Source organism: Triplophysa rosa, linkage group LG12, assembly GCF_024868665.1.
Source record: "Triplophysa rosa linkage group LG12, Trosa_1v2, whole genome shotgun sequence".
Taxonomy (NCBI): Eukaryota; Metazoa; Chordata; class Actinopteri; order Cypriniformes; family Nemacheilidae; genus Triplophysa; species Triplophysa rosa.
Window position 1 is genome coordinate 22,021,773 of NC_079901.1, and position 144,179 is coordinate 22,165,951.

A 144,179-nucleotide genomic window follows, 5' to 3' on the forward strand; every position below is an offset into this window, starting at 1 on the left:
AGGAGACTGAGCTTGACCTTTTTTTGACCCTTCCCCTCGGACGTTGAACTTTGACCCAGTTAGCTGGCAGCCAGTTCCTCTGTATGCACAAACCCTCTGTGTCTAAGCTGATGCGCATGAGAACATCCTCTTATGTGCACATGTATGTGTCAACGTTGTACTATAAGGAAATTCCACCCATACGCACCCACACACACATGCTCGAGTAGACATTTGTCCCCTGCTGTCATGTGTTCCTCTGCACTGATGTCAGAGAGCCGACGCTCTCTTTAATACACATGACATGGACAAAAACACATTCCGATGGATTGCATTGCCGTCAACCGTCTACTCTAGATTTTTACGCTCTCAGTTCAGTTTTAAAACATTTGTGACCGCAAGCCCCTCCTTCATTCTACAGAATCCTTTGTCATTGGAGTGAACCATAAACCTCAAAGTTTGTGGACATCCTGGTTTCACGATCTGTGATATTTTGTGACTAAGAATAGAGCTTTTTGTGTCAACCTTTCGACGGTGGACCTGGATTTATTCAAGAATAACCTTAAAACAGTTTCTCCATCACACTGTAAAAGATGGTCCTGACATGACCGGACGCATGTAATTTAAAAAACATTGTTCATGTCTCTTTGTGATAACTGTGTCACAGATGTCATTTCAAGGTAATGTGGTCTTTGTCTGTATGTAATGAAGATTTGCCATTTTCAAATCGTTCAAAACCTTGGTTTATTGCTAATTCATCCATTAGCTATCCTTTAGAAGCCATAGCTGTACAACTAATCTGAAACGTTAAGTACTGTGAAGTACTGTATGTGCCGCATAATATCTCAGGCCCAACCAGTGTACTTTGCCACTACGGCAACTTGCCAAAATGGTGCTCTGAGCCTGTACCGTACACAGATGAACCAGATGTCCCACAATCCCCTGCTGTAAGCCCATACTGCATGCAGAACTGTCACAGCCTGAAAACCGCCACAGTCCTTCTCTATATAGCGTTGTGACATCATCGAGGGAACACGAATGCTGGGTCTACACGTGGGACTCCAAACGCTCCTGGCCTTATAGGTTTTGCGTTTCTTTTGTGCTTGTCTGTGTTTTTAATACCCAGTATTTTGCTCACAGTTATATTACGGTTTTAACATTACTTGCATATTTGTTAAACCGGATGAGCGCAACATAACGTGGCACACAGACAATATTGTAGTCTAAATGATGTTACCTCTGCCCTGGCCTGTGAAGGGTGTCAGGAGAACAGCATTCCAGAATGTGATGAGACTCAAAAGCAGACAAACCTCGAACGCCATGTCCCGTAAACAACCACAAGCTCAGACATCTCAATGTGAGATGAGAACAGGGTGATTCATCACAATCTCATCCGAGACCACCGGTGCCCGTCTTCTCGATCGTCTGTTATCGAGGAAAAACATCAAGCCATAAAGCTAAAGATCACATTTATTTATACATCCTGCAGTGATACAGTGCACACCCAGAGTACCTTAAAAAACAGCTAGCTGAAAGCACACCCTCGACCGGTTCATTCATTATAGATTCAAAAGGGTCCAAATCAGACACTATCATGTCGTTAAATGCAAGAAAAGTAAACCGGATGATCTCTTTTAAGATAGATATGTTTTCTCTCCCGTTTTTAGTGCATGCTCAATACACACTGTGCATCCTAATGTTCAACCAAACAACCCTTACCGCAAATAAAACAGCAATGTGAGCTTGCTCGCACTCGTCTACCTGTATTCTGTACTGAAAACAACGTGAATCTTTTTATATTAAAAGAACAACTAACACATTTATCAACATTTATAGGCAGGACTATGAAAACCTTGACTGGGTTCTTTTAAAAGAGAGTCAAACATTGAGCGTTTATTTCATGATTTTTATAAATCAGTATTTGTGTTCTTTCAGTCTTACAGGTATTTTTCACAAAGCTGGGAAATAGTAACAACACGTTCAGGTGCTACGGAGAGAGCGGTTACCGAGCGAGATCAGCGCTTTCGTTTCCTAGCTGTAGACTTTTCCTAACTGTTGTCAATAGTTTTAAAAGCAGTCGTGCAAAATGAAGGACGTTAGTTACTAAAGTGTGTCTTATCACTTCATCTTGACAATAGAGCATGAGTTCATTACAGACGTAACCGGACACAATAAAACAATGTTGTAGAAAAAAATAGTGGAATTGTTGGGCGGGTTAAATGTAACCAAATTCCACAGTTAATTTATTCTTTTTTCTATTAAGAATTTGTATAGTAACATTTTTTAAAAACCGTGTTGTTGGCAACTGATACTGAATTTTCCAGATGAGAAATGTGGTGGTTCTTGAGATTCTGAAATAAATTATTGCTGAATGTTCTCTAAACTAATGTGTGAAATCATTTTATTGTATTTAGACCAAAATAGTTTTATTGGTATTCATGCAACATCCCAGATGGATTAAATCCCAGATTTTGTTAGGTTATCATTCTGGGTAGTGGATGGTAATATAACCATTTATTTAATATTTAATTTATTTTCATATGAATGTATATTCATATTTTATTGTGTATTAATTGTATTAAATTAAAACTACTCGGCAGTCATTTTTTGCGGAGGTCTACCTAAGCTTTGGGCCACATAACATTTCTTTACATTGTTGCCGCTGAAACCGTCTATACATTTAATGTTAATATATCATTATTCATAATGCATCATGTCTCCAGGAGGTGATGATTCTGTTTCCTTGAGGTCTCATTGAAGTTCCTCCGTCACCTTTGTTTATGTCGGTGCATTAGTAATGAGATGAGCTGGAGGTGAAGCTGACAGTAACACTTTGTGATTGAAACGCATGAAACTGAAAATTGATTTGTCAAATCTGAGTGCTGCTCAAGTGATATGCAAATGTGTCATTGTCATGCCCTAGAAACATTAATAATATCAATGGCAAAGAATTTTAGCACATGCAGATGACTTGCATTTTATTTCCATGTAATGTATGCAGATTTGGGTCTGTTTGTATGTATAGTCTTTCTTCTTGAACCTTAGGTGAATTTATTCCCCCATACAAATTCATTAGCTAGAGAGATTCGCTAACAAACCGACATTTTCATCCTTCAAATCCTTCAATCCTTCAAATGAAAAGTAAGGGACAACTGGATTTGCATATCTGCTTTTTCTTCCTTCATGAGGTCCTCTATAATTAAAAACAGCACTCTTGTCCATTAGCTGTGCATCATTCACTAACAAGCAAGGGTCTACAAAAACATTGAAATGGGGGGTGACAAAATTTACCGTTATTGGCAATAACCGTGATATTAAAAACCATGATTATCAATATTGTGTGTAAGGATAATGTATAGGCAGCCGGTTGTTATCGCAGAAATAAGCCCCGACAGTATGATCAGGACATGGACATAAAATGTGAATTTGAAATATCTTATTAGCTCATTTTTACAGAATGCAGACCTTCAGTGAGGAAAAGCCGTTTAGTTTCGGTTTTAAAGTAAGAAACGACGTTCAAACGTCACGAACAGGCAAATTGGTTTAATTATTTGTAAATATAATGTCATAGATGTTATTAAAAGACATATTTATAATTCATTTTTGTGTAAAATTAAACCGCCCCTCTCAAAATGATTTGCATCATCCGGGTTACAGCGTGTTATTAGTTTTGAGCGGTTGTTATTTGAAAATAACAACCCTTGGAATGTCGCGACTGGCCAATCAGAATTAAGCATTCAAATGAGCCGTGTAATAAGAATACTATATGATAATATCATGAATCCACAATGATTATAAACTCTCCTTCTCTCTACAATCATATTTTAAGTTTGATTGATTGGTCGAAAAAGATTTAAAAAATCACAATAATCGTGTGGTGAAAATCTGGTATTGTGGCAGTCCTAACTGAAACGTTCATTTTATTTGGTCATTGTGAGGAAAACTCCATCGGCAATGTTTAAAATGGCTTCTTTTTTCTGTTTTGCTGAAGAAATACAACCAGACGGGGTCTGTAACAACATAAGGGTGAGTATATGACACTGTTTTCATTTTTGGGTAAACTGTTTCTCACAAATGGAATTCCTGTGACCACTTCCTGCAGGAACCTTAAGTTATGAAATGACTCTCCAGTTCTGATAAACTCCTTTCTTCCTGGCTATTTTGTTAATATGACTCAAGAGTTTTCGCCCCTCCACAGGAAGTCTGTGTGTATGTAACGGAGGATGTTTGTATCATTGACAATGATTGAGGGGTTTCCCTCGGCAACAGGAGCACAACACTGGAAAACCAAACATCTGAGATTTAACTGCTGGCCGGTGTGATGCTGGAGATGTGTTTTTGGGGCGGCTGAATCCATTGTGCCTACTGAAGCTGGAATGTGGAGACGCTGTGTTTAAAAAAATCTCACATTTCCTGTCGGGCTTAGACGAAGCTTTGTTGAATGAAATATTTTCCCCACTGAATGCATGGCGTGCCCCTGCTGTGCAGGAAGATTGAGGAACTCGGAGGAATGTTGTGTTCAGAAGAACATGAAAGCACTTTAAAGAGAACATTAAGCTGTCACCCTCAGTCGGGCGGGTCAAGATGTTTGGAGTTATTTTGGAGAATTTGAAAGGCCCAAAACTGACTACAGGCCAAAGAAAACACTACAGTCTGTAGACCGCACAACTGCTCTCAGCTCAAGGGGCTGTATGGCGAAATGGCTTACAACTAGAAGATTAGAATGTTGTATCACCACATGAAATGATTCAACCGTCAACATTGTGCACTTGAGCAAAAATAAACATTCTGTCATCGTTTTTCGACCCTCATGTCGTTCAATACCTGTATATGAAGCGGAACACAAAAGAAGATATTTTGAGAAATGTCTCCGTGGTTTTGTGTCCATACAATGGAAGTCAATGGGGGCCAATGTTGTTTGGTTACCAACGTTCTTCAAGATATCTTCTTTTGTGTTCTACAGAAGAAAGAAAATCATACCAATTTGGGATGACATGGGGGTGAGCAAATGATGAAAGAATTTAAACTATCCCTTTTTCGAACAATGCTGGTAACCGAACCATTAACTTCTATTGTATAGACACAAAACTAATGGGTACTGCTGCTGTTCGGTTACAAACATTTTTCAGTTTTGGGTAAAATATCCCTGTAAAAAAATGATGCAGTTCATTGTTCATTTATATTTAGACAAGATAATCATGTTTTTTTCACTTATATCAGATTTGTCTTTTTAATACATTTTTACAACAAAAAAAAAACTTTTCATAAGTTAACAGAGGTAATTTAGAAATATTAACCAAGTTGTTTATGTTGCTTGTAATTGAGATAAAGTAAACAGGTCACGTATTTTTTCATTGTTTTTATGGCTTTTTGCATAAATATTAGCATAGGTTTAGATATATTTTATGTGGGTCCACTAGACCCCCGAACACTGGCTGCATAACAAAAAAAGAACATAATCCAAGAGTTAAAAGCATCGTTAAAACAACAACTTAATAAATCTTTTTAGTAGTTTGACTTTTTTATATTGGAAACTCTCCCGAACTTACAGTAATTCAACAGTTTTCACATCAGAGGATTTCACGTTTTTCAGCTTTCTGAATTTTACACCAGTAACTGCTTGGTTACGTGATTCATAAACGCACACACAGGCTCGGTCTTATGCTAATAAAGTCCAGTTCTTCCTGAATGATGTTTCTCCAGGATCTAGAGCAGCTTATTCTCCACAGCAGCTGGAAACTGTTATTCTCTCATGTCATGGGTGTGTGTTTTACTCCCACAATCCGTGAGAAAGCAGTCCGCATTGGAATGCTGTGTGAAGAGACCTATGTTGTGTGTATCCTGGGAGTTTCGGGTTGGTGTGTTTATAGTCCAACTCTTTCATCACCGTGGAAACTGCAGCAAAGGGTGATGGGAGCTGGAGTCTGGGGTTTCTCCATAGCCCACCACAAGAGAAATCTGCTCTGGCTCTGCCAATATGAGGGTCAAGACAAAAAAATCTTTTTTTCAAGATAAAATTTTTTGTATATTTTTGTGCAAGGGTTTGAAAATGGCACATACAAATGTTGTAAGAAGTAACTTGTGAGGACATTTCGAGTAGTTTTTAGTATTTAAAAGGATTATGAATTGGCCAAAACATGTTATTTAGGATAAATTAGCCTTGGGGGCAAAATATAGTTAATATCATTTAGTATGACAATCACTGTGTCTTTGAAAGGTTAAAGGTGTGTAAAAAAAGACAAAGATAAAAAACGCTTGGAGTGAATTCAGTGTTTGTTCTTCAAACATTTAATTATATAATTAAACATCAATTCATATTTTAATCACTACCTTCAAAACTCTTAATAAAAATGTGAAAAAACCACACAATGCCCCACTGGACCTTCTGATTTCTGACTCAGATCAGTGAATCAGATTTTTGAACTGACTCATTGATGGTTGAACAAACCTGGTTGACTGAAAGTCAAACCGAGTCAAAGTAAATCTGTATTTGCCTGTTGACATTTTCAATCTAACTCTGTCCCAGGATCAGGACGTCACTCACTCTTCCTGTGACTAAGCACTGCGACTGCAGCTCACATGGACCGAGGAATATTTTCACAGTGACTCAAACACAAATCATTGATGTTCATCCTTTAAAAGGTACGTTTCCACTCTCTCCCCCTATTAAGGAGCCGACTTACACATCTTGTTTCTTACGTTCTTGCTAATTACACTCTAAAGCAGAGATGCTCATAGTTGGCCCATGGTGACCTTTGCCATTGAAAAAATGCCACGGACTCGGATTTTTTTTATGTTTGGGTTACAAAAAAAATGTACATTGAAATTGAATATAATTTATATAAGTGAATTTGAGATTACAATTCACAATAATAAATAATGCAACATTTACTTTTGGCTTACTGCCTCGATCAAGATTCATTTTTGGCCCCCTCATAGGAAAAAGTTTGGGCATCTCTGCTTTAAAGTGTTAGACTGGGAAAATGTGACGCCAATAAACAAATGAGACAAATATTAGCAGAACACCACTCATCCCCCAAAGTGAACTCAGCTTTTATTTAAAAGAAGAAAAAAAACATTGCAAAAAGCATTCACACGTTCTCACAAATAGGGTATATTTACAGTCAATGACATATTTACATAACATGAGAATAACAAAAGCAGGAGCTTGTATATTGTAACACAATGTGACTGAATGCAGTCGATCACAGAGCATTGTACTCTACACACTTTGAAGGATCGGTTGTGAAATGTTTCTGACAGATTGTCATTAATCTCTTCAAACCCTGAAAAACAAAATAAAAAAAACATTAGTACACACACCAGCACCTCAGATAGCAACAGAACACAACACACACACCTGGATATATTTCCTCTGGGTCTCGTCATTGAGCACGTGGGCAACGTGTTTGGAGAAAATCTTCTCACGTCCAGTACGAGCGTGGATGCCCACCATGGTCACACCGATGGGCCATGGAGCGTTTCCTATAGCCATCTGCAGATAGGCATCATTTGCCTGCAGGTACACAAACTGAATATCAGCAGGGTTTCCCTAAAGAACATACAATTTAACAACTAAACATGAAGAGGATTACGACGTACCTTAACATATTCTCTCTCCAGCATGAACTTTATGATATCTGTGATGGATTCCTTAATGTCTGCTGGTAGATTCTACAGACAGGAAACACAATGAATTGAGACGTGTGAATAAATAATCCAATAATATCAGTGGATGAATCTGCTGGAGTGTCGTACCTTCTTGCGCAGTTTTCTGAAAAGTGGTTTTAAGTACGATTCGGTCTGTTTTTGGGTGGCGCTCATGAGCTTGCCCTGCACGCTACGTTTGACATGATCCTCTCTGCTGTTAAGATCTTTGGCCCACACGCCCAGCAAGAACTACAGATCCCACACACACACAAAAATAGTAAAAATACACGTTGTCATTAAAATGAAAAAAAGAAAATAGTAATAAATGTCAGTGTGCAAATGTTAAACACTTAATAAACTAACAGTGTTAAAATAAACATACCCTTAATACTTTATCTATGACGTCCATGTCTCTGACATCATTACCTGTGCCGAGAGATGCTCCCAGAGCCTGTTAAATACACAGATTATTGCATGTTAATAAAGCAATAAACTCATCACTAATATCCATCTGTCACTGTATACAGTGTAGCAGTTACTGGAAGTAGAAAATCAGATGCGAGTCTACGGTGACGCCTAGTGGTAACCAGGCAGAATTACTTCTCGGGTATTTGTCAGCCAGGATTTTAAAACTGAAAAAAACCTAGCAAAAGTTAACGTTGTGGGATCCGTGTGTGTTTACCTCCAGCTCTTCGATCGTAGTGTTTTCTTCATGCACTTGGAGATCATGTTGTGTGTCCACCTCTCCAGCTTCTCCACCCACGATCTCATTTAAATACTGCTGATCGATCTTGTCCATGGCAGCCTTCAGATCGTTTCTCAAACCCTTTGCAAACACACACATCAAGTCTATTAAAAGAGAATTCTTTCCCTGATAAAAGTTGATATTATAGGGCATGAATGCAAGTCACTTTGCATTTGCAGCTTTAAACCTTTTAAAATATACACCTATAAGATACGAGTACTGCTAGATTTATCTTAAATCGAATGACAATGAAAAATATGTCCTACCTTATTTACTTCTGGTGCCAAAATTTCAATCTTACGGAGTCTCTGGAAAGCATCATAATCAGATTCACTAAACAGACGGATCGGCTCGCCGCGTTCCCTCAGACGCCTGATCACCTGCACACAGACATAAAAAATGATTTAAGAACGAAGCACATTATAATCATCTGTTCAATGCACAAGCAGTGGATCAGAGATTGACCGACCCACCTCCTGTCGAGAGAGCGTCATTGGTAGCTTCTCCTCCGTCAGCTCCAGTTCTAACACAGGATTGGCTGATGTAGATGGGGCGGCCTCCTCACTGTTCTTGTCCACCTTTAGAGTAAAAATCATTAATAAAGAGAATGACAATAAATGAATGACTTTTTTTTATTTGTATCATGCGGCTACTACTGTATATTAAAGCATGTTAATGCGAAACTGAGGCAAAGGAAAGCTTGCAAAATAATATGAAAATGTGTAAATATCAAAAGGATATTAATAAGACTTTCCAGTGCTGAGAAGCAGAAAAGGCCAAAAACAGATCATTCTCTAGAAAATCATGCATCTGTGAGTAAATTCTCCTTTAACCATACATTTGAGAAGTCATCACCTACATGCACTGCTAAACCAAAACCTGCTAATAAAGCGAACTAAAAGAAACAAAAAAAGAGCACTGCACAATTCAGAGAGCAGCAAGGCATTGCTTTGCTCCTGGTCGACCATCGGTGAAACGCAAAGGTTCTACTTTGATACTTCTAATACATATAACAATGCAGCTAAAAGAGAGCAGCAGATATTCTGCCTTCGACGCGGTCCAACACTGGGAGCAAAAGCTTGTAAACACACACGTATATTAAAATACTAGTTCTCTCTCATGCTGTAAACCAGTCAAACATCAGTCTGAGCTCATGCATTCTGTCTGCCTGTGACTGAACCCTACCTGTCTCACAGGCTGTTCATGAGCAACCTACACTCACAGCACAGAGAGACAGACAGCAGAGAGAGAGAGACAAAGAGAGGATGAGAAGAGAAATACACAGCAGACAGAAGATCCCGCTTTACCGCATATGAAAAGAGACCGAGAGAAGAGCTAGAGAGATCTGTAAGTGTGTTAAGTGAATGAATGAATACAAATATTTTAGTCTATGAATGAGTTAGAACAACAAAACAAAAAAGACTGCAAACATTCAATTGATTTTAATTGTATTTTTAAGAGATAGTTCACCCCAAAAACTAAAAATTACATCATTATTTATGATATATTATGATACACCCACATGTCGTTTAAAGCCTGTGTTTGACTCATTCAATGGAACACAAAAGATCTTTAGAGAAATGTTTTCCTGTAGCTCAGTGGTTAGAGCATGGGTTCGATCCCAGGGGATTGTACATACTTAGAAACAAAAATGTATAGGATAATGCAATGCAAGTCACTTTGGATAAAAGCGTCTGCCAAATGCATAAATGTAAGTGGTTTCGTGTTCATACAATCGAAGTCAATGGGGATCAATGTTCTTTGGTTACCAACATTCCTAAGTATCTTTTTTTGTGAAAATCAGGTTTGGAATGACATTAAGAATTTTAACTACCACCTCAATACCAAGTATTATTTTTTCTATTTTATAACTGTTCCGTTTTAAAATCTTTTCTATTTTTTCTTATTTCTGTAAAGCTTTGCCACAATTTAAAACTGTGAAAAGAGCTGTAGAAATAAATCTAGACTGAATTGGCTAAAAAAAACAGTTAACCGTGATGATGTGTGAATTCAAAACATTGTTGAAGTCTGTACCTTGTATCCGCATCTCCTGTAATAATCGTCTTCTTCCTTACGAGCCAAATCAGCCCGTTTAAAGTATTTCTTTGATTCCTACAGAAACATTACAATGCTGCGTTAGATAAATTCACGTGCACACAGAACTCATACGCGTTTATTTATTATAATACAAGCAAACACAGAGCTGAAATAAGCACGTTTATATCAACAGTAAACAGATCACATAGAAAGAACTAGAAGACTCGCTGCTCTCTTACATCCACGAGCTCTTTCTCCTCTAACAGTTTTCTTTTCCGCGCGATCTCCGCTTTGATGATATCCATGACCAAGAAAGTATCAACAATACTTTAGTTGGTGTTTTTAGCGAAAAACGTAGCAATTCTGAATATAAACATCCAAGCGGAGGTAGTTTACACACTTCCGCTCAGTCAGTTTATCGCTTTCTCATTGGTCAGTGGCGAATGGATCATCTGGATCACTACTGACACCTAGTGGTCACATGTGTTAGTGAACAGGAAATATACAGAGAGGTTGCTTCCAGTCGTACAGAACAGACGTTTGAAGAGTGCGTCTTCTTTTCATATATTTAACGTGTCTCATGTTGACATTTTTGTTAAAAGAATTTAATTTTAAAAAGTTCGACCGTTGCCATAAAATTAAGCATGTTTTCATGTTTTTACCACTGTGACCATAGTTTAATGATATTTAGTGAAACTATGGTAATATGCTAATAAAATTACTAATAAATTACTAATAAAACATGGCTAGAGTACTGTACTTTTGAAATAATAACAACATGCCTAATTTAACTTTTTTTAATTAAATATAATTAAATGTAATATTTTATGTTTATTTTATTAACGTATTCGTATTTTATTTAAGCTATTTTTGCCTTTATTACGTATACTCGTTTTTCTTTTTCTTTCTTTTGGTTCTTTTTTTACGAATGATTTGCATTTTAAACGCTGATATGGAGTTTATTCTCTTCCCGACAACAGAACGTAATTGACTCAGTCTTTTTCCAGTCTGTCCAATGTAAATCTGGACCCTTTTAAAGTAGGTACATGCGCCCCACAAATATTTTGCGACCATAAGGTGGCGCAAAGGAAAAGACGTGACGAATTTTGAAAGAATTAAGAGGTGTATTTATTTACATCATAAACGAGCAGCTCCGCAGCATCATTTTCAAGCCGTCCTTTGCTTCACCATTATCAGTCCAGAGGGACGAGCCTTTATTATTAATGCTCCGGTCCTCCACTGATCGGTTCGGTTCACTCATCATCATCATCATCACCATCATCTGGGACTTAATGAGTTTGTCAGTGATTAAAGAGCCTGTCTGCTGATGAACCGGACTGGATTCTGCCGTGAAAATGGAGTTTGTGGAGAGGAAACGGAGCAGGAAATCTCAGAGCTTTAAACTGGTCAGTGATGCAGGTAAGATGATTTTAGGACAGCAGACACCGACTCAGCATCGTCCTGTAGATCACAGCAGACAAAAGAGCAGATACGGAGAGGCGTTACGTCAGGACTCTGGAATGCACCTGTGATACAAATCTATCATTCTCGCATCATCGTGCATTCTGACATCACGACGCAACATCAGAATAGTTGCATTTTAATAGTTTCCATTTGAGTCATTTGGATTTTTTATTCTTTTAATCGCGTGCTTTTCGTCTGCAAGGATAGTAAAGTCACGTTTCATCTAATGAATGCAGTGTTAACGGACGATATGAATATATTAAAGGTGCATGTACAGTGTAAAAGTCAATATGGTTTCTGGTGAGCGTTTTGTAGACACGCAACCTACAGGTGGTCTGCTAATCGGGTAACGCATCTGCAACGCTCACGCGTCACGCTGCTTTCATGAGTGACATCACGCACTCTGAAATAAAGATTAAGCTACTGTAGATGTCAAACCGTGAAAGCAGTGTGACATTAACTACTGCATGTTAAACTATTCTAAATATTTTTTTTCTATTCAATCATTATACAAGCATTTGTCATGACATATATTTATGATATTTATTTAGAGACTAAATTCAGTATTTCGATCAATTAGTGAAGTGCACCAAAGCTAACACTTTCCATATAAAGAGTTCATTTGCAAAAAACAGACGTTTTTTTTCAAAAATCATATTTTTTTATTGTGCATTCCAATTAATATCAATAGTTGGGTTGTTTTGATTAAATAATAATAACTAAAAAATACAGCTAACCAAATATGATGAAACACAATAAAAACATGATTACAATTCAAAAACATGATTTATGAATATGAACAAAAAACAAGTTATCGGTTTTCGCAAATAAACTCTTCATGTACGCTCTTACAATATACACTTTATGACGTATAACGTAAGACAAATGCGTATTTCTCTAACCTAACAAAGTGTCTATTGGTCAATTACATTCTCTTATGTTTAAACAAACACTGAACTTGGCTGAGATGCCAAAACGCTGTAAAGTCATAGTCTTTGGGGTTTCTTTTTTTATTTATTATTCTTCAATTATGCAATAATTTGCAATATTCATTTTAGTCTGGCCTACATCATGTCGTGGACCCAATGTCCCTGTCTGTCTCTCAACTTTGCTATTTCTCTGTCCACTTTCTTATGAGTAAAAGGCTAAAAAGCCATGGTCCGGAATTGCAGACATGTTAGACAAGATCACAGACGCTGTATCATTTGTACTTTCTCATCTTAGATCTCTTTCATGAATTGGATGATGTGGACCAAAATGACACTGAAGGAGATGCCCTGGATGCTTCTGAAAGTGAAGGTATGGTTTCATATTTAAATGTCACCTGCACATGGCCTGCACATGTTAACTTTGTGTCTCAGTCTGGTTAGGTGATGAAGGCATGGAGATAAAGAAACAAATAACAGGCATGATGCGTTTGCTGAGTGACAAAACAGGACGTGTGTACCAGCGGGTAGGAAGAGAGAGGGAAACGCTTAAACAAGAGCCGCAGGAAGAGGCTTTCAGCATGCCTGCGGCCCAGAGCCCGACCCATGAAAATCCGCAGTACTGGAGCTCTGTTCTGCCTCTGACTCACGGGCAATACGGCACCCGCTCCAAAACCCAGAGGATGCTGAACCACTCCAAGACACATGGTATGTCTCTGTCACACTTTATGTACAGTGGCCCTGTAAAATGCATGAATGTCATTGCAGTATATAGATTGTTTTTCAGACATTTCAACGTTAATGAAGCATGCCACCATTACGAAACCAAAATATATGGACATATATTGGCAAATATGATGGAATATACAGTATTAAATAAAACATTTGAACCACTTTAACCACTAAGCCACACTACCCACAATGCTGTTTGTTTTTGGGGGTTTGGCAATGCTTTTTCTTTACTTGTATCAGACTTTTCTCTGTAAAGTAAAGCTGATGGTGGAATACCTTGAGATAAGACAAAGAATGTGACTGTAGACATCAGTAGATGTATTGTCTGGTACTGCAGCAGCAAGCGTCTAGACAGCCTTGAGTAAGATACCAACACGTAATGTCTTTCTCCAACGCACACACAAAGACACTACACCCACTCGATCTCTCTGGCGCACACACTTATTAACACGCCGGAGTCAGAAAGTCAGGGGCCATTGTGCGGCGCGCTCGCAGCCTCTGTGAGTTTAACATCATCAGAGGTGGCCGTTGTGTTGAATGTGCATGTGTGTTTTGATTCAGACATGGCCTTGCCCCCTGCGCCTGCTGCCATGGCAACTGAATCCAGCTGCTGTATGTGTAACTGCAAGAGCACCCTGCGGGCGATTCTGCTGGAGTTACGTACCATGAGAAAACTGATCCAGACTCAAAGAGGTATATCGCCCATACCATCCTCCACATCCATATCAACCCACAGGACCTGAAGACAGCTTCGCATCCTTTATTAGTACTATTTAGCATATTTTGAGAATAATAACACAAAATAAGGCGCATCATGGGATGCCTATACAAGTTCTGCCCAAACAAGGTCCAAAAAAACATTTCCTATATACTCTATATACAGTATAGTATGCTTATATAACTTTATTGCACTTGTCTGAAATTCTTAAGCATTTAACCAGAAGCCTTTAGATTAAAATAGTTTTGAAAACAATGACAAACACACATTTATATTTCAACGTTTCAATACATTCCCAGGAGCTCAGGACAAACAGAGCTGCCAGGTCTCGGTTCCTTTATCCCGTAACTCCATCTCCAGGAGGAGGACACGAAAAAGAAGGCCAGGTCACAGAGTGACTGTGCTGACCACTTCCTCCAAACAACCGACACCTTTGTCTCCGCCCGCTGAGACTGATGCTGTTATAGAATCAGATCTAAAGGAAAAGCCGTCCAGAGAGGTGACATCTATTCCAGATCCCTTTCCCAGTTTGCAGACCCTTCCCTCTCACTATCATGTGACTAGAGGCCAGAGCACCACAGAGGTTTGTTTATTTGTTTGTCTGTTTATTGTGTCAAGGTCATGCGTTAACTGTTAAGATTATGCGTGGTTATTCATTTGATGAATATTCTGTTTATCTCAGCCGGAGGTGCAGTTGGCGGAGGATCATGCTGTATTCATCTCTAAAGCACAGTTAGACTCTATCTTGCTGAACTACACACGCTCCGGCAGCCTGCTCTTTAGGAAACTGGTGTGTGCTTTCTTTGATGATGCCACGCTCGCTAACTCACTGCCCAACGGCAAGAGAAAGAGAGGCCTGAATGACACCAGGAAAGGACTGGATCAGAACATTGTAGGAGCCATTAAAGGTGTGTGGAAATATACCGCATCAGAGCATCAGTGCAGAGTAGAACATTATACTGAATTCACTCAGAGTTTGCCCTTTCATAGCTCGGGAGATTTGATGGAGTTCATTTAAGTATCAACTTAGTCTCAGATGTTTCTCCTCAAATTGCTCAAGAGAAATACATTTCTAACGAAAAAATAAACATTTCCATGAAGAATGTGAAGGTGTACATTTTATTTCATAGAGGTAAATTTGGATAAATTTGGTGTCAAATGAGTTCATGTTGAGATCTGAGTTGAATATGATTGCAGACTTCAGCTCAGTTTGTGACGTGGATGAGATCTCTTCTAAAACTAATGGATACATATGTGACCCTGGACAACAAAACCAGTCTTAAGTAGCACGGGAACATTTTTTGTATTCGCCAAAAATACATTGTAGGGGTAAAAATGACAGATTTTTCTTTTTACCAAAAATCATTAGGATATTAAGTAAAGATCATGTTCCATGAAGATATTTTATAAATTTCCTACCGTAAATGTATAAAAACTTTCTTTTTGTGAGTGGATGGCCTGCTACAGCGCCTCAGATGAACAACTTCAAAGGTGATTTTCTCAATATTTCGTTTTTTTAGCACCCTCAGATTCCAGCTTTGTAAACAGTTGTTGTTCCGCCAGATAGTGTCCTATCCTAACAAACCATATATCAATAGAAAGCTTATTTATTCAGCTTTCAGATGATGTAAAAATCTCAATTTCGAAAAATTGACCCTTAAGACTGGTTTTGTCGTCCAGGGTCACATATGTGACATTTCTGGGTCTTTTGCAGTACACTTTACAAAAGTGGTTTTACCTGTATTTTAAATTTTGCACTGCCTTGCATTGTGTTTTAACATGAACTAAAAAGTCCATAAAATAAACGGATGAAGTAAGAAAATGACCTGAATTTGTTTTTCGACAGAAAATTATTTTTTACAGTGAATGTCATAGAAATAATTGAAATAGAAAGAAGATTTTCTTGTTATTTTTCTTTGTCATGGACGACATTGATTGCTGTCATTAGTTTAATGACAGAACGTTTAAAATGAATGACAAAACATCTAAACCTATACATTTAAAAAAGGTGCATTTAAATTAATTTAATTCAAATGCCGTTTTTAATACATAAATAAAATAATTTAATTAAAAATGTAAAAAAATAAATAATAATTTTTAAAATAAAAAGCTTAAATAAAACAAAACGGAAAATGTACTGGTAATTTTCTGCCAGTACTTTATCCATTTATTTTGCAGACATTTCCATTAATGTTATAAAACAACACAGTACAGTGCAACATTTAAAATACAGTTAAAACAACTGTAAAAACGTAATGAGGAAAATTCCTTCATATTTAGACAGTATATAGTTCCCTATTTTTACAGATTTTTTTACAGTGTTATGGGTCTTTACTTATCTGAACCATTTTTTATATATTAATATTGATAAGGCTTAAGATGTGTGTGTGTTACTTAAGCGTTCACAGAAAAGTATTGCACTGCCAACGGAATTGAGAAGCTTCCAGGCCCCAGAGACTGGGTCCAGATTCTGCAAGATCAGATTAAACTTGCCCGTCGACGCTTAAAACGGGGTGAGAAATGAGAATACGTGAGAAAGATCTTTTCTTCACCAGGGATTTAAAGTTGTAACAAAATTGTTTCTTCATGTTTGACACTTTGCCAGATGAATGCCATTGAAATTAGTCAGTATATGTTCATTGGAAATGCTTGAATTATGCCAATTTTTTTTTTGTTATTGTTTTTTTATGATTTAAAGCAGAGACAGCTTCAGATGTCAGTGAGATCCTGCACAGAACATGTGCAGACACGACAGGTACTCATTCAAACACAGCCACACACTATCAGTAAAAGAACTTTGATGATTGATGCATCTTTTATTCTGTAGTATCCCAGAAATCTTTGCAATTACAAACTCTTTTAAGCCTACATAGTTAGCACTCTCAGCTAAATAACTTTTCAAGACAACAAGCATAGCCAAGGTCATGAGTTAAATTTCCAGAGAATGTACGTATTGATAAAAGTAGAACTTTGAATGCAAGGTTGCTTTGCGTGTCTGGTAAATGTATGAATGCAAATGTGACAAATTATTGCGTGGGTGTGTTTTTGTGTGTGTTTCAAAAGACTGACATATTAAACCCACATACTGACACCAGTATTAATCCTATTTTGTTTTCAGAGAAATGTCCACAAACTCTTAATAAAGTGGAGACTGTGATACAAAACGGTACTGGATGCACACTTTTAACTTCTCACACGAATAAAGTGTTATTGTTCTAAAAACCCTCTCTCCTGTATTGCAGGTGCTGTTTATGAAAGAACAGAATGTCTAGTTGCTATGGACACTGAATGAGCAGAGATTGTTATTATAAAAATGCAACCTCCGACCTACCCAAAGGAGATTTTTTTTATTTTATCTGCCTAGACTGTACGACGTATTGGATATCAATTTGAAATGATCACGGTCAGCTCGCCAAAAAGAAGAATGTTTGTCTGTGTAAAAGCAACAACATTTCACTGACCACAGTTAGGGCTTCACTTGTGCTATGTTCCATTACAGACGTTTGTAACACTATTCTCATTTGATTGTTTTAAAGTAGGTTGTCGCTGATGTCACCAGTCTTCTAAGAACATACGGAAGTGTTTGTATTTTTATGCTTTATCCAAACACTTCACCAACACATATCAGCAGAAGAGCTGATCGAGAAAACATGACTGTGCCTTTAATTCACTCAGCCATGCCTAGCAACAAACTGATGTCATTTCATGGTTGTGCTGGTCATTGATTCTTTCTGGTGAAATATGTGACATTTTATATATTAATATTATCTGCATATAATCTTACTGATGTGTCATTGGAAATATAATCTGGCAGACTGGCTATGTACCGTTTGATTTTCTGTAAGGATTTGGTGTCTGTTGAATGTGTACAGAGTGAATAGTGTCTTATGTCTCAGTAACAAAAGAGTTTTACCTCATGCTTAAGTACTGTAACTGTAAATGTTAAATGAATATTTCCGGTTAAATACAAGTTAAGATCCATAAACATTTGTGAAATGGAAATAAACTCAAGCAACCTCAAACACTGAAAAACAGGTCTAAGCTTATTTTCTTTAGTTGTCTACAGCATTTTGCATATGATGTCCATAGCGCTTAACTTGGATTTAACAAAATGTATTTAAATGCACAGATTGTCCGTCTGTGGCTCTTTTTACAATCTCTCTGTTTTAAAGCAGATCAAGCTTAACTTTAGGTTTATCAGTGGTAGATTGCTTGATCTGAGACTTCAAATAAATTATATGGTTGAGTCTTACATGGTAGACATGAGCAAGAGCCTGTGTGTTTACATTGTTTTCTTGGAGACAAAATAACTTTAACATGTATTTATTATTAATTATTTAATAAATATTGATTATTCATTTTAAATGTTTGTGTTAAATAAATATTTAAATGGCGAACCAAACTCGAACTACTCACACCTGCCATCAAACTTTCTTTGTAACTTACAGGTGTTTGAATTCACTTAGAATTTGCTTCAACAGATCTCCTCTTTATTAATGGCAGCAGCAATAATAGTCCTTAAAGAAAATCTAAATATGTTTTTATAAATAGAATATTAGGCCTAATAGATAGAAATGTAGGATAATTTGATTAAAGAAGATCTGAATGTGTTTTATAAATAGAATAATATTATCAGATAGAAATGTAGGACAGTCTGCTTAAAGAAAATCTGAATTTGTGTTCATAAATTGAATAATATCAATAACATTAGACAGAAATGTAGGACAATCTTCCACCTCCAATAATACAGTATATATTAGAACGGCACGTTTTCTTGCTATCAAGCACTGTTTTTATTATTAGTTCATATTTATCATAATGTAACAATATTAAAGGAGTAGTTCACTTTCAAAATGACAATTCTGTCATCATTAACTCACCCTCTTGTCATTTCAAACCTGTATGACTTTCTTTCTTCTGCAGAACACAAATTACGAATTTTCATTTTGAAGTCATACAGGTTTTAAATGACAAGTGGATGAGTAAATGATGACAGAATTTTCATTGATGAACAGATCTGTTCCTTTAATGCAAAACGGTCCGCAGATTTCTATATTAAAGGTACAAACTAGTGTGGACTTTTTTGTTGCCACAATCAGATTTCCATTAAAGGGGAGGTAATGACATCAGAGCGGGAAAGAAGGACCCTTTCAGATTTTTGACTTTTAATGTAAATATGTCCTCGGAACACTTGTGCGCTTAAACCGTCGCTCAGGAGTGACATAATATCACGAGAACCTTTCAAATAACGTCTTACACGAACATAAACGTTGCTACGAACCAAGAAATTGATCACTGAATACTATTACATTCTAGTCAGGCATATTTTCCGGGCGCCCTTTTTGCGCGCGGTGCATTGTGGTCTCGTCTCGTCTCTTGTATCGGGAGGCGCCACTGAAGCGAAACCGGTAAGCAGAAACTTAACAGCACAATTAAAGGGGAAATGGGACACGAATATAACTGTGCCACAATGCATTAAGTGTAAGGAGAGCTATATTATTTATCCCAGTAGAAGCCATAATCAACAAAGTTTGCTTAAAGTGCATCAAATAATTTTTATTGTATATTATTACTCTGTTGTGCACCCTGCGATCATGGCGCGGGCGCTTTAAGGGTTAATTTTTTCCACCGCCGACATTTTTATAAACATTTCGGCCGGCCTGCTTCTCCTGTTCATATTATTTTAGTTACGATTTAGACTTTTTGTTAATGAAATGCATAAACTATTCTCTATATATTGGAAATTTGGATATGTAAACGCGCAGCTACGGTTGTACATACACGAGGGGGTGTTGCATTGAATCAGCGCTTGCAGCGGTTCTATTGATGTCCGATTCGCGAAAGCATTGTTCTTCTAGATCGGTTGTTTTAAATGATTCGTTCGAACTGATTCGACATGCGTTTGTTTAGGAGTAAAACTATAATGCTAGTGACATGTTGAGGCCATTAGCAGCGCAAAGTGTGACACGATATTTGAAAAGGCGTTTAAACTATATTGGTCTAGAATTGAGACCTATTAACAATGGTTTTATTGCAGTAAAAATGCACGAATGTTTTTTTTTTGGCGGATTACCATTAATTATTACAAAACTTTGGCTACTGTAGTACAGCTATGGTTTATTTTTGGAACTTTTTGATTAACTGAACGAATAGTGACAGCATTTATGTATTTTAAGAAATAAACGGCAATAAAGCAACGTTTAAGTAAATATTTTTCACTTAGTCGTGTAGTGGCGGGAGTGTTAGGAACTCCCGAATGACAGAAACAGAATCGGTTCATTGAACTGATCCGTTCGTACGAACCGAATCGATTAAATGATTCTGTCTTGGACAGAGAACGCGCGGGCACCGTCACAACATCAGCGTGCCCACATTTTCGGTCCACACATGCTTTGCAAAGTGTGTTTATAAAGTAACCCGTTGTTTATCGTGGAAAGTAAAGTATACATGGAGCAGAATGCATTAATAGTGTATAAAAGTTCTGAGTGCTGTAATGAGCAGTGATGGGAGAGAAACACGTTACTATATAAACAAGAGTCTGGACAGTGAATTCAGACCAGAAAGATTTTTGAACAGAGCTGATGTATTTAAAGGGGCGGATGACATTTACATTTATGCATTTGGCAGACGCTTTTATCCAAAGCGCCTTACATTGCATTATACTATACATTTGTTTCCAAGTATGTGCAGAGGATGAACTCTGAGAGTCAGTTTAAAGACATTTGAACACATTTGAGGAGTTGCATGGGGATTGATTTCAATACCTTTTAGCTGTTGTCAGTTTTCTGAATGAGTCATGTGCAAATACTTGAAAAACAATTTCCATTTTTACAATCTTCTCTCCCTCTTTTGCTCTCTTTTAGACTACCCAAATCCTAGTGTGAAGTGGTGCGTTTGTGTATTCGCTGTTGTGTGCTGTAAGGTTGTTCTTTTAAACATGTCGGTGCGGGAGTCTTTTAACCCTGAGAGTTATGAGCTGGACAAGAACTTCAGACTAACACGCTTCACAGAGCTCAAGGGCACGGGCTGCAAAGTCCCCCAAGAAGTGCTTCAGAAACTTCTGGAATCCCTGCAGGAAAATCATTATCAGGAAGATGAACAGTTTCTTGGAGCTGTTATGCCCAGATTGGGTACATAACCACACACACACACAGACACACACGTCTGAAAAAGTGCTTTTAACGTTACATAAACTTCAGACAATCCACAAGCACATCTGAAATGAAATAAAACTTATTTTGTTTCTCTCTTTCAAAACAGGCATTGGTATGGACACCTGTGTGATTCCGTTGAGACATGGAGGCTTGTCACTTGTGCAGACAACAGACTACATTTACCCCATAGTGGATGATCCATATATGATGGTAAACACCATGCTTCTGAGAATAATGTAAACATCCAAGCATTTTCGTTACTGAAAAGTGTTCCGATTGTTTTTGCTGTTTGTCTTCTAGGGCAGAATTGCTTGTGCCAACGTGTTGAGTGACTTGTATGCCATGGGGGTAACAGAATGTGATAACATGCTGATGTTGCTCGGTGTCAGTAACAAACTCACAGAGAAGGTGAGATGGAAACTACGTAACTTTTTCTTTATCCTAACAACTGTGAATTGTCAGCGTGTTCGTGCAAATACAGACGGTTTTGCATTGTTTATCGCTTGCCAGTTGGAATGGGCATTCATGCTGATTTCTTTTTGTAGGAGCGTGATAAGGTCATGCCACTTGTCATCCAGGGTTTTAAGGATGCGTCAGAGGAGGCAGGTACATCCATCACAGGTGGTCAGACGGTTTTAAACCCATGGATAGTCCTTGGGGGTGTGGCCACAACAGTATGCCAACCTAATGAGTTCATTATGTGAGTATCTCTTTCCTGACATTTAAGTCTCATTTTTACATTACAGTACAAAACATTGTTGCTGTCCTTCCGAAACCTCAGATGTCCAAATTCACAGTTTTTTTTTTTTTCAGGTAATGGAAAAAACACTGTACTTTTAAATGATTAAATACCGTGTTGTCAAAGTTGAAAGCTCTTTATAATCCTTTGTTAAATATTTGCAAAACCCAGTGACAAACATAAAGGGCGACTAATAATATGGCAAAAAAACCCCAGATAAATTATGGAGATAATAAGGTTTCAGAAGGACAGCAGCGATATGTTAAATTTTACTTGACAAATTTGTCTGATTGTAATGTGCTGACCTATGTCCACCCATTTTTAAAAATGTATTGTGTGTGTACATTGTAGGCCAGATAATGCAGTACCAGGCGATGTGCTGGTCCTCACCAAACCTTTAGGTACGCAGGTCGCAGTAGCAGTACACCAGTGGTTGGACATTGTGAGTGCTTTCATTTATCTTTTTTATTACACGTATTAATATTATACAGACTGATTTCAACAAGTGTTTTCATATTCTCTCGCTCTTATAGCCAGAGAAATGGAATAAGATCAAGTTGGTGGTCACTCAGGAAGATGTTGAACTGGCTTATCAGGAGGCGATGTTGAACATGGCTCGACTCAACCGAACAGGTTGGTACACGGCACAAGCTGTTCACAAATAACGCAGCCAACATATCAACTTTACCTCGCTCTCTCTGTCCAGCGGCCGGGTTGATGCACACCTTCAATGCACACGCGGCGACCGACATCACAGGTTTCGGGATCTTGGGTCACGCTCAGAACCTGGCGCGGCAGCAGCGTTCCGAGGTGTCCTTCGTCATTCACAATCTGCCGGTTCTCGCCAAGATGGCTGCTGTGAGCAAAGCCTGCGGGAATATGTTCGGTCTCATGCACGGCACCTGCCCTGAAACCTCAGGTATCAGATTAATTGCACATCTTTGTCTCTTTGGTTTCTGATAAGCGCACAGTTGGTTCCAGAACTCTGGGAGCGCTAATGGTAATGCTGCCGTTTGGCATTTTTCTATCTGCCGTGTAGGAGGTTTGTTGATCTGTCTTCCTCGTGAGCAAGCTGCCCGTTTTTGCGCCGAGATCAAATCTCCCAAATACGGCGAGGGTCATCAGGCGTGGATCATAGGCATCGTGGAGAAAGGCAACCGCACGGCACGGATCATCGACAAGCCCCGCATCATCGAAGTCGCACCGCAGGTGGCCACGCAGAACGTCAACACCACCCCAGGAACCACGTCTTAATTCTGAATCCGTGAGCCACACGACAACCCTGAGCCACACCTGAGCATATATCAAAAGAATGATATATACATGGTCTGCCCACCCTGGCCTTCGGGCGACACTTCTTATGGACACGGTTATAAAGCAGAAGTAATAAGAACATTTAACGATTGCCCTTTGTGTCTATAGTTTTCCGTTTCATTAACCCAACATGCACCTGACTGTAAGGCAGCTTCCAAGTAGAAAGAGTAATTCATATTATAATTTTCATTTGATACTGTTGATCACGTCCAGTTTTCTCTGCTCTTCCTCTGTCCCACCGATGAAAGAATCAACTGTTGCTTCATGTCGCGTTTTAGGCGTTCGGTAGTTCAAATTGTAACAAAATTTCACAAAGCTGTCACATGAAATATAGTTTGAGTTCTTTTTCTACTTTTGTATCAGCTCCTGTTTGTTGGGAACATTATTCAATTGAAGAAACCCAAGATAATACCTCTGAAACGCATCAATGTTTTTGATGGCAGAATGTTCGAAATAATGGAGACGCAGTTCGTGCCGTATGATTTTCACAATTTGACATGGACGTCATTGTATATGTGGTAGAGCTGCTTTTATATTCTGTACAAAGCTCATACTTCTCTCTGTCTCTCATATTTGCTAATCGTTATATATGTATATGCCTTGCCCTTCCAATAAATCTCGGTTCTTTTTTAATTTCTTGAAAATGCATGCATTTTTGGCTGAAGTGTCCCTACAAGACCAAATCCCTTCACACTGCACTTACTGTTAGCTTTATGACAAAACGTTGAACGCTCTTCCATTTGCAAGTAGCTTTAGATAAAAGTATCTGCTAAATGAATAAATGTATGTAGTGTAAATGTAAAATGTTAAACCGCCGCCTGCTATGTTGAAGTCAACCAGATGCTGGGCATAGATACTAGTCAAATATCAAAATGACTTAAGAAAACAAAACAAAAAACATTTAAAATAAAGTGAGTTCCAGGTGAGGGAAATAAACACGATGAAGGGAAAACAAGGTTATTTTTCTTACCCCATTTGCTTTAACCATAAATGTTAATGTTATGTTTTAACAATTCGTTTCATAAAACGAGGCATTTGTTTAAAAAAAAAAGTGCTACAAGTATTGAACTAATAAACTATCAGTGTATATCTATAAGTTCACTGTGTGTGTGTGTGTAGTTGCAGTACAAACAAATGTAGTTGTAATCTAAACTAGTTGTGTACTAGACCTAACGTATACTTAAACTATAAACTAAAAAGTGGGCCACTTTAGTCCCAAGTAGTAAATTGGGCCAAGTAGTATTGAATCTTAAAACCACTACACTGATATTAGTATACTTAAAAATGTACTTCTGTATACTTTTTTTCACCAGGAATCTTTGCTGTGTACAACTTATAATTCTACCTTTATTTAAACACAGGACAGATTGAACATTTTAAAAACAAATGTGCACAAATTCAATATTTACAGCCACATGACACAGAAAATGGAACCACACATGCAAAAATCATCAGGAATTTACAATAAATACATTCGATCTTCATTTAACAGTTTCCTTGCACGTGAAAGTCAAGGGTTTATATCTTCTTATCTTTCTGGTTGAACAGAGATCTGATGTCCAGCATGGCCTTTTTGATGTTCTGCCCAAAGCGATACGAATCCTGCAGACAAAGCAGCTCAGATCAGGATGATACCGTTTTTGTTTAGCTATACAGGATTGAAAACGAATGCAAATCTTACCGTTTCTGGACTGGAGAACTTGCTGGAAATGTGAAAGGTAATGAGGTTTTCCCCAACAATTATGTAAGAAACGCCATAACCGTCATCAGCGACCTGCATATAAAATGATGATCTATACTTGATGTATATTGATCAAATATGATCTATATTTGTTGTCTTAGGCTGTTGTGATGACATGCAGTGTACAGCAGGAGGTGTGCGTGAGACTCACAGGCCCAAATCCTCCACCCGCTCCAACATATTTGGGAAACTTCTGAATGTCAATGAGGTTAAGCTGCTGTTGAGGGGTCTGACTGGTGGAGAGCCGCCATGGCTCTGACAAAACCTGTCGAACAAAGTTGACCTTGAAGCTTTAGCAGGAATAAACCGGTATGTTTGTTGTATTTATAGCTTGATTCAGACTTGCACACACCTGTTTGAGGAAGGTCGAGTCTATGCCCATTACTTTAGACACTATGTACAGGCAAAAGAGATGCCGGTCAATACCAGCTCCAGTCATGGCCAGACGGTACATGTTCTGATGTTTCTCTGCGGCTTGGTGGAAGAGCGCTAACCTCTGCTCTTTCTGTTAAACAAAAGGAGCCACACGTGTGATAAATAAATGGTAAAAACAGAAGCACATTTCAACAGGACTATTTTGAAAATCGGGATAACCACTGATACAGCTTATATTTAATAAACGAGTTACCAGGTGTGGAAAAAGCAAACATTGTAATATTCATCAGGACCTAAGAAAACTATTACTCTAACAACTTTCTAAGCATGAGTTTCGGTTCTGTATTTCACATTGGTCTCACCGTGATGTTTTTGTCCTCCATTGCTCGGACAAACATGGCGGACTCGCAGGTGCAGGAGCGGACGGTTTCTGTGCGTCCCTCGCGGAACATGCGTGTCATGGAGGACTCATAAGTGAGACAGAACTCGCCTTTGTCCTGTTTTATTTAAAAACATACAGAAGATCTGCATCAAACACTTTCACGATACTAAGATCTACTAATCATTCAATATAGATAGGACAGTGATGGAACTGTTCTATAAGTCGTATTGAGCCGGTAGTGTACGTTTATTAGTTGCTGGTTCGGTAATCTCAGTTAGAAACATCAAAATGCATTACATAGAATAGTTACTCTTAGCGGGAAGATCATAGGCAAAGAACAAAGAAGTTGAAATGTCTCAAGTCGGGCAAGATCCATGATCCTGGACAGTGACCATTCCCTGTATTCAGAGTTCTCTATGCTCCCTTCAGGTTCACATTATAGACTACCAAAGATGAGAAGTAACCGATACAAATATTCATTTGTCCCCTGTGCAATCCAGCTGCTAAATAATGGAAATGATTAAAGTCATTTATTTTTCATCTTATCCATTTATGTTATTATGTATTTATGTCTAGCAAGTATTGTGTGAGTCTGTTGTAGTTTTTCTTGCTTTCCGCTGCATCCAAGGGGTTTTAATAAAGCTTGAACTTGAACAATATACTAACACAGTCCTGGATCAATGAGTTTACGAATCAGTAGAGCATAAATATAACATTAAATACATATAAGCATTTAAACACAACCGTGTGTGTGTTTGTACTGTAAGTGTACAACGTACCCTGTAATAAGCTAGCTGCAGTGCCAGCTGGATGAAAGCATCTGGACTTGTTCGACATTTCTTTATCAGGCCCTTCCCGAATTCAGTAAACAAACAGCCGTGGAAATCCACATCATCAGCAATTCCCTTAGCGACCCCATATGAACCTTCAATTATCTCCTGGCACTGAGAGAGATACACAACTTGAATCATTTATCAAGCATGCATTCTGTAAATGATCCCACAGTTATAAGGGAATGTAATAAATGATCTTGCATAAAACGGGCGTTAGTGCGACTTTAGTTCAAGCCCTCCATCTTGAAAATAAAAACTGTACTTGAAGTAAAGTTAAGGTCTAATTCATACTGCTTTCGGGATGTCCCACTGAAGTCTGGTAGGGGGAGCCAGGCCTTTGTTCACATCTCCTTTGCAATGTCCCTCCTCAGTGTAACCAAGGTGAAAACAATCCGTGGCCAAAACATACTGAACAAGAAGGTGTTATTTACAAATGTGCTATGTTAATATAAAAAAATATGTGTTATGAATTATTTTGTGTTTACCTCCCACATATGTCCAATGATAGGAGCGTCAGCCCATGAATGCTCAGTGTTGATGCCCATTTTACCATTCTTGGAGACAATCAGATTGAAGGATTTATCGAACCACCTGAGGTTGGAGAGAAGCTAGTCGTGAGTGTGTGTGTATTGCGATTTAAAGCTGTACAGGTATGCAACCTCCCATGTGTTTTATTGTAAAGCAACAATTAGGTCACTAAATTAGGTAACCAACTGGTGCCCATGCCAAGTGTGCCCTTGGTATGAATATCAACCAATCAGATTTGAGGGGTTAAATTTAGGGCCTACCTGTCATAACACTTTCCATGTAGTAGAGATTTGGCATAGAGGTCCAGGGACCGCATGTTCTCTGGATCATATCCATGCGCATCATCGTCCAGGGTCAGAAAAAACGATGCCGTCTCAATGGCTTCCAGAGACGTCCTGTTGACGCCCTCACGGAAGTACTTTAGACGCGCCCTGGCCCAGGGAACCCTGCATGTAATAAAAAAAGAACAATTATTTAAGTGAATAGCTCCAAATATAATATGTGCAATATAATAAGATGCACATATTTCAGTTCATTTCAAGAAGTGTAATAGTCTAGTAAACCGTTTCAATACTAGTTTGTAGATCTACCTGTTCCCGGCCGTGAGTGCAGCGAGTTTCAGTTCTCCCATCTGAGGTTCAGACTTGTCATCCAGTATCCGCTGAAACTGCAGCTCAAGCTCAGAGGGCCAAAGGTGACGCCCGCCGTAGTAGAGCCACAGCTTAAAGAACCGCCCTCGATGATAGACCACCAAATGCTTCCTGTCCTTCAGGTGCTGCACAAAATCTGACAACATGCAACACTTTACAAAACATCTGTATAATCGCACAACGTGTAGGTTAATGTAAAATAATAAAAAAGTCATTACCAGTTTCAATGCCAGGGATACGGGTGGTGTTAAACATTCTTTCGTACTGAAAAGAGCACATAGGCACAACGCCAAGGGCCATCAGCTGAGAGAAGAGAACAGAGAGCATGATGGGAAAGTGGATAAACATTTCGTTGGCTTGGTGTTTTAAGTTGGTGGATGTATATAAAATAAACACAATATTCAACAAAAATAGTTTTTCTTTGGACTTTATGAATAATTCTGTTTACTACATCAACCAATTAAAGGTATCTCTTTACAAAAGATATGGGAATCGTAGTCGCTTTTAATTATTGTTTTCGTATTACGTGTACCCACTGGCATCTAAACATATAAAATGATTAATACCTCATGTACAGTTGAACTAACTTAAAACATTCTTAAATACTATTACTCTTGAAAAATCATTACGTTTGAATAAAATCATTCATTATTGACAACAGTTTGCTTTACATCGTTTTAGATATCGACACGCCCCCGACAATGACGTCACAACTCGACGCTAGTTTCCTATAGCTGGACACGACTTCTTTTGAGCGTTCACGTGCGCGGAACTCGTGAATACGAGATTTCCGACTCGATTTCCAACACTTGAAGGCAGCATAAAAGTCTGTTGTGTGTTGTTTGTTTATGGGAGTGTGTGTGTACCGGGGTGAGTTCTCCTCTCTCGAGTTTACGGCGGTATTGCAGCATAGCGTGTACAGCGTTTGCTGCTCTTGCAGCCTGTCTGTGTGTGGGGATCACGTAGAGTAAATCCTGACAGACAGAAAGAGAAAAAACAAAGTACAAAAGCAATGGAATTTGGCTTTGTTTATGAAAGACGTGAGGTAACTGTTTGTTCCCTCAGTTGGTCAGCAGGTGGCGCCATTGGAATTGTTTTCATTGTAGTTTCCTTGAATTTTGTTCTAATGGATGTAACGGTTATGTGGGGAATTGTATTGCTTTTAATGGTCTCTACCGAATTGTCTTGAGTTCTATTGGTGGGGCGTTATTTGGCAGATGGAAACCAGTTAAACACCATTAAATTCAACTGGAATAAGGCCCAAAACACACTTCATAACAGAATTATGTTTCATAATGGTATTTGTGATAGAAACTACTAGAATTTGTATTGCATGCATCTACCACCCTCCTAGTTTTAAAGGGGTCATATGACACGGCTAAAACTAATATATATATTTTTTTAGATGTAATGCAAGGTGTATACACGATTTAAGGTTCAAAAAACGCTGTATTTTCCACATACCGTGCATGTTTTTATCTCTCCTCTTTGCCCCGCCTCTCTGAAACGCACAGATTCTTTACAAAGCTCATCCCTCTGAAAAGCGAGGTGTGCTATGATTGGTCAGTTAACCAGTGTGTAGTGATTGGTCGAAAACTGCAAGCGTGTGAGGGAAATGTAACGCCTCTTACCATATTTGGAACATCAGGTTCCTCTTCAATTGTACTGACAGGTACGCCCACCTTACTTGCTATACATTTGGGCGGTCTCAGTCAAATCATACCACGAACTGACGTAGATTTGTGGGGGTGTGGCTACACGAGGCGTTTCAGGCAGGTCTGGGTGAGCATTCGCTTTTAGATAGAATGCATCTTTTATTCCGACACTTTAATTTTTGCAATTTCACGTGTCTAATACATGCATGGGTAACTTATAACACACCAAAGACACAGAAAAACACGTATTCGCGCCACATGACCCCTTTAATACCAATTCAAACCCTAGAAATGTGGCATTATTTTTACAGGCATGAAGCTGTCTACTCACCATTGTGTAAAAGTTGCTGTTGACCATGATGGGACCCCGCCCTCTCAGGTAGATATACTCCTCCCACCAGTCACTCACCTGTCAACATGCAAAAACAGACCTGTTATTAAGCTTATATCACTAATGTATGTTCCACTCGTGTAAACCTCTGGTTTTGTTTGCTTACGTAATTGGTAGCCCACCAGGACTTGAGTACAAGGTATTTTTGAAGTTTGGGTGCAGGATCCTTTTTGAAATCATTAGCAACAACCTCCATCTGTTTATACTGCTCATCGTCCAGAAGAGGTCGAACCGATTCCAAATACTAAAAGAGTTAGCAGACGAGTAAGAGAGGTCAATAACCACAAAATCAAAAATTAATCTCAGGTAATATTTCATCCCTCTCGTCTTAACGCACACAAAAAAAGATGACCATTTATAGCTGTTCTTACCCTACTGATTGTGTCATCAATGCTTGGTACAGGCAGATGGGGCAGAGATGCCTGAAAACTGTACAGTAACGGTCGCCGGCCGGAAAACAGTTTTACAAGACTCTGGAATAGACATAGTCACTTATTGGGGATCATTGCTCAATGGTTGGAGCTGAATACTTTTATTTACCAAATCGTTTTCTGTTTATCAAATCGATTGTATTATTGTATGCTTTCATGTTTAGAGAAATAAATACAACATATTATATGTACAGTAGGTACATGTGATCGAACATTAGACACATAGACCTTGCCAAATCTAAACACTTTTTCTCTGCTTCATTTAACTTCTTATTTATGCTACAGATGTGACGTACCAGCCAGACTTTAGTAAAGGAGCTCATTTTGCCATGTGACTCAAAGATCCAGCTGTGATAGGACAGAAGCGCTTTGAGGATGTAACGCATCAGCAGGATGAAGGAAAACCACACAGCTGTGGCAAACAGGATGGCGCTGAACACCGTCTGTGTCTGAACCGTCATAAAGTTACTATACGACAAACAGGTAAAACGGACGTTAATTCAAACCAATCTTTATGTATGTATACAAAATAAATCATGTATCTGCAGAATCTGCTTTGGGTCAATATAAACACATTCTAAACACAATTTCAGGCATCATTCGTTTGGACAAAAATGATGTGTTTTAAAACGATTTGCATTAAAATAGTGTGTTTAAATAAAATATATTTATACTTTGAAATGATCCTTTGCGTGTCATAAGCATGCATTTAGAATATGTTTCTACGCTGTTCCAGTTATGAATGACACAGTCAACGGTCACCTGTATTTACATGTAACCATGATGGTTATAGTATCTATTGTTTCCATGAATCTGCTAATAAGTTACCTGACTGGTATAGATGTCTTGATCTTGTCAATCATGCCCATGGAGGGATCGATCCTGGCATACATGGTGCTCATGATCGCAATGACTACGATTAACCAGCTGGATGGACTGGCGGGGTATACGCCTGTAAGAACACCGTTCTACTCAAAACAACAGAAAATCACATCAAACTGGCATGTAAACAAATACAAAGACAACGTAAAACACCATATCATCATCTGAATGAAGATGTCAGTTTTTTCTAAGTTTAGATTTAATATAGATACCTTAAAGCGGATGGCACGTTTCTTCCATGATGTGACTCCAGACAGGTAAATGTGTTTCAGCACCTCACGGCTCAGCTGAAGGTCAATCCCATCAGGTGTAACCGTGAACTGAAAGCCCACAGCCTGATGCGCTTCTGCCATAATACAGGCTTAAAGCACAACCTAATGAAAGAGATATTAAATATTATAATTGTCTTTTGGGGTAGTGTAGCCTAGTGGTTCAAAAGCATGTGATTTAATGGCTGGAGGTTCAAACTTTGCTGTGGTTGAACACAGGTTCATGTTGGTTTTGGACCTGTTCCCTAATGTCATGTTCATGTCATGTTGAAACCTATCCTGACTTTCGTGACCTGTTTGTGAAGGTCAGGGATTAATGTACTAGTGAATTACTAGAATCGGCACTGTTGTTTAACTCCAGGCATGACCTTGTAACATGTTTCTTTTTAAGTTTTTAAGGTTCAACTAAATGACAAAATGGTCAGTTTAAATCACAATCTCAAAGAAAACTATACAAATGTGTCACTCTGAAGTCACCAGGTCCATTTCTGCTGTGACACGCAACCAACGCAACCAAGCTTGTGTTTCTTTTTCCATGTCATATGACTTGACTGCTGGCACAAGAAGTGGGGCAAAGTTGAATGGTCAGAAATAACATAGTAGCACATCTGAGAGGTGAGCGATGAGGTTTCTGTGACACGGGCCAAAACACACGTGACATCAGACGCATGGTCTCAAAGATTGGAGATTTTGTACTTTTATATATAAATAAACATGCAGAATGTACATATGATATACATACAGATTTGATATAAAATCAGACATAAACAATCCGTCAGATCGGAAAATAAATTGTGTCAACATTATTAATACAACATTAATAACATTTATTTATAACAAAATAAATAGGCTAATAATAATAATATAAAACACAAAAATAATAATTTAAATAAAACACATAGTTTTATAATTTAACATTAATTGTATTAAAATGTAAAGCTTTATAAAGCTTAATATTTCTTCATTTCTATTTATTTGAAGTTTTTAGGGTAGTTAAATACACTTGCTGCACATACTGACAAAAGGAAATCAAACATAATGAAGCTTATAAATCATTGTCAGCATTCATGACATGACAGCGTTAATAAAGCATAACATAATGTTGCAGTACCTTTAAAACAGTGTGTTGTTGTAATTCAGGTAAGAAGGTCCAGTTTTCTATCAGAATGGCTGGAATGTCCTTTGTGGAATTCAGCTGTTCTTCAGGGAAGACTCCTGAACTCGACTGAAGGAATCTGTGAAGAATCTGTCGCTCACTCACTGTTTAGCTTCTCTTTTCCTCTCTCTCCTTTTCTTTGTTTTGGTTGTTCCCTTTAATGTATTGGTTTCTTCCGTTGTGCTCTACACTACCTGCCTCTGTCGTTTAGTGATACTCATAAACTCTCTCTCATCTCTGTGTGTAACTGGATACTCTCCGGGCAGTTAAACTGGTGCCAGTAAAGTCAGTACACACTGTATGAGCAAACACAGGCCCGAATCTCAACCGCTGGAAATATCCCAAGGGAAGCGTTTCAGAGGTCTCATGTACATATAGGGATGTGTCTGCTTAGGGGCGATTCACATTTTGCGTGCATATTCGCTATTTTAAATGTAGACCCGCGGCAAACGCGTTCAAATAGGGGGCGACGCGGTCGCGATGCGCATGCGGTGCGACGCTCCCGTTTTTCTAGGCGCATCGGCGCCGCATCGAGATGAAAATATTTCAACTTTTCAGAACGCCGCACGCGCACCGCAGGTCATTTGACAAGAACCAACAAACCAATAATAGACAATCTCAGAGAAGATGGAGACACAGATAATCACAGCACTAATCAATCTAGTAGCAGAGTTATTGCAAGGTATTTTCAGTGCGTATAATCCATATCCTTTGTTTATACCTCCTCGTCTCAACGGCTAGCGTGGCCCATGGTTGCTTAGCGACGACAGACGCCAGGAGAGCTCAAACTCTTATATGCGCTTTGGAAAAAAAGAAGAAAGCAGTGCGGCTCGCGTTTTCCTCACAGGTTTTAAGACGCTTAATGTGAAACGCCCCTAAAATGTCTTGAGTGTCTTATATAATAGTTCTTAGCGGTTTTTGCTCTTGATGGGTGACACTATTTTCTTTGAATGAGTAAGACCGACCAACCTGGACATTTGTGGAAAACTAGATTTTAATGATGAAAATGGTCCTTGAAAAATCTGTTGCCATGATGCAGCGCGTTGCTATGTAGTGGCTGGGATTTGCGTTCTGGTGTTGCTAGGGCAAGGGTTTTTTGAGTGGTTTCTTGCCCTGGTTCATATGATTTTTGATCCCATATAATAAAGAATAAGTTTGATCAATAAAAAAAAAACATGGCTTCCCACATGATTTGAGCTATCAAAGTTATAGTTCACCCAAAAAAGAAAATTCTGTCATTACTTACTCACCCTCTTATCATTTTTAACCTGTATGACTTTTTCTTCTTCTGCGGAGCACAAAAGAAGATATTTTGAAGATTGTTGGCAACCGAAAACCAAAGCCGGCACCCAGTCACTTCTATTGTATGGACACAAAACCAATGCAAGTGAATGGGTGCTGGTTAACAACATTCTTCAAAATATCTTACACATTGTTTATCTGTATAAAATACACGTAGAGAAAAATCATCACACAACAGTATGTGTTCTCAAAATCTTTTATTTTAAACTAAAGTGTTATGGTTAGTTACTAACATCAGTAAAACTAGATGCTCAGAAGCAGAGATGAAAGAGGCTCTCGTAACAGGTGGAGACCGGAAGTGAAGGAAGTGCAGAGAGAGAAAGAGACTGCAGATTCACTTTAACTATAGAGTGGTTTGTTCCAGACGTATAGAGATCATTATGAAGAACGGTGCCCTGCCCGATGAAAGTGCTCTTTTCCATCGCTCTGATTTGACCCCACTTTTTAGACTCCACACAGAATGATGTTACAATGGTTTCAGAATTGTTACCACCAATCACAATCAACTGACTATCGGCAGCTCCCAGGAAGTGGAGACTGGGGAGGTCTGCGCTCGATCGGGTGAGTGTGGGGAGCAATTCGCACCAGCAGTCTGTTGAGACAAGAAAAGAATAGTGGGATAGTGATTTTAATGGATAAAATATGTGCCGTAATATACACTGGGATGTATATAAATAAATAAATGTACCATCCCGCACTGCACCTTGTCTAGTATCGTAGCGCAGAACCAGTTTTTCTCCGGTTCTCGCGATGTTCCCCAGTACATAGAGGCAGTGTCCCAGGCTGGTGGTAAGGGGGGAATCGTGGGAGAGAGAAAGACTAAACTGGAAGTCCGTCAGAGGGAGGGAAGAAACAAATGACCACGCATCCGTCCACGGATCATACACCTCCACAGCGGTGTACACACCTGTACTGGAGTCAGGAGTCACGAGTGAATCCAGATACCAGCCCCCAACAGCGTAGATTCTTTCTTCACACACTGCTGCACTGAAGTGACGTCTGTGCTGAGAGAAATCACAGACATCCATCTTTAACCCAGAAATAGGATGTGAAAGTGGTTTCATTGTTGGACGGTTTGTTGGATGAGTATACGGCAGCATTAAAGGGAAAGTTTACCCCAAAATGAAAATCATTTGATCATTTATTCACGCTCATCTGATTATAAACCTGCGTGACTTTTTTCTGCAGAACACAAAGGAAAGCTATTTTGAAAAATATTGGTAACCAAACAACATTGACCCCCATCTACTTCCATTGTATGGACACAAAACCACCGAACATTTCTCAAAATAACACATGAGGGTAATAAATGACGACAGAGTTTTATTTTTTGGGGTGAACCATCCCATTAACAGTCATGCGATCCGTAATATCCATACCTTAATTAGAGGAGCCATCGACACCCACCGATGAGTGAGTGGGTTGTAGCGGAAGGAGGCCATCTTGAATTCGTAGCCTTTTTTCACACGGTGTCTGTACCCCCCGATGACATACAGATAATTATATACCACCGCTGTAGTAAAACACCACTTATCTGCGCAAAAAGGCAGATCTATGAGAGGACTCCATTTCCCATAATCCCCTTCTTCAAGCCTAAAAAGCTTCCGGGCAGCATCTGTTTCCGGATCGCTCCTTGAGGTCAAGTTCTCCTTCCTTAAGCAGCATAACCGTGGAGTTCCATTCGACCTTAATCTGAGAACCTTAGCGTGAAGATGCTCATCCAAGCCTTTACTCAGGTGTGGAAGTTCAAGCAGGTGCTTGCTCATGAAAGTTAGAACAGTCTCTTGAAGTTCCACACTACACAGTCCTTCAGCCAGCTGTAGGTAACTCGGACAGGTATGCTCCGTCAGGGCCTGAGAGAGGGTGATCAGTAGACGATCAGTGAAGCTGGTCGCCAGCAGGTAGCTACTCACTCGCAGGTGTTCCATTAGAAGGTCTTCAGGAACACAGAACCGCTGAAGGAAGCAGAACTCCAGGAGGTTGTGGAAGACCAAAGATGGAACGTGTTCTAGATGCACCAACCGTTCAGACATCTCTTTCATACAGGAGTGGGACAAAGCCCTGAAATACTCGCTGCAGTCTGCTAGCTTCTCCAAATCCACCTGAAAGTAAGTGACATTAGATGTTTGTGCATACCAGGATGTTAGAAAGTCTATGGTTTTTGTGTATGCTTGTGCTGGGTTGTTTCAACCAAAGGTTGGGTAAATAATGGACGTTTGGTGTTGGTTGTTGGTGTACAACTTAGCAAATGTCCAGATTTGACCCAGTCATAGGTCAAAACAGCCCAGCTTTGGTTGACCTAAACCCAGAGTTTGGGTTTGTCAATATTTTACCCAATTATGCACTGTAGATTTACATTTATGTAATTTACTGGCAACAGTTTGTTCAAAGATAAATTAACATTAAACATTAACAAGTCTTTATCTTTACAGAAAAAAATAACAGCCCCAAGCAAAGTATTCTGGGAACCAAAATTTGTTTTTGAAAAAGGTTGATAAGGATTTCTGGTTCCCAGAATGCTTTGCATGAGGCTGTTATTTTATAGTTTTTTTTTCTGTAAAGATAAAGACTTGTTAATGTTTAACGTTCATTTGTCTTTGAACAAACGGTTGCCAATAAATTAGATAAATATACACTGTAAAAAAAATGTAATTTTACAGAATTTTTCTGTTATATTTTTTAAGATTTTCAGCGTAAAATGTAAAAAACCCCCAGAATTTTACGGGTTTGTAAAAAAATGTATGATGCATTTTTTTCAAATACGGTCAAAAACTATAAAATTACAGAAAAAGACTGCAAATTTACAAGAAAACCCAGGAAATTTAATTTTACAGGGATAAACGTTATTTTACAGTTTATTTCTGGCGCCACAACTGCCAGAATTTTTTTTGTACAAGATTTCTTTCTTTTACAGTTTATTTTGGAAAACGATCAAAAACTATAAAATTACGGAATAAGACAACAGATTTACAAGAAAAATGGGGAAAACAATTTAATATATATTCTTATATCCTATAATTTTACAGGGAAAACAAATATTTTACGCTACATTTTAGTTTTTCCAGATGACATAAAATGCTCGTTTTTTACAGATTTTTTTACAGTAAATTACTGACAACTAGCTGCATAACTACAGCAAATTTTTGTTATAGTGTGGATTAAAGCAACCCAAGCAAACCCAGCCGCAAGTGTCGATACTCACGTGGAATGTGTGGGTGCTGGTTTTGACCATCACCATTGGTCCGTTGCTCTGGTGTCGATAGGTCCTGTAGTCTTGATGTGTTCTCCAAACGTCCGACTGTTGGTTTTCAGGCTTGTGCTTTGTGAGATCAGGATCTGCTTGTCTGAACTCAGCCCAGTTTAATCTGCTGTTGAAACGTCTCTGAACCCATTTTAAACATTCATTCAGCCATGTACACAAATACATGAAGACAGCAGCTATAACCTGACGAAAACCAGCCATGTTGTGATTTTTGTATGCCTTTACAGCTGTAATTTGAATCAAGACGAAACCTTTCTAGACTAACATATTAAAGCAAACCTGAGTTGCAATACGTTTCGTCATTCCCAGGCAGATGGACACATTTTGCTTCTGTTTCCTTGGATTGATCACGGATGGCTGTTTTCAAAGCTCAATATGGCCTCCGTATGTCAGAGCGATCACAGTAGAGCTATTTTAGGGAATCTACAGCTTAGACTGGTGCACGGAAATACGAAACATAAGCTTGCTGGGTGTCTCTTTTGCTACACTGGAACATTGAAAGAAACGAATGAAACTGCTATATTCAACACAGCACATACTGTATCTTTACACTACCAATTTGATATGTGCACAAATAGCAAGACGTTAATGTATTCTTCCTAATAAACGAAGCAAGGTTTAATGTATGCATTTATTGCAAAGAAACAAACAGATGAATTATAGCAGAGAGGCAAGTTTACAGTATAATTTAAACGACTGTGGAAATCAGCATTGGTTCGAACAGTGCCATTACATCTCACATTAATATTCAGAATCACAGATTCCACAAGGGAGCATATGTGTGGCTCAAATCCAAAACTCTCCTGGTCATTTGCAATGTACTATATCCTGGAATTTAGAGATGCTTCTACGACAAGAAAAAAAACACATTCATTTAACAAAAAGAAATGATCTTTTCAAATGCCCCCAATATGACTCTGACAAAACATCAACCACCCTTAGCCAAAAAATGAAAGCTTCTGTATGACGTTACTATCCTATATTCATATTTTCTTATCTGCTACTGCAGTTCATATTAACTGGGGATCCATACTGAGAAGAATGACACATTTGGTTTAAAGTTTCATTGACAATTTCCTTGCTTTGGACAAAATAATAAATGATAAATAAGCATAAAACAACATTAAAACAAGAAAAGCAAATTAGACGTTTAAGTTACAAAAACAAGAATTTGAATTTTTCCTGTTTGGAAACAGGACATAACCTGCTCTAAATAAATTAAATTACCTTACAAAGAATTGTTTTCACAATTCTACCATTCTTCTCTGGAAGTGTAATATCCTTCTTTACTGGTCAGACCGACACACATAGAAACACATTTAGGTTAAATTAAAACATCATTAGCTATGAAAATCATAGCTAAGAACCGTTAATTCCAATTTGTGATTAGGAATATGTTATTTGCTTTAGTTGTAATATTTAACAGAAACAAAGCCATTCAACATACAGAAACAGAATACTTTAGTCAGAATATGTGCCATTAACGACAAAAAATTAATTCAATAAAATAGACAATATTCACAAGCACATGAAAAATGCAAAATGTCTTGATATTTTTGGTCTCTGGAGAAGAAACATTAATTGAGCTTAAGTTGACTAGACAAGTAAAAGGTTTTAGACCACTTGGACCCATTACAAAGTATTAATGATGGATGGATTAACTTAAAAATAAGGTAACATAGATAATACACAAGCTAGATAAAATGTAAACAGTTATATGGTTGGTAAAGTTATGTAATTTTATAAATAAATTAACAAAAAACATTATAGTTTGCCTTTATGACCAGTGCATTAACTGTATCTGGGTTTTAGGCATCTAACAGATTATTTTTCTGAAGGATTTGTTCAGTCATGTTTAACCATTTTTGCAGGGACAAACTCTATAAAACAAAGTTAAGCCTTAATCTGTGCCCTTTCCTTGACAGTTTCATTAAAAATAAAAACATTATAGAGATTAATACAGAATGTGAAGTACACGCTTTAGAAGCGAGAAAGACTTTAAGAAACGAGCGTCTTCTGTTTGAAGTACGTGTCAAACCTGTGCTGTGCATAATCCTGAAGACAAACAAACAAAACAGAGCAAAGACAAAAAAACAGAAATGAGGTCACATGGCGTGTTTATTTTCACAAAGCTTCAGATAAGTAATGTGCCGGGATTATATGTTCTGTACACACTGTTACCTTTACTATAAACACACTGTGATGCAAAGTGGTTAAGTTTGTTTATGGAGTTAACAAATCAATAAATATCTCACTATTTCTAACCACAGGACAGAAAAACATTATAAGAATTAGTCTGGTTAGTGGTTTCACATACTATTTTTAGAAAGACAAAAGAGCAGCTGTATAGTTTACCATGTATCCAAACTCGATTTTGGAGATCTTAGCTTGTATAATGGACCACAAACCCCAGAGGAAATGAGACGCAAGGGCAAACCTGAATTTGATCAATTGGAGAACAAACAGAGGTCAGTGGGACTAGATGAAAATGCATGATATGGTGCACAGCAACATTTATTTATATATAAGTCAATAACAGTGTGATGAATAAGATTCCTACCGGTTTGCCTCAATGATCATCTCCTCTTCAATCCTGGACTGATCTTCAGGTGCTATGTTTCCTCTTTCTGACAGATAGTGTCTAATAAAATGTAACTGAAAAACCAACAGAATAAGACAGAGTAACAAAAAACAATACAGCTCTCTTTTACCGTGACTATTGAGTGTATGGGTCAACATTCCTTTTAATATATTACTCTAATATCATTATATTAAACTATCATCTTACTATAATATGTCAAATTTATTTCATGTCAGTCAGTCATCTGAGGTAATTCAATATCATACTATTAAATATTAACATTTTATTAGGCTTCTGACCTCAGCTTTTCAAAGTTACTGTGATAACCTTTGACATACTTTTTGAGACATGTAAGTTCTACAACTTTCCACTAGGTGACAATTTTGTCACCACCGGGAATCTGCATTGACCAACACAAATGTTTCTTTTCCACGTATGTAAATAATAAATATATGAATGAATAACATTTATTAATGAATAAATACATGAATACAACTGTCGGCATGTCAAATAAGCAACAAATGAATATCAAATACAGCTGTCCTTAATGTGTCATACTGCAAGTGGAACAGCCTAAATGAAAATAAAATATATAAAAAATAAATAAAGTAAATCATGCCTGTTTTCATAATTCTCAGGTTTTAGTTTGCATTCCGTATTGTTTGGAACAAATTATTCGATTGACAAATTGGCCTATAAAATGATTTATGATTTTAGATTCCTGAGGTCTAAAGTTTAAGGACAATAAATGATAATGCGTTTTATGTGGGTGGAGGAGTGTGACTCACTTGCTGTTGTCTGTTGGGATAATTTTCCACCTTTGCCTTGTAGAACGGCCACTGGTCATACGTGTAGTCATAAATCCATTCACAAAAATGATTCCCAAAATCAAAACCCCTGCACCGTTCAGTTAAATTCATCGTTAATAATTGGCAATACATTTAATGTATATTTGATGTTGTGCTGCATTGCACAGTCACTCATTTTAAATATTCATTACCTGTAGTTATAGCTGCTGTATTCGAAGTCAATGAGCATAAGTTTATCAGATGAATTTTCCCTGCCATCCAACATGAGGATATTCCCTAAAGAACAAAGTATGATTTTGTAGGTGAAAGGGCGGAAATGTTTCATAAGGATACAACACAACAGTAACTGGCAGACCTGTATCAGATCATCAGATTTGAGGGGGGCGTGTTTCTAGCAATGCAAAAATTGTGGGTTGGAGTCACATGGGGCACAAAAACCGTTGACATGTCCTCTATACCATTTCTCAATACTGTACAGAAACTAAATGACAAGTGTGTGACATCACTGGCATGTGTGTGAGCGTCTGTTTGAGAGAGAGAGATTTACCTTCCTGTACATCATTATGGCAGAATACTACTGGTGAGGGAGTTGATGCCAGCAGTGACCTGAGGGACAGAAAAAGAGATTAAATATTGTGATTTTTTCTTTGTTTCTAAGGTTTAAAAAGACACTGAACAACATGTACAGTACTCTTCTAGGAAAAACACACACGCACACAGGGCAGTGGGAAAGCAGGTCACAGAATCACACGTGTGAGTTTGTGATTGACTAAGCAGGCTGAGCATGCACAGAATGCTGCTTCCTAAAAGTGTTTCCTATTAGTGGTGCCCGTCATTGGGCTAAAGGCAACATCACACGCACACACATGCACACAAACGCATACACACGCATACACACACACACACACACCCTTCATTCATTACAGGGCCTTGAGCTGATGTTACACTGTCAGCAAAACACATAAGACCATCAATGAAATAAGAAGCTTAGTAAATCCTGTTACACACACACACACACACACACACACATAAATAAGAACATTCCATACTATGCCATGTTAGCTAATAATTGTCACACTGCCGCATGACGTGTATCAAATGTTGTTATCTTGTTTGATAACATTCCATCCACCCGCCATCTCTCCCCACTTTTTATTCCCCATACCCTCTCTCTTACCTCAGACTCTCCAGTTGTGCTGGAAGATCATACTTCATCAACTTGTTAAATTTCTTGATGTGAGCTTCACGCACAAATTTCATTGTCGTCACCTGTTCCATGTACCTGTTTGGAAGGTCGGACAGACACACATCATTTCAAGGCAGAAGCAAAACTACCAATATGGCCACAACATTTACATGACAAACCATATTGGTTTAATTTTAATAAAAATACAACAATGTTGCCAAAGGTTGATTCAGCATTAAGCGATAGTTCACTCAAAAATGAACATTCTGTCATGAATTTCTCACCCTCAAGTTGTTCCAAACCTGTATACATTTTTTTTGTGCGGCTAAACAGAAAGAAAGATATTTGGAAGAATGTTAGCAACTGACAGTTCTGGGGCACCATTGACTACTATAGTAGTACAAATTTATTTTGTTTGTTCTGTTGAACACAAAAGAAGATATTTAAGAGAATTTAGGAAAGCACAGTTCTGGGGCACCTTTGACTACCATTTTTAATTTTTTCTACTATGGTAGTCAATGGTGCCCCAGAAATCTCAGTCGCTAACATTCTTCCACATATCTTTCTTTGTGTTCAACAGATTAGAACAAAAAAATCATACAGATTTGGAACAACTTGAGGGTGAGTAATTCATGACAGAATTTTCATTTTTGGGTGGAGTATCTTTGGCACGACCAGTAACACACAGATGGAAGAGACTTGCCGATCAATGGTTCCAAACAGCCATTTAGGTTCCTTATTGAACGGCATCTCCATGGTGTGAAATCGTGCCATCTTACTGGCTATTTCTGCCGAAATCTCAGGGCACCCAAGCTGCTCCGTACACAAACGATTACTCTGTGAAACAGAGACAAAACAGACTCTCATACTTTGCATGTGTGGATAATGTCAAATGTTTTGTATGTATTTAAAGCACCATCTTTTTGACCTCAAGTTATAGTTCACCCAAAAATGAAAATTCTGTCATCATTTACTCAACCTCTTGTCATTTTAAACCTGTATGACATTCTTTCTTCCGCAGAACACAAAAAATATCTTTTCAAGAAAGCCGGAAACCCAACAGCTCCGGCAACCATTCACTTCTGTTGTGTGGACACAAAACCAATGCAAGTCAATGGGTGCCGGCGCTGTCTGGTTATCAACATCAGAATATCTTCTTTGGTGTTCTTCGGAAGAAAGTCATACAGGTTTGAAATAACAAGAGGGTGAGTAGATGATGACAGAATTTTCATTTTGGGGAGAACTTTCACTTTAAGTCTTTATGATTTTACACTTCTTGTGTTGGTTGCTAATGGTGCGAGTCTTACAGGCAGGTACTGCTCTAAACGCCCTTCTGGGAAAATGCCATAGAGACGTGGACCCAGCTCTCTTTCTGCTAAAATGGCAAACATCACGCTTTCCAAAACAAGAGAATCGACTCCCTGTGTATAGGAACGCACAGATGCATATGAATACACAAATTAATATGACAAATTTGGTTACATATACAATGTGAAGAGGCTTTCTTACAGTATACAAAAATACTAGATAAAATGTACACATTACTCATTTTTTTCCTAGATATAAAATCAGCTAAAATTATAGAAGAATAAACCTGGTACAGAGGAAATAATCATAAACAAAAGAGTCCAAAAATATAAAACAAAAACTTTTTTCCAAGCTTGAAGATTAAGACCACTCTGTAAGATCAGGAACTGCTCAGTTTTGCATCGGCACATTTCAGTTGTTGGTCTTTTCACAAGTAATGTGTAGATTTGTGGGGGTTTGTGTGTTACCTGTAGAATGGCCCCGTAGATCCGCAGCAGAACTCTTTGTGGTTCAACACCCGCAGGCTGAACATTGTCGGGTAAGCTGCACATGTACAGCAGGTTACTAAGACCTCCACTGCAGGTATAACAAAGGTTATTAGTGGGATTTAAAACATTTGTATGCATTTTGTATACATTTACATGTATAGTAGGCTTGTAAACATTTGCCTGAATTTAAAAGTGAGTCAGCGCAAGTTTAGTTTGAGATTAAATTAGATTTCATATAAACATTCTGCTCACCTGACTATCTTGATGCGAAACTCATGCTCTGATATAGTTTTCCACGAGCCGGACAGAAAGTCACGGCACCAGTTAAACGCCCTTCTCCTCGTATCCGGGTCCACATCCACGTTGCGCCCGTCCTGATGGGACTCCGCTTCCGAGTCATCATCCCCGTTCGCGCGGGGACTGGCCGTCCTCGGGTGCCTCTCATCGTCCACCATCAGCGAGTCTCCGCAGCCCGGTACGTCCACCAGGTTACCCGAATTCGGGTCACCTGTCACGCATTTGTCTAAATCTCCATCTCTATCACTCGTGCACGTCATTTTATGACTTGACTGCATGATGTCGCCCACAACTGACCTAAGGCTTCTTAAAGAAAGTGAGAGAACCGAACCTCTATAATTGAAATAAGCGTGACTGAACGTGCGCGTATGAGTGTCGCGAGCGCACCGCGAAACGATCTGTCGTGATTCCAGCGAAATAAACGACTGTTGTATTTAGATGAACATTAAACAAACGTACTGTTTCCAATGATATGTCTCTAACTGCCACTGTAAATAAGCGTAAAATACGCTTGTTGACGGCTGTTAAACATCCTCTCACTACAACATGCACTACTTCCTCGAGCCCAACTCGCAGTTATCGTTGTCATATCATCATAGGGACTGTAAAAGATTGACGTTGATTTTGACCAATCAGATTTGGTAAACGAGGCAGCGATCCATTTCTAGGACCGCCTTCTTAAGGACAGAGCGCTGATTGGTTGTATTGGCAACGTCATAGGTTTTCTGTAGCACAGTGGTCATACGTTGCATTGCAGGTGTTTTAAGTTTAGCAAACCTTTCTGTTCAAAGTGAACTAGGAAAACTGTGTTGTATAGTAAATGGCTAAACAGTATCTAAAAGGTGCTAACGTAACTTTTGAACATGCCATAACACCATGTAGCCTAAATGCCACAGTATATTTGAATATAGTGACGATTTAGTGCAGTGTTAGTCTATATCCCATATCAAATTTCCAGGATGTTACCATGGCATGACATTTGCTTTTCAAATAAGGACATGCCCCTAATATAATTAGTCAGACTTTGCTCACTTCTGAGGACAGTTATGTTCCCTAAAGATTGTTAATTAGGTACACGCACAGACACGTCAGCAATATTACCTCTACACGGAAAATCCCACAACCTAAAACGACCTTCCTTGCTTGCCAATCAATATCTTTGCGACACATTATTTAAATGTGGACAGCATATCGTGTTCCCTGCATTGTCTGCTTTTACCACTGGGGGCGCGCTCATACTGTCAGTAATGCTGTCAGCACCAACCACTGAACAGCTCATGTGGGGCGGTCACAGGGTTATGATATTTATTTATGATATATATTTATGATTATCCCCACATCTTCACGCAGACAGCTGTGCGTTGATATCACTTCACTTCATGATTAAATTAAGAATTCAAAGACTGGAGGAAGAAAAAGATGAACTCCTAATTGTTGCATTAAATTAAGAAAATAAAAAATGTGTAAAGTTACAATACGCAAGCTGCCAAAATACAGACAACACATCACATGCCCTACCAGAGACAAAAATATTTTGGACCATTGCTACACCACAATAAAGAATGCATATCGCTCTGTCCCTAGAGCAGCTTTAGGACTGTCTGATCACTGCCTGGTTCACCTTATCCCAGCCTACAGGCAGAAACTAAAAGCTGCCAAACCTATGGTAAGGACTGTTAAAAGATGGACCAACGAAACAGAGCGGGCAAGCCAAGGAGGATGCCTACAGAAAAGGGGACAAAGTCTTGTACAAGCAGGCTAGGAACACATTGACAAAGGAGATCAGAGTGGCTAAGAGAAACTACTCTAAAAAGTTGGAAAACCGGTTTTCAGCCAACGACACTGCGTCTGTGTGGAAAGGCCTTGTAGTTGGAGACATCACCAACTACAAGCCACCATCCCCCAATTTTGCAGGCAATCAACACCTGGTCAATGATCTGAATGACTTTTACTGCAGATTTGAAAATGCTAACTTTACACCTCACACCAACTCTGACATTCTCTCTACACAACACCTATCACCTTCAGTCACCCCACCTCCTGCACTTCAGATCAGTGAAGAGGATGTGTGCCGAGTCTTTAGGAAACAAAAGACAAGAAAAGCACCAGGCCCAGATGGTATCTCCCCAGCCTGTCTTAAAAGCTGTGCTATTCAACTGGCCTTCATCTTCTCACAGATCTTCAACAGATCACTGGAGCTGTGCACAGTTCCTTCCTGTTTCAAGCGCTCCACCATAATCCCCATCCCAAAGAAACCCAAAATCACAGGACTGAATGACTACAGACCCGTCGCTCTCACATCTGTGGTCATGAAGTCATTCGAGAGACTGGTACTGGCTTATCTGAAGGACATCACAGAACCCTTACTGGACCCCCTGCAGTTTGCCTACAGAGCAAACAGGTCTGTTGAGGATGCAGTTAACATGGGGCTGCATTTTGTCCTGAAACATCTGGATAGACCAGGGACCTATGTGAGGATCCTGTTTGTGGACTTCAGCTCCGCTTTCAACACCATCATCCCATCACTGCTCCAGACAAAGTTAACCCAGCTATCTGTTCCTGGCTCTATCTGTCAGTGGATCACCAGCTTTCTGACAGACAGGCAGCAGTTAGTGAGAATGGGGAAACTCACATCCAGCACCCGCACAATCAGCACTGGCGCCCCCCAGGGGTGCGTTCTCTCCCCACTGCTCTTCTCCCTGTACACAAATGACTGCACTGCCCAGGACCCTTCTGTAAGACTTCTGAAGTTCTCAGACGACACTACACTCATTGGCCTCATTCAGGATGGTGATGAGTCTGCGTACAGACAGGAGGCTGAGCAGCTGGCTGTCTGGTGCAGTCATAACAACTTGGAGCTGAACACGCTTAAAACAGTGGAGACGATTGTGGACTTCAGGAGAAACCCCCCTGCACTCCCCCCTCTCACCATCATGAACAGCACTGTGGCAGCAGTGGAGTCATTCAGGTTCCTGGGCACCACCATCTCTCAGGACCTGAAGTGGGACAATCACATTGGCTCCATTGCTAAAAAAGCCCAGCAAAGGTTGTACTTCTTACATCAGCTGAAGAAGTTCAACCTACCACAAACTCTATTAAACCAGTTTTACTCAGCTGTCATAGAGTCTGTCCTCTGCACATCCATCACTGTCTGGTTTGGCTCAGCCACAAAGTCAGACATCAGAAAACTACAGAGGACGGTTCGGACTGCTGAGAAGATCATTGGTGCTACCCTGCCCACCCTCCAAGAACTGTATACATCCAGAGTGAGGAAAAGGGCTCAGAAAATCACCCTGGACCTTTCACATCCAAGCCATCATCTCTTCACAATGCTGCCGTCTGGTCGGCGCTACAGAGCACTGAGCACCAAAACAACCAGACACAAAAACAGCTTCTTCCCTCAGGCCATTTACCTCTTGAACAGTGAAATGTTTTTACACACCGTGCAATTAATAACTCTGTGCAATAATAATTAAGTGCAATATTAATTATATCCTCCAGATAATACACTATCTATTTTTATACAACTTTTTCTGTAAATTATATTTCATTCATTCTGCTGTATTTCATTCACATACCTCCAGATAATACACTATCTATTGTTATACAACTTTTTCTGTAAATTATATTTCATTCATTCTGCTGTATATAGCACATACCTTGTACTACAATAGTCTATTCTTATTTTTTACTTGTACATATTTACATACATACATAGCTTTACTCTCTATATCTTTATCTTATGTTTATTGTATTGTATTTCTTAATTTTTTATACCCATACGCCCTTATTTAAATCATTGTGTACTGTATTCTATTGTGTTATGGTCTCTGTGTACTGTTGTTGCTGTTTCTGTGTTCTGGATGCTCCTGTCACCAAAACAAATTCCTTGTATGTGCAAAGGCAATAAAGCTCTTTCTGGTATCACATATGGTAAAACAACGTGTCCAAAGAAAAATGATATAAAAATGGTCTTTAATAGGAATGTTGTTTTATATATTATTAAAATAGAACCTACACGGGATTGTGTAAAATAAAACTAGGCTATTTTTGTACAAGAAATGAGCTTAGTGTGAAATTGTTTAGGCTATTATTGATAGCCGACTTATGGCCTATAGAAAATATTTAATTGTAACTTCACTACTTATAATGGGAAACCCCATACTTTACGCTGTATAAATGTGTTACATTGCTAAAAAAATATTTATTTAAAACAAACAAACACAAACTATTTTATGATATTTACCACTTAGCTTCATTGTAAACGTAGCTCAATAAGTCGTTTTGGATAAAAGCGTCTGCTAAATAATTAAAACACTTTTTTAAATTAATGCTCGTAGAACAATACAAAAATAAAACACTTTGTTATATCGTTCTTCTGCCCACACGCAACATCGTGCTGCAAAATCTTACGTGGATCTCGAAGGGGACACGTAAACTCCGCCGGCTAATGATAACTGCTTCTTCAGTGAAACACACTAGGGGGCGCTTAGTGGCCCAGAAAACAAAATCCTCATTTGAGCTGCATTCAAACCTTTGGGCGCTTTTGGATTATTTTTGAAGAAATTTACAAGTATAATCGTTTTTATCTATCCATTCCCTGGAGATGGCACTGACTTTCATATCCGCCGTAACAAATTATTTGAGATAATATTGACTCGACGCTGCGTAATGTCAAACAAATACGATTGGTCCATCCGATCACGAGACAACGCGTTGTTTCAGCAGTGGTCTGTAAAATACCTCTAATCTAAATATTTACACTCAGAAGGCAATTTGGTGTGAAATAATTCAAATATGAACATATTCATAACCCATGAACCACCTCTAGTAAACCGCGCCCATTTTGAACTACTATATGGCATTCTACCTACTTATCCTATTTCTATGAGACACCCCGTCTCCTCACGCCCCCCTCCTCGCTCAGCATCAGCATCAGCAGCATCATCAGATGCGCGCAGATCACGCCAAACACCGCACTGGTTTATCAGCAGGTGTGTGGCTATAACGGAAGATAATACATATATACATCACCACCTTTTAATGGTTTTTATAATTGACAGTCTTGTCTTTGGATCGCCAACTGGACCGTGTTATCAGATTTGATGGTTTAATTTCCAGCGGGTGTGTCGAGTAAGTGGCCGAAGTGGAATAAGAATCAAAGCGAGATCATATTTAACATCCGCGTCTCCAGTGTCTGTGGATGGGCTGCGGACATCTGCAGTCTCTGGTTTGAGTCACTAAGAAGATGGCGGACAGGGCAGAGATGTTTTCTCTCTCCACCTTCCACTCCCTCTCTCCTCCAGGATGCAGGTGAGACACAGTATCTATTCGCTTCCCTCTCAATCATATAGGCAATGGCTTCCTTTCCGTTACGGTTTATTCGTATAACCTTGCCATTATATGTATCTCCAACGTCCTTAAACGCAACCACTCATCCGGAGAGCAGCACCAGTATCCGAAAGCATTGATGCTCAGCATCCGCCATTAATTTGTGTAATCAATAATACGCTTATTTTCATTTGAGCACGTGTTTGGGAGGTATTTAAATAAATGCCTTTAAATGCAAACATATGTAAGATTGTGCCAAAGCTTTGTGAGAAAGACGGTCGATTGTTTTTGTCATTTCCTGACGCATCCTCTCTGTTAATTGGCATACCGGAGAGGCCCCACGCCCTGTTGTTCATAACTGTAATTTAATGTTTAATCACACTTAACATTATAGTTTTAATTGAACTGTAAAATTGCTCCAATTTCTAACGAATTGTACTTACTGTCATTATTTTGTGAGCTGCCTGCATATATACACTGATATTGTATTGATTTATAAATATATGGGAACACAAATATTTACACATATAATGTCCATGAAAGTGATGGGTAAAGTTGTATAAAGTATTACCTGGAACTCCATCCCCATCAAACAGAATTTAGCTTTAATGTTACGTTTTAATTCGCGTTGCGTTTTGCATTTATTTGGCTATGGTGCACACAGGGGTCTCTGTTTATCTGATGTGAATGTATACAGAACTGTAGATAATTCCTTTAAATATGTGAAGTGAGTCACATCACAATGTGAAAACCATGTGTTGTCAATTCTGTTTCAACGTATAAAGTGAACACGCAGTTTCCTCCAAAACAATCAGGTTGTTTCAATTATATTTAATATATTTGACTTTTAAACTCATTCATATTTCCAGATGAAGTAGATTAGGTGAGGGTTATCTACAGATACGAAATAAATGAAACTATAATACAAAAATGAAAGAAGTTTTTTAATTAAATTGTCTGTGTGAAAATGAAAATTGTTGACCTTTTTATTAAGAATAATATTTCATTTTCACCATGGCTGCTATGGACCTGCTGTTCTTCCTGTCACTCTAGTACAGTGGTTCTCAAACTTTTTCGTTGTAAGGCCCCCTTTGTGTTAAGTGCATCGCTTTGCGGCCCCCCATATAAAGACGTATAATCTTAAACTTAGAATTTTAATTAAACCAAAAACATCCAGTTATACAATGCTGGAATCTCAATTCTTTTGGTTGGTGGTGTCATTTTTTTGATGTTTGATTGCATAAAATCTATGATAAATTTCTATATTTCATAAAATGCCACAAAATCTGTGGGCCCCTGGATCCATCTTGGGGCCCCCCAGGGGGCCACGTCCCCCAGTTTGAGAACCACTGCTCTAGTAGATGTGTATCTGTAGTGATATTGACAGACCCAATAAAGTCTCGGAACACACTTTAATCCTGAAAGGGTAATGTTTGCTTACAGTTTCTGCAAACACACTCATAAAGATTAAGTTCTGTAAAGACGGTGTTCAGACTAAACGTAACTTCCTTATTGCCCACCACCAACAAGAGCAAAGCATTTAAAATGCCCTTCAGCTAAATAAATCACAGGAGTGAGTCTAATGGATCACTTCACATTTGACAGTCTGACAGTCTCAGGCCAAGCGTAGATCTGAAGCCACGTGCTGTAACAGGGCAGGGCAGGTGATATCAGCTATGCTCTAAACAGGAAGTGACAGCATAACAAAAAAGCTGATGCGAGTGATGGTTTTGTTGTCGTTTCAAAGCGTTGCCTTTTGATATTCTGTTTTATATTCTCTCATGATAATCCCTCAGTCCCTCCCTCAATCCAATATGTTCCACTTGTATGTATTTATATATTTTTCCTCAAGACTGTGGATTCATTGTCTTTGTCCTCCCATAAACCTGTCATCTGTAAGAGTAGAACTAAGCAGTCTGCATTCTCTCTCTCTCTCTCTCTCTCTCTCTCTCTCTCTCTCTCTCTCTCTCTCTCTCTCTAAAAAAACAAGGAACAATTGTACACGTGAGCAAGGCATTCCCCAAGTCTTTTTCTTGTGTGTGTGATGTAAAAAACGTCAGGGATTTTCACTGACCGGGAGCACAGTGTGCACTGTGTATTATTTGTGTGTTTGTGTTGGTAAGCATGGCTCAGCAGTACTCTTAGGTACTGTGTCTCTCAGGAGTGTTGCTCTCTACAAAACACAAAGCTTTCTCAGACACCGCATAGACAAGCCAGCAGAGAGACACGCGTAACACACACACACACACACGAACTAATGCTGTAAAGAATACATCCAATGGGAAGCCCGCCCTAAGTTGTTTATGTAAGCACACGGCTGCTCCCTTTGGAATACTGCAATACTATGAGAACATATGTGCTTGTCTTTCTTGCATCTGATAGTTAGGCTGATGTCAAAATCGGCTACTTTAAATTCATATAACTTAGTAGTTTCATATCTCTAAAATATTGTTTCGGAATGTACTGATTTTCTTCCAGTGTCACATGTGTGCGTCATGTGACCCATGATGTAATCAGTGTGCCGATGTCATGATCAGAATATTGATTGAGGTGAAAGGTTCACCTTCACTGTATGTGAGCTGTGCTGCCCGGAGTCACGAGAAAGGGAGAAGAGGTGGTGTGTGTGTGTGTGTTATTTCTGCTGTTGACACTGAATGCGCTTAGAATGAGTTTCTAAAAAATGAAGGGCTATATAATGTCTCTTATATTTCTTTGAATGGTGTAGTATAATCCAACAAAACCCCACTATGGTATGATGATATCTTGATATGTGCAATAGCTGAAAATGACTATTCATGTATATTTACACAATACTCAAAAATCTTTCAAAGAATTCAGGTGTATGATACAGGTGCTTTGTGGGAATCTCTATTTAAGAAAGTCTCTTTGGATAAAAGCATCTGCTAAAAACATAGTATACCATGGCCCATTTTTTTGGAATATGTTTACATAGAATAACGATTTAAATGAATATATATGTACTAACTGTTAATTTACAGCTTAGCAATCATTAATTATCATTAATCATTAATACAAAATGATTTACTGTTGAAAGCCGCCGTTCACCAATCAGAATCAAGTATTTCAGAGAGCCGTATAATAAATGAAAAAATATAAATCTACACATTTATTTTGACAACTTTTTACATTTTCCTTTTCTCAACATTTTGTTCACTCATTTAGAAAAACCTCTTATGTCTCAACTGACCTTTTCATCTTGTTCATCTCTCTTTCCCACTCTCTCCTCATTTACTCTTCTGTCTTTCCCCTCCTTTATTCATAATTAATGCAGACTCATACACCTACAGTATGTGTGTGTGTAATGTGCTAGGTTTTCTCTTATTTTGGGGGAGGAAAGAAACTAAGATGTGTAAGAAAGTCACATGCTGGCACATTTGTTTAAATCAGCATGTTAGGTTTTTACATTATGATGTCTAGCATTTGCAAAAATAAAAGAAATGCATACATTAGTGCCCAAAACCCTGACATCACATTGAAATCTGGGATTTTTTTTATTTATTCCTGCAATAAATACATTTTAAATAAGTACTTTATAGTATTTTAAATCATTTGAAAAGAAAAGAAAAAGAAAGAAAGAAAGAAAAAATTCCTTGCTTCCATTGAAGCACATAAGATGCTCTTTGGAACATTTTCTAATCATGCTGGGATAACATGGCTCATCAGGTTTTGTGCAGTCCATGCCAAGCTCAAATGCATGATGTAAAAGGGAAGCAAAAAGGGAAATGCCAAAGAATAAATTCTAATTTAATTCTTTTCAATTTTCATTTTATTGAAACTACTAATTGAAAACCAACTAGATTGAATTGCTACATGATTCAGCAAACTAAGGCCATTTCTGGTGGGATGTGGTTGTCATGGTGACAGCTGCAGAGGTGACCTCACCCTACTTAACCTGCTTTGTGTCTCAGCGGTGTTCAGTTAATGGTGTGACATCACCCCTGCTCAGCATCAGCTACTATGGCAACATTTGTTGATTGGCAGTTTCTTGCATCTCCAGGGACTGAAACATGCCCCTCCTTTTGTAATAAAGATGAATGGGCTGGAAGGAGCCAACGGTTGGTTAGTGGGGAGGACAGCATGCAAAAATGGGGCTTTAGAAGAACATAAGGAGCCATTGGGTGATCTCAAACACTCATCAATAAAGAAACCTAATAAATAATCTCTTAATTTATGAGATTGATAGGGGTGTCTGTAGAGAGGTTAGTGGTTCATTGGGAAACACGTGAAAAACACCCACATCTGCGGCCTTGAAGACGGGATGAATTAAATCTTTTCTTTTCGTTGCCGTGAAGAGTTGATGACCTCATCTATTTGCTGACGCTGTTAGCTGCTTTCTTGAAGGCTAAATTCATTTAATATTAAATAAGTTTCTTATCGCAAACACACGTACATGCAAATACAAGTAGACAAATTAGATTTTCTGTGGAGAAGAAATGAGTGGGGCCTGCGGATGGAGAATCTGCCACAGCGGTGGGTGGTTGCCGGGGCATTGCTCAACGGTTGCTGTTCTGAGTGGAATTTAATGTGTTGCTTTGTGGTTGCTAGAATGTTCACCTTCCCAAGTTTCTGTGATATTTTGCGCTTTAGACATGGTTTATGGCTTAGTTTAGGAGATTAGAATAAGCTCTTACCCTAAATATGAGCAATAATACCAATTAATGCAGAATAAATCAACAGCATCTGAATTACCTGATTCATTACATTTACATTTAGTCATTTAGCAGACTCTTTTATCCAAAGCGACTCATTACATTAATTTATTTCAGAACTTCAACCACACACACTAAACTAAACGTGTTCCAGTGTGAGCACAGCTGCTGAATCTGGTTTTTGTGAACTCATTTATAATTCATGTATGGCAGGGAGTCTGTAACTAATATCACAGAGTGGTTTTGAGTATAGAGCAGTGTTTCTCCCAGAGGCCGCCTGTATGTAAAACCACTGGTTAGGTTAGATTTGAGCATGGACAATAAGAGAAGAGACATACACCAGACTACCGTTCAGAAATTTAGGATCACTAAACTAATGATTTTCATGATTGTAAAAAAAAAAGTTATCCAAATAAAAAAAATAATATACTAAAATAATAATATAAAAAATTCAGTCATCATTTATTCGCCCTCTTGTCATTTCAAACCTGTATGACTTTCTTTTGCAGAACACAAAAGAAATATTTTGAAAAATGTTGGTAACAGAAAACCGTTGGTCCCCATTCACATGCATTTGTTTTGTGTCCATGTAAAATCAATGGGCACCAACAGTTTTTGGTTACCAGCATTTTTCAAAATATCTTATTTTGTGTTTTGCAGAAGAAAGAAAATCACACAGGTTTAAAATGACAACAGGGTGACTAAACGATGACAGAATGTTCATTTTGACGGTCAAATATTCCTTTAATTAAATGCCAAAAGCACACTTTTACAAATGGCTAAAGATGCTAAAATATGACATTGTTTGATTTATTTTTGGTTAAAAATTTTTCTGAATCATACAATTGTGTTATTCCATACAGTAGTTTTAATAAGGTTGCTTTTGAATAAAAAAATGAATTAGTGACCCAAAACGTTTAAACGTAAGTGTATATTTTTTGTGATGAAGAGGCATCCGTTTAAGAAATGAAAATTGAGACATTTTATATGACCGTAATGTGTGATATATATAGTATATCACATTATAGTTATAATGTTGTATATGGGCGTGTCTCAGATTAAAGTGAATTTACACACACGATTCTCAGAGGAGAGATATTCTTCTAAATCCTCTGATATTTTCCTGAATAACCAGAAGTTCATTTAAATGCTTTCTCAACTCCTACAATCAACTGTCTGGATGTGTATGTGAGATTATTCATGTTTGATCTCTTGTAAAGGTCATGACAGAGGCTCATGTCGAAATATGTTCAGCACTCTAATCCCTGTAAATGCATCTTATATTTGTGCTCTGATCAGGATGGCAGGCTGTCAGAGAGGTTTTACTGCAAACATTAACATTCTTGCATTTTATTTAAAACTTGAGGATTATTGCGCTGAACCAATCAGAGCTGTACACTGGTTGGATTATAAAATTCATTTCTATGGTTTCATGCTTTAACGGTCACAATACTCTACATCTGTTCTCTTTGAATCATCTTTATTGCAGCTTCATATGATATTTCTTTTTTATTCTAATTTGCCACTAGGACTGGCAGATGGGAAATAGTTTCTGTTTATGGTGAAGGTCAAAACAGACGGTTCATTTGGTTGCTGTTTATCATGCACTAAAGCCCACAGAAAAAGTAAACAGTTTTTACCATAGATGCCAGGGACTGCTGACGAGAATGGAAGTCCACAATATCTGGCATCCCCTACACCATCCTGTCTCCTGCCCGCTTACCTGGAATCAGACCCACTTGCTGTGCATCTTGATGAATAGATCATAAAAGATGAGATTCTATATAAACTTTATTTCCCGTGTGCTGTGCTTTATGGTTTAATACTTTAAAAGCAATGACATGTTCATGTTTGATTTAAGAAAAGGCTGCATAGTTGGAAATGGAATTAAACAATGGCAGAGAAGAACATCGTGGGTCTGGTATTTGAGACAAGACCACTGTTACAGTATCCTCTTTTGTAGAATCTCCCTGATGGACCCAAATGAAACCAATTGAAAATGTGAGATTAAATGTTTTAGAATTATAGACACAATTGACCAGAATGAAAGTGGACTTACGCTGTGAAATCATCAGTCGAACCTAGAAAAAAGTCCAATATTGCCAAAAATAATTCACTTTTCTTTGATTCACTTACATGTGAGTAAGGAACACTGTATATGGAGACTATAAATAGAGCAAAACGGTTATAAAGCAAACTGCATTCTGCCAGAATTTCATTTCAGCATAAATCGTGTTTGCCCACATAAAACTGTTGTTATGATGTGCATAGATGATTTTTCTGTCATTTTGACGCAGTGTGACACACAGGGGATTGCTTCTCAGAGACGCAACTTATCATAAACGACCAGAAACCAAAAATATCACAGAGTAGCAGTAACAATTCAGTTTTTATTTACTGGAAACCACACGTTTTTAATTAGTCAATTGTTTATTAAAATCTTATGGTTTTATTTTATTTACACAAATATGTTAAGTTAAAGGCAAGTATGTACAGTATTACCCCATTTGAAAATATTTTAAACAATCTAAAAATAAGAAAAGAAGCCCTTTGTTTATAGCAATATGTGCATAGCATTTGACACAGTGAAATGGGTGTACATTTATATATTTGGTAGATACCACAGGGCGTTTTGTACTGTTTTATCAGTCACCCACCATGACGCTGACAGCTTCATGCTCTACCCATTGAGCTACAGGTTGTAAAAACATTTTAATCCACAGGTTTAAGTGGCTTATTCATTTCATAAAACGCCAGCATTAGATAAAACACACCAGTATTAAATAAATAACTATGTAATAATCATTTCCAGAAATTTTGTTCATTAGCCTAACTAGGCTTTCAATGGCTTCAAAGCAAACCTACAGCAACTTGCACACGCAGATGTGCATTGGCTGTTTTACAGTATGTGGCTCATTTAATCAAAACTTTACCTGTTTTATATTCTCTATCGGTTTGTAACAAAAGATTAGCTATTAGACAGTACACTGAGACTTCTGATTTTAGACAAATGCACTCATTAAACAAGACCCTCCTCCTCCCTCTTCTCATTTTCTGTCTGTGCTCCTCCATACGTTAGAGATGTTAGTGATACTGTGCATCCGTGGTTCTCTGACAGAAAAGCTGCATTGCAGTACTGCGCTCAGCTGAGCGGGGTTTTGGCGCGATGCAATCGTCCCTGTGTCAGTGGCTGGCGTAGAATCCGGGTTAATGCATTTTGCTGATCCAAAGCACAGCCCAAGAAGGCGATACAGAGGCTGGCACTGTTTAACAACATGCTAACCCAGTTATCAATAATAATGAATAGATCTAGCTGGTTAAGAAAAGGAAATGGATGTGTGTACATATAAACACAAATGTGTGTACTGTATATACACAGTATGCGATGGAGTGTGCCGGACTGAGTGACCTTGTGATATTCTTAGGCTGTTGACCTGTGTGTGTAGAATCAGCAGATATGTTTTGGCAGCTCATAATTCAAATACTTCTTCAGGAATACACACACGCACACACATGTCTGGTTTACTATCTCCGTGGGGACAGTCCATAGGCGTAATGAGTTGTATACTGTACAAACTGTATATTTTATCCCCTACCCCTAACCCAACCCCTAAACCTAAAGATCATAGAACACTTTTTGCATTTTTAGATTTTGAAAAAATATTGTTCTGTACAATTTATAAGCTTTTTTGCCTGTGGGGACCTCAATTTTGGTCCCCACGGTGACACGAGTCCCCATGTGTTGGTGTGCATTCAGGTTTAGGTCCCCACCGGGATATACAAACATGAACTCTCTCTCACACACACACACACACACACACACACACACACACACACACACACACACACACACGCGCACACACACACACACACACCACCATTATCACACACAAACACACACACACACACACACACACACACACACACACACACACACACACACACACACACAGGTTTCCATGTTTTATGGGGACATTCCATAGACTTCCATTGATTTTATATCAGGCTTATGATATATTCTATCTCATAACCCCACCCCAATACCAGTACACACACAAAACCTTTCCAATGCATCTTAATAATATAGATACATTAAAATGCCATTATGAACCATTAGGTTTTTCCTTTAAAACCATTACAAAATTCCTTTTTATAGTGCGTTTTGGGCACTATTCCGAGGAGGATTAATCTGCAAGATAACACCGCACCAATAAATTCCATCACATACCAGTAGACACCATTATAATTGTATTAATTATTAACTAACCAATACAATTGCCATTATAACCATTAACGCCATTAAATTTCCTATTGTTTTTTGGGTAGGGTTCTGTTGTGTTTTCAGCAGTGTTATCTCAGTGAATTGTATTTTTAAAAAAGCATTATTTCATGTTTCTGATTCAGGCCGGCTCATGACATCAGTTTGGAGGAGTTTGATGATGAAGATCTGTCTGAGATCACAGATGACTGTGGCATAGGCCTCAATTATGATTCTGACCCATATGAAAAGGTAAGTGGCATTCACAAAACATTTCTGTTCTTTTAATCTGCATTTAAGCAGTGTTTGGGATGTGACGTGTTTATTCTCGCGATAGCTGTCAATAACAAATGTAACCATAGTGACCTGTGAAAAAAACAAAGATGGCAGCTTCTGTAGCACCGGAAACTCTCATCACAGCTGACTTTAGTAACATTTCTGTCCAATCAATGGGCGCGTTTATCCATCAGATCTCGATGAGAAGAGAGCAGCTTCGAAAGAGGCTACAAGGCAAAAGAAATAGCCCGCCCACGCGCCAACCAACGAGCATAGGAAGACCCGCTTATCAAGATTGGCTGCACTGCGTCAAGATTGGCTGCGCTGTGGGCCTGCAGCTGCAGCTCGTTACTCTTGCGATAGTGAGAGAAGTTGTGTGTTTGTTTGCTCACTGCATTTCAGTGATGGATGCTATATAAACGGTGGATATAACGCTGGATTTGGAGATCGTTTGAAACTGATAGATGGAGCGGTCCCAGTGCTAAAAGATGCCGGACATGAACTGCACGTGGTAAATCAAACTAAGTCATATGTCTGTGTTTTGTTGGCAATTGGCGTGCACGTGCATAATGTAAACAACCCGAAGGGAGTATAGGTCGCAGCACAGACCGCAAATTTAATCGGAGTAAGTTAGTTTGAACACAGCGGCCAAATCTAAACATTTCGGATGTTACACGGCTTATATCTCGGTCTCTGGAAGCTCGCACAGAAAACGCAGCACCGGTCGATTTTTAAACCGCTTTTGGCGCCCTTGAAGGGGCGTGAGTCCAATGGCCAAAATGACTTCCAAATGCCACACAAAGCAGTACACACAGCGGTAAACAGTAGTGTTCGAAGGGGGGAGCAGATGATGTGTCAAATTAACCTTTCTGTTGAAAATAAAAAGCTCGTTTTTGAGCCATGTAATGCTCTGCGCAGTCTTTACTTCAAGTGGTCTGCCTCCGTAGTGAAGATGATTAGCCCGCAGATGCGCAGCAGTGTTGCCAACTCCTTAAGTAGCTAAAGCTTATCAAAACAATTACAAACACATTAAAACAGAACTTACCGAAATAAAATGAACATAAAACACAAAGAAATAAACTAAGGATAACTGTTACCTATTGTTACTTACCAAGTTTACCAATGTATTATCTATCTTTTTCGATTATATATTATTATGTTGTGTTATCACAGCACAGGACATCCTTCAATAGCCCATCTATGCTTACTTTTTAAAGGTTTTTTTTTAACTTAGTGATCATTTTCCAAGTAGCGTTACAGTCATGTCAAAAACATCTGATGTAGTATAGTGTTGTATTGATAGAGAGGAAATTTAATCACAGCATCGCTACTAGAATCAAGCTCAAATGGCAACTGATGGGCGGTGGCAGAGCAGCAAATATAGTGTTTTTTTTTCAGATGTGTATTGAAGTTGCTCTTCCCACCACTGGACATGGTGTAATCACGTCAATGCCCAACCATGCATGTCGAAGAGCGTGTGTGTGTGTGTAGTGGCTGCACTGAGGGATTGTAAATGTTTCATTGCAGTGGCTGCGTGCCATGGCTGCAGTAGAAGGGTTAGTGACCCAGTGAAGTTTGCTGCTATGCAGACTTATCAGCTTTCTGCATTTTTGTTTTATTGCAACAAGACGTCTTGCTCTCTCATCACCCTCCCATTTTCCTTTTACCCGGGTGTTCCTCAGCGGAAATGTTGTGCATGTAGCCTTCGATTGCAACGCTTCACGTGCCTTTGGTGTGTCAAATTGATTTAAATGCAGTTATCTGGTTCACACAATCGCATACTCAGTGGGCATCTTAGTGTGCGATGACCTCAGCAAAGGCAGATCGATTAGTTGGTTCTAGCTGGTGATTGGACGATCCACAGGCTGGTGTTTTATCGATTGGTCAGTTTAGCTGAAAGTAGGTAGAGTAGGCATGTAGGCAGAGTTCATGCACTGTTATTATTTTAGCGCAATGGCTGGTGGCAGTAAGCTTGTACATGCAGATGCACACATGCCTGTCCCAAATATCACATGGAGGCAGCACTGCATTATGTTTGAATGGCCAGTCCCTTTGTCTATGCAACTTGAGACTGTTAAAAAGTAGACATCTGTTTCACAAATTAATGTGCCATTTAGAGCTTAAGGCATTGTATAGATTTATACCAATAGCTGTCTGTTTGTGGTATCAATGACTACGTTTACATGTGCACCACTAATGCGATTATTTGCAATAATCAGAGTAAGGACTTAATCGCAGTAACATGTTTACATGACACAAGGAAGCCTCTTCACTCCCGTTTACATTCAGTTGTAATTATTACTATAATATACACACACAGTACAATTCTCTCGGGTACAGTAGGTGCGTTATTGACTAACGTTACCGTTTTAATATATTTAAATATAGAAATATGATGAAAATGCCTCCGCAGCGTTTGTGAACGCTGTCATCGTGTCCGCGCTGTCTCTGGATGAAAGTAAGGAGCAGAGACTGCTGGCAGCGAGTTGTGTTGACGGTAAAACTTTAGAATGTCATGTTTTCTATGAGTCTGTGCTTAAGATGCATGACACTAACGCATGCGCACTTTGTTATAGAGGTTGTTAATCGACGTCACACCGTGTTGAATTTTGCGCCATTTTGGGAGGATGGCTGCTAGTGCGTTCAGTGTTTTGTTTTTCTTGTTTGATCAGGAAATATAACTATGGTAGGTCGGTCTTGCTGTGTTAAAAACTGCAATAGTATTACGCAGAGTCGTTCAGGAAAAGCCCCTGGTTCTTTCACTTTCGATTTCTCCATATATCAAACAAAACAAGTAACGGTACATATCAAAACAATAATAGCAGAGGAGTATGATCCTCCAAAGATGGCGGCGCCACCGCAACATGCAACATAGGGCGTGACGTCAGCTTCACATTCTCTATAAACGTAATAAATGCGACTGCCTGCTTACTGCGATTAAAATCGGCATACACCACACGTGTTACTACGATTATGCTTACTGCGATTATGAGCTTTATCGCATTATTTAGATCGAATGAATGCAGTTACATGAGGTAAAGTGTATTCGCAATATTGCCCAAATCCTATTATAATCACATTATGAGGGTGAATGTAAACGTAGTCAATGTTTAAAGGGTTACAAGATATACATTGAAGTTGTCATGGTTCTGCCCCATCTTGTCTTGCTTTTCTTGACCTAGTGGCAGAACCATGACAGAACATCTTGTTTTATGTGAAGAGAGGCGTTTTGACCCTGTTGGTCTTCCACTCTCCGGTGTTGCATCTCTGTTCCCGCCCTTTCGTCTCCTCATTATTGATTGTTAATTAGTTCATGCCCACACCTGTTCCCTCTTGATTTGTCCCCTTATTTAATGCCCCTGTGTCCTCTGTCTTGTGCTGAATCATTGTACTCTGTCGTGTTTCGTGTGGGTGAGTTCTTGTCCTCTTAAGTGTATCTTAGTCTTGTGTAATATGTTGTAAATGTTATTTTTAGTCTTGTTTAGTGTAGTTAGTCTTTGTTCTTATTATACTCTTGTTTTATTCCCTCGTGGGTTTTTGTTTTGTGTGTTTTATTATTTATTAAAAGTCTTGTTTAACCCCTTACCCGCTGTCTGCGTTTGGGTCCTCTCTCCTTGTCTCACCACCCACGCCAAGCGTGACAGAAGTAATGAATTAACATAAATGCAATCCTAGTACGGTGAAGAATAATCTGATGTTTATCATTTAGAGAATTTTCTGAAATCCAGGGATAGATTAGCCCATAGAACGCCCAGCTTTGTATACTTTTGCTTCATTTTCAGATGTGTATGATTGTTGGAGATCAGATACCTCTTTGATTAAAGTACTGCCATGATACAGGAAGACTTGCTGTATATCAGACTCACGTCTTAAGAACGGCTTATCTCCAAAAATGATTTTCTCTCTGATTATGTTTTGTTCATCTTTCCTTTCACCAGATAATCATTAAATATGATTTTTTTTGTTATATCTATCTTGTAGATTCTGTCATTTATAAAGCCTACCATTCATTCTTGAATCTGTAATGTTTATGTGTCTGTCTTCTTACTGACCTAAAGCCCAGAGTCTCAAAATATGTTTGTGTATTTCTGGGAATCTATGTTTATTTGATGTGTAATGTGCTGTGCATTTCCAACCAGCAAATGTACATGGAGCCAATTCCTTTACTTACTTTCTCTCCATCTCACTCGCTCTATCTCACATCCTTCATGGATTATTCATTTTATCACACAGAGCCACAGCTCTGCGAATACATTTAAAAGATTTGGGTTTCTGGGGTTTTGCATATTACAGTATGCTGTTGATGAGAATTATCTGATCAGAGATACGACATAACTTTTATACTTTGACATATTTCTAAGTCAAATAGAATATGTGAAAACAGTATTTTGTGTGCACGACTTGGGTTATGTCAGCAAAAAGCCTTTGGAGAAGGTCAAAAACACTGATGAAAATAAACAAATACTTTGTTTATGCAGTGTTGTACTAAAATATATATATATTTTTGCGTCCATACAATAGAACGGGGGTCAATGTTGTTTGGTTACCAACATTCTTCAAAATATCTTCTTTTGTGCTCTGCAATAGAAGGAAAGTCATACAGGTTTGAAATGACATGAGGGTGAATAAACAATGAAATGATCTTTATCTTTGGGTGAACTATCTCTGTAATGTCTCTGCATTGGTATTAAATACTTGTCTACAGCGTCAGTGGCTTGCCGCCCCACCTCCATCCTGCATCCACTGCAGTATACAGCGGCTATCTGTGTGTGCTTCTTCATCTTCTCTTTCAGTGCTGTTTCAATCCTGTAGTGTTACGTCATGTACTTACAACACTGCATCTTTTATCCATTTATCTCGTTTCTCGACCCTGCTCTGCCTTTAGCATGCGGTCAGCGTCGAGCGCTGCATTCATTCATGAGTTCTGCGTGAGTTCGGCTGGCTCAGCAAAACTGTTTTTGCTGCTGTAATGCTGACTCGGTCTCTGAGGGGCAGTAACATTGCTGGTGGACAGAGGTGAGCCCTCGTCCTTGGATATTTTATTCGTTCACTCATGCAGTACATCTATAGAGCATTATTGCTTCTTCTGACTCTCTCAGATGTTGTTATGGGTTGTCAGTAGACTTGGCTGCTGCTGGTTTACGTTATTGATTTTGATGACTATAAGATTCAGGTCCCTGCAGTGCCAGACGGTTGTGTAGCTGATGCGGTGTGGGACATTTTAATGAAATTACCCACACACTTATGCCGAGCAACAGACAGAGGAATTTTCACTCTTGTAGCTGAAGCGAATATCAGATGATGGATGGTATTAAAGTGGCATGAGCTGTATTCCTGGAAGGATCCTGAAACCTGAGGAGCTGTACCATCGATCTCCATCTCCTGTTGCCCAGCCGAGTTTCTCTATGTGCGTTTCATTTCGTTCTTGTCTTTTACTTTAAGACGACATGAAATCAAAAGTGACTGTGTAGTGACCCTATGTAGTCAGCGTTGGAAAGTTATTCCCCAACCCTTGTATTCTTTCAGCAAAAATAAAATGAAACATTATTCCTTTTCGGTTAATGTCACCAAATCCTCTCGTTTTTGTCTTAATTTTTCCACATGGTTGGATTAAAAAAATGAGTCCAATTATTATCTGTATGATGTATATTCTTTCTGCCAAGATCTATCTATATACAGTCAGTGTTGGGTAAGTTACTCTGAAAAAGTAATTAATTACTAGTTACTAATTACACATTCAAAAATGTAATTAGATTACTGTACAAGTTACTCTCTTCAAAAAGTATTTCATTACTTATTACTAATGACTTTCTATATCCTACATCAACCTTGAGGAGTTAAGTGATTCAAGGATAGACATGAAACAGCTCTTTTAATTCATTCAAATAAATAATATAAAACTACATAAAGTATTATTATTAATTACAAATGTGAGAATTATACATTAAAGCACGGATTTTAAAGTTAGACTTTGAATTTTGATGTAAATTCTTCTTCTGCACACACATATATTACACAAAGTATTTAGTTTAATTACATCAGAAGTAACTGTAATTAAATTACATAAAAAATAAGAGTAATCCCTTACTTTACTTTTTCAAGGGAAAAGTAATTAAATTACAGTAACTAATTACTTAGTAACTAGTTACACCCAACACTGTATACAGTACAGTAACATCTGCTTCTGAAATGATGGCCTCAATCTGCGATGAACATAATATGTCCAAACTGATGGATGGAAGACAACATTTCTATTTCAGACTTACAGAAACAAGATTACGTTTGGCAGACGTATGAAGAGTTGGTTTTTGTATTGATGGATATCTGATTTTGTTGTGTATAATCTTCTGGTCCAAGTCTGGTCCATTTAGCCATCTGTTTAAGTTTTATTTAAAAGGATGATTCAGTTTAACCTTATATTTAGATTTTTCTTATCACAGGCACTTTGATTTACTTAAACCCTTGACATCTAAGAATTTGGTCGAAGGCCATTTCTTTAAAAGACAAAATTTCAAAAAATTTTAAAAATCTAAAATAGACTTTATTCTTCTCTTTTTTTTCTACAAAGGACTGTCTTATTTTAGAAAAGAATGATTTCCACCACCCAGTGTGCTCGTTCCATGACGACTTCCAAGAGTTTGAGATGATCGATGATGAAGACGACGACGAAGAAGAGGAAGCGGATCCTGATGCCCCTCCCTCACCATCTGCATCTCCGCCCCCCTCCCCTATTCTTGGGACTCTTAAGAGCCGCCCAACCACTCTTAACCTGACTGCACCGGTTTCACAGGTACCTCTTACACACATTACCCTTCATCTAAATCACACGTATGCTAGAAATGATTGAAACTTTTCTTTTCTCATTTCAGGACTCTCTGAACAACAACAGTAACGTCTCATCTCGGAAGTCGAGCTGGCAGGATTCTCTTCGAAACTCGACTTCACAGGGTAATTGTTGCTCACAGCCTCTTTTTGTTACTCAGAACTCCAAAACATTTTGTGTAAAAGGATTCTGTGATTATTACTGCTCAAATAAGCTAATTTCATTTGACAAGATACATTTTTAGACTTCTGTAAAACTCTGTTCTATTTAATTCAGTTGTGATTAATAGCGCTTTTCTCAGTGAGTCTTGTTTTTTTGTTTAACATCTTGTTTTCTTTGTTTTGCACAGTGTTTTAAGACTCATATGAAGCAGTTTCATTTTTATGTCAAAATTATGTCTCAAATTATGTATCAAAGACCCAAAAACTCCAAGCTTTTCATAGTATCCTCATTTGGCGATATACTTGTTTGCTTAATCCCTGTTAAAGATCATATACAGATAGACAGACTGTGAATAGTTGTGCTCTGTATTTCAGGCTGTTTGTCTTCTAACCACTCCTGCCTTGAGGACGGCTCCAATTTGACTACCACATGCCCAGCGGCTCCAGGCACGACCGGCTCTGCCAAAGGTACACCCTCAAACCCACCAGGAAATTGTGGTCTCCATCAGTCACCCGGCAGACCCCTGCTGTATGACTTTGAGGGCAACAGACGAGAACGGCCTGAATATGGTAAAACGTCAGACGGTGTTGTTAATGGCCAATCAAAATGAACCGTTCATGAACATGTGACCGTGTCGTCTTGAATGTTTTCACCTGAATCAGTGTCTCCTGTTGTCACCAAATATTCTGTGTGACCTCCATTAACATATTTACATATTTGTCCTTTTCTTTATCCTTGTCAGCTCATCTAATATGTCCTCCTGTTTTCTTTTTTTAACCAGGCTCATTTGGTCAACATAACTCATCCGGTAGCTCTGAGGTGACTGTCGTCAAACCTGATGTTGAGGAATCCACTCTACGTGAGCTTGCCCCATCTGTGGATGATTGCACTTCCCAATGCTCTGACACTGAAGTGGACCACGATCTGAATGGCCACGCCAAACATCAACCCTGCTGTTCCCGACTCACCAACGACACTTACACCGTCACCACGGAGACCGCCGATGACCCGGAGTTGGAAAATGACAGCACCAGCAGGTGCTTGTCCTCAACGGCACCCCTTGGCAATGACGCAGAGACTCCGTTATCAGATGAGGAGCTGGATAAAGATTTTGAGATTGACTTCATGAGTAAGGAGACCTATGATCAAGCCTGCAAGGACGGCGAGGGCTCTTCGTATGTGGAGTTTCCCTGCATTGAACCCACTGAGTCAGTTTCGTTCTGTAGCTACGTATCGTCCAGTCGATCAGATGTCCTTGAAGCTGTGGATGAACCTCGACACATGCTTCAGAGTCGACCTGATGCTGCTGCGAATGACACAACTTCACCTTCCTCGGATCCCGGTATTGCGGATATGAACACCAAGCACTACGCAGACTCAGATCGCCACAGCGATGACCTTAGCTCGCCCGGATCAGATTCTGATATCGAAGGGGAACTTGAGGCTGCATTTGCGTGTGGCGGTCCACTTGCTAGTAACATGATTTCCTCAATCTCGGAGACGGAGCTGGACCTGACCAGTGAATCCAGCAGTGGACGTTCCTCACACCTCACCAATTCCATCGAAGAAGCAAGCTCTCCGACATCTGACCCAGAACTGGATCAGGAGCTGGACACTGAGCAGGACAGTGGTATTGTGGGTCTGAAAGCATCTCTTCTGCTGGGTCAACCGGATCCAATTAAACCAGACCCTTCACCGGTTCTAGATCCCAGCCCAGATATGTTGCATCTGGATGATGGCCAAGCACTAATGGGTCTGCAGAACGTCGATGACGAACAGGGTTATGAACACCAAGCTGATCCAGATGAGACTCTTCCCCCCTCCGTCCCCTGTGAGGATGGCAACTCTCAACAGTTGTTGCTGAAGATTGAGCCTGACCACAGCCTTGAGAGCTTCAAGCGCTCTTTCTACTTGCCCGTCGGCCCCAGACTCATTCCCTCCGTGGATGACTACGACGGCAACAGCGAGGGAGACTCTGAGTCGGAGTCTGAGGACGAGCTTAGTGAAAACTCAGACTCTCCTTGGCTTCTCAGCAACCTGGTCAACCGGATGATCTCAGAAGGGTCTTACCCAATCAGCTGCCCGGAAGAGTGCTTCAATCGTTCGGCTTCCATCTCTGACACCATCTCACCTTCATCTGACCTGGAAACGGATGCTTTTAACGAGACGGATGGCTGCAATTTGGAAAAGGAGAATTGTGAAGAAAGGTCACAGGAAGTGACCTTGGAGAGGTCAGAGGTGAAGGTGGAAGAAGAGAAGGAAAGAGAAGCCAGCTGTATGTATGATGATGGACAGAAGGATGCCAAGAGGACTGACTCCTGTCTGTTCATGAGCAGCCCCACACGTGACACCAATACAAGGACAAAAAACTATGAGTCGGTGGACTTTACATGTCAGAACTCATTGAAAAACAAACAGAAGGATGAAGAAGAGGAGGAGCCAAATAATGACCTAATGATGGAGAGAATGAAGGAGCTGGATTCTCCCAGCTTGACTGAAAGTATAGTCAGCGACAAGGATGAGGGTCGAGAGACGGGGGTTGGTCGGCACGATCTGCAGCGAATTACAGAGGTCAAAAACAGCCTTACGCTGGACCTCTCAACAATACAGACCAATCACTGTTTCAGTCTCACTTACTCGACAGATAATGACGAAGATGAAGATGAACGGGATATCTCTCCTTTTCTGGAGGATCTTCAGAAGGTACACTCGCCCTACGAAAATGAGACGTACCTTGACAGTTCTCCACCTATTGACGAGAGCGTGCGAGAGTTGAGGAATTCTGATGTTGCACACGGGCGGCCGGTTGATGACTCGTTGGCGTATGACTCGATGAAGTACACCCTGGTGGTGGATGAAAACACAACGCTTGAGTTGGTGAGTCTGAAACGCTGCACCTCTTTACTGAGTGATGACAGTGATGGACTCTTAACGATCTGTGATGAAGAGGCAGCTGATGAAGATGCCTATGAGCGAGGACATATGGTTGGAGGCATGAGACCCAATTTGCTGTTGAGCTCATCTGAAGAAGACTCCTCCCCTGAGGCGGATATGCCTTTCTCCAAGAAGTTCCTTAACGTGTTTGTCAACGGTACATCGAGGTCCTCCAGTAAGTGAACTGTAAAAGCACACACATGTACTGAACACAAACACAAAAGAAGATATTTTGAAGAATGTAGGAAAGCAAACCGTTCTGGGGCACTTTTGACCACCATTGTAATTTTTCCTACTATGGTAGTCAGTGGTGGCCAAGAACATTTTGGTTACAAGCATTCTTCCAAATATCTTTCTCTTTGTTCATCAGAACAAAGAAATTGACAGATTTGCATCAACTCGAGGGTGAGTAAATGATGACAGAATTTTTAGTTTTGGGTGAACTGTCCCTTTAGATATTTAAAATTATGCTCATTTTGCAAATATATTTTAAGTTTATACATTTATAAGTTTATAAGCTTTATTTAAAATAAAATAAATTGGACTGAATAAAGAAAAAGTGGCCAATAAGAGCCCAGACTAGATGGGAACTCCTTTAATATTGTTTTATTAACATCTCGGGGGGGAAACTTTATCAAGCTTTCATCAAAAAAGCCAATAGAACATTTTTGCAAATTCTGAGGGTGAAAGTGTAACTTAACTGAAGATGCTAAAATATAACAGTTTTGATATATTTCTTATTTTATTTAGTCCTAACATAATTCACATAGTTACATTTGTGTTTGTCTTGTGTTTAGATGAGTTTACATTTATTCCAAAATGTGGAAAAATATTAAAAATAATGAATGAGTAATTGACACTAATTGACCGGTAGTGGTTGTGTTGAAAAATCTAAACAATGTATATTTCCTATAGAAGCAAATCTTAATATATTATATTAAATATAATATAATATATTTATATCTAAATATATTAATATTTGTCATATTTTAACTGTAATATGAGTCAAATTATTTTTTGTATTACATTAAGGGTCTTTATGCACCAGAAGGACAAATAAAAGAAAATGTACTTTACCTAAATAAAATTAATTTCCATTCACTGATCTATTTCTGGATTTTTTAGTACAGTTTAAGAGATTTGGATGATCATTTTACATAATTTAGGAAGCTGTCTCACAGAACAGAATGGGTGTTTAATAATCCTTATGAGATGACATCAGAAGAAGAAGGATATAATGTGACAAAAGGATGTCAGATGTTCTACCAAGTGTCTGAACCACCACAGCAACTGCTGGGCAACGAGAAACACTGGCTCTCATTGGTTTAAAATTCCGCTATTCTTAATTATATGTTTAACATTAAATATGTTCTGATTGGCTGTGATTTTGTCACATTGTAGAGCATCTTAACTTTCATGTGAGTAGAAAAATTAGAAACGCGCCCCGGTTACATTTTTGTATTTGGCACACATTTTTATCCATTTTAGTCACATTGCATTTCAAATGTATGATTTATGAAGGCATGTATGTGCCCTGGGGATCAAACCCATGATTCTGGCATTAGTAGTGCTCATTAAAGCTATTGGGACACGTTTTACTTAAGTGTTAGGATAATGCATATGCTGTATGATGTATGTTTTCCAGGCACAGAATCCTTTGGGCTTTTCTCGTGCACTTTAAACGGAGAAGAAAGAGACCAGACTCACAGAGCGGTCTTCAGGTGAGTAATACTGTGCCTACCAGTATTCAAAAAACTGCCTCAGTTCAAACGCTCCAGGCATGTTTAAAGTTTATAAAAATGTACCGTCCCAAACCGTCAAAAACACCAGGGTGGCTCACACGTCGTTATCAATTCCTTTCATCTATTTTAAAGCATAAAATTGACTGCTTAGAAAGTATGACGCAAATAATGCAAATGCCTACACCGCAGGTTCATCCCACGCCATGCAGATGAGCTGGAGCTAGATGTTGATGATCCGCTTTTCGTCGAGGAAGAGGAGGACGATTACTGGTACCGTGGGTACAACATGCGCACGGGAGCGAGAGGGATTTTCCCGGCGTATTACGCCCATGAGGTCGTCGGTCAGACGAAAGATCTGATGAGTAAGAAAACCAGTCAAATGAATTATTATTGACAGCATCTACATAAGAACAGGGTTTCATTCGAAGAATGCAGACTTTTTTATTAAGTCCAACAGATGGATTTCTATGGAATAACTAAAATGATCCAAATACGTCAAACAAGTCACACGTGATCATTTTCTTGTTTTTCTCCTTTGGCCTTCACAATTGATTTCTTTGTCGAAGAGACGGTTAGTCAGCAGTGTCTGTTTATGTGTGTTTCCATAGCAATGAAGAGGAACCCTGCTTGGATGGAAAGCTTCCGAGTGCAGTTCCTGGGTTCAGTGGAGGTTCCTTATCACCAAGGCAACGGCATCCTTTGTGCCGCCATGCAGAAGGTACAGTCAGCAGGAAATATTACCAGACAGACTGCTGCACATCCCACGAGGCAAAGCAGAACTAATATGATTGTGTTTGTAGATCGCGATGGCGAGGAAGAGGACGGTGCATCTTCATCCTCCGTCTATCTGCGAGCTGGAAATAAGCCTACAGGGAGTCAAACTGGTCATGAGTTTGGACGATGAATACGATTTTTCAGGGGAGGTGAGAGAGACTTTAAAAATACAGTATGGATGCACAGAGAATGTGGGTAAATTGTAAGATTTAAGGATTTTCTGAAGGAGTTTTGAATATAATTTCTCTCATCCCAGTTTGACAGATGTAGTCACTTCTTCCAAATGAAGAACATCTCTTTCTGTGGATGTCATCCCAAAAACAACTGGTATGCATACACACACACAGGCCAGGATTACATGTTTTTTTCTATCAGGCAAAATGATCTCTCAATTTTGATCATGTTGTACAATGGGGTGTTGCAATATACCAGTATCAACAATAATTGCAGTATTAGAAACTTATAGATATAGTGTTAATACTACACAGGACAATATTGTAAATAATTCAGCACCAGTATCTGGTGGACTGGTTACAAACTCTCTTGATTTGAATATGATTCATTGACCAAAAAGGAAAACACAACATAAACAAAATTAAAAATACATTTGATATCATTATTTGTTTGTTAAAATAAGCCAGATTGTGCCCTAGTGTACAAGATCAACGTTCTTTTTTATTGAGTTTTGAAAGTGATGAAATACAGGTAATGGTTGAAATAAGTCGCGCTAACCTGTATCTGTGTGGTTTCCTGTAGTTATTTCGGTTTCATCACCAAGCACCCGATGCTGAACAGGTTTGCATGTCACGTCTTCGTCTCTCAGGACTCCATGAGACATGTAGCCGAGTGTGTGGGGTGAGTTCTGTGCTCTCAATACACATCACACATCAATCCCTGACACACTCAACATTAAACCGATGAGACACAGAGATAAGTGTCTGTGGGGAGCTAAAACTTGGAGACAGGAGACACATCCTGTGGGTGTGGGTGATGTTTAGAATCACGGTAATATTAGAGAGGAGATGAGGATGTTAATGAGAATGAGAATAATTGTTCTCGGCTCCATTATAACAACACGGACCAGACTGCAGTGTGAATAATTTAAGCATCTCTCAGACAGGAGACCTGAGTTATATGGCTAGCTCTGTCATATTACATAATATGACCTCATTAACACATACAGTACATTATTTAGCCTTTTACTTTAGAACAGATATGGATGGTTTTAAAGGAATAGTTCACCCAAATATGAGAAACCTCATGCCATTCCATTCAGTTCAACATTAACAGTTTTGTATTAAAATGCCAACATCATCTCAAAATGGCGAAACTCTAAAAAGCACATGCATTTTAAAGTCCATTGAGTTATTGATCCTAGTTTTATCTCTCTCGATTATATCTTCTTATCCCAAACTCTTCTTGGATCATTTGGTTCACCCGTATGTCTTTGTTGACAGAACCAGCTGCAACGATAAATAATAATTGTGCTCCAAAACGACTGCGCAAAACAAGATAGTTGCTTGATAGACGCTACACTAATACTTTCACATTTGTCCAAGAGACTGTGATGTCATGGTTTCTACGGCAGTAAAAGTGAAAACCGAGGGTAACGCCAGAGACTGTGTTATTAGGGAAATGCAAGGTCTAGAGAAAGCGTAACGGCTTACACGAATCACGTGAGGCACCTCAGCCAATCATATAACAGCCTCTAGTCTCCTTTCCTGCATTCCGCTGAAGGTTCAAATTAAGGTGAAATTACGCCATTGACAGGTGACTGTGTCCGTGTCACTGGTTAAAATGGCGATTTTCTCACGATCTACAAATAGTTGGAAACATTTGAGATATTTTAAGTACTCAACTGAACAAAACACTGGCGTAGTGGTTTTTGGGTATTTTACTGCAAAAAAGTTACAAACTGTACCTTTAAATGTCTTCTGAAGTGAAACGAGAGGTAGGTGTGAGAAAACGATTCATATTTTAAACTAATTTAGCAAATGATTGCTTCTTGCATGTCTTGCCAGTTTTCATATATGTGTTTAATACGTTTTGCAATTTGTTGTTTTGCTTTGCACTTTAGGGCCACCGTAGCTTCACCATGAGACATGCAAGGACCAATGAGATTTGAGAGATGTGCTATGTGCCACCATATAGAGTAACTCCGAGATGCTGTATTTTTGTATGCCAAGCCGGGAAGAGAGTTAGCATTTTAGCACTTCTGGTTCCATTGCCCCAAAGCCTTTGGATTTTTGAAATGGGTTTTTGGTAAATCGCCTGAAATAAGATCTGTGGTTAACAAAACCTAAATATATGGCATAAAAACACACCAGTTTTAACCCACTCGTGATTTTTTAAAGCTTAATCACGTCTTAAAAACGGCAGTTGCTAACAAGTTGCTAAAAGCGACCTAATCCTTTGGCGGGGGCGTACATGGGCACAAATCTCTAAAATTATTCACAGAGTAATTAGCAGGGAACACGTTTTTAATAAAGTTTAATGAAAAGCAACATGTCGCATTCTTGTTAATGCCTATCAACAGAACATTAGCTCTTAACATTAGAGAGCAATGATTGGTTGATAATAATAACTATCCTTTAGTTTATATCATCAAATACTTATTCAAGAACCCCCTTTTATCCAATTTTTATATTAATTCTTAATGTTTGTTGTAGGCGGGCATTCCAGGAGTACTACCAGGAACACCTAGAATACGCCTGTCCTACCGAGGATATCTACCTTGAGTAGAGGAAACGGGTAACCATGGCAACTGCTGTCCCTCTCGACAGATGTCTGTTCCTGGGCTCGGCCACTACGGGGCGTCTGCCAGTCTTTTCAAAATGTAACATAGGCCTCATGTCTTTATTCTCCTCCTCGGTTTCTGTCGTTTTCTCAACATGAACTGAGCTGAATACTCTACATACAGTAGGCTCTTAGTGGTCTGTCTATTTATTTCAATGTTTATCCGTTTTATTTATTCTTCATTGAGATGGATCGCTTGTTTATTTAACTTTTCTACTATATAATTACAGGGACATGGTGAGGGGTGGATACATTGGTTGCATTTCATTTTGTATAGTTCTGATTTAGAAATATGACTACACATGTTTGAATGCATGGCTTTCCAGGGTTATGCTCACAAACACACACATACACAAAACCGTGAAATGGCTACAAATGAAATGCGATCAGAGGTTTGAATCGTAAGACTGGGATTGTAAATATGTATTTGTTTGATTCTGATACATTACTGTATTTGTACTTCAAAGGATTGGGCAGTAGGACGTGACCTGGAATCGTTGATAGGTCTACAGATTGTCTGTTTCGGTAGTAGAATGTTTATTGTGCGTTTCTGATTTCACCGCAATGTAAATAATGTATAATTCGAGTGGTTTGTAGGTGAATACAGATGATCACATTATGGTCTGTGGATGAGAAAGTGGGACAGATTGCAGGTTCTGCAGGTGACTTGATGATCAAATGAATGAAACAAATTCTGTCAAGAACATTTCTGGGTCATAGTTCACTTCTGAATACAAAGACAAAATGGGAATTTTTATTAAGAAAGTGAAGGTTTTTTAAGACAATTCAAATCTACGGACTTGTTTTCCCTGTAATTGAGCATATACCCCCCAAACATTATTGTGTTTGGATGTTTGTTTGTAAATCTCAATGACGATTCTCATTACGTTCTTATATGCCATTATGTTTAGAATTATGGTAGTGAGATGTTTTTTTGCACTAGGGTGATAAAAATTTGCTTAATTGGAATGGAAACAATGTTGTAATGCCCAAAAATCATAAGGGTTTTAAAAATAGGATTAATGTTCTTTATAATTTGTGATTTTAGGATGATTTATGTCGTGGGAATGTTCTTGACAGTCTATGTGAGATCGGCACAGTCCTGTGGGCTTTCAACGGAACAATACTTCTACACCTCTCTAATCTTGACAGTTCTGATATCTTGTATAATTATCAGGTAATGCCTTGATACCTTGTGATATTAAATCTAAAATAATCCACATGTCATGCTTCAGATGATGGCAGGTAGATATTTCGGTGAGGAACGTCCAGGAAGCAAAATGTGAAAAACAACTGTCCTAATTCATTTTTGCTTTACAGGGGCTATTCAGTTCTAATTCTGACGATATGAAACAAGAGCATGCCTCTGAGTTGGTCACAGATGTCAGAAACAGTTGTTCTGTTCCTTGTTTTATCCCAGTCCTTGACTGGACGTGTTGAAGCTGTGCAGAGCAGCTCCCCCTGCTGCTCTCAAACACTTATTACTTACAAGAACATTTGTCTCACACAAGGTACTACACAATCTAAGACCATGACAGCGGCAACAAGCTGACAATCAAGAATTTGACATTCAGTGACTATTGACTTTTAAAATCACATAATGGCCTACATCAGAAGTGAAGCCTTATCAGGGGCGTGCTTGAGACATGAAAATGTCATACTTATGAAAACTATATTGCCTTATAATAATATAATGAAAGACGGTTTTGGCAGTCTAGTGGTCTCCTGTTTGATTCTAGAATTTGAGGGGTTCATCTTTGTATACTGTACTTTGTCAGGTCCTTAGATCACATAAATGTAGACTTAGAGAGGTAGATATAGGGAACAATGGTTGGGCTAAGACGAAGTTCGGAATGGAATATTAGCATACAGTTTACCGCATGCGGCATACTATTTTACAGTAAGTACTATGCCAAACACTATTCCAAATGTTTTCAGATCTGCTGCTCGAGGTCCACCATGTTGCGCACATCTTAACAAGCTAATCATGGTCTTTAGAACTGCGTTAAAGGATTAACAGCAGTTTTGAAGTCATAAAGTATGCAGTGATAAACATCGCAAAAAGTAGTATGCGACTGTACTCACTCACGTGATCTTATTGTGTGACATGTTTTATAAATAAATCTAGTTATGTTGGAAATGTTGGCATTTATAATCCAACGTCTGGCATTTATATTATCTCGGATTTATTCATCACACTAGAAATCAAAGGTCAGCATTGTAGGAAAGTATGTTGTGCAGTGTACTTGGTTATATACTAAACATTTTATGTTATGACAGGTATGTCAAACACACAGATACTTTGCATACTGCAGAACTCGTAGTATGGTAGTACGCTATCCCGAATTCAGCCCAACACTCCCGGCAAATGTCACTTGACTGGAAACTCAAGCAGCCTGCAATCTGTTTCCATGGTTACGCGTTGATCTGTGCCGGTGACATTCTCACGGAGAGCAGAAATTGGATGCGACTTGTTTTCGGTTAGATTGCTGTAAATAATCTAGAGTCAGGGTCGCCATGCTGTGTCCTTTCTGTTGAGTATGTTATTGAGATAAATATGTAAATTTAAAAGAAATACTAATAATATTGTTGATGATGATATCTCACAACCAAAAGCCAACTGTGATGGGGTCAAAAGATATAAATAGCTTGGAATTAGTATTTGTACCTTTCCTTTATCTGCTTTACATTGGTATACATCTGTCTGTTGGATGTGTTGTCATCTTGTGCGGAGTTACATGCAACAGATCTGCTGTGTCAACCAGATGTGTATTTTAACTTCATACACACACAGAAACACAAGCGCCGTCCTCTGCATTTCACCATCTAATGGGTCAAATCAGCGATCATGTTCGTCTCGTTCCTGAGAAAATATGAGTCGGTTATTTCAATCAGAGCTCCGGATCCTTTAGTTACGACTGTTATATTTTTGTGTTCATGCAGTAAATATCTTAAATGTTTTAGCCTTCACTTTAGCGATTTGTAGTGACAAATTGGCTGTGGAACCCCTAACACATTCAGGCAGAGCATCTAATACTACTGATAACTTAAGCTTGGGTAGCTGAAATACAAGGAATACAACCTTCTGGACTTTAACATAATTCAGTCCTTCACTGTATAACGGAAACAGCTTCAGTACGACGAACTATGTATCTTGTATCTTTAAAAATGACAACTTGTAAAAAACAAAACAAAAAAAAATCTCACTGCCTTGTCATGGATTTGGTCTTATGAATAAAATACTATATGCTTGATGTCACCAACGTGTTTCTGTTTGTTTGTTTGTTTGTTTGTCAAAGGCGAGAACCAGTTGTTCTGAAGGTCATTTAACTTATTCAATTCAATTTTATTTATATAGCACTTTTCACAATGTGGATTGTTCCAAAGCAGCTTTACAGGAGAAAAACAGAAAATGTGAAACACAGCACAGTGCATTGTGTTTATAGAGCAAGCAAGATCATTCTAGTAAATCATATCTAATAATATTTATTCAATTGACTTCCATTATATAGAACCACAAAATATCTTCTTTTGTGTTCCACAGAAGAAAGAGTCTTTGGAAGACGTAAACAATGCTGGTCCAGAACAACTTCCTGTTTTTTTTTCCACATTACACAAACGTTGTAAAATACAAGCAATATAACATTTATAACTGAATCAAAATGTATGCGTAACCTCGTTTCTCTTTCTAATAAACCTTGCATTGGGTTAGTCACGCAATTAATTCTCTTGTGCTTCAGTCCCACCCTTCTGAATTATGTTGCATTAATAAAGAGTTATCACAAACTTGTTTAGTTTGTTTAGTTGTGCTATCTTACAATCAGTATATAGTAAATGTAAGTTAAAGTGTCGCCAATGCATATACTTCTAGACAAGTACATACATCTTGTGAAGTGGTCTATACAGGTTTAGAACAACATGAGGGTGAATAAATGACACAATGTTTATTTTTGGGTGAACTGTCCCTTTAACTAGCGATACCTTTATTTAGACAAGGAAGAAAAACTAAAAACATGAGTTTGTTTACTTTTATTTATGAAAATCAGTGTTCAAATAAAAATTCTGTCATCATTTACTCATTTCAAACCTTTATGACTTTCTTCCGCAGAACACAAAAGAAGATATTTTGAAAGTTGGTAACCGAAAAGCACTGACCCCCATTCACTTCTGTTGTATGGACACAAAACCAATGCAAGCGAATGGGTGCCAGTTAAACAACATTCTTCAAAATATCTTCTTTTGTGTTCTGTGTAAGAAAGAAAGTAATACATGTTTGAAATGACAAGAGTGTGAGTTAACGTTGACAGAATTTAAATTTTTGGTTAAACAATCACTTTAAAAGTACATTATAAGAAAATCAATCTCAAGAATACAAAGTATACATTCATACTTGTTCTTTCAGTTTCCTACACAGTTTCTTGGACTGGTCTATTTGTTATAAATATGCAAAGTATGACAGCATAGTTTAACACTGACATTTATGTTTATGATGTTCCGGCCAGCACCTGCAAGGAAATTAGTCACTTTTTACACTTACCATTAAAATATGGTAATGATGTTTTTGTTTTGTTTTCTTCATACGTGAATTTCAAAAAAACATAAGATAAAGGAAATTCGTTTTGGGACCATTAACACTTTTTAATTCCTGCTATTCTCGAAGGTCATTACTGTAATGTGTTTTTCATGAAGTAAGCATAAATTAAAGAAACAAATATAAACCCTTCAAACTTCATTCTTTTAAAGTTGGGAGTGATGTTCTGGTTTGACCCAGAGAAGTCTGCACAGGTTTGTGAGTAACCAGTTTTTGGGCAAACCTTTAACATGATCATCAATCTAGTCTATGGTCATACATTTTCATTCAGTGCAGTGATTGAATGTCAAGAAGCGGCATGCTTCTTCATGTTCAGACCACAATCATTTCTCTTGTGGTATTACTACTGGCAATGCTTGGCTCCATCACAGCTCAGAATTGCAGCGGCAGCAGTCGGGTTTAGGGGAGCAATCTGGCGTACAGCAGGGCTGTAGCGTGGGGTCCTTCCCTTTTCCAATCTCACTCTCTCCAAACACCATAGTAGCCTCAAACTGCTCCTTCAAAACCTTGATCTGCTTCCGCACAGGATCCCAGTCTGGACCGGTGAGGTTGTAGTTCTCTGAGGGGTCTGCCTCCAGGTCAAAGAGTAAAGGGGGGTCATGATACTTTTGGAAGGCGAATAAGGAACAGTCCTGGTCTGGGGTGGTCTCACTATGAGTGGCGCCTAATTATGGGAGGTAAAGAAAGATGTGTTAGAAAGAAACATTGAGGAAAAAGGTGAAGGTTAAATAGAGTCTGAATGCAGCGTACCCCGTGTGTAGTAATGAGCTTTGTATTTTCCCCATCTCACTGCAAACACACTATACTTCTCGCTTGGATCAGTGGGGTAGTAAAACATGGTCTCTCTTTTACTCTGAAACACCAAACACCTTTGAAACAGCTAGACAATTTGAAAAATAGCCTAGACGTAATGCAAGAACATCTCATGTGTACTGGCCTGCTTAATGCATACAGCATTTACGGTTTAAACGTTGATTTAACGTTTTAATTCAGTTGGTAATGTTCTGTTGGTTGTATTTTGTTCCAACACATGTAAACTGTTAAAAAGTGCATCTGGACCATTATTATTTACATCTATGTAAGACTGCGATAATTGTTTCGTATCTTTTTGTCTCTTACCGGTCCGAGATTGAACAGGATATTTGTCATTTCCACCCCATCCAGTTGCACCTCAGGTAATGAAGCCCCTGCCAATTTGGCAAAAGTGGGCAGAATGTCTAAAGAACTGGACATAGCATGAGTCACACCTGAAAAACACATTCATGAGCTGCGAGTATATGTACAGCATATGTTAGCACATTTATTAGGCATTTAGAATAAACCTCAAACCATACATATGAAAAAAGTGACCTATTTTTAGTCACCTGAGAAAGGAGGTTGTACAGGTTTGGAATTACATGACGGTGAGTAAATGCTCTGCGCTTTCAAGTAAAGACACTTGCAATACGTTTTTAATAGGTTGTTCACTTTTGTGACCGTGTTTTTTTCTAGCACCTGGTTGGATGAAACCTGGCCAATACGCCACGGCCGGCTCTCTCATTCCTCCTTCGTAAGTTGTGCCTTTGCCACATTTTAGCAGTCCTGAATTTCCACCACGAGACCTCCGCATCAGCTCTGGCCTAGAAGCACAAACACACCCATGTACGTTGTGTGACAGTGAAAAACAGTCACAAAAGAATGGGACTTTCATTTCACACGTACCCATTGTCACCAGTGAAGAAGACCAGTGTATTGTTGATCACGTCTGTTTCCAACAAAGTCTGCAGAATCTTCCCAATAGTGCCATCAAACTCCATCAGTGCATCGCCGAACGGCCCTCGAAGGGACTTACCTGCATACTCTTCACCTGCATACTGAGGGTAGTGTGTATGCTAAAGAGAGGGAGAGATGGGTCATATTAAATTAAATGTATGCAAAATATTTAGCCATAAGATCGAGAGTTCAGGATGTTTCAAACACTGCACTCACATGTGAAGGGTAGTACAGAAAGAAGGGTCGCTCATTTTGGGCGGCAACTCGAATGAACTGAGAGGCAAAGTCGCCGTAGGCCTTCTCAATCTTCAGGAAATCGGCAGGCTGCTGCTTGATCGTCTCTCCCAACATGAGAGGCACAGTTACCACACCCTGATCACAGCGACCAAAGCACTTCACATCCGGAGGGAAGCAGGTGAGATTCTGACACGGACCCTTTGATGGAGTAAAAAAGTGTGATGGTCTGTAAAAAGTGTGTCATCGGTATGCAGCTAGATAAATGAAATATAAGAAGACAATAATTACTTGGTCGTGAGAGTATGGGATACCAAGATAATTGTCAAAGCCCTGTCGGGTGGGCAGATAAATGCCGTTCGGCCCAACACCCAGATGCCATTTTCCCACCATGGCTGTTGAATAACCCTTGGACTTCAGCACCTCTGCGATGGTGGTCTCCTTGAGAGGGAGACCCCCTTTTGAACTCGGATACAGCACACCCGGATAGATCCCGGAGCGAGTCTGATACCGACCCGTTAGCAGTGCAGCCCTGGACAGAATAAAATAATGGGCATGTTTGGAATAGCACAAAATACTGCAATACTTATAATGTTATTTGGGTATATAGTGCATATACACACATACATCCTGCATTTTATGTTGGCCATACCCATACCCTGTCACTCTCAACATGTATTCTGGCGCCATAAACTGAATGATTAATTATGGACTATGTAAACCAGAGATTAGATAAGAATATGATAAATCAAAGGACATGTTTATTGATGCACGGATATCAGATCAAAACCAGTTCAAACCAGAGCATAAATGCACTAAATTATTAAACGATTGAATATTTAAAGATTTATATAAATCTTAACATTTTTAATTTTATGAACATGTTATCTATTAAATTACCCTAACATATGCATAATTTAAGTAGAACAGATTATCGGTCATTGAACAGGTGAGTCTGGTTGTACCTGGAGGGGCTGCACACGGGACTCGTGACGTAGAAGTCGGTAAAGCGTAGCCCGTTTGCCGCGAGTCGGTCCAGATTCGGGGTCAGAGAGCTCGGGTGCCCGAAACATCCCAGATCACCGTAGCCCAAATCATCAGCGAAGATAAGCACGAAATTCGGCGGAGATGCACGAACACACGCAACTGCGATCAATGCAAAAAACGCTATCATCTTTGAACCCATGATCGGATTAAATCGTTTTCTGATCAGTTAAAATAGCATGACAGATCGGTTGCTCGGTTCTGCTCGTGTCATGAATAAACCCTAATTGCGGGCAGCAGCTTTAATCTTCACAGCTTTATTGGCCAATAAACGCTGTTGTCATTTATAACTAACTAGTCTTTCATGCTTTTCCGCGTGGGTCACTTGATCGCGGTCACGTGATGCTCCTTGGTGGGATTTGTAGTTTTTTATTCATAGCAGCTATATCAACCTGTTTGAGTGGATGGTCGCACGAGTCGTTCGGATTACTTTTGTTATTTGTACTTCAGTCGTTTTCTTTCGTGCTTTTTTGGGACACAATAAAACCTTACAGTGTGAGCTTTAATATTTTAACATAGAAGATTTTTCTTCCACACAGGAAAATGAACATCATACGGATTTGGGACGAGTTCGAGGGTGAGTAATGAAAACATTTCTGTGGCGTGAAGTTATAAGAAACACATGGATACGTCAAGAAACTGTGACAACAACGAAATATCAAGTATATAAATCAGTACTTTTGTGCCATGCAAATGTTTACCGTACCATAGTAAGATTGTGTTTGTTTACCAGTGAATGTTTCACTGTTGTACAGTCATAGATCTCAAAGCCAAATTATTGTACAATTTTCCAGATCGAATCGTTTAAAAATACTGAAAATACCATACATTTTATTGTCTTCAGCAACGCCAAGTATATTTGATTTATGAGATTTAACACATCATTTATAAATTGCGTCCTTAGTAATCTTTGAGGTTTTGAGTATTATACACATTTTAGTGTGCATAAGTAATACACATTTGTGGTTTCATATTTGTCATCATAGGAAGTTTCACGGTTTAATTTTGGCATGACAATAACAAAACACTGCAAACTTGGGAGAAGTCACCAGCAAAAATGTGAAGATGCACTTTTACTCTTTACCACTGCGGGTCGCTGTTTCATTACGTTGAAGTCCCTATACTCTCGTATTGCACTGGAGCTTTGTGCAGATTGATAGGTTCAATCATTAATATCCCATTAGGAACAGTAAGCGCTTTGGTGCAGTATCCAGCTGTCCTTTACGTCGTCCTCTGTGAGCTTTGCTTGATATACAACGTGACAATGAGTCAATGAAATGAATGAGAATGAAATAGATTGCTGGCTGGAGAAGATGTTTAGAAATCTTAACACGCTCTGCACCTGAATGACACTGCCTTTACAGTTCACACACAGAAAAGGATGCTGAGACTCCTAAAACAGCAGGGGCCTCATTTATCAACACAGTGCGTAGAAAAGGTTCTATATGTTGTCCTACGAATGAAATTTACTGTAGAATGTGTCTAAGTACAAAACCGTACACTGTTTTTCTTACGCACACCAGTGAGTAACTTAAAGAGTACATAACATGAGATCATAAAAATTACATATCATGCAGTGTGTAATGTTTCCGTGTTCGAAAGTAAGCAGTTTGCCAAGTTGTAAATCCAAGGTGAATGAATAACAAAGTTATCGGCTTGTAAAAAAGGGAGTCGACTCTGAATCACACAAACGAGTCGTCCCTAGTCCGATTCGCAAACCGCCGCGGATTTACGTCACTACATATAGTCCCCGCCTATGTTTTGCTAGGACGGCACGCGAAAACTTCACTCATCTCCCCTAAACACTGTAGCTCGTGAGCCTCATTCGCGGTAGACCAATCACAGCGGACTAGACCATCTGACCAATCACATCAGACTAGGCTAGCGGAAAGGAGGGGATTAGACAGATCAATCGCAGAACGAATCACTTGAGAGTCAGTCAAGAAGTAAGGTAAGAATAACTGTCTATTATTACGAAATAAATGTGTTTTTACACCTATGTACATAAACTTGTTGTTGGACACTCCATAAACCAAAGTAGGACCTTAAAAATCCCTTGTTATGTACTCTTTAATCATTGTTGATAAATCCCACATGTTCTTAAGCGCCATGTTTGTTCACGTTCATGGCATTTGCATTCGGAAACGCCCCCAATTAACCATATATGGTGACGAAACCTCCCTTTATAAATCACGTGAATGTACTGGGTGCTCTCACTAGCCAGGTTTCCATTACAGATTTGCGCAAAATGTAAGCAATGTTTTCTTAACGTCGATTAAAACAATATCGCGGAATGACTGCGTTTGCATTAAATGATGTTATGCAATTAAAGTGTATTTAGATTCTTCTTGCGATAAGTTATTCTGGCCGTACTTCTTTGTACGTTTTATGGCAGGTTGCAAACAAACTTTAGTGCATAGTGCCTGTGATGAAAGAGTGAAGAGGAATGTCTATATTTCCTTATATGTTTTCATATGATCTCACTGTTCCTGATAAATCTCCATACTGCACTCACTCGTTTTCCTGCATTTGTGCCATCATATAAGATATTACTTAATGTGAATTCCTTGCATCCTATCTTTCCAAATGTTCTGCCAAAACATAACGCGAATGGTCATGTGACCTTTTTATACGCCACCTGACTTGTAAATACGAAAAAAAGTGTTTCCATTGCAGTTTTGCGAAATATGCCTTTATCGTATTGCCTGAAAAAACACCTCATGCGAGCGTGAGAACATTTTTACAATACATGGGAGTTTTTGCGAAATTGACGTGTTTCCATTGGGCGCGTTTTCAATGCGCTATTTCAATTTGCGCATTTTGAAGGCCCAGGGTAATGGAAACCTGGCTATACAGACTAAACAGATCACAGCGGTCTTTGAAAAGCATTCTTTGCGCAATGCATGTTTTGTTTTTTATTGTTAATTTCACAATTATTTATAGGAGTTTTATTTAGCCTAAATTAAAATGTTCAGAGAAGAAACCGAATTTGCAGTTGTTTTTTTGGTGAAATTGCAATGTTATTATGATTTGGTAAAGCGATGTAGAAATAGAAAAGCAATAAGATTAAAATTTAAAATGAATAATGATTAATATGCAAACCTCTTTTTGTTCTTTTTCAGTTTGTTTGAATGTTTTATTTATTTTTTCATATATTAATAAGTGTGTCTTTTACATTGTGCTTTCAAAAAAAAGTTTGCCAAATCATCCAGCAAAGTGAGATCAGCCATGACACTGTAACTACATTTGAAATGATTTCCCATCTGTCTTTTGTAGCTTCTCACACCAATAATACAAATGTCTAGCTTGAACTATGAATTTACTAATTGAGTATTTGCAAATAAAGCACACAGGAAATACACGGTGGCACTTTCTTTTTGTAGTATCACTGTTCTACCACTACATTTTCTGCGTAAGCATGCTCAGCGGTGTGCTTATATTTACACGCGAAATATTTACACAATTCTACGTATAAGTACAAGTTGGTAGATCCCACACTTTGCGTGAAACTGTTCTTACGCACTCACTACGCACACATTTGTGCGTACGCACTGTTGATAAATGAGGTCCCAGGTGTCAACAAATGAGTTTGAAACTAACCAGTGCACTAAAAATCTGCAGGGGCCAAAATGTGAGCTTATGGAATGAATGCATGAATTGTCTTTGTTCAATGTATTTAATGCACAGTTGGATTTATTATGCATGAACCCTCTTTCTGTTTATTATACACTAGCTGGTTCAATTGAAACAGATCAGATTATTTTTGTGGATTTTAAAAGTTCAGTGCTCCAAGTAGTACAGTAAATTGAAAACATCACCACTTACAGTTTGAGGTTAGAATATTATAGATTTTAGAGCAAATAACTACTAGCCTAGTTTGTTTGCGTATTATTCAGAAAATGCACAAAGGCTTTTATGTGTGTGTGTGTGTAGTGGGAGCTACTGTATATGTATGTGCATTATAAATGAGGCGTGAGGTCAGTTTTGTTGTGCTGTTCTGGGTATCTGCACACTGATAGATTGGTTTGATTTGCCATTCACTTTCAGATGCCCCTCCAGAGGTGACCTACATTCAGCCCTGGCACGAGTGTGTGTGGTGAAAGAATAATGAACGGAGGTAAAGAGAAAATGAAACGGTGAGTGAAGAAGAGAAGATGAAACAGTGGGCACAACTAAAATATCCCTCGTGCCCTTTGGTGAATTTTCCACATTCTTTCTCTTCTTAAGAACCACCCTCTCTCTCTCTCTCTCTCTCTCTCTCTCTCTCTCTCTCTCTTCTCTCTTCTCTCTTCTCTCTCTCTCTCTCTCTCTCTCTCTTGTCTCTCCTCTCCCTCTCCCTCTCCCTCTCCTCTCCTCTCCCTCTCCCTCTCTCTCTTCTCTCTCTCTCTCTTCTCTCTCTCTCTTCTCTCTCTCTCTCTCTCTCTCTCTCTCTCTCTCTCTCTCTCTCTCTCTCTCTGCCTGTTTACTTCCTTCCTATGTTTTTTTTTTTGTTGTTGTTTATTTATCATGTCCGGAAAAGACAATTATTTTTGCCCTGGTGACCGGCGGCCATGTTAGATGACTTAAACTGCATCTGGCTGCGTTCCTGCTGGCAGAAAATGATGAAAAGCACGCCCTTACATCACGCCCGTGTCACCACTGATGCATTTGGCACAGTATTTTCATTCGTGCTGTGTTAAATCTTGGCCGTGGCGTGGTGTCAGCTTGGGGACCTGAGGGCTAGAATGCTATCTCGGCTTGCTGTATTATGTAGCCAAACTTCGTCCACTTGACTCGCCGTTTGATCTCAGATCTCGTGTTAGAGAGTTTGTTGAACTAATTGTGAGTATAGAGCAATCTGACGTTACAGATTTGTCTGAAGTAATAAGAAAATTAAGTTGCAAAGAACTTAATCAAAGAAGATTTAGCGAAGATCAAAGATCAGAAGATGGTAATTTTCTGTAAGGAGTTCCACGTCTGTTGCTTCAGGATGTATTTGCATTGTATTTGCATGATGGAAACGGCCAGCGCTTTTGAGAATATCCTGCAGTCAGATGCTCATTAAAGTCCAGCGGAGTATAAAGTCTGGTGCACCTTGCATCTTAGTTTAAACTTGAGAAATCCACCTGTCCAGCCTCTGATCCTAAATAGAACGCCCTTTCTATGATGCGTATTACACAGATTTAATTCTACGACTAAACTATCAAAATGATATATCGCGATTAATCGCATCCAAAGTTTGTGTTTACATAATATATGTCTGTGTACTGTGCATATTAATTTTGTATTTATAAAAACTTGCAATATTGTACATGCATTTATTTAAGAAAAAAAAGGTTTATTTATAATTTAAATTATTAATAAATATGAACAAATACATGTTTTTATAAATACAACATAAATATGCACACTACACAGACATGTACAGTATTATATAAACACAAACGTTTATTCTGGATGCATTGACAGCCCTATTGCAAACAATAACGTTTTTTTACCTCATTCTAAATTTAAGAGAGTAGCTTTATAGATAACAATACAATCATACAATATTGTTAGGATCACTTTCAGAGCCATTTTTTACAGCTTAACATTAACAGCCAATCAAAATCCATTTGAATTTAAAGAAGCTTGCACATGTAAAATGTGAAACTGCAGTGCGAAAATTTGATAGGTAAAAATGATACGTTTTTGTCTTTTGGTGTGGATGCAAATATTGTTGTCTTTCTTGGTATGAATGGGCCTTAAGTGGTTGGTTCTTATCCACTTAAGGTCCTCATGAAATCAAAATGTTTTTTTTTACATTTAGTGTGAAATATTTTGGAATTAATAATATTGATAAGCTCGTGTGCTTCAAAATATGAACAAACTTCACATTTAGGAGCTTCACAGCATTCAAGACTGTGACTTCTACCAATACAGATCAATGAATTTTGTGACGTCATAATTTTGCACTTCGGCTTCTCAAATTCCAGGCTTTGAGGTAAACCACATGCTTTGGCTACTTCACACAGTACATTATGTCCTGCTCTAACAAACCTGCACATTTCATGGATGTGTTGCCAGAGGCTGAAACTACATTCTTATTAACAAATAAGTAAATTCTCTACTTTTGTTTTAATGCTTTAACCTTCAGTTTTGTGGTTTCTGTCCTTTATTCTTTACGAGAGAACGACAGTTCAAGACACGTGGCACATTCTTTTATCATATGACTATTAGTGGAGCTGCGAACGAAAGCTTTCAAAGAAAATCATATTGAGACTGTTGTGGAACGTAAATTAAGACTGTGATCTATGTTTATTACAATCTTTATTATGTTGGCAGCAGTAGCCCATTTCGAGAGAAATGTTGCTCAATAGCATCAAATCATTTCTCCGGACACCCCCAATTCCGTTTTATAGACACGATTTCCTAAAAGGCAATGAGCTCTGAAGAATGATTGCATCAGAGTCTCACAAACATATGATAAATTTCTTTAGATGCCAAAGGAGTGAGAAAGATCTAAGATGTAAAAAATAATCATTACAGCCTAAACACAATTCTATTGGTGTTTTTAAAGACATTGTTTGTCTTTTTAAGTTGTGCGTATACTTAAAGATGGGGTTTGTTCGAAACCGTTACGTTTTAACCTGACTTACGATTTCATAATGCAAATATAGAAACCCATGTCATATGTAGGGCTCTTCTGATTTGGGCCTGTACGCAATCATTCAGAACACCCCAGCAACCACTTAAAACACTTGGCACATATCAACACCCTGGCAACCAACCACAACCTGTGCAGGCTCCTCTCATTTTCTTAAGGTGTATTAATACAAATGTAATATTATTAAACTTGTTCAGAATGAAGGCTCCAGTTTGGCATGAATAGGGCAGGGCTGAACTGATCTCTGATCAGCTGAATAACTCTGGCAGGCAGAAAGCTGTGGTTTTGAATCACTGATGTTTATTACCGGCTGCCTGTGAGTCCTGACAGTTTAAATGACTGTCACAAACTGATGAGGTCACATTACAGACTGCCGCTCTGAGGAGGACTGTGGCACTGCTCCAGTAGGTCTAAAGAGTGCCCTTGAAAGTCAACTAAAGGATTTTTATAACTTGACAATTGCTTTATTATAGATAATGTGACGAAAATGAGTTCAGTGACTTAAATGTTGCATTTTTTTTAGGGCTGTCAAACGATTAATCGCGATTAATCGCATCCAGAATAAAAGTTTGTGTTTACATAATATATACCTGTGTACTGTGTAGGGCTGCTCGATTATGACAAAAATCATAATCACGATTGAGATATTGAGATCCCGATTATTTAACATGATTACTCAGTTTTAAAACAACATAGAAAAATAAAAAAACTTGGCTTTTAAACTGTGAATTCAACTGAAAAATAAATGTAAAGAAATAGCACAGCTGAACAACTGTAAAGGAAGGGGGTGTGCTGTGGATTTATACCACAAGAAAAGAGGTGATCCTTGCAAAATGGAATGCGGCACAATAACCGTTTTACGTCGATTATTTCGTTTTTGTAATTGTTGAAGGCCAAAATTGACGATTACAATTATTTTTGATTAATTGCACAGCCCTAGTACTGTGCATATAAATTTTGTATTCATAAACACACAACATACACATACTTGTCTATATATTTAGGAAATATTTAAATGTATTTATATTTACCAATAATTACAATTCTAAGTAAATGTTTATTAATTGTTATATTTTTCTCAAATATATGCATTCATGTGTTCATAAATACAAAATTAATATGCACCGTACACTGACATACAGGTGCTGGTCATATAATTAGAATATCGTCAAAAAGTTGATTTATTTCGCTAATTCCATTCAAAAAGTGAAACTTGTATATTATATTCATTCATTACACACAGACTGATATATTTCAAATGTTTATTTCTTTTAATTTGATGATTATAACTGACAACTAATGAAAATCCCAAATTCAGTATCTCAGAAAATTTGAATATTACTTCAGACCAATACAAAGAAAGGATTTTTAGAAATCTTGGCGAACTGAAAAGTATGAAGATGAAAAGTATGAGCATGTACAGCACTCAATACTTAGTTGGGGCTCCTTTTGCCTGAATTACTGCAGCAATGCGGCGTGGCATGGAGTGGATCAGTCTGTGGCACTGCTCAGGTGTTATGAGAGCCCAGGTTGCTCTGATAGTGGCCTTCAGCTCTTCTGCATTGTTGGGTCTGGCATATCACATCTTCCTCTTCACAATACCCCATAGATTTTCTATGGGGTTAAGGTCAGGCGAGTTTGCTGGCCAATTAAGAACAGGGATACCATGGTCCTTAAACCAGGTACTGGTAGGTTTGGAACTGTGTGCAGGTGCCAAGTCCTGTTGGAAAATTAAATCTGCATCTCCATAAAGTTGGTCAGCAGCAGGAAGCATGAAGTGCTCTAAAACTTCCTGGTATACGGCTGCGTTGACCTTGGACCTCAGAAAACACAGTGGACCAACACCAGCAGATGACATGGCACCCCAAACCATCACTGACTGTGGAAACTTTACACTGGACTTCAAGCAACGTGGATTCTGTGCCTCTCCTCTCTTCCTCCAGACTCTGGGACCCTGATTTCCAAAGGAAATGCAAAATTTACTTTCATCAGAGGACATAACTTTGGACCACTCAGCAGCAGTCCAGTCCTTTTTGTCTTTAGCCCAGGTGAGACGCTTCTGATGCTTCCTGCTGCTGACCAACTTTATGGAGATGCAGATTTAATTTTCCAACAGGACTTGGCACCTGCACACAGTGCCAAAGCTACCAGTACCTGGTTTAAGGACCATGGTATCCCTGTTCTTAATTGGCCAGCAAACTCACCTGACCTTAACCCCATAGGAAATCTATGGGGTATTGTGAAGAGGAAGATGCGATATGCCAGACCCAACAATGCAGAAGAGCTGAAGACCACTATCAGAGCAACCTGGGCTCTCATAACACCTGAGCAGTGCCACAGACTGATCCACTCCATGCCACGCCGCATTGCTGCAGTAATTCAGGCAAAAGGAGCCACAACTAAGTATTGAGTGCTGTACATGCTCATACTTTTCATCTTCATACTTTTCAGTTGGCCAAGATTTCTAAAAATCCTTTCTTTGTATTGGTCTTAAGTAATATTCTAATTTTCTGAGATACTGAATGTGTAATATACACCTGTATATTACGTAAACAAACTTTTACTCTGGATGCGATTAATCACGATTAATCATTTGACAGCCCTAATTTAATTACAATATTCCTGATATTATAGGAAAAGTTTCATATTGAAATATTTTGAATGTAAACTGTAGTGTTGAGAATTCTGAGAGCAGTTTAAAGTTACAGTCCTAAAAGGGACAGTTCATCCAAAACTGACAATTCTGTCATCATTTACTCGGCCCCGAGTTCCAAATCTGCTTAAATTTCTTTGTTCTGATAAACACAGAGAAAGATATTTGGAAAAATGCAAACAGTTCATGGCCACCATTGACTTCCATTGTTGGAAAATTGCTTTATAAGTTTGTTGATCAGAGCAATGAAATGTATACAGACTTGTAACAACTTGGTGAGTAAATGAGGACCGAATTTTTCGATGAACTGTTCCTGTGAACTTGCGCCTCTTTATAGTCATCTAAGTTTTTTGCTAAGTTCGGTCCCACTTTTCGTGGGTTGTGCTTTGACACAAGTAATAGGTCTATATCTGCTGCTTTTGTTCTGATCAAATGAAAATGCAAATGTTTTCATATAAATTACATTAGTGACGTTTTACCTGTTTAGCGAAAAAACACATCTCTGCATCAGTGTTGAATCAGATGTCAAAGCTAACTGCTTCCGCTGCTTTCTATTTATAGACGGTTTCATCGGATGCATGCGCCTGGTCTCAGTTAATTTCCAGTCAGTGTTTGTTTATTGGTCTATAGTATACAACATAAGTTATATTATATTTAATTTATATTAATATATCAGTTTATATGAATTTAATAAAATGATTTACTCCACAGGGAACTCTGTTGTTATTGATTCTTTGCCGAAGTTCGGGCCACAAACTATAGCGTTTGTACATGTTGTTGCGGCTGATACTGACTATACTGTTGATGTGACATAAAGACGCAAAGAGGAACCGCTACATCATGCAAATTATAAATCATTAAAATGATGATATATTTTTTAATCATTTAATTGTACCGTTAAGATATTGGGCCGGTTTCACAGACAAGGCTTAAGGCTAGTACCAGACTAAAATAAATGTGTGACCTGTCTTAACTCAATATAACTGGCCCAGAAATATCTTAAAATATGTCAGTGCCATTGTTTTGTCTCAAGATGCACACCAGTAATGTGTTCTTCTAAGGCATTTTTATAAAAGCGACATAAATATCTTAATTCAACTAAGGCAAAGTCCTGGTTTAAGCTAAGCCGTGTCTGTGAAACCGGGCCATTATGTTTAGGTTAATTGCTAGACTATCGGATAATCTAGAGAAGATGCATAAATTTCTTTTTCTCAAGAGTAAAATGTCTGTAGCTGACTAGTGAAACACAAATAAGAGGAATAAAAATAGCATATTTAGAAATTTACATAATTGAGTAAATCAATCTTCCTGTTTACAGTGTGGTGTAATTCCTTGATGTAATCTCTGCCTAAAACAGATAATAGATTAAACCTTTATTGTGTGAATTTAACAGGACTAAGGGCAGTTGGTGCCTAATAAGATGAAAGGATTTGGCTTTAAATATGAACTTTATATTCAGGATGCGTGTCCGTCTGCAGTAGACTCTTATAAAGGAGAGAGATAGAGAGAGGGAGGGAGAGGTGAATATCTGCAGGTCTTTAATCAGACAGAGTGAAGTGCAGAATAGTTTGTTTCATCTTTAAATAATCATGACACTTTAAATGAATTGACATTGGCATATGTTGCAGTTCAGTGGCCAAATTGATAAAGTGTATGATAGTCACAGTTCTCACAACTGTAGGTTTTCTGTCGTGTGTGTGTGTTTGTCTGTCGCTACGAGTCTATTGATTGCCAATCACCATTTATCAAAAGACTTGTGTTCTGCTCAACTATCTGCAGATGAATAATTGAACATCAGAGCAAGGGAGAAAAAAAGATGATGAGAGAGATCCCACACACTCTCTCTCTCTCTCTCTCTCCTCGTCTGTTGCGGGACAGCAGATAAAGCTGTTGAATAATTCAGGTTGTATTGAGTGTCTCCTCTCGGCTGTGTCTGGCCGTTAGCTGCTCTTTGGAATTGAGGTGGCTGAGCCACGCGCAGAGGCAAAAAAGAGCTACGGGGAGAGATGCACAGTCCTGCTGGAAAATTATCAATTGTTTTATAGAAAAATGTGACCTACATGTTAACAAGAGGATGGCTAACCGCACACTGATCCACTCGAGACTGAGAAAGTCTACAAAAACATACTTTTTATATGCATCGTGCAAAAAGTGAATGTGAATAAAAACAGCCACGAGCAGGTAAGCAAACGTTTCAGCACATTGGTTTCTTAGCAAACAACATTCACCCTTTTTAAGTCAGCAATTAAAGACAATCAGCTGGATTCAATTATCTCAGGTGAACCTCAATTATCACAAGTAGAATTCCAAGGAAGTCTGATAATTAATATACTGTATATAGCAAAATATTACAAGTATACAATTCAAAGAATGGTTAAATATGACAAATAAAACAGACATAGAAGAAATAAATATCTGCAATAGCAATGATAAAAATTCCTACAGAAAACAAGAGAGTTCTAGTTCTTCATTCATGCCCTCAGGGAACAAAGATTTAAGTTCAAAGATCCAGAAAGCCTCCCTTTGCAACAACTTCTAATCTCCACCTCTTCTATGAGGTAGAATCCTCTGGATGCCCAGGAACTTCATGTTATACAAAGAGTGGTTGGCAGACTTAAAGTGACGAGAAATTGAAGATGTATCATCCTAATGGCACTTGTGTGTTCAATCATTGTTTTGCCAACATATAATTGTGAACATGGACAGATGATAATGTAAATTACGTATGTACTCTTACAGGTGATCAATTGTCTAATCTTATACGTTTTTAATGTACGAGGATGTGTAAATGATTTACATTTGACATACTTAGTACAGGAAGTACAATTGTGACATGGAAAGTTACCCTGGGCATCGACAAGAGTGGTCGGAGAAGAGATATGGGTGTCAGCATGAACAAGCTTATCCCTCAGATTAGAGCTCCTGGAAGAGACAAAGAGTGGTTGATCACTAAATACATTCAATAACTGGGGATCACTTTGGATAATGTGCCAATGACTCTTGATAATTCTTTTAATGTCATTACTCAATGGACTGTACGTGGATTTGAAAGTACATGAAACATTTCTTTCCTCCTGTTTTTGTAAGCTAGAAACCTTTTCAAGTGCAGTATCAAGCCAATTATTAGGATAACCCCGTGATTTAAAGTCCATGTACAGGTTTTGGGCTTTAGCCTCAAAATCCTCTTTTTTAGAACAAATTCGATGGAGTCTCAAAAACTGGCTATAGGGTAAACCACGTTTTAAGGGCATTGAGTGTGCACTCTTAGCACAAAGGAGACTGTTCTTAGCGGTGTCTTTTCTATAAAGTGAGGACACCATTTGATTATCCACAATTGATATGGAAGTGTCCAAGAAATTGACATCAGTGATCCCCACCTGGTGTGTAAATTTGATGGAAGGCCTAAGACAGTTCATGTCCAGAACAAATGCTTCAAAGTCACTTTCAGACCCTTTATAAATGACAAAGCAATCATCGATATATCTCTTAAATAAAATGATGTTGTCAAGAAAAGGATTATTGTAGAAAACATATATCTGTCCTCCATAAAACCCAAGTGTAAATTGGCATAACCAGGAGCCATAGTGGCCCCCATGGCGGTGCCCTCAACCTGTAAATAATATTGATTTTCAAATAAGAAATAGTTTTTAGTGAGTACCATTTCAGCCATTTCGATTATAAATTTGGTTGGGAGACCATCATCATCAAGGAAATGTTCTAAAGCCAATACACCTTCATGATGTGCAATGTTAGTGTACAGTGAGGTCACGTCCATGGTTGCCAATATAACATCCTGATGAACATTTTGTAGAGTTGCTAAACATTGCAGAAAATCAGCTGTATCTCTCAAATACTTGGAAGGGAAGTGACCAAAGGTCTTAGAACAAAGTCAACAAAATTTGAAAGAAGGTTCAGTAAGACTGTTGTTTCCTGCTACTATAGGTCGTCCCGGTGGATGGACCAAGCTCTTATGTACCTTAGGTAAGATGTAAAAAACAGGTCTAGTCGGAGAACAATTCAACAAATATTGCATCTCTTTATCAGAAATTAATTGATGGATGTGCTTCCTGAACAAATTTCTCAATCTCCCTTTGAAACAGAATCGTTGGATCTGATGGCAGAGCTCGATAGTAACTAGTTTTCTCTAGTTGACGAAGAACCTCATGGTTGTAAAGAGCTCGAGGCATAATCACCAAACCACCTCCTTTGTCTGCAGGTTTGATGACAATGTCTTTATTTCTGCACAATTTATCAAGAGCTTCTTTTTCAGAGTATGTCAAATTTGACTTTTTGTTCTGAAATGATGACTGTTCAAGTAAATTGGTCACATCCCTTTCTACTAGCCTACAATATGTCTCAATAGATGGATTAGACACAGGTGGACAGAAGGTGCTTTTAAGCTTAAATTTCCCTCAACCATTGTAATTATGTGCATTTAGTTGATCGCCTTTATTGTTTTTGTACAAACATTTCAATCTTAGTGTCCGAAAAAACTTAAACAGTTCAATTTTAGTGACAAAAGAATCTGTAGCTTTAGTTGGAACAAAGCTTATACCTTTATTCAGAAGACTTACTTCTTGTGGATGTAGTTCTTGACCAGTGAGATTGAAGATCAGATTGTCTTTTGGCGGGCTCCCCTCTTCCGAACTGGTTGCTGAGTGTCTCCTCTTGCCACCACGTCTCCCACGACGAGTGGTCTTTTGCGGAGTGGGTATTTGCGTCCCATTCTTTGATGATTTACGGTCTCGCTTGTGTGATCTGATAAAAAAATCCACTTCACTATCACCACTAGATGCAGAAGTATGCAGAGCTTCATCTTCAAACCGTACCTTCCGTGAGGGTCTTGAAAACGTGCTGTCGCGATTAAGCCAGGGATAAACTCTGCTTTCTTTGTAGTCTAATGTGTCTCTACGAAATTTACGTATCTTCATCTGTTGTATACCTTGCTTGAATTCTGCCATAGAGGTGTGCAGCAGTTCCAATTGTTGGTTGAAGTTAACGTCACTGTGAGATGCTATGATGGAGGCATTGGTTTCTTCGATCTCTTCTCTCACCTTCTTCAGTTCCTTCTGTGTGAATTCAATAACAAGAAGAGTGAGGTCCAGTGAAGCCTTATTCATAATCTCACACCATTTCTTGCAGAACTCAGGATCTCCACCACCAATCGTGGGTGCCTTTTGTATTCTGAGACCTCTGGGAATTCTACTTGCTCTCCAGTATTCGCTTGGAGTCGAACCATGTAGAGTGTACCGGATCTCTTTCTCCGAAAGGTACTTGTAATGTCTCATGGAGTTTTGAATAGATTCTGAGTGCAAAACATTGGTTTCAGATCTAGGAAAAAGGATGTTCTCGGAATCTTCTGGGTTATAGATTAGATTAGATTAGATTAGATTCAATTTATTGTCATTGCACATGTACAAGGCAACGAAATGTGACCTCTGCATTTAACCCATCCAGAGAGTAGTGAACACACGTACCCCCGGAGCAGTGAGGTAGTAGGTGAAGGTAGTAGCTTTGGTGTCTGTGATCAAGTTGATTTCAGCAAACGAAGACATCTTCAATTAGAAAGTGGTAAAAAGAGCAGCATACAATGTGGAAATCATGTAGAGCTTGAGAGAATATTGTAGCGCTCCAAACAGGACAAGTAAAGTCCTTGTACTGCAGGTGCATAGAGCCAGTAGGATACTTGAAAATGAACAAGAGGATGGCTAACCGCGCACTGATCCACTTATGGTAACAGAAAGGGTAAACACGTAAAGGAGGTGTGTAGCACAACTGGTGTAGAATAACAGTGAGGTGTGTCAGATCAGGCGATAGACATTTTTTAACCTCAATAATAATTTCTGACTTCTTAATTCAGCTGTCCATTTTAGAGTACACAAGGTCCACAGCAGATCCAGATTCCAGCCATCACTTATTTAAAGGTACACTAAACCCGCCATGACATGCCTTAAGAGACAAGAGGACCTGTGGTGACACACATCTGTGTTTTATACAAATGCTTATTCGCTCACACATTTCAGAGTGACACAGTATTGCGCTGTTTTATTGTTGGACAGGACTCCGTTACAGGACACCCGAACGATGCTCGCTTTGATGTCAGAATGACGCTTAGGGGTGACCCAGAAATGACAAAACATCAGCATATGATTTAGGGAAGGAAAGAAATGGGCTATGAGCGGGACATGAAGTGACACATTGACATGACAGCGATGAAATGTCACAGTGGCTCGAGACGAGCAAGAAAGAGTCTGAACAAGATCTGCAGCAGGTATGATAGGTGTAAATAACAGTCTGGATGGTATTCTTCAGGGCCGTGTGACAAAAACGACAACTCTGACCTTTTAAAGATGTGTATATGAGGACTGCATATACGTGCAGCCGGGGAATACCTATCGCTCGGTGTCTTAAACTATAAGCAATTAGTTACACTCGGGATTTCTGTGACGTTGCGGGTCAGACGTGGGAAATAAAGTCATAACTGATTATTGAAAAAGCAGACCGACTTTAAGGTCAGTGTTTGCTATAACAGCCCGGTCGTCCCTTAGACTTTGTACTCGGGACAGTTATATTAAGTGCTCGGTGCTGAGCGGTGGATCGGTACTTTTACAGAAAATGTTGCTGCGTTTTTTCGTCCTTGAGCTCAAATGTTGCTAAGGCAACCATGACTATTATTATTGCTCACATTTGGGGTTAAGTGTTTGCTTAAATTCTAAGTAGAATAATTCATGTGCACAGTATTATGCTACAGATATGAATGATACCTCAAAATTGAATTGCATGGCTTGTTGAGGAGAGATGTACTATTACTTTATAAGTGTACGACAATTATCTGGCGGATAATGAACGAGCAGAAAAAAATCTGTAGACTGGAGATCTCGGAGCCAAAAAATCCAAGGGCTCTGGACGTCTTAGAAACTCTTGTTGAACTGCATTGGGTTACATCCTAGAACGCCCTAGCAACCACATAGCAACATGCTAAAACTTTTTAGAATGCCATAACAACCACATAGCAATGCTTGTGCAACCACTTACAGTACACGAAGGCCTCGTTTAAACTGTCAATTCCGATTTTTTTGCTCATATGTGAGTAATGTGACACAGATCGGATGTGTTCTATGACCGTGTAAACAGGAAAAAAACGCATGCATTCGGATATTTCAAAATAGGTTTCAGGCCTCATTCGTATGTGGAAATTAATCCGATATGTGCCTGATGCGTGTAATCGTATATCATTGATTAAGCGACGGTGGCGAATGACGTCTACTGAGATGGTCAACAACCGTGCCATAGAAAGGGGCAAAGTTGGATGTCAGTTAGTAGCTACCGTAAAACCCTAAAGAGGAGCGGACCCTGTCATTTTCACTTCCTTTTCCGGTCAGTACGTCTACCTTGGGTTGTTTTGCCGTGTATAGTGTAAATGCAGATATAGGATACGGGTCACTTTCAAAAGATAATGTAAAGAGGTCGCACTGATCTATATAAATGACTGGATTGCGCCTAGAACGCTAAACCAACGACAGGAGGTGAAGCCACAGGAAGCGATTGCGCCGCCATCTTGGTATGCCCAACTGACAGAGAGCGCCATTGACTTACAGTCAAAATGACGATCTAAAATAACCAGTTTTTCAGCTTATTAAGCGCACGATAAGTTTTTAGTTCACGTGTGTGTTTAAATGAATTGTTTCTTCTGATGCTTTTTCAAATGTTTGTTTATTTTGGGCAGAATAGCGACGTATAGAAATCAATGTATCTGTTGTAATGGCACATGTGTAAATGTTTAGAAATAAAGCTTCATGACTTAAAGAACATATACAGCCTGTATTTAGATTTCAGAATAAGCACATTTGTCATGTGTTGAGGTGTGTCATTATTCTGCTGATCTGATATGTACGCAACTATTATGAAAATGAATGTTACTCACTCTATATCTAATAAGATGAATATCTTAATTTTATAGAACGTTTGGGCATACCAACATGATGGCGCGGTAGCTTCAGTGTAATGACGTCATGAGCAATCCAGTCATTTATATTGATCAGTGGCAGGTCGTAAAAAAAATTAGATATAGTCGCAGAATCGGAATCGGGCATCAAGACTTGCAGTGTAAACGAGGCCTAACACTCAGCATTTTGTCTGTGTTTTGCACACCCAAGCACTATTTACATTTTCTAATTGGCAATGCAGAACAAATGTGAGTTTGCGTTTGCACGTGTATGCGTGTTGCCGTACTCATTATTATGTGTGGCATGTGTGTGACGTCAAGGGGTTTTCCATGTTGTTATCACAGTTTAGTCGTGTCTGACTCATGTTTCTCAGTTGGGGGTGAGTGTCTGCGGGAATAGACCAATCTGTCTAGATATGGCCTTAGAGATTCACACGTACACACATTCTCTCCCTCTCTCTCTCTCTCTTGCAGGAGTGTGGTGGTGCGTTGAAAAATGAACTTCCTGTTGGCGATTCCCTCATGGCATCGTAACGGATGGGTTTACATTAGCGGAGTCAATCTTACTCTCTGAACGCATCAGGAAATGGTTCACTCGCCAACACAACACCAGGGAGAGGGTTTATTTCTTGAAGGAAAAGTGCGATAAGACCTGATACACACACACCCACCCTCTCTCTCTCTTTCTCTCTCTCTCTCTCTCTCTCTCTCTCTCTCTCTCTTTCTCTATTTCTCTCTCTAGTCTATTTCTCAAATGCTCACTAGGAGGAACAGGAGGACAGTCTGTATTACTGTATCACCGTCATTTTCAATTCAGTATTAATCTTGATATATTTAATGTAATCATATTTAATATAACATTTTCATATTTAGATGTAATTCAAATCCTGATAAAAAAACGTTTTAGTACTGCGAAAGGGATAGTTTACCCCAAAATAAAAAATCTGTCATTATTTACTCACCCTCTTGTCATTTTAAACATGTATGACTTTCTTCTGCAGAACACAAAAGAAGATATTTTGAAGAATGTTGGCAACTGAACAATGGCGGTACTCATTCACTTCTATTGTGTGGACACAAAACCAAAGCAAGTCAATTGGTACCGCCATTGTTCGGTTGACAACGTTCTTAAAATTATTTTATTCTGTGTTTTGCAGAAGAAAGTTATACAGGTTTGAAATGAGAAGAGGGTGAGTAAATTATATTTTCATTTTTGGGTGAAATATCACTTGAATTATCTTGGGTTAGGATGGCTTGTATTTTTTTGGGTGACTGCATGATGCATTGAGCTTAAGTATCCAAATATCAATTTGTCAATAGCGCAATAACGGTTTGTATTTTGTTTTGTTATTCCATCTTAACTTTAGATCACTAGATGGAGCTGCTTCATCAGATACATGGTGAAAAATGGCAAGGGTTCTCAATCACTGTCAACTATCAAAACCTGTAGCTTTTGACAAACAGGTGACAGGGCTATGTAGTGTTTAACCTCATCTCAGAAACGTGTCCACACGTTATTAGTTTAACTGATTTTTACCGTGACTGCTCCCTTAAATCAACCAAGCAAAACATAGAACACGGTCACTTAAACAAATATCATTAGTAGGGAGATGTTCTTGCTTTAATTGTAGCTAGAATTGTATAATTAGGATTTGATTTCGAGTCTTGGATATTATTTGTTTAAAGAGAATGACGTTATGTTCCCCACAGTGCGGTGAGTGGCAAGCATCCTCATATCGTGGCATAGATCCACGAGTGTAATTTTTTGGTATAATTGCTGGTTCTGGCGCTCGGAGCGGGCTTATGTAACCAAGCCCAACTGCTCATACTTGTAAATGTTTAAAGAGTCATTTGGGTAGCAAGAGCAATTTCAGCTAACTTCAATACTTGCCACTTAACGTGGATCATTTTCTCCATCTGACCCTGGAGTGCAGTCATGCTAGTATTTATGCGTATGAGTGAGAGAGAGCACTACATTTAGATACAGGTGTGCGTGTATGTGTGAGGCTCTCGGGAGACAGCTAATTCATTTTTTAGCTAACACACTAAAGATTACGGTTAAAGGGATAGTTCGGCCAAAAATACAAACGTGGTCATCATTTATTCAGCCTCATGCTGTTTAAAACCTGTATATGGCTCTTTCTTGGGTGGAACACAAAGGAAGATATTTTGAGAAATGTCTCTGTGGATTTGTGTCTGCGCAATGGAAAAGTCAGTGGGAGCTAATGTTGTTTGTTTACCAAAATTCTTCAAAATAACTTCTTTATTGTTCTACGAAAGAAAGTCATACAGGTTTGGAGTGACATGAAGGTAACCAAACGATTAAAGGAAATGAAGAAATGAGATTTAATATAGATTTTTATGTTGGAACAGATTGACCATCAGTGTCTGAAAGGGAGGGTGTTGTGTGACCCCTTTGACTCTCAACTTTTCCCTGAGGGAAAAACTAGAAAGGTTACAAAACTAAAACCATGACCCAACTCCAGATGTTACCTCGTGTATAACATCAGCTATCATCCAAATTAACATACCATCTGCCTGTACAGACAGTTTCATTTGCTTTCTGAATGAAGTTCTGTTACAAAAGTCCATTTTCTGTGTTGAATGTTTGTGCTGCTGTCAAATAACATTTAGAGGTCTGAGGGTATCTGGAGGCTGATGTAAAGGACTGTTTTCGCTTTTTAAGCTTTAGATATGTTCCATGTTTTGTTGGTGTGATTTCAATTAGTGTTTTTCATACATACAGTAGGGTCAAGGATTTGTTTGAATGCCCGTAAGTATTAAACTTCGCCTCATCCCATATCTCACAGATAAAGGGACAGATAACTGCACGCCCACACCACACCGCTGAGTTTTGCATGGCCAAGCATCGATCGCTTTTTCTTCACATAATGTAAAGCTCTAGTTTTGGCTTTGAGATTCAGGTGGAGACAGATGTAAAAGAGATGAGCTCAGTTCCTCCGTTCAAAGCAGAACGGCCCCACAGAGAGACTGTTAGCATACAGAAGAAAGAAGCGTGAAACAGCATTAGCCACATCCCAAAGCAAACTCTCTTTTCTTACAGGAGATCTTTTAAGCTCTAAACCTCAGCTGTAAGCCACACACAGTACATTTAGAGCGTATTAGGTTATTATTTGTGCACTTGTGTCAGTTTTTGGATCTTTTATTAATTTTTACCGCACACACACACACACACACACGAAAGTGGACTTCTTCCAGATACTGAGATGTTGCGTTTATGACTGTTACTGTAAGTGTTGCTTGTCTCTTGCTGGGTGTAAACGGCACGGTGTGCGCGAGTAGATTTGTGTAGTGACTGTTACGGTTGTGTGTTTGCCACTGATATTTTGGATTTTGTACAGTTTAAACCACTGTGACATCCACACACAGTTTATACAGTGCACTCAATTGCACATCACACCTGCTGCTTTCATTCATCATATTACTGAAAGGAATTGTAAATCTCAGAAATGAAAATGGCCATAATTTACTCACCCTCATGTCGATCTAAAACGGACTCATTTTCTTTTCTCCATAGACCACTAGAGATGTTAAGCAGGGTGTCTGCATTGGTTTCCCATGTAGGTAAATGGGTTACCGAAGCTGTAAGTCAGCTACTTATGTTTTCATGCGAAGTTAGAATCTGGCTTGTAATACAGGGCATGAGTCCATATTAAAAAAAAATATATATGTTAAAGGTCCAGTTTGTGAAATTTAGCGGCCTCTGGCGGTGAGGTTATGAATTGCAACCATGGGCTCACGCCACCCCTCCCTTTCGAAGCACTACGGTGGCTGACAGAGCACTTAGATGTCGTCACATATTCGCTTCTTTGCCGAAGGAGATTACGTATTTACGAAACATGTTCTATAGAGTAGTTTGTCCATTTAGGGCTACTGTAGAAACATGGCAAATTCCATGTAGGGGGACTTGCAGTGTATGTAGATAGAAATGGCTCATTCTAAAGTAATAAAAACATAACTCTTCATTATGTACGGTCTTTATACACCTTTGAAGATATAGTTATGTTTATTATATTGCATTTCTGTCAGTAGATCCTCCTTAATATCACACATAGCCCCTTTAAATTTGGAACTAGACAGACCACAGTCAACTTGCGTCATTCTATGAAAAGAGGGAAGATTATTTTTTTTATATTTGTGACTCACTCTTATGTCATTCTAAACCCGAATAAGTAAATGACACAGTTTTCATTTTAACTTGGGTGAACTCGCATTTTGATGGACAACATGGGGTCAACATGTCCAATAGAGTTGAATATTATTAAAAACTAAGTCCCACTTTCTGTAAATAACTCTGCCAGCATCTATTACCTTGAACGCCAGCGTCTATTATTTTACTGTTTGTCATTCCCCTCATCCGATCACAAAAAACCTTTCTTCAATTGATGGAAACACGTATTGAATTAACAAGCAAACCATGTACGAGCTGCTTGTAATCGATGCTTTAGTTTGTATATTTTGCCTATGCTTTCTTTCCTTCTCTTGCTTTTATCATCTATTCATCACTTGGAATGCTTCATTAGTATGACACCGGCAGGACCGAGGATATGAGAAGGACCTCTCTAGTTCAAGAATATGTGCTTTTTCTTTACATGTCTCCCTTCTTTATTCATAGTGCTGTTACCTGTGTGTGATCAGATCTGCTCCCTGGGGTAAAACTACACGTCTGCATGGAATTACTTACGAGTACATACGTCACGTCAGCCTCCCTCCATATTCTCCAAGATATGGTGTGATATTGTAAAAGTTCTAAAAGATGCACCAGAATGAGACTGAGATGGTAGAGGCATTGTGTCCCCTCCATGTACTTTAGAGATAAAAGCTAAATGCTGTTTGATTGGTTGTAAATAAAATCACCTTTGATTGGTGAATGGCACAAGATACATATATATAGTTCCACCTCTGTTATGACCCCAGCAGCCTCTCCTTTATTACATTGAACCGAGAACTTACGATTACCATTTAAAAATGTCTTACACGGTTAGATAAAATACAAATTTGCCTCAGGCCATTCAAGATGTTGGTGACATTTTTTCTTCAGTTGATTTTTTGCTGAAATCATGGTGTTTGATGATTCATAAAATGCAAGACCTCAGGTGTCTTAGAAAGTTTAGAAATCAGATACAGACCACACACAAGTAACTCCTGGCTCCTGGAGATGTATTGACGTCTAAAGTCAATCGTGCAAGAAACTGAATGTTATTTATAACAATAGCTGACGCTCCGCTAAGGCTTTAACTGTGGCCCCAAGTCTAATGTAATGAAATGTAATTTTCATTACAAATGAAAATGAGTAAACGAGAGTTTAAATGTTTAGTTAGTTTTAATGTTGTAGTTAAGTATTCGGCTTTTGTTGTAATTCTCCTAAGAAAGTTTAGCAGAAACCTCTGAGACAAATGGGACGGTTGATACAGAATATTAGAGCTAAGAAATAAATGTGGGTAAAACTACTCAAATAATTCGTTTTTTGGAAGAATGAAAAATGCTGACAAAAATTTGAAAAAGTGTTCAATATGTTGACAAATCTGACCACATTGTTAAGATCAACTGAGATAAAACATCTTTAAAAGAGATGTCCGCAGAAGAGATGCATGTGAATGTCTATTATTTCAGAAGATATATTCGAGATTATTTTCTTGGAAAATTGTGTTAAAAAAATCTAGCTTTTAAATATAAATGAAGATTATAAAACAAATAAAAGAGACCAGGTGACTTTTCTCAATTTTTCAACATCGCCATAAACGTACTTTAGTAGATCTGCTATAAACCATAAAGAACCAATGTTAATATAGACTTTGAATGCAAGCTAAAACCAGACACGTGATTTATGAAGAGGAAACATTGTGGCTGTTTATTTCATTTCTCAAATAAACAAATAGCCCTGTCCTCTTATTGCTGATGTCTGTCTGGCTCTCATCCTGTGTTCATGTGTTTGTGCGAGAGCGAGAGAGAGATTTAAGCGACTGTACTAAGCTCATTAAGAGCAGTCGAGCAGAACGCTGGTGCACGTCTCCGCTGATTCTCTACAGTCCAGCGAGAGGGCCGAATATGTGCTGAAAACACACACGCACACTTTCTGATGACCTCCTTGGATATTCCTTTATCCACCTTATTACATGCACAGATTATGTGCTCATATCTGCAAATTATTCCGGGATCTTCCAGACAAAAATGTTCATCTTTTAATCTGTTTTACTCAACTGTCACCCCCTCTCTCACACATTCACGCACTGTATCCCAAAGCTGCCTCATCTAAGAATCAATTACTCCTCCACCGGCAGCGGCGCTGATTCAATTTCTACCTGTCCAACTCGATAACGGCAATCGTATAGTTCCCCTTGCCCCTTTTTCCTTGCCGTTCAACATCCCACCCCTTTCATCCAATTTCTCATTCACTCCATCTTCAGATGTTGGCATGAAGGGTTTCTGTACCTAAGCATAGCAGCGAGTTGCCTTCTTCTTTTTATGAACATGTGGTGGTGTTGTAATGTGTATTTCATAATGATGCTTGTTGGATGTGCTTCTCTAGAGAAGTCGTTTGTGATATTCCAGATAAGTGCATGTGTGTTCTTGGGATTTAGTGTGTGACTCCATGAGGGAACTTGAAATGTGAGTGTGTGTGTAATTCCCTATACGGTGAACAGTGTTTAATACAAGTTTATCTTTCTCATAGTGCCTCATTGACACTCACAGCATGCGTCCTGAGCAGATAAACATGCTGTCCTGAGAGAGACAAACAGGTTTGAGACTTCTGAGAGAACCGCAGGAGGTCTTCAGCAGGTATATTTCTTCAAGCACTACGCTGCTTTATGAGGCAATCTCGTAGAGCCTTTCGACTGTTGCCGTGAAGTCTGATATTGTAGCTTTTTCCGCTCGAGAGCTCAAGATTTTGAAAAGCTCTGGGAATGTTTGTGCAACATAGATGAGACAGGCTACGGAATACTGCTTGCTAATATAATTTTCGTTAGTTTACGTATCCTGACAATCTTAATGATATCGGTCAGGATTTGAAGAGGCTTTTAATGGGATCATATTAGGTTAAAAGGTTGGCAACATTGGCACGGGTGGTTCTCTCGGGGTGTCTGGGCTGTTGACTTGTGGGTCGGAGGTCAAAGGCTCGGCACGTGAACTGTCTTGAGAAAAGCCGTTCTCAAGTTCATGACATTTCAGCGCGTTTTTGAGTCTCTCTCTCCTTTCCATCGTACAGTGCATATTTAATTCCATCTTTTTCTGCTCTGTTTGAAGTCAAATGTGTCTGACAGGGGCAGGTTCTCACCCCATGCCGGCAAAATGTCTGCCATATCTCTTTCTCTCTCACACACATGCAATGGGTAAGTAATGTTAGTTTCTTCACGTTTAGATTCATGCACAGAAACAGGATATGACATTTTCTTTCTTATTTTACTTCATTGCATATTTATTTTAGACTAGTGTGTGTGTTTTTGTGTTTGTGTGTGTGCGCGCTGGTGCAGGAAACAGTTTGTGCGTGTTTTCATTATAATATTAAACAGGTTTAAGTGGCAATATTTATACGGGAAAGACCTTGCCTCTGTTGTCACTTTGACCTGAAATCTGTCTAGGGAATAATATCACCCTCCTTTAAAGTTTTATGTGACTCATTTGAAAAGTTATGGCACTACAAACGTCTGCAGAGCAGACATTGTTTAACAGGTAATTTTGCACATTTAAACGTAATGGGTGGATTTCATGTCATGACTGATAAGCATGTTTTAATAGATTGAAACAAAAAATGAACTTTAATGATTGAATACTAACTGGCTGCATACTACAAAGTGTATTAAGCACACTGGCCGTTGTTTAAAACTAGTATTTGTGCTTTTATTTTTCATTGCCATGTGACTTTTCCATACAGCATCATACAACAATAGCACGAGTAGTACGATACTATCCTATTTCTAACACATCCAGAGACAGACACAAAGAGTGAGAGGAAATGAAGATGTATAATGAATGAAGGTGTACCTTACATCTCTTCTGAGTATTGAAAATGTCTTCTCTTTAGTGCTCCTTTAGAGAATCACACACATTCATCAATATAAACGCTTTAGATATATGAACCAATACAGAACTTAAACATTTTTTTTAGTTTTAAAATCACATTTCCATGCTTGACTTATTGAACTCTGCCATTCTGCAACCTCTTGCCAGGAGTGCACCCAGAAAATATTGTTGCTGTTGTTTATTGCTTGTGTATGTGCGTTTGCGTGCGGTATGTGAATCTCCGTGCACCGGTATGGCCTATCTTCACATAACAGCTATGTGTTGACAGGTCTATTTCATTGACCGCCTCGCCATCAAAGCGTAAGACTGATCTCCCTGCCCTCCGAGCCGTTCGGGCCTGAGCGAGCAGGTATTGTTTTCCTCCCCAACTAAGTACAGATCCTCTTACCTGCCGGCTATCAGCTGCACACAGAAGGGCAATGTGAGATCACAGCGGCCTGCCCACTGACCTGGGACCAGCTTCACAACCCGTTCTCCGCAGGTCTCGCGGCATGATTTGGCTGATGGCTTGCTCCACAGGTAACTATCTCACCCCTCCACCCTTTGCATTCACAGTACTCTCCTCTTCTCTCAGAGGGGTCCTGAAACAGGTAGCGGATGGAGTCGAGTTATGACTGAACTTTGGCTTGGAAAGAACCAATATTCAGCTTTTGAGTTTTTTTTGCGTTGTGGATTATCCAGATTCTCCTCGTGATCAAGGTAAAGTGCATGACATTTTAAGGATTTTTTTCTTATTGAGCTGTTGTATCTGATTCAAGAGTATTTTAAGAGTTGCCGGATATTTATTTTCGGATATTTTAGGCCACTTTTCTGAGCTCTGAGTGCTGTTAAGGGCTGTTTTTATGCGGTCAGCAGAAAGTAATTTTATACTGGTCCATTTGAAGCAACACAGATCAAATTTAGCTGCCAGTTTTCATTGTGTCGGGTTTGTAAGTGTAGCTACAGTTAGTAAAATATTAATTATTATTTATGTTTTATTGTTACCAATTTAATTATGAATTTCTTTTTAGGTTTAGAGACTTTGTTGAACTTGTTGATATGACATTTATAGGTTATTTGGGGTTTTGGAAAGCACCAGTGTGTTGATGGTTTTACAAAAAAACAAATTGAACAGGAATGAATTGAAACTGTTGTTTTGTAATGTAAGCTACTCTATCAAAAAGTGCTAAGTACACTATATTTAAGTACACTTCCATAATGTACTAAAAAAGCTCTATTGTCACACATTAATGTTGTACTTAATATACTAAAAATATTTTTTATATTTATTATTTGTACTTCTGTTCTTTGTGTCTTAAAATAGCACACTTGAGTACACTTAGATCTTCTTAAGTTTATCTTTTTTTGTATGTTAAAGGGATAAAAATAAAGATTCTGTCTTGGTTTACTCACCCTTGAGTTGTTCCAAATCTACAATGGTAGTCAAAAGTGCCCCAGAACTTTTTGCTTTCCTACATTCTTCAAAATATCTTCTTTTGTGTTCAACAGAACAAATAATTTTTTAAAGCAATTTTTGGTAGTCATTGGTGGCCAAGAACTGTTTGGTTACAAGCATTCTTCCAAATATCTTTCTCCGTGTTCATCAGAACAAAGACATTTATAAAGATTTGGAACAACTAGATGGTGAGAAAGGAAGACAGAATTTTCATTTTTGGGTGAACTGTTCCTTTAGATACAAAATTAGAGTGTGAAAATATTGCACTTTAAATTTAAGTGGACTATAGTGCCCTTTTTCACCTATAGGATCCCAAAATAGTTTTCTTTATTTGTTCCAAGACGTTGATTGTCTACCTTTTGTAGAAATGTAATGGTACCTGCTCATGGCAAACATTGCCAGAGTGTTGATGGAGGTTGCAATGTCCTTATTATACAGTTTCCTTGCTAGCTCATTGTCATGCGTTGTTTTGGTGATTTCAGGTATCATTCATATCGCAAAAGCATCACAGGACAGGTTGAAGTTTAATACTTGATTAGTTAGGGATTAAGTATGAGAATTAGTGATGCTTGCCCCTTAGTAAACAGCACTAATAAAAGCAGAGATATATGCAGTATGTGTGTCGTGATGTGTGTGTGTGTGTTTGCTCAGGTTTAAAGCTCACGCCCTGTGGCTATGCTTCAGACTCTCCATCTGTTTCAATTAAACTGAGTGCAGGACACACCGCACTACTGGGCTTAAATGTCACACAAAGCATGCCCGCAAATAACACTGCTGCACAATAGCACGTCTTAGAAAACACACACACAAGTTTGTTTCAGTGAGTTTGTGAGGACATCTCATACTTCAAGTTTTCGTGCCAGGCTACTGTTGACAGTATGTTAAGAGTAAAACTTGATTTTTGAGTTACTAAAAAGGACCACCTTAAATGTCCACACAAGTTCGCGATATTTGTGGGGGCAAGCACAGCCAAATCTCTACATGCTGTTCAAATGAATTGCAAAAATGAAATTGGCTTTTGTTCGTTTTGTTGGAGGCCGTGAATGGCTACAGGTTATCATTTGGAATGATGGCCAAAGTATTGCAGAAACCCCTTTTCTAATCAGCAGATTTGGCCAGACCTCTCAATTCCAGTGAAGACAAATTTTAATGACAATTGACATCCTAGACAATTGTGTGCCTCTGATTTTTGGCGGTGGTTTTTGGAGGCCTCTTTTTTTGTTTCGGCATGACAATGCCCCTGTGCACAAAGCAGGTTTTATAAAGAAATGATTACCGAGTCTGGTGTAGTAGACTTTGACTGGCCTGCATGAAGTCCAGACCTGAATCCCGAAGGATTTGGAACTGTGACTGTAAACCAGACCCCATCATTCAACATTGTGTCTGATCTCACTGCTCATGTGTCTGAGCGGAAATCTCCACAGCCACATTCTAACAGAAAAGTGAGTGAGTTGCTTTTTTAAAATCAAAGTGAGGTCCAGCCCCATAATGCCAGTGTTTGGAAATGTAACGCTTAACAACCACATTTGGGTGTCCACATACTTTTGACAATTCAAATGCTTCATTCTGCTTAACATGCTGTTATCGACCCTAAAACAAACCATTTGTGTCATTCGCTTGCTAAGTAAACTTAATGAGTGTTTGTTGTTTGTTTTCGGTTAATAAGTAAATGAGCGCTGCACAAAGGGCAGAAAGTTTCCCACAGAATGCATACTGCGTTTTCTGTCTTCCTATTTCATCTGTCTCGCTCTCATCTGTCTAATGCAGTAGATTCACACCTTCTCTGATGTGGAACTGGATGTACTGTTTACACGTCACGTATGTTTAACACACGTTGCATCTATGCAACGCTGCAAGCATGCGCTCCTGTCTGGACATGCAATGGCTGACCATATGGTGAGTCATTATCTTTGCTGTATAAAAACATGAGAGAATTGGTAATGTGTCTTGAATTTTGTGTATAAAAGGTTTTTCTTGTAGATCAGTTATGGAACAGAAAATAGTACCCATTTTTATCTCAGTTATCCTGACACAGTTTAGGAGATACGGGTGCAAAATATAGTTCACGCAAAATTTTTTTTTGACCCATATGTTGTTCAAACATTTTGCCACGGAAACAATAGCATGGAAGTGTTAAGTATGTTGTTCAAAACCTGAATATGACTCTGTATATATTTTGAGAAATGTCTGAAAAGTGGTTTTGTGTCCACACAATTGGGGGCCAATATTGTTTGGTTACAAACGTTCTTCAAAATATCTTCTTTTGTGTTCTGCAGAAGAAAGTCATACAGGTTTAAAATGACACGAGTGAATGATGAAAAATAATTTTCTGGGTAAACTATCAGTTTAAGGCAGTTTGTAGTCTCATTAGTTTGGTTGAGTGAGGCGTCTCTCTCTCTCTCTCTCTCGCTCTCGCTCTCTCGCACTCTCTCTCTATCTCGCTCTCTCTCTCTATCGCTCTCTCGCACTCTCTCTCTATCGCTCTCTCTCTATCTCGCTCTCTCTCTCTCTCTCTCTATCTCGCTCTCTATCTCGCTCTCGCTCTCTCGCTCTCTATCTCGCTCTCGCTCTCTCGCTCTCTATCTCGCTCTCGCTCTCTCGCACTCTCTCTCCATCTCGCTCTCTCTCTCTCTCTCTCTCGCTCTCTCTCTCTCTCTCTCTCTCTCTCTCTCGCTCTCTCGCACTCTCTCCATCTCGCTCTCTCTCTCTCTCTCCATCTCGCTCTCTCTCTCTCTCTCTCTCTCTCTATCTCGCTCTCGCTCTTGCTCTCTCTCTCTCTCTCTCTCTCTCTCTGCGATGCTAGCTTCATTAGCACTACCTGTCAGTGTTAATCTAGGAGAGGTGAGTAATTGGACACAGCGCAGTGCAGTAGATGAGTTCCGCCACAGTTTTGGCTCCTTGATTAGCGGCTAATTGCATTTTGCTGCTTTTGACGGCAATCATAGCTATTTCCAAACACTTACGAAACATCTGTCTGAATGAGGGTTAATACGACTACGGCAATCATCTCGCCCTTAAATGCCGTCGTCTCCCGTAAACACGTCCGGAACAAGCAGATGTTTACTTGCTCTTATAATTACAGGTTGAAAGTAAACTCATTATTTATGCTGAATATCTGTGAGTCAAGACAGGTCGATGGTTTTACAGGTTGGTGTCACAGTTACAGGTTGGACTCTGTGGTCCTCAATGAAGATGTATGTTCAGTAAGAAAATGCTAAATGGCCTTGTGAGGCACTGACTAACTAATCCATTGTTTGTCTTGTCTGAGAGTCCGGGTTGAAATTTAAGCTGGCTTTGGCCAAAGGAATGTGGGAAGACCTTTGAAAATCTTTCCCATCAGAGACCCTTTCTGTTTTTTGGTGCCTCGTGTACATGGGAATCTCCCAACGCTTGGCCCCAAGCCCAAACCATGTCAATGCAAAGCAGAATGGGACTAAAGTTTGATCCGTGATATGAATTAAAGGGATAGTTTACCCCCCCCAAAAAATTGACAATTCAGTCATATTTTACTAACCCTCTTGTCATTTTAAACCTGTATGACTTCTGCAAAGCACAAAAGAAGATATTTTGAAGAACGTTGGGAAGCGAACAACGGCAGTACCCATTGACTTGATCTGAATTACAGTTTTAAATCCCATAGATCGGGTTTAATGGACACACATGCTAAAGCAAGCCTCACAATTGCAAGAGTGCCTACCTTACAGCTTTCAAAATGCTGTAATATTATTAAAGATCTAACCCCATGTAGACTTGATGTTTCCTTGGAGTGTCGCCAGTACGCAATGACCTAGCAGTCAGATGGCAACACCCTGGCAACCATCCAGAAGACTCTAGAATCCCTTTCTGCATGAGAAAGCATTTACATTTCTTTTTGAAATATAGCTACAAATCTAATACTGTCTGTACTACTATTTGTCGTGGTTATTCTAGAATTATATTTGTGGACCTGGACCACAAAACCAGTCATCGGGGTCAATAAATAAGCTTTCCATTGATGGTTTGTTAGGATAGGACAATAATTGGCCAAGACACAACTGTTTGAAAGTCTGGAATCTGAGGGTGCAAAAAAATGTAAATACTTGTCCATCAGAGGCGCTGTTGCAGGCCGTTGCTAAGTAGAAACAGGTTTGTTTTATTGGCTAACTGCTGTAATGACGTTGTTAAGAGTAGATGAACCCAAAAGCCGAAATTCTAATCTTTACATCGATACCAAACTTGAGTGGGTAATTCCCAAAAAGCGGGCAGCAGCGAGCGAAGTTTGTTGGTGTGTTTACGGGCATTTTTGTTCACGGTTGTGTTGCATCCACTCACAAAAATGTTGATATATTTACGGTAGGAAATTTACAAAATATCTTCATGGATCATGATCTTTACTTAATATCCTAATGATTTTTGGCAAAAAAGAAAAATCAATCATTTTGACCCATACAGTGTATTATAGGCGTTTGCTACAAATATACCCGTGCTATTTATGAATGGTTTTGTACCTCTCCACTGAGGAAGATGTGTAAATGCAGCGAGGAACACAATTGCTGTGGGCCTGGGGATTGATGTTCGCTTTGTAGTTAAAGCGCTGATACTATTGGCATAACTCCTTTGAGATATTTCAGAGTGCTAAGAGCAAAGCATGATGGACAGAGAGATTGCGCTGTTCTGGATTTTATCCTTTGAGCCGTAATTATGGAGCACATCGACTTCAATGTGTTCTTTTCATGAGCATGTTTAATTTTAAGGGGAGGAGAGAGTGGAGCTTGAGGGACTGAATAGACATGTGCGCGCTATCGTAACGCTGGGATTACAAGTGTGTGGTTATAGACGGGCTGTCGTGGTGAAAATTCAATAGGAAGCAGGTGTCTCTGGGTGTTGAAGTGTTTTTTTTGGTGGTATGTGAATGTTTTTGTGGCTTTGTTTAAAATGCCATGCTCCCTTGCTTCTCTAGGTTAGTAGTATACAGTATGTATATTACTGTATGTGCAGTATTTGAGATTGATTCAGAGCGTTGCGATTAAATGGAATATCTTGACTTGTACAGCAGATGGAATATCACAACCCATAATGCAGTGTGCTCGACTAGACCTTCTAGAAGAAACTCAAAGCAGTATCCACTGGATGCCAAGGTTAATTTGACACTTTAAAATAAGGTTGTATTTGTAAGTCATGGCTTGGAAAAATTGCTCTGACAAAATATGAAATGTTGTCTTATTTGATAAAAAACTATATTGCTCGTTTTTAGTTCATGTTAGCTAATGCATTTATTAATGTTAACTTAATTGTAAAGTGTTATCGATAATTTTAATTAAAAATGATAAAAAGATTAAAATTATTACTCGTATAATAACTCCACATAGTTTAATGAGGATCATTCTGAAGCATGCACGTATCCATGATCGAAGTTCAAATATTTATAGCTGTCATTATACTACATTATTTGAGCTGTGTAAAAAGCCATGATGAACTGTTTAAAATATCTCTTTCAGTTTTGTACTATTGTACTGTGGTAGAATGCAGTATATACTGTGCAGTATGCAGTTCTATGGTGGTGTATTCTGAACATAGCATGTGTCCTATAAAAGCAGAAATGGGATCATTTTTACAGAGACTCATATATGAATATTCACCTTTGTCTGTTATTCCATCTCACGTTCTTCCTGCAGAATTACATTATACGCCAGTTTTCAGCAGATAATAAATGGTAATTGGCAAAACCCAAAAACCTGTGATATAGAGAGAAGCTTCAATGTGGGTTAAACTCGGAGTCAGCGATTAAATGAGTGTTGGAATAAAGGCCCCACTTTTATAAGATCATTTGTGCTTTTTGAATTGAGGTGAATTTGTGAGGCTACAAGCAGTTTCAGTGTGTGTTTTATGTTTGTATGTTGCGTGACCACAGAGTATACACGTCTTTGTATATGATGGGTGATATCCATTTTAATGTGTGATAAGGGTGAAATGACATTTTTCCTAGAACTTAAAAAAAAGATTTGCTTTTTGGCTTTTTCCCTATAATTGTACAGAACACTGGTAGAGAGGACAGGAAGCAAATTGGGAGAGAGAAGGGGGCGGGGTCACGAAAGGACCCGGGACTTGCATGAGTGCAAGTGAAACTGCGCACATATGTTGGAGCACTGCCCACAAGCCCATCGGCTCCGAAAGAACTTTTTTCATTTAATTTTGATGTACTATGAAAACATAGTTTAAAAGTTCTGATCCGATAGATCATCAGAATATTATTACTCGCCCTTTAACAACAAGGGTACCCTTGTTGATATTCAGATTTGGAAAGCTACAATAGACTAGGAATGACAAGAATACTGCATAACTTTGAAAGTGCACCTTTTATTCACCTAGCTGGTAAAAATAAGAAAGGTGTCAGAGAAATCCATTCGAACACACAGTGGGAAAATTAAAGTCAATGACAATTTTGAATCGAGACTATTTGCAGCTTCAAGGCACTTGTAGTTTTACAAACACTGGGAAATCTTGCATGAAAAACACCAGTCTTGCAAAATTGCATGGATCCCTGCGCTTGTATGTATGCCTCTTGACTTTTTCTGCTAAATTAATTATTAAAACATTCCTTTTTGTTTATTAACATATTTAGCTGACCATCACAATATATACACATACTGTATGTATATACAGTCGTGGAAAACATTAAGAGACCGTAACAAATTTTCATTTCAAATCAGTATTTCTAGATGCATTGTGGCCATTCCAGTCCAGTGTCTGTTGAAGTTCAACATAATCAAACCTCAGGAGTGACACAAAGTCATCCAACAGCAATGTGAAAGACTGACAGCATGACAAGATGCATGAAAACTGTATCACATAAAAAATATCTTTTCATGCACAAATATTACTGTTGTATTGCTTAAAAGTGGACATGAACTTGTTCATGATCCTTTTCCTATCTAGCGCCTAAACTTTGGAATAGTCTTCCCTGCACTGTCTGGGAGGCAGACACACTCTGTCAGTTTAAATCTAGACTAAAGACGCATCTTTTTAATCTTGCATACACTACACATCCATAATATAAATCCTCTGAGGGTTTAGGCTGCACTAGTTAGATCAACCGGAACCAGGAACACAACTGATGTGCTTGTTGCATCAAAGAGTACAGAACAGTACTCTGCTCTCAGCCAGTCTTGTCTCATTGTTCCAAGGTTACCACAGCGAGCAGGATGCAGTTCATGGCCTGACCTGATGGTAGAGCGGAGAATGGAAAGCGGCGACCTGACAAGAGCCGAGATGATAGAGCTGGATAAAGGATGCGTCGACTTGACGCGTCTTCACCACAAAATTTCGAATGCTATTAGATTATTAATGATAATCTTAAAACTATAATTTACCTCATCAGTAAGTTTATTTATTTTTATTTAGCCTTGTTGTGCAAGCTCTCTGGAGCTTGTGCAGAGGCAGCAGCTTTTGCCAGAGGGGAACTGGAATCCCCTGGTTGGGCCTGGGTTCTCCTGAGGTTTTTTTTCTCGATTAGAGTTTTGGGTTCCTCGCCACCGTTTGCATACTGTTTTGCACTATTTGCCTGGCCGGGGGGCTGCTTTAGAATTTTAAAGTTTTACTTAATTAATATTGCATATAGGAATTTAAAGTCTGTTTAATATTTGACCTGTTTCTCTCTCCTTTATCTTAAATGTGTGCTTTCACTGTGCGTGCGTGCGTGCTTGTCTGTGAGTCTGTGTGTGTGCGCTTGTGTGTGCGTGCGTGCTCGTCCGTGTGTCTGCGCGTCTGTGTGTGTGTGTTAGTACGTGTGCATATTGTGTGTGTGGAGTGTTTTGTATGTGGGTATGTCTGTCTTCTGTGTTTTCACCTTTTTCTTGTTTTTACAGGTATAACTTTAATTGTTTTGCTTATAGTCAATATGTCTCATGTACAGCTGCTTTGTAACAATGAAAATTGTAAAAAGCACTATATAAATAAAGTTGAGTTGAGTTTTCTTTGCAGTATTTGAGCTCTGAAAAAATACAGAGCGTTTCTGTTATTTTGAGCTGTTTCTCCAGTTTTCATTTTCTGAAAATAAATGCAAATAGAAACAATATTTTTATATAAAATTTGGTAAAAATATAGTTATTAGTTCACAGAATGAAACAAAAATGATAATTTTACCTAAACGCATACCTATAAATAGTCAATTTTAAAATGAGAAAAGCAGTCTCTGAAATGGTCTTTTTAGTTTTTCCGTGACTGTATATGTATAAAATATAAAACATGAATATCATTATGTATACTAACCTTACAGCAAAGATACTTTACATGCATGTTTTATTTGAACAATGAGGAAGTTTGTTTAAATTCTGTGCATGATCTGGAACCAAAGGGATCCGAACAGACAGTGCTTTCTCAAAGGAGTTTCTCTGTTGCTATTGGTTACCCAGGGCAGATACAAACATAATGTACTAAATTGGCTTAATTTTAAGCTCTTAATTGGTAATTCTTCATCATTAGTTTGTCATTATTTCCAATAGTTTGCTAAGGTCCTTGTAATCAGTTTCAAACATAATTTGCATTATCATGCGTGTGATTGCGTTTTAATTCGACGGCAATGAAGCTCTTATTTTTGCAACATTCTCGCTTTTTGTTTTAAGTAATGGGTCGAAGCTCACAGGTCAGTGTGACGTCCTGCCTGATGTTTGATTGGATGTTTTGTGGTTCAAGGATGCTACACGGTGATAATTGGATATAATATGAGAGCAACAGGACTGTCGTAGGAGTTCATATTGCATCTTTCATTCGCAATCAGGCTGCCTGTTCCCTCTCACCGCAGGTGTGCGTTCTCGTGTGTGTGTTTGATTCGTCTTATGCATAGTGGAGTTCGATTCTTGATAGCAGCAAGATTGGACTTGCAGTTTATCTGGCATTGAAGTCTGGAGTGGGCAATCTCTCTCTCTCACACAATGAACAGTTGGATGTTGATTGAGAAGACCGTGCTGTCTGCACAAATAGGGACGTGCACTTCTGTTTGTAGAGCTGCTGTGACCATAGACAGTATTTAAATGCTTCCCAGTGGCCAACGCCTCCCAAGGAGCCAGATTGACGGAAAGCTTCATCTTGTAATGTCTGCATGCGGTTGAGATTATTGTGTGAAACGGATGAGTCTCAAATAGAAGGATTCCAAGTTTGTTTGATCCTGTGAAGCAGTTTGGCAGGCATGAATATATATATAAACTGAGTTAAATGCAGCTGTAACCCTGGTCACCAAGTTACAAACTAACTCATATACAATATATGCAGCTGTTCGTTCCTCTTTTCTTTTGTGGGAATGCTTCCATTTTATTATTAGATTCAGTGAATGGAAATTCTAACCCATTGTATGTCCTTATAACCAGTTCAATTCTGTTTCTTTCTTATGCTAACATGTAAAACAAGATTTTCACATAACTTGACAAAAATGTTGTATTTTTCATATATGACTTTGCCATCACGATGCCTAGGGGGTTTCCGTGTTGTTGCTAATGTTGCTAGTGTGTTCTAGGTGATTTCTAGCAGGTTGTTGAGTTTTTTCCCCCAGAGAATCAAAACTTAGATATAGCCAAAGTGCCTCTCTCAGAATCAGTCTGTGTCCGCACTTGTAAGTCTAATCGTTTAGAAAAGTTATATCGCACCTCTCCTCAACAAGTTGCGGGATTTGACATGTTATGTCTGCAGGAGACGTTAATGACCAAATTTTGGATTATGAGTTTAATTTAAAGAGTAAATATTCCTTGATTTTTAAGGTCCTATTTTGGTTTATGGAGTGTCCAACAACAAGTTTACGTACATACAAGGTGTAAAAACACTATTATTTGATATAATAGGCAGTTATTATTAACTTACTTCTCGACTGACTCATCCATCTAATCCCCTCCTTTCCGCCAGCCTACTCTGATCTGATTGGTCAGATGCTCTAATCTGCTGTGATTGGTCTACCACGAATGAGGCTCACGAGCTACAGTGTTTGGGGGAGAAGAGTGAAGTTTTCGCACGCAGTCCTAGCAAAACGTAGGCGGGGGTTCGTGAATCGGACTAGGGCACGACTCGATTCAGAGTCGACTACCTTTTTCCAAGCCAATAACTTTGTTATTCATTCACCTTTGGCCCTACAACTTGGCACACTGCATGAAATGTAAATTACATGATCTCGTGGTATGTACTCTTTAAGGTTGAGTAATAGTAGTGATGCATGGAACATTGTCCTAACATGTGTACATACAGTATGCAAATAATTTATACAGAGAATAACAGGGTTTATTGTCTGGTAATACACCATAAAACCACACAAGAAGCCCCAATGAACTGGTGTAATGGGGTGTGTCGCTGTAAATCTACTAAAGGAAATTAAACTTTTTTTTTATTTTAGTTCAGTAGGCTTTATAGGCAAAATACTGTAAATGATATTAACAGAGTTTTCGTTGTTAAACGGACTTTTCTAGTAAATTGGTTTTGTGTTACTTGAATGTTGTTTGATGGAAATTGTTTTTATATTTCAAAGTAAAACAGGTGTGAGAATGAAAAATGAGCAGTGGGATCCTTAAAGAGCATAATTTTACTGAGTTTTGTGCAGAATGTTGTGTGTGAGATTTTCCTTTATTCCAGAAGTTGATGTGAGTAAATGGCTTCGACTTGATCTTGTGTGTCTGTCCTGTTGGCTGGAGAATTAAGCCTGCTTAAATGTTAAATGTCAAGAATATGAAATGGAGTTTGGAGGCAGAGACCTTTTATCAGGCCTTCTATAACCGGCCTTTTACTTTAAGCAGCTCAATAACAAATTCTTTGTTGCTGGTTTTGTACATATTGACATAAAGTAACCTTTTTTTGCCTCACGGTTATCTGTTAGAATAGTAACTCTATACCCGTACGTAAAAATTGTCCTGTTTTGTTAAACGTATGAATCCCATCTGAACTTGAAATGTTGAAGCAATGTGAAAAAATGACTGCTTCACGTCCAATAAGATTGAACTTTTGAACCATACTGTAGTATAATGTTTTGTTGGATTTTGAACGTGCGTCTCTTCTCCCATGAGATACAACAGATAAATCCCTTGTCTTGCATCTCTAACGTTGTTTATCGATCGCCAAGTCCCCCATTCACACGCTTTTCTTTACCAGTCATATCCAGCAGGCTTTCTTTTCTCACCACGGTTACAAAGGTTTCGTATGAATGGATGAAAATGAGGCTGCTCGAGGCAGGGCGGCTGAAATCATCGCTGGATGCTTATTTGGTTTGGTTAAACAACAAGGCAACACACAATAATGTATTCTGAAAAGATCAGGCAGGAATCGATAGAAGTGCTGAGCGTTCTGTGCAGTGACTCTCTCTCTCTTGATTATTCTGAGCTGGTTTTAGGAGAAACATCGAGGTGATGTTCTAATCGAGATGGAGAGGAATAGATTTTTGGGGCAAAAGAAAGGGAGGTGAAGAAACAGCAATAAAACTGTTGAGTTTGCAGCAGTGAACAGAATTAGCATTTTTTGGAGCCACGGGTTCCCTTTGGAATTTCTAATGGGTTTTTAGGATAGCGGTTTTTTATTTAAAATGAGGTCTGTGGTTAACATTATTTAAAGAGACTATCCCATTTTGTTTTACAGTAAATCATATTTTAAACGTGAATATTTAGGCTACATCACTCTGTTCTTTAAAACTTTAGTTGCTGTACTGTAAGGTCTGATTCTTCAAGCGTGTAAACTCACGTCTGTGTGGATGTCATGTTGGAATGTGTCCTGACTTGATGAACTGATCTCAAACTATACTTTTAATACTTAAATACAGTACCAGGCAAAGTTTGGAAACTCTTTGAAAAGTTTCTAATGATCTTTTAATCTCAAGGTGTATGACTAAATATCAGAAATTTTGTATACAAAAATATAATTGTGCCAACATATATATTTTTAATCAATTTGTTTACTAATTAAAGAAATTCATATTTTTCAAATTGATTACTTGGACCAAACTATGAAGAAAAAACAGCCAATAAGAGCCTTGAATACTCTTTAAAAAGCTTCCCAGGGTGAGACATCAAGAAGCTGAATGATATTGTCATGAACTCGGGTGAGGTGAGAGACAAAGGACCCAAGTGCAGACAGGGACGTAAGGGGTTAACGAGACTTTTAATAAATAATGAACAAAACTCAAAACAAAGACCCACGTGGGGGAAAACATAACAAAACAAGAACAAGATTAACTAAACTGACAAGACTAAACTAATGACACAACGAATAGGAACACTACAAACTAGACTAACTAACCAACTAACAAGACAAGACAAGAACTCACCCACACGACACAGTGCAACATAACAGAACAATGATCTGACACCAGACAGAGAACACAGGGGCATTAAATAGAGGGACAAATCAAAGGGGAACAGGTGTGGGGCATGAACTAATAAACAACCAATAACGAGAGATACAAAAGGGCGGGAACACAGACAAAGACCGGAGAGAGTATCGAAGGCCGACAGGGTCAAAATGACTCTCTCCACACATAACGAGGGATCCTGCCGTGATTCTTCCACAAGATCAAGAAAGACATGACACGACGAGCCAGAATCACGACAGAACCCCCGCCTTAAGGAGCGATATCCTGACGCTCCAAAAGGCACAAACAAGACAAGACAATGACAAAAACCATAATACAAGACATGACAAAAACATGATACATAAAAAACCAAACACTGACATGGTGCCGGCTGGAATGCCGGCTGGACAGTACATAGCGCCGGCTGGATGGCAGGCTGGACAGTACATGGTGCCGGCTAGATGGCCGGCTGGACAGTACGTGGCGCCGGCTGGATGGCCGGCTAGACGGTACATGGTGCCGGCTGGAAGGCCGGCTGGACAGGACATGGCACCGGCTCGACGGCTGGCTCGACTGTACATGGCGCCGGCTGGATGGCCGGCTGGACAGGACATGGCGCCGGCTCAACGGCCGGCTCGACTGGACAGGGCGCTGGCTGGATGGCCGGCTGGACAACACGTGGCGCCGGCTGGGAGGCCGGCTGGACAGGACATGGCGCCGGCTCGACTGGACAGGGCGCCGGCTGGATGGCCGGCTGGACAACACGTGGCGCCGGCTGGGAGGCCGGCTGGACAGGACATGGCACCGGCTCGACTGGACAGGGCGCCGGCTGGATGGCCGGCTGGACAACACGTGGCGCCGGCTGGATGGCCGGCTATCACCGACTGGGCAGACCTGGATGTCGACACGACAGGACCGGACAGGATGTCGGTGCTGGGCAGCGCTTTCTGGCAGCTGGGCAGCATCTCCGACGGCTGGGCAGCGCTCTCTGGCAGCTGGGCAGCAAACAAGGACAAAACACACAAAAAGAGTCGACTCGACAGGCCTGGGCACCAGCTGGGAGGCCGGCAGGGATCTGCAGCGGGAACAGGACACCAGCGGCCTCAACCCTGGAGGGGAATCCGACAACCTCAACCATGGAAGGGAGCCCGGCGGTCTCGATCCTGGATGGGGTTCGGGCAATCTCGACCCCGGAAGGGAGTCCGGCGGTCCCGACTCTGGACTGGAGCCCGGCAGCCTCTACCCTCCAAGGGAGTCCGGCGGATTCAACCCTGGAAGGGAGTCCGGTGGCATCGTCCCCTCCCGCTGAGATCCCTCTGTCTGCTGGGTCCGACGTTGGTCGGATCATTCTGTCATGAACTCGGGTGAGGTGAGAGACAAAGGACCCAAAATATTTAGGCTACATCACTCTGTTCTTTAAAACTTTAGTTGCTGTACTGTAAGGTCTGATTCTTCAAGCGTGTAAACTCACGTCTGTGTGGATGTCATGTTGGAATGTGTCCTGACTTGATGAACTGATCTCAAACTATACTTTTAATACTTAAATACAGTACCAGGCAAAGTTTGGAAACTCTTTGAAAAGATTCTAATGATCTTTTAATCTCAAGGTGTATGACTAAATATCAGAAATTTTGTATACAAAAATATAATTGTGCCAACATATATATTTTTAATCAATTTGTTTACTAATTAAAGAAATTCATATTTTTCAAATTGATTACTTGGACCAAACTATGAAGAAAAAACAGCCAATAAGAGCCTTGAATACTCTTTAAAAAGCTTCCCAGGGTGAGACATCAAGAAGCTGAATGATATAATGCCAAAAGAACGATTATGCATTTTCTAGTCAAATGGTGGCAACTTTAAAGATGCTTAAACATAAGCAAGCGTTTCCAAACATTTGACTGGTACTGTACTTAATTTTAAATTTAAATAAAAGTTAGAAAACAAAGTTTAAAGGAACACTTCGTAGTTTTTTCCACCTTAAAATAATGTCTCTAAAATGATTTCTGGCTAAACTGGATGAATTCTACTCACGCTGATATCTTAGTAGCCTCATAGCAGCTACAACCACACTCTGTAAGTTCTGTGTTCGGGTCGGTACACACAGCCCTGCCCATCACCTGCCTGCGGAAGAGTGCGAAATGGTTTCCAAACAACGTTTCTGTATTCGCCGGTTTCAGCAGTTTAGTCAACAAATTCACGTGTATTGCGCTGCCCACGGGGAAGCTTATACAGCGACATTATTTACACTATTTACATTATGACACTGGTAACAGACAATTGCGCTTATCAACCACATGGGGGAGCCGTGAGCAAAAGTTCAATAGTGTGGCTTTAATATCTAGAACTGTTGCATAACCTACATAATTCCTTCAGAATTGTGGTACAACGTGTGAATTTCATGCTTCTGTCATGCTGATAAAACTAATTTCATTTATTTCTCCTCTATAGTATTTCTGAGTGGGCTGCTTTTTATTCAACACTGCATTCAGAGTTTGACACAGATGATTTTACACAGATGCTTTTGACTTTGAATTTTTGAACACATATTTGTTTCTTTGATACAGATGTTTTAGGTTTAGAGGGTAAGGGTTAGAGCTTTTTCTAATAATTGTGCATTTTTGTACAATTTACTTTGTACAAATTCATCACTGTCATGTCAGGTCAGACTTACAAATCGTATAATACCATGACGTATAAATAAATTACAAAAATATTGATATTAATCTAAATAGAGTGTCTGTTGTGTGTATGTTGCTCACAATAAATAAGCAGAAAGCATGAAGCTTTTTAGGTGGTCCTGAGAATGTTGTGACTTAATCAGAGCTGTTACTTGGCTTGAAAAGTCTTGAGACCTATTGATTGAACAGATTCTCCTCTGCATTTAAATGAAGCTATCACCCCAGAAACTTTGCAGTGTGAACGTAGCCTTTGTCTTCTAATCCCATCCCATTCCGTTTTCTCACTTCTGCTGTCTGTCTCTCCAAGAAAAAAGTCCTCCAAATGCCTCATTGCCTCTCTAACTCTCTATCTGCATCAGCTATTCCATTCCATATTACATATTACATATTATATATTACATTCTGTCTGTGTCTGTGTTGCAGGCCTCAGGGTGTGAGGCACCCAAGGCCGAGCTGTGTCCTGCTGTCGCTTGTGTTCTCAGATGAGGCTTCAGTGTGTTTGGCTGTCGAGATGCTCAAACATTCACCACATGGCATGTGCTTGGACAGACAGTGAGAGATATTGACAGTGACCTAGAAGGGGAAAGACAGAGAGGGAACACTTAATGCTATTACACTTGGCTCCAAGATGTGAGATCTGTGGATGCCAAATCTCCCCTGCCATTTTTCCACCAGTAGGGTACCAGCGCTGTCACGTCCTGTTCCACATGTTTCTCTTCAACCAACCCGTTCTCACTCCCGAGTCGTCACATATTTACGCTCTGTCAGCTCCACACGACTCGCGTCACTTTTAAACGCGCAGGGTACCCCTTTGGCGTCGTTTTTCGACGAACAGGGAACTGCGTTGCTGTTTTCTAAATGCTTCAGACTGAGATGTGTGCAATTCTTATCATTTCATAATTATTAATGGTGTTAATATTTTGTAGCACCTAACCCCAACCTCACCCTAAACCTAACCTTAACCACTTCTCAGTCATATAAAACACATCACGTGAATAAAAGTACAGTCACGGGTATTTATTGCACAAACTGACCAAAAGCATTACAAAATATAAGAAACAACTCGTTTCGAAGGCCCTTCACGTCGAAAAACGACACCAAAGGAGTACCCTGCGCGTTCAAAAGTGATGCCGATGGGCGCTGACCAAATGTAAATATGTGACGAGTCGGGAGTGAGAATGTGTTGCTTCAACTCCGTCTCAAGGCAGTTTGTGGCATAGGCACGAAATTTGGAATCTACCATTCGTGTTCATGGACACAAATTTTCACCTTTTTTCATGTCAGTCAGCACGACTTTTGACACACAGACCGCATGTGTAGTATGTATATTTATAACCTGATATCAAGTCGTACATATTTTAGGTGGTGGCTAACCAACACCTTACCTCACCCCAAACCCTAAAATCACAGACGCAAAGGCTAATTTTGCTAAAGACGCAAGTTTCACAAGGTGGCAAAGCAATGATAAATGTCTACTCTAACCCCGCCCCTAAACCTAATGTAACAGGGGAAAAGTCAAATCATTACATACGAATGAGATGTAGTTAACCTATTGTAAAATAGGTATGAATTCCGATCAGATTGCATTGATATATTTTATACATATAAGATACCGCGTATTAAAATATGTTAGACTGAAAGTCGTGCTGGGTGTCACGAAAAAAGGTAATGCTGGTAATGCTGAAAAAAGGGGGAAATTTGTGTCACAAACACGAATTAATAGATTTCAGTTCGTGACAATGTCACTAATTCCCTTGAGACTATCTCCCGTGAACAAACTCTGGCTAATGAACGCTAACTGATGTTTACACAGCGTTAACTTTGTCCTTCCCCCACTGTGTTGTTGTTAAAGCGGCCGTGCAATGGTGTTTCATGCATTCTGAGTTATTTATGATGTTAAACGTGTGCTTGACATGGTCAACTTGTCAAAAAACGAGTTGGACGTATGGCGTAGTATTTCTGTGCTCGATACACTCCCCCAGCGTTTGTACAAGGTTTTTTCGAACATGAAAATCCGTTTCGTAACAACTTTTCGTAGTCCCATATTGGACAATTCTCCCAGAAAAGCACGCGGCACGCTTCAACCAAGGACAGCGGGAGGAGGAGCATGCGCACAAGTCACTTTCACTTGCGTGCATGAGAGAGAGAGAGAGCACTACGTTCGCGAAGTTCAGCTGTATTTGTTTGTTCACTGCATTTGGGTGATGAATGTTATATAAACGGTGGATATAACGCTGGATTTGGAGATCGTTTGAATCTGATAGATGGAACGGTGGTCCCAATGATAAAAGATGCCGGACATGAACCGCATGTGGTAAATGAAACTGATGTCCCTCCCACATGCGTCGTATGTTTTCGGAAATATTCGTACAGCTGTATTTGTCTTTTATAAATGTGATCAAACTAAAGACTCTACAGATATTTGAAGGGTGCGATACTATTCTGTAAGTACTCAAGATTAACATGAGATATGCAGAAACCTTCTGAGATACGGCCACTTTAAATAAACTTTGCCCCTCGTGTGTACCAGTCAGTGCCGATCCTAGACGTCTGGGGGCCCTAAGCAAACCTTTGTGGGGGCCCTTGTCAGTTATGTTTATAAATTTAGATAAACATAACTGTAAACTATAAGAAATAAAAATAATAAATCAATTAACACACTTAAATAAATAAGAACTAAAAAAGACAAAAAACATTAAACTGATAGTTAGAACAATTAAGTTGAAAATTAAATTCACATTTTGATTCACATGTAAATATTTTTTTACCCAAAGTAACGCGTGGCTCTGGAACCATCTAGCTGTCAAAAAAACTTTAACTAACCAAATGAGTGATTAACAAAATAAAACATGATAAATTTAGTTTACTCAAGAAAGCTATACGAACGTCAAACCAACTTTATGACAGTGGATAAATACTGGATTTATAAATCTGTACTTGCATAATTTGGCAAAACTAAATAAAACTTTGAAAATAGTACAACACGTGCCTTCTTGTTCTTTTGCTTCATGTTTTTTTTTTTCCGCAACAGACGGATAGCTCCGTTTTATAGCCATGGTCATATAACGTGCTCCATGACATCACGCGCATGTCATCACCTGCCGCGCACTACACGATGTCCGAGACCGAGTATGTCAAAGTAATTAAATAAATCAAGTATTATAAAGGAAATTTCCTGTCCAGATTTTGAATCTGCAAGTTGTAAAAATAGCGTTTAGTGTTTTTGATTCTGTACTCAAGGGGGCCCTCTGGTGGTGCCGAGGCCCTACGAAGCCTGCGTAGTCTGTTTATAGGGAGGATCGGCTCTGGTACCAGTCGAAGCGAGCGTACCCTTCAGCGCTTCCACGTCTGAACCGCAGCTCCGTTCGGCTTAATAAGAGAGCAGTTAGGTGTGCGGCTAGCTAATGCTTTGTGTATGGCTAGCTAATTAATTGGATAGGCTAGTCACGCTCTGGCATGTCCAGAGGGATTGGATGGATTGTAGAGGATTAGTGACACAGATTATAAGAGAGCAGCGGCAGAATGTGTTTCTCAGATGGGTACGGACACTCCTGCACTGCTGTGTACTTTCATTAAGATAATGCTGCTGAGGTTCAATGTGATAGCTGCTATAGAGGGTATGCATTGACGTCACTTTCCCACGTGAACACGCCGGGACACGCTCCCTTGAGTGGTAAAACTAAGGCAAAATGGCTGCATTCAATAGGAGGAACAAAAACTGGGACTAAAACACACAATTATTTGCTGAAACTACAAGCAGCTGGACTCGACGGTGATCCTTACGACTACCCCATGACTTACAAAGGAATCGGGTGTTCTTAGACACTCAAATGTTGCGCGGAATTGCTTTTCCTGATATTGTAACCATTCATTTTGCCCAGTGTTTTACCACTCAAGCAGGCGCGTTCCGGCGTGTTCACGTGGGAAAGTGACGACACGTGCGTACCCTGTCGAAACGCCTTGTTCCTCATCGCTATCCATTTTCTGCAACTAAATAAATGCTTGTGTGGAACAGTCGAGCAGAAATGTTGAATTGCTAATTGAGCTTGGGGAGTTAGCTTTGATGTATTAATGCGTATTATTTGCAGGTTTTGTACTTTGTCATCGTTCTGCTTAAGTTGTTCAACGTTTGTTGAATGTTTAAAGGGAAACTTCACCAAAAAATGAAAATTCTGTGATTATTTACTCACCCTTATGTCATTACAAACCTGTAACACTTCATTTTTTCTGTAGAACACAAAAAAAGACATTTTGATGAATGTTGGTGACCAAACAACATTGGCTCCCATTGACTTCAATTGGACAGACACAGAATGTTTCTCAAAATATCAAGTTTGGAATGACATAAAGGTGGATAAATAATAATAGATTTGTCATTTATTATTATGTAAGGCTGCATGACATTGAAGAATAACTTGCTAAATAAGAGGATGTGCAAAACAATAACGCTTTAAGTTTGTCAAATCAATTTAAACGTATGTAAGTGAACAGCGATGCTTTTTATTGGAGTGTATAAAAACAAAACAATATTATCAGAAACCATCTCAATATGCACATTTGATCATTTTTCATGCTATTTGATTTTTACAATTTGAATTTACTATTTTGATATTTTTGATATATCGTGCAGCCCTAGTATTTCATTCCAAATCCTTCTGGTGCACAAAAACTACAAATTAAGGAAGAAGCAGGATGCGGGTGATCCTTCAGCGAATGCGTGCCCGAGTTTCGTCTTATCTAAATCTTATTGGGCCGTCCTGCTGTGAGCCTGGTGGCGTCGTGAACAAACCAGAACAGGAAATCTGATCAGCTGGCGTAATGAGCTCCGAGCTGCTGCTTCTCCTCTTTGCATGTTTTATAGACCTCCACGAGTCTGCTCAACACCACCTAAATTCTTAATGACCGCTCAGACTCTGCCGTTCACGCTCTCCTTTTCACTTCCCTCGGATCCTTCGCTTTTCCTGACGGCGGGAAATGATGCGTCTCTTTGCTGATAAGGAGAATGACCTGTTTCGGATGTAGCTGAAAGCAGAGTATCGCGGTAATGAGAGGACGCTGCTTGGGCTCTTGTGGCCAACATAAAAGCCGAGACACAAAAAAGAGAGGAAGCTCTCGGCGGCGTCTGGTAAACGCTTGATGCGAGGTTGCCATGGTAACCTGTGAATGCAACAAAATGTAGTCGCTTATTGACTGTAATGGCAAAGCCGGGAGCGTGCGATGATGAGTCGAATCAAAACATTTGTGCTTCGTATGTTAACATGGAGTTATGTTAGAAAGATGCTTTTCTTAGAAGAAAACAACATTTTAACAAGTAACTAAATTAGACTATATACAGTCATTTTCCTTAAAGTGTCAGACAAGAGTTTCATAGTTTATTAAAAGGCCCTGGGCGCTTGTCTGACTACACTGATGAAAGAGCAAGATTTCTCTTTTAGCCTATTTCTACTTTCTTGTATCTTTTTATGTCTGTGTCTTTCAGTTTCATCCCAAAAGAGTCACCTGGTTCCTCAAAGAAAATCTGTAAAATTCCAATTTTGGCTCTTACATGCTGTCTGATTTATTGATTGGCTATTTTAAAGGTGTCATTTGTAAAGGGGCGTGGTCAGTAACTTTGCCAGTTATTGCATAACACCGCAACCTTTTTTGTGCATGGCATTGGCTGTTGTTTAGAGCAAGTAACAAAAAGGCAGTGATAAATTTGAAAACAAAGCAAGAGAAGCAACCATTTAACAGCTAATTTCTTGTGATATCCTTAAATGAAGAGAACTCGCTGGTTACTCATCAACCTTGAACTGCTCCTCCATTCTTATTGAAATAAGTGGGGCGTGGAGGTTCCAATTACACGGCGGAAAGCAGTACATGGGTATTTAGCATTTTTACTCGAATCATGCATTAACATCTCGAAAATCTAATTGTGTATGCATCATTTTCATTATAAAGCGTAAAAACATACAAATTTATGCATGCTTTTAGGCTAAGAGTGTTCTCAGCGAAAACGCAGCAGACAGTCAAGAGCACCTTGTAACTGTGGTTTGCTGTTCTCTTGTTTAAACTCTCATTCATGCAAGCACTTCTGACTGATGGCAGTTTCAATATTTAGATTCCTACAAAAGCCCACCACAAAATCCATGCTGTGCACCACAGTTTGATGCTTACCATATTAAAATGAAATTACTTTTAAAATGGCATCTTCATGTTGCTTCAAAGAATACACGTCTTGTGTCCAAAAAACATCGTACACTCTAAACAATGTTGGGTTCTTTGGGTTAAGTTAACCCAGAATATGGTTATATTTAAAACATTCCAGCATAGGTTAATTTATAACCCAACTGTTGAGTTTGTCCATTGTTGACCCAACGCTGGATTGTAATAACAAAATATTTTGTGTAACAACATGGTATCCTGTTAAAAAGTGGGATCAAACAGATGCATGCAATGTAATTTTGAGTAGTTAATAAAAAAATATTATGAATAATTACTTGAAACTATCCCAGAATTTTCTTAGAGTGCATCACAATTTTAACCCATGATTGGGTTAAATTAACCTAGAAAATGTACATATTTGATCCAACCATGAGTTCCAATCAGAATTTTGGGTTAAAAGAAAATTATGCAATTTATTTTCATTCTAGAATACATGAACCAATGAGAAATTACATTACAGATGAAATGACATTACTGAGTTTTCTTGGCCTACAAAAAGGGGTGTAAACCATGCTTGAGTGTTTAATTTTCTTTGTAATCTCGACAAGTGTGTTAAGAATGCAGTTCTGTGTTCTAGACTGTTTGAATCAAATGTTGTAGTTCAAACATACATAAAAACTCCAGTACTAATCTTCAGAAATCTTTTAACTTCATGGACATTTCCTGTGTTTGTGAGTGTGCAATCATTACGTGCGTGCTTACAGACTCCCTATTTTCAGATCTCAGATTTTCTCTTTATTCCTTTTTCCTCTTTTCTTTACTTCTTGTTTGGCTCTTCCTCTGTTTCCATGGGAACATACCAAACTATTGGGACCTCCTGTCTCCACCATGCCCAAGCCCCCCTCCCGATTTGGTTGTAGTTCAGAGATAAAGAGAGAGAGGAAGAGAACAAGTAGCTTTAAAGTTATGTGGAGTGTCTTTTTTACTCCCTCCCTCCCCTTCTCTCTGTCTCCTTCTCTCTCTCTCTCTCTCTCTCTCTCTCTCTCTCTCTCTCTCTCTCTCTCTCTGTCTCTGTCTCCCTCTCTCTCTCTCTCTCTCTCTCTCTCTCTCTCTGCTTACTCTTACACTTGGATCTCTATGGCGACTAGAAAAGCAGGCCTGTTTGCTTTTCTGTTATGGTGAGTAGCACATGAAACTGCCATTTTTTTCTCTTTTCTGCTTTAAGTGAAACAAAGACTGGAATTTTTAGCATTCATATTGAATCAGTTGTGTGTCGCGTTGCTTTGATGTCGACTCTACTGTGTGGTTGTGCTTTTGAGCGATTCTGTCCTTCAGTTTGCTTTTGATATGTCTTGCAATCTCCTTAAGTCTGTAACTCGCTTCCAAATCCTAGGGAGCGGACTTCCAAAAGGGGTGTAACCCATGCTTGAGTGTTTAATTTTCTTTGTAATCTCGACAAGTGTGTTCTGTGTTCTACTGTTTGAATCAAGTGTTGTAGCTCAAACATACATAAAACTCCAGTAATCCTGAGTGGGTGATTCTCATGAAATCTTGGTTTCAAGATGTCAAACATGATTTTCTTAAAAACACTTGTATCAACAAATTCCCTTTATAAAAAAAAAGGTATGACATGTTTAAAGGCATTAATTGCAAAACTTCTACTGACAGTTTTACACACTTAAAAAAACAAAAACAAAAAAAGGCCTTAAACGTTCTCATTACCGTAACCATTTAAAATTGTCAATCTCATAGCATGTTTTTATTAATCATACATAATAAGACATTTGTATTTCTTTAAATGTGGAAAACTACCTGTATCGGTAATGAGAAGGGAAAAAGTCGTGTACACAGCGTGACAAGAGAATATTACTTTTTTAACTAGAAAAATATAAAGTAATGTGTTAACTTGTTAGCCATTTAAAAGGGACTAATAGATGTGTTGCTTCACACAAATCAAACTTAATGTAAATATCTTTTTTACAGTTTTACTCTGTTCAAATTACAACATACAGTATAATGCACTCATAATGCAAATCAGGACCAATTATGGTTATGAGAATTTCAGCAGAAAAAGCAAAAAAGTACATAATTAATTCCTATGTCAAAATTTTGTTTTGTCCACTTCGTACACATTTCCTGTGTTTGTAATAATTTCAACATGCATTTCTGACTCTTTTAAAATGAGCAGTGTGTCGGGTTTGTGTGAATTTGCACATTTTTGTGGACAAGTAACTTGTCTTTTCCACTCTCTAGCTTTGTTTGTTTAAATTAGGATAAAACTTGGTGTTTACAGGTCATGCCGACACTCTGCAGCACATGAAGTACAACTCTCCAGTAGTTAGTTCAACACACACACACGCACACACACACGCACACACACACGCACACACACGCACACACACACGCACGCACGCACGCACGCACGCACGCACGCACGCACGCACACACACACACACACACACACACTCTCACTGTGACAATCACATTTCTACATGGCAACCCAATCAGGTCACTTATGCAAACGGCTAATAAAGTCTTTTAAATCAGCCTCATGCGGTGTATTCACGAGTATAACAATTGTAATTTCTTTATTTCATTAGCGTGATACCCATTGATATTTTGCCGTAATTATCCAGTGTGTCATATACATGCATTGAACCAAATTATGTCCAGCAGGAGGCCATGAGTGTGACACGTGGGTGGTGTTGCTGGGCATTGAAGAGAAGGTTTTCTTTATTTATAAAGCCAGAGCGACAGCTTTCTTGCATCCTAAAGACCCACTTGACCCTGGCGGTCAGCCTCCTTTCACAGACAGTTAGTTTAACAATCAGTCAGTCATTTACTAATGCCGTCAGACATTCTGTCAGTTATCCAGGAAACCAGCATTAATCAATTTCATCCCCTGAGACCGGCGTATGAGAAAAACAAACATGAGTTTTGTCTGCTGTGTAACGGTTAAAGTGGGACCAAATGTATGCAGACTCCTAAAGGTGCCCCAAGCTATTTTTTAACAGAAGAACATGCAGAACATGTCATTACTACCGAACAGATATCGCTGAAATGGGTGAATTGGCATCCTGAGATATGGCCAGTGCTTCTGTGACAGCCCCGGGCGCTGTAAACGGCAAAGAGTCTGACTGTGGTGTTGTTTAACTGATCGGAAAACTTTGGTGTGTTCTGTGTCTGTCCGTTATTGTGTCAGTTTGCTGACATGAATTTTGAGGGTGAGACTTTGGAGAGTGGATGTAATGGTGTTTATTGCACTGTTAAAATACATGAAATATATGAAAGTCATTACAATAGTTCAGAAAATTTGAAACCAAATGGTATTTATTTGGTGTTTCTGTTGCACACTTGCATTGTGTTGTAGGTTCAAATCACAGGGAACACATACTGATGTATACAGTGTTGGGTGTAACTAAATAATTAGTTACTGTAATTTAATTACTTTTCCCTTGAAAAATTGAAGGAAGGGATTACTCTTATTTTTTCTGTAATTGAATTACAGTTACTTCTGATGTAATTAAACTAAATACTGTGTGTAATATATGTGTGCAATAGTGGAATTGACATCAAAATTCAAAGTCTAACTTTAAAATCCGTGCTTTAATGTATAATTTTCACATTTGTAATACTTTTTATATTATTTATTTGAATTAATTAAAATGGCCGTTTCATGTCTATCCGTTAATCACTTAACTAATCAAGGTTGATTGAATATGTAATTAGTAACTAGTAATTAATTGCTTTTTCAGAGTAACTTGCCCAATACTGGATGTATATATGAAATGCACTTTTAAGTTGTTTTGGAGCATCTGCTAAATGCATGAATATAAATATAATGTCAGTTAATGTAATTGACGTTATTGATTTGATATGTAAATCAGTGTCATTCATATATTTATAAAAGTGAGCACAAGTGTTCGCTTAATTTTTGAGGCTACTGGTGGCCGACAGGTTTTATAATTTCAGTATATGAAAGTATTAATATTCAGTCGTATTAAATGGGCACATTGCATTAAGGTTGTACACCTGAGCTGATCGGCTCATTCTTTAAATAATAGATCTGCAGGTGAACTCAGGACTGAGTCATCGAACTTTACTCTTGCAGCTGATAGACGGAGAATGGCCAAATGTCACATTAATTCTTATGATGTGTCACACTGCTGTAATACAAATCCTCGCCTCCCTAAAGCAAATGTGTAAATTATGAGATTAGATTAATCATCATAAATGATTAATCTAACCTCATACAAAAGTGTCTCTGCAGACCAAAAGCGGATGATTCACTGTCACAATGTGCCTAGAAAGGAACACAATACCATTCGTTGGTCAGGACTTGTGACTGACACACAGTGATGGTGGAGAGTGTGAGCTCTGTGAAGTGAAATTAATGAAAAACTTTGTCTAGTATAGTCTTAATATTGAGTATAATCTTGAAACTGCATTTTCTTTTAGTTGTGCGTGACATAACATGAAAACACAGCTGGAGTCAAAAAGGGAAGCTGGTTATGATTAAAAGGATTAGAAGATGCAGCAACATCTTAAAGGGATAGTTCACCCAAAAATTAAAATTCTGTCATCATTTTGTTCACCCTGATGTTGATCAAAACCTGTATTTGAGTCTTTCGTCTAACACAAAAGATATTTTGAGAAATGTCTCGGTGGTTTTGTGCCCATACAATGGGAGCCAATGTTGTTTGGTTACCAACATTCTTCAAAATATCTTTTGTGTTCTGCAGGAGAAAGTCATACAGGTTTGGAGTGACATAAGGGTGAGTAAATGTTGAAATGTTTTTCATTTTTTGGGGTGAACTATTCCTTCAACTTAAAAAGACAACATATTGTATATTAATAACTATCAAAGCTGGGCTTTTGAATATTCTTGTTTTCCTTTACTTTCATTCATTTTCTCTCTCTCTCTCTCTCTCTCTCTCTTCTTATTCTTAAAGTTTCTTTTGCGTTTGACTTTTAGAAAGAATAATGTAACTGTTAGATGTTAATCCATCTTCATATGCCTCTTTATCTCATTTCACACTCGGTGTAAGATGTCAAAACAAGGACAAAGAGACGGTGGCCATATTTCTTTCAGACATCCTTGGTTTATTCAAAGCCAGCTGATTAGTGAGAATTAAATGTGCGTGCAGACATTTTTAGTCAGAAAGTAGATGAATGTGGTCGAGACCGTTTAATCTTTGCATGGCATGTGACGCTATAACTTAATGACTTGGTTTGAATGCGTTTGAAAGTCAGCATTTGCTTGTGCGCTCCAGGTGGTCTCACAATAACTGAAATAGCTTCGCTTGGGACTAATAAGGCTGATACAGTCTTTGGCACACTAAACATGTCTATTTCACACTGTGAGCGATAGAAAGAGAGCAAACCGATCGAATTAGCACGGCAGTGAGACTGGATTATATCGCAAATGGTGGCGCGTTAAAAATGCGCTTTAATTGACATTTTTCAGTTTAGTTTTGATTCTTCTATTTGACCGGAAACGCATCAGCTCTTATCTGAAATTGAAGCAGGAATTGCAAAGCACACGTTCACTGCAAGAATTCTTCAGAACTTCTCAAGGGGTTTCAAGGCGTGACAGAAAATCGTGTGTGGAATAAAAAGCCCAAAGCTTTCAGACGGAGAATAAAATGCGATGTTCGAACAAAATCAATGTCTCCATTGGAGTTAAAGGCTTCAGGAAGTGGATAAAATGTCTGTAGGAGACCACACGACTCGTGTGCATTCAGATGTTGTGGTTCGGCTCTGTGATGGCTGTGTAGGTCGATAGCTGTAGAGGGGAATCTGCTGGTGAGATTCTGAGAAGATGATGGATTGATAGTCTTAGTGAACGTGTGTAGACGTTTGTATGTGGCTTCCATTGGTTTGATGGACAAAGTAGAACATCCTGCATTGTTGCTTGGTCAAGTTTTGCTTTATTTAGATGCTTTGCATCTCTGGTTGGTGTTTGATACTCTTAAAGGGATAGTTCATCCATCTTTAAACCATTCTTTCATCGTTTACTCACTCTCTGTATGACTTTCTTTCTTCTGCAGAACACAACAGAAGATATTTAAAAGATTATTGGTAACCAAAAACCATTGGTCCCCATTGACTTTTATTTCATGGACACAAAACCAATGCAAGTCAATGGTGACCAACGTTCTTCAAAATATTTTTTTGTGTTCTGCAGAATTGATAGTTTTGGGTAAACTATTGCTTTAACGTGGTTCTTAGTGACAAGGGTTTATGAGAGCCAGCATTTAAAAATGAAATTCATAATAATTATAATATTTGAAAGATGGCTTTTCTTTGTATGAGCCTCAATGTGTTTTGAGTGACTCAGAATGATGGAGCCAAGACTGTAATATCATATAATTCAGACAGCGCTTTAAGAATGACCCTGAATTTATGTCTGTTTAGAGAAAACGATACTGTTTTATCGAATTAATTTCAGCACAGAACTGAATGAAATACAAAATAAGACACATAGATGTGGTAAGATTGCAGGTGGAGGTGAGAGGAGGGCAAGAAAAATACGAAGAAGATTCCTTTCTATACATCCTCCGTCAATAATGTGTCTTTATTGGATGTGATTATTTCAGAAAGCATAATCTCTCTATCTCCTGGTCTCCATCATTGTTTTTCTTTCCTCTGTGCAGCTCTTCTGGCTGCAGACTCATTTTGCGGAAACATGTGAGGACATCTAAACTCCTCTAATCCGATTCTCTGTTTGCTGGTCTTGGTTCTGCCAAAAACAATCAAATCAGTTTTGGACGGCACTGTTGCATTAGACTGCCAGAGATTCAGGTCTGTCATTTCAACTTAACATGTTCAGCCGTTCGATCAAAAATCTTTGCTTCTCTCTCAAAGGTGTCAGTAGAGACTGAAGATCCTCCTGAAGTGAAAAGTAATATCAAGATGCCAAAGCAGGACAGCAGTTCACTAGATTAAAAGAGTGTTTATCTGTGGTTGAAATCATGTTTAGCGTCTCATTGTGCCAGTCGCAGGTTTTAAATCCTCTACACTAAAGATTCTGAGCTTCGTGTTGTGAAGATGAAACAACTGCTGAAGTTCTTGAGCATCTCATTTCTCCTCTAAAGAATGGACACACGGCAAAATCGCCAGTGTTAAAAAAGGTCAAATTAACTCTCACAGTGTATATACTGTATAATCCACACTTCGATAGTGTGGATTATATACACACTGTGAGTGTTAATTTGACCTTTTATAACACTGGCGATTTTGCTGTGCAGTCTTTAGCAGTTACGTGTTTGGAAGATTGTGTTTTGTATCTGATGTGTCTTTTCTTCATTTACCTGCATTCCAGAGGACATTTGTATTGCTTAAAGAGTACATTCCTCGAGATCATAAAAAATACATTTCATGAAGTGTTTAATTTTGCCGTGTTTGAATGTAAGCAATCTGCCAAGTTGTAAATCCGAAGGTGAACGAATAACAAAGTTATTAGCTTATAAAAAAGGTAATCGACTCTGAATCACGCGAACAAGCCATGACCTGTCCGAATCTTTAACCACAATGTACCTACGTCACTAGAAAAATCCCCGCCTACTGACTGCGAAAACTTAACTCTCTCCTCCCCAAACACTGTACTAGCTCGTTCGTGACGTGTGCATCATGTCTAAGAGAAGCTGTGTTCTATGTAGTGAAACTAAGTCAGTCTTATTTTCACTACCAAAGGAAGAACTTCTGAGGAAAAAATGGTTACTATTTATTTTTCAAACGACACCAAAGGAGTATAAACCGAACGTTTTACTTTGCGCGCGTCGTTTTACCGAAGATTGCTTCATCAATCTTGGCGCCTTTACTGCAGGATACATTAAACGTCTTTCCTTAAAAGATGTTGCAATACCAACTTTATTTGGACCTGTAAGCTCCACCGAATCACAACCTGTAAGTGTGACTCTTTATTTTTGTCTTTACTTAAAATTAAATTTGTGTGACGTTATGTCATGTCTGTGTTTAGCTAACGTTACCGTTATTTTTGGGGTTGTTACTGTTTGTTTACCTAACGTTAGCTATAAACTCGTTGCGCTAATGTAAGTGTTCAACCATATTAACTCGCAAAGTCTTTATTTCAAGAACTGCGTGGTGTACTATAGTTATAATAACATCTGAAGATACGAACACCGTACACTGTATGCCGTGATAACTAACTGTTACAAGAGAAGTGTCTAAAACAGTCCTTTTTCTTACTGGCATCTGTATAAGGATTAAAGAATGATTCGTCAGACTGATTCGTCGGGCTCGAACTGGTAAGGTAAAATCGACGCCATCTCTCTCTATACACTGTTAATATCCAACCACCTGCAAACCGTAATACAGCAGTAATGATAGGCGGTCCATTTGCGACACATGCTGAACGCGTTTGACCAATCACAGCAGACTAGACCATTTGACCAATCACAGCAGACTAGACCATCTGACCAATCACAGCAGACTACACTATCTGACCAATCAGATCAGACTACGCTGGCGGAAAGGCGGAGATTACACAGATGAATCGCGCAACGAATCATTTGAGAGTCAGTCAAGAAGTAAGGTAATAAAAACTGCTTATTATTACGAAGTAATCGTATTTTTACATCATGTATGTACATAAACTTGTTGTTGGACACTCCATAAACCAAAATAAGCCCTTAAAAATATTGAGGAATGTACTCTTTAAATGTTGCTCTTTCATAGCTTAGAAGATTTGTTGGAGTTCTGTTTCGTCTGGGTATCAACGTAGTCTCAGATGTTTCTCCTAAAATTGCTTTGGAGAAATAAAAATGGAAGAAATGCAGGAAGAGCATGGACGTGTAAAACTAATGTACACTGCAGACGTAAAATAATCTGGATTTGGGTCAATTTGATGAGAAATGGTTGAGTTCATATTGAGATCTTCAATATTATTGACGTTTGATTGCAGACTTGGCAAATCTGAACTCAGTTTGTGACATTGCTGAGATCTCTTCCGAAACTCTAATTTAGACATTTCTGAGGTTTCGTGGTCTTTTTCTCAAGTATCGGAGTAAAGTTTTCATTTACTCTTCATTTGATCTCATTGATGTCCAGAAGGAAATAACAGAGTTATTATATTTAAGCAACTTGTAGTTAATGGTGCTGTGTGTAATTGATTGAAGAATCTATTGAAGGGAAAGCAATATAATATACATAACCATGTCTTCAGAGATGTATAAAGACCTTACATAATGAAGCGTTATGTTTTTATTACCTAATGCTGCGTCCACACTCTTTATTACTCGCGGGGAAAAGTTTATTTTCGCGTGGGTGACGCGATCTGACAGATATTTTCAACCTTCGCGGAAGACGAGATTGATGCAAGTTCGCGGCTATATACGCTCTATACGCATCTTTGCATTGATCTTTGCATGTAATTTACTTGCGCAAAATGCTTAATTCGCGTTTGGTGTGAACCCAGTGTTAGAATGAGTTATTTCTATCTACATACAACACGGGTCCCCTTGCATGGAATTCAAAGAACCAAAAACCTGACAACATCTTTGTCCTGTGTCAGCCACCATAGTGCTTGCTTCTAAAGAGAGGGGGAGCGGTGGAGTGAGCCGTTGGATGCAATTCGCAACCTCGCCACTAGATGCCGCTAAATTTCATACACTGGGCCTTTAAATACCAGCATTTTTTTCTTGCACACATAGCAACATATACTACCCCACTTCTGACTACCAGTTTGAAATCTGTAGCATCTGTGACTAGGTTCAGCGTTTAGACATTGTGTGGCTTTTTTGTTTTGGGAAAGTCTGAGGCTTTAAACATCAAAAGGTGACTAACCTCAGTCTTGTAGCTTTAGCTTAGCTTGTACATCCTCACTGAAAGAACAGATTAAATCCTCTCCTTGAAGCAATCGCTCTGAGGTGAAATTTCCCGATAAAGCTCGTGTCCTAAAGACCTTGTACCATGTAAAAAGTATGTTTGTTGAAAGACTTGCTTTCATGTCGGACAAGCTTCAACACTTGGATGTAAATAGTGGTCTCCTTTTAAGTCTTTCTTTCAGCACACTCATGTCATGCTGTGTTTACGCTGCATCGCTCTGCCATTACGCCAGTTTTCTGAAGCAAGTTTCTCTAGGTTTCACCATCCCAGAATGATCACCAAATTTAATCAAAGTTTCTGGATCAGAGCGAGAGGAATCTGTAGCCGGAAGGCTTGTTTGAGACATGAGGAGGGAGCCGTGAACTATCGCCATTGTGCCCTTGAGCACGAATCTTAACCTTAGGTATAGCTTCTACAAAGTCCCTTGTAGTATTTGTCATTTTACTGTTAAAAAAGCTGGACATTAACAAATAAATTGTACTTTCTAACTAGCACCGATTTAAAGTAGGAGCAATTTAAAGGTTTTAGGACTTAAGACACATACATTGTTATTGAAGTTAGACCCTTTCAATGTTTTAGTGTTAGGCAGCTGTCCAAGAGGAAAGTTTATTTCCTTTTTCATGACATGTATCATTTCTTCATTGACCAGCATCCCAGATGAGAATTGTATTGCTCTAATGCTGCTCTTTCATAGCTCAGGAGATTTGATGGAGTTCTCGTTTGTGTTTTATTTAAGGATCAACTTCCTCTCAGATGTTTCCCCTTAAACTGCTTAGGAGAAATACAAATAGAAACAAATGAGACAGTTGTTAAAATACATTAAAAGAATGGAGGTGTAAAGTGAATGTGTATTACTGTTTGTAGAAGTAAAGTAATTTGGATTTGGGTAAATTTGATGAGGAAGGTTGAGTTCATATTGAGATCTTCAATAATACAGTATAGACTTGGCAAATCCGATCTCAGTTTGTGACATTGCTGAAATCTCTTCTGAAATTCTTATGGAGACATTTCTGAGATATCTTTGACTTTGCCTCATGGGAGAAATATCTGAGATGCAAGAGGTTTAAGCAAAAGTTTACATTTGCTCTCCACTTAATCTCATTGCTGTCTAGGACAAGTAACTGAAACATGAAAGTAACTGAGAATAGATCTCATTTGTGATTTTTTTCGTATGGTTTGTCTGTCACTTTAAGCTCTGTGTATAAATGCAGTTTTTAAATGGATGGTCAAAGCATGGTCCAATTTGCCCCTGCAGGTTGATATTGTTACTACACTTAAAAAGCTGAAGGGCTTTGAAAAGTCATTGTGTATTTTGTTCATTTATACGTGTGTAAATCACAAGTATATATGTGACCCTGGATCACAAAACCAGTCTTAAGTAGCACGGGAACATTTTTTGTAAAAGACAAAAATACATTGTGTGGGTCAAAATTATCGATTTTTCTTTTATGCCAAAAATCATTAGGATATTAAGTAAAGATCATGTTCCATGAAGATATTTTGTAAATTTCCTTCCTTAAATATATAAAAACTTTATTTTTGTGAGTAGATGGTCTGCCACAGTGCCCCTGATTAACAACTTCAAAGGCGATTTTCTCAATATTTTGATTTTTTTGCGCTCTCAGATTCCAGAGTTTTAAACGGTCGTATCTCAGCCAGATATTGTCCTATTCTAACAACTCATATAGCTACAGAAAGTTGACTTATTCAGCTTTCAGATTATGTAAAATCTCAATTTCGAAAAATTGACCCATAAGACTTTTTGTTGGTTTTGTTGTCCAGGGTCACATATTATAGGTAATGTTTAACCAGTGTTTAATTATGTAAAGGGCTCTTTTTTATTTGCAGTATACACACAGGTATATGATATTTTCCCCTTTCAACTGCTTTTAACCTCACAGATAGTCTCGTGCGATGACAGATTTCAAATCACGTGCTTCCTCTGAGTTGCTCATACAGCGATGTGACAGATGAATATTTGTGCATGTGTGTATGTATTGTATGTAATTGTGTTTGTCATGTTGTCAACTCTGCCCTTTCACACAGATGGATTGAAATACAGTATTATGAAAGGATAGTGCATCATTCTCTAACTGGATCCGTTATTCCTGTCTTCCGTTTTCTCTCTAATCTTCTCTCTTATTCGCCACTGAGGCCCTCTGCAATTTTCTCGCTCTGTCTGATGTCCAGTCACTCATTTTATTTATCATATTCCCTATAACGCTCTCTCTCTCTCCCTCTCCTTCTTTCCATCAGTCTTGCAGTTTTTAATAACCCCCCTCATTTTTTCTACAATTATCAGGACACTTCCTTTCATAGACTTTTTCCTCGATACAGTATATAGAGTTAAAGGTCAGATGACATGGCAGCTGGTGGGTTTAATAGCTCATGGTGACTTGTGTAATTGCAACAGTGATTGCTTGTTTACATTGCAGTATAAAGAAATGCAGAGAGTGACAGTAAAGCGTTCAGCCTCGTCACAAATTACCTGCTTCCCAATCAATAGCAAATAATTTCCACTTTTTTCTTTTGTTGTAAATTCACATCTGATGGGAGGATGTTCAGGATTGTTTAGTTATGGCGTTTTTTTTCAGTTACAATACCAACCACAAAGTCACAATAGATCAACTGACTGACTGGCGAAGACATATATTAAGTACTGTATGTAAAGCCACGTATAACATGGGTTTAAGTTAGGGGTGTTACGGTACGTGTATTCGTACCGAACCGTCACAGGCAACATTCCAAATATAGTCATCATTCCTGTGCCCTACTCCTTCGAAGGGCAGATCCCTTGGAGTTTAGACTTTGGAGTGAACAAGGCATTTGCGTGTCATTATGTAGACGTTTGGAATGCACTTGAAACTACCATTGAAACTACTAAGGAACTACAGGCCTATATCGAATCTACCTTTCATATCTAAAGTTCTGGAAAAAGTAGTTTCAACTCAATTATGCTCCTTCCTCCAAAGGAATGACATCAATGAAGAATTCCAGTCTGGATTTAGAGCATGTCACAGTACAGAGACTGCTTTGATCAGAGTTACAAATGATCTGCTACTGGCGTCTGACCGAGGTTGTATCTCGTTATTGGTGCTGCTAGACCTTAGTGCTGCATTCGATACCATTGACCACAGCACACTCCTACATAGACTCGAAAATTATGTCAGCATCAAGGGAATAGCTTTGAAATGGTTTAAATCTTATTTATCCGACCGTTTTCAATTTGTAGCAATAAACAATGAGGTGTCACGCAAATCGCAAGTCCAGTACGGTGTACCACAGGGCTCAGTCTTAGGGCCTCTGCTCTTCGCATTATACATGCTACCTCTAGGAGATATAATAAAGCGACACGGAGTTAGCTTTCACTGTTATGCTGATGATACTCAACTTTATATTTCCTCGAAGCCTCATGAAACACAGCAGTTCCATCGAATAATGGAATGCATAGTCGATATAAAAAACTGGATGAGTAACAACTTTTTATTACTGAACTCGGACAAAACGGAAGTGTTACTTATTGGACCGAAAACTGCTATAAGTAACAACCAAGAATACTGTTTAACTATTGACGGATGTTCCATAAAACCCTCGTCGTCAGCAAAGAATCTTGGCGTTCTATTCGATAGTAATCTGTCATTTGAGAGCCACGTCGCCAACACCTGTAAAATTGCGTTTTTCCATTTTAAGAATATATCTAAACTACGTCATATGCTGTCAATCTCAGATGCAGAGAAGTTAATTCATGCATTCATGACATCAAGACTAGATTACTGTAATGCACTGTTAGGTGGTTGCCCTGCAGGCTTATTACAAAAACTCCAATTGGTCCAAAACGCGGCAGCTCGAGTTCTTACACGTACAAAAAAGTATGAACATATTAGCCCGGTTCTGTCAACCTTGCACTGGTTACCTATAAAGCATCGCGTTAACTTTAAAATCTTGCTTATTACCTATAAAGCCCTACATGGTTTAGCTCCTCAGTACTTGAATGAACTCCTTTTGTATTACAGTCCTTCACGTGCATTACGCTCTCAGGCGTCCTGTCAGTTGGTAATACCTAGAATTTCAAAATCAAGTGCAGGTGGTAGATCCTTTTCCTATCTAGCGCCTAAACTTTGGAATAGTCTTCCCTGCACTGTCCGGGAGGCAGACACACTCTGTCAGTTTAAATCTAGACTAAAGACGCATCTTTTTAATCTTGCATACACTACTCTTCCATAATATAAATCTTCAGAGGGTTTAGGCTGCATTAGTTAGATCAACCGGAACCAAAAACACAACTGATGTACTTGTTGCATCAAAGAGTACAGAACAGTACTCTACTCTCAGCCAGTCTTGTCTCATTGTTCCAAGGTTACCACAGCGAGCAGGATGCAGTTCATGGCCTGACCTGATGGTAGAGCGGAGAATGGGAAGTGGGGACCTGACAAGAGCTGAGATGATAGAGCTGGATAAAGAAGGACGCGGTCTCTTGACATGTCTTCACCACAAAACTTCAAATGCTATTAGATTATTAATGATAATCTTAAACTATAATTTATTTTATTATTAAGTTTATTTATTTTATTTAGCCTTGTTGTGCAAGTTCTCTGGAGCTTGTGCAGAGGCAGCAGCTTTTGCCAGAGGGGAACTGGAATCCCCTGGTTGGGCCTGGGTTCTCCTGAGGTTTTTTTTCTCGATTAGAGTTTTGGGTTCCTCGCCACCGTTTGCATACTGTTTTTGCACTATCTGCCTGACCGGGGGGGCTGCTTTAGAATTTTAAAGTTTTACTTAATTAATATTGCATATAGGAATTTATTATCTGTTATATTTGACCTGTGCTTCTCTCTCCTTTATCCTAAATGTGTGCTCTCACTGAGCGTGTGTGTGTGTGCGTACTTGTCTGTGTACGTACGTGTGTGTGTGTGTGTTGTGTGTGTGTGCGTGCGCATCCGTGTGTGTGTGTGTCTCTGTGTCTGTGTGTGTTGGTGCGTGTGCGTGTTGTGTGTGTGGAGTGTTTTGTGTGTGGGTGTGTCTGTCTTCTGTGTTTCAACCTTTTCTTGTTTTTGCAGGTACAACTTTGATTGTTTTGCTTGTAGTCAATGTGTCTCATGTGCAGCTGCTTTGTAACAATGAAAATTGTAAAAGCGCTATATAAA

The 144,179-nt window shown here is 38.9% G+C and overlaps 9 protein-coding genes across 25 annotated transcripts in view; 4 read left to right on the plus strand and 5 right to left on the minus strand.

The window, feature by feature from the left end:
• The window catches only part of frmd4a (FERM domain containing 4A), a 123,994-nt gene extending 121,638 nt beyond the window's left edge, over positions 1-2,356 (plus strand). For all 12 annotated transcript variants that reach the window (XM_057347356.1, XM_057347357.1, XM_057347355.1 and 9 more), the window contains one exon: positions 1-2,356. This exon is cut by the window's left edge and continues 275 nt beyond it. The gene's annotated coding sequence lies outside the window, so the exon portion shown is untranslated.
• Positions 2,357-7,016: 4,660 nt separating this feature from the next.
• prpf18 (PRP18 pre-mRNA processing factor 18 homolog (yeast)) lies at positions 7,017-10,833 on the minus strand. 2 transcript variants are annotated; one of them, XM_057347743.1, is made up of 11 exons: positions 10,651-10,833; positions 10,409-10,486; positions 9,560-9,586; positions 8,848-8,952; positions 8,641-8,754; positions 8,312-8,455; positions 8,012-8,080; positions 7,738-7,878; positions 7,582-7,653; positions 7,340-7,495; positions 7,017-7,265 (listed from the first exon to the last, which is right to left on the minus strand). In XM_057347743.1, the coding sequence occupies exons 1-11, from the start codon at positions 10,714-10,716 to the stop codon at positions 7,185-7,187; spliced, it is 1,053 nt and encodes a 350-aa protein (XP_057203726.1). In that variant the 5' UTR covers positions 10,717-10,833; the 3' UTR covers positions 7,017-7,184. The 2 variants fall into 2 exon arrangements, with proteins under 2 accessions (XP_057203726.1, XP_057203727.1); XM_057347744.1 differs by lacking the exon at positions 9,560-9,586.
• Positions 10,834-11,425: 592 nt separating this feature from the next.
• On the plus strand, positions 11,426-18,624 carry bend7 (BEN domain containing 7). The gene is made up of 10 exons (XM_057347739.1): positions 11,426-11,830; positions 13,100-13,174; positions 13,237-13,509; positions 14,095-14,226; positions 14,551-14,834; positions 14,934-15,159; positions 16,651-16,764; positions 16,950-17,006; positions 17,370-17,417; positions 17,494-18,624. Exons 1-10 carry the CDS (start codon positions 11,767-11,769, stop codon positions 17,541-17,543), a joined length of 1,323 nt encoding a protein of 440 aa, XP_057203722.1. The 5' UTR covers positions 11,426-11,766; the 3' UTR covers positions 17,544-18,624.
• A 972-nt stretch (positions 18,625-19,596) lies between these two features.
• On the plus strand, positions 19,597-24,102 carry sephs1 (selenophosphate synthetase 1). Of its 3 annotated transcripts, none has more exons than XM_057347741.1 (9): positions 19,597-19,659; positions 21,115-21,381; positions 21,512-21,615; positions 21,706-21,813; positions 21,951-22,105; positions 22,496-22,586; positions 22,678-22,777; positions 22,851-23,063; positions 23,184-24,102. In XM_057347741.1, the coding sequence occupies exons 2-9, from the start codon at positions 21,189-21,191 to the stop codon at positions 23,396-23,398; spliced, it is 1,179 nt and encodes a 392-aa protein (XP_057203724.1). In that variant the 5' UTR covers positions 19,597-19,659; positions 21,115-21,188; the 3' UTR covers positions 23,399-24,102. The 3 variants fall into 3 exon arrangements, with proteins under 3 accessions (XP_057203724.1, XP_057203725.1, XP_057203723.1); XM_057347742.1 differs by having other exon boundaries at positions 19,648-19,732; XM_057347740.1 differs by lacking the exon at positions 19,597-19,659 and having other exon boundaries at positions 19,878-21,381.
• A 687-nt stretch (positions 24,103-24,789) lies between these two features.
• On the minus strand, positions 24,790-33,028 carry cpt1b (carnitine palmitoyltransferase 1B (muscle)). 2 transcript variants are annotated; one of them, XM_057347736.1, is made up of 19 exons: positions 32,707-33,028; positions 31,539-31,700; positions 31,273-31,412; positions 30,741-30,912; positions 30,385-30,486; positions 30,120-30,257; positions 29,954-30,031; positions 28,834-28,941; positions 28,186-28,270; positions 27,908-28,103; positions 27,578-27,763; positions 27,275-27,380; positions 27,081-27,197; positions 26,736-26,900; positions 25,937-26,071; positions 25,552-25,704; positions 25,351-25,464; positions 25,140-25,232; positions 24,790-25,060 (listed from the first exon to the last, which is right to left on the minus strand). In XM_057347736.1, exons 2-19 carry the CDS (start codon positions 31,677-31,679, stop codon positions 24,977-24,979), a joined length of 2,313 nt encoding a protein of 770 aa, XP_057203719.1. In that variant the 5' UTR covers positions 31,680-31,700; positions 32,707-33,028; the 3' UTR covers positions 24,790-24,976. The 2 variants fall into 2 exon arrangements, with proteins under 2 accessions (XP_057203719.1, XP_057203720.1); XM_057347737.1 differs by lacking the exon at positions 28,834-28,941.
• A 1,214-nt stretch (positions 33,029-34,242) lies between these two features.
• Positions 34,243-37,658, minus strand: LOC130563057 (kelch-like protein 42). The gene is made up of 4 exons (XM_057348459.1): positions 37,256-37,658; positions 35,433-36,155; positions 34,757-35,057; positions 34,243-34,645 (listed from the first exon to the last, which is right to left on the minus strand). The coding sequence occupies exons 1-4, from the start codon at positions 37,514-37,516 to the stop codon at positions 34,305-34,307; spliced, it is 1,626 nt and encodes a 541-aa protein (XP_057204442.1). The 5' UTR covers positions 37,517-37,658; the 3' UTR covers positions 34,243-34,304.
• Positions 37,659-37,932: 274 nt separating this feature from the next.
• chkb (choline kinase beta) lies at positions 37,933-44,580 on the minus strand. The gene is made up of 11 exons (XM_057347968.1): positions 43,940-44,580; positions 43,667-43,775; positions 43,199-43,312; positions 42,595-42,728; positions 41,883-41,987; positions 41,253-41,311; positions 40,897-40,981; positions 40,685-40,793; positions 39,876-39,970; positions 39,671-39,752; positions 37,933-39,370 (listed from the first exon to the last, which is right to left on the minus strand). The coding sequence occupies exons 1-11, from the start codon at positions 44,260-44,262 to the stop codon at positions 39,314-39,316; spliced, it is 1,272 nt and encodes a 423-aa protein (XP_057203951.1). The 5' UTR covers positions 44,263-44,580; the 3' UTR covers positions 37,933-39,313.
• A 4,300-nt stretch (positions 44,581-48,880) lies between these two features.
• On the plus strand, positions 48,881-77,033 carry mapk8ip2 (mitogen-activated protein kinase 8 interacting protein 2). 2 transcript variants are annotated; one of them, XM_057347989.1, is made up of 13 exons: positions 48,881-49,297; positions 58,390-58,495; positions 65,088-65,309; positions 65,389-65,467; positions 65,879-66,073; positions 66,286-68,613; positions 70,084-70,159; positions 70,370-70,542; positions 70,789-70,898; positions 70,981-71,103; positions 71,211-71,281; positions 71,711-71,809; positions 73,624-77,033. In XM_057347989.1, exons 1-13 carry the CDS (start codon positions 49,233-49,235, stop codon positions 73,694-73,696), a joined length of 3,720 nt encoding a protein of 1,239 aa, XP_057203972.1. In that variant the 5' UTR covers positions 48,881-49,232; the 3' UTR covers positions 73,697-77,033. The 2 variants fall into 2 exon arrangements, with proteins under 2 accessions (XP_057203972.1, XP_057203973.1); XM_057347990.1 differs by having other exon boundaries at positions 65,879-65,971.
• A 731-nt stretch (positions 77,034-77,764) lies between these two features.
• arsa (arylsulfatase A) lies at positions 77,765-81,696 on the minus strand. The gene is made up of 8 exons (XM_057347991.1): positions 81,293-81,696; positions 80,619-80,859; positions 80,310-80,528; positions 80,043-80,212; positions 79,836-79,960; positions 79,461-79,588; positions 79,092-79,194; positions 77,765-79,005 (listed from the first exon to the last, which is right to left on the minus strand). Exons 1-8 carry the CDS (start codon positions 81,511-81,513, stop codon positions 78,707-78,709), a joined length of 1,506 nt encoding a protein of 501 aa, XP_057203974.1. The 5' UTR covers positions 81,514-81,696; the 3' UTR covers positions 77,765-78,706.
• Positions 81,697-144,179: the final 62,483 nt, after the last annotated feature.

Bases quoted from the DNA above. Each gene is read 5' to 3' on its own strand.
- prpf18 (XM_057347743.1), bottom strand. From the start codon at position 10,716: ATGGATATCATCAAAGCGGAGATCGCGCGGAAAAGAAAACTGTTAGAG. The intron at 8,755-8,847 runs GTGGGTCGGTCA...GTCTGTGTGCAG, and splicing joins TGACGCTCTCTCGACAGGAG to GTGATCAGGCGTCTGAGGGA. The intron at 7,654-7,737 runs GTACGACACTCC...TCCTGTCTGTAG, and splicing joins TCAGAAAACTGCGCAAGAAG to AATCTACCAGCAGACATTAA.
- bend7 (XM_057347739.1), top strand. From the start codon at position 11,767: ATGGAGTTTGTGGAGAGGAAACGGAGCAGGAAATCTCAGAGCTTTAAA. The intron at 16,765-16,949 runs GTGAGAAATGAG...TATGATTTAAAG, and splicing joins CCGTCGACGCTTAAAACGGG to CAGAGACAGCTTCAGATGTC. The intron at 17,007-17,369 runs GTACTCATTCAA...TTTTGTTTTCAG, and splicing joins AACATGTGCAGACACGACAG to AGAAATGTCCACAAACTCTT.
- sephs1 (XM_057347740.1), top strand. From the start codon at position 21,048: ATGTGCAAATACTTGAAAAACAATTTCCATTTTTACAATCTTCTCTCC. The intron at 21,814-21,950 runs GTGAGATGGAAA...TTCTTTTTGTAG, and splicing joins GTAACAAACTCACAGAGAAG to GAGCGTGATAAGGTCATGCC. The intron at 22,587-22,677 runs GTGAGTGCTTTC...TCGCTCTTATAG, and splicing joins TACACCAGTGGTTGGACATT to CCAGAGAAATGGAATAAGAT.
- cpt1b (XM_057347736.1), bottom strand. From the start codon at position 31,679: ATGGCAGAAGCGCATCAGGCTGTGGGCTTTCAGTTCACGGTTACACCT. The intron at 25,705-25,936 runs GTGAGACCAATG...TTTGTTTAACAG, and splicing joins TGGAGGACAAAAACATCACG to AAAGAGCAGAGGTTAGCGCT. The intron at 25,061-25,139 runs GTAAGATTTGCA...CTTTGTCTGCAG, and splicing joins AGTTCTCCAGTCCAGAAACG to GATTCGTATCGCTTTGGGCA.
- LOC130563057 (XM_057348459.1), bottom strand. From the start codon at position 37,516: ATGGCTGGTTTTCGTCAGGTTATAGCTGCTGTCTTCATGTATTTGTGT. The intron at 36,156-37,255 runs GTGAGTATCGAC...ACTTACTTTCAG, and splicing joins CCAGCACCCACACATTCCAC to GTGGATTTGGAGAAGCTAGC. The intron at 35,058-35,432 runs GTATGGATATTA...GATTTCTCTCAG, and splicing joins CGATGGCTCCTCTAATTAAG to CACAGACGTCACTTCAGTGC.
- chkb (XM_057347968.1), bottom strand. From the start codon at position 44,262: ATGCAGTCAAGTCATAAAATGACGTGCACGAGTGATAGAGATGGAGAT. The intron at 42,729-43,198 runs GTAAGACTCGCA...TCTGTTTCACAG, and splicing joins GTTTAGAGCAGTACCTGCCT to AGTAATCGTTTGTGTACGGA. The intron at 39,971-40,684 runs GTGAGTCACACT...TTGGTTTTTCAG, and splicing joins ATCCCAACAGACAACAGCAA to TTACATTTTATTAGACACTA.
- mapk8ip2 (XM_057347989.1), top strand. From the start codon at position 49,233: ATGGCGGACAGGGCAGAGATGTTTTCTCTCTCCACCTTCCACTCCCTC. The intron at 49,298-58,389 runs GTGAGACACAGT...TTTCTGATTCAG, and splicing joins CTCTCTCCTCCAGGATGCAG to GCCGGCTCATGACATCAGTT. The intron at 65,468-65,878 runs GTAATTGTTGCT...TCTGTATTTCAG, and splicing joins TCGAAACTCGACTTCACAGG to GCTGTTTGTCTTCTAACCAC.
- arsa (XM_057347991.1), bottom strand. From the start codon at position 81,513: ATGGGTTCAAAGATGATAGCGTTTTTTGCATTGATCGCAGTTGCGTGT. The intron at 80,529-80,618 runs GTAATTATTGTC...ACTCCATCAAAG, and splicing joins TCCCATACTCTCACGACCAA to GGTCCGTGTCAGAATCTCAC. The intron at 79,195-79,460 runs GTAAGAGACAAA...TTGGTGTTTCAG, and splicing joins TCCTGTTCAATCTCGGACCG to AGTAAAAGAGAGACCATGTT.